The sequence below is a fragment of the Cetorhinus maximus genome, unplaced genomic scaffold (assembly GCF_964194155.1).
Source record: "Cetorhinus maximus unplaced genomic scaffold, sCetMax3.hap1.1 HAP1_SCAFFOLD_140, whole genome shotgun sequence".
Classification (NCBI taxonomy): Eukaryota; Metazoa; Chordata; class Chondrichthyes; order Lamniformes; family Cetorhinidae; genus Cetorhinus; species Cetorhinus maximus.
The window spans coordinates 756,648-900,826 of NW_027596136.1; the positions used below are offsets into that span (position 1 = coordinate 756,648).

The 144,179-nt window shown below is 45.7% G+C and overlaps 1 protein-coding gene, 1 long non-coding RNA gene and 1 pseudogene across 3 annotated transcripts; 2 read left to right on the forward strand and 1 right to left on the reverse strand.

Moving 5' to 3' along the window:
• Nucleotides 1–50,006: 50,006 nt before the first annotated feature.
• Nucleotides 50,007–115,132, reverse strand: LOC144672908 (serine protease inhibitor Kazal-type 4-like). Of its 2 annotated transcripts, XR_013574202.1 has the most exons (5): nt 115,001–115,132; nt 88,902–88,986; nt 65,221–65,282; nt 51,599–51,648; nt 50,876–50,969 (listed from the first exon to the last, which is right to left on the reverse strand). XR_013574202.1 is itself a non-coding variant. In XM_078534911.1 (4 exons), the coding sequence occupies exons 1-4, from the start codon at nt 115,084–115,086 to the stop codon at nt 50,063–50,065; spliced, it is 360 nt and encodes a 119-aa protein (XP_078391037.1). In that variant the 5' UTR covers nt 115,087–115,126; the 3' UTR covers nt 50,007–50,062. The 2 variants fall into 2 exon arrangements, 1 of the variants encoding a protein (XP_078391037.1); XM_078534911.1 differs by lacking the exons at nt 51,599–51,648; nt 65,221–65,282 and adding an exon at nt 50,007–50,138 and having other exon boundaries at nt 50,857–50,969; nt 115,001–115,126.
• LOC144672909 (uncharacterized) lies at nt 95,753–97,880 on the forward strand. The gene is made up of 3 exons (XR_013574203.1): nt 95,753–95,807; nt 97,523–97,557; nt 97,788–97,880. It is a non-coding gene; the product is annotated as an uncharacterized LOC144672909 (long non-coding RNA).
• A 703-nt stretch (nt 115,133–115,835) lies between the features above and the next one.
• On the forward strand, nt 115,836–118,885 carry LOC144672904 (large ribosomal subunit protein eL28 pseudogene; annotated as a pseudogene).
• The last annotated feature ends 25,294 nt before the right edge of the window (nt 118,886–144,179 follow it).

The window sequence follows — 144,179 nt, forward strand, 5'->3', positions numbered from 1 at the left end:
TGTCAGGTTGTCCCTGTCTATATTGGGTTTTTCTTTGTTGTTGCTGCTCTTAGTTTCATCCTGATTGGCTTCAAGGTGTCTCATTCCTGATTGGCTGACGTGTCGCTGTCCAATTACAATTGGGGTCTGGAAGGTGGGAGTTACTGCAATTGGTCAAGCGTGAGGTGCCAACAGCCAAAATGTTTAAACATTTGGGTTTAAAAAACCATCAGGAGATTTATTTACTTCATTAAAAAAATAAAAATGAATAACAATTTCAGGCAGAGCTTTGGTGAGACAATCCAGTGATTGGAGATTTTTGTTTAAGGGGATTAAATTTGTTAAATTCATGGACTTAATTGGTTAATCGAAGTATTTACAATGATTAAAGGATTCAATAGGGTCAATGGAGAGAAATTATTTCCTCTGTTTGGAGGGGAGGGGGGGTTGGGAGGATGGGGGGGGGGGTTGGGAGGATGGGGGGGGGGTTGGGGGGATGGGGGGGGGTTTGGGGGGATGGGGGGGGGGTTGGGGGGATGGGGGGGGTTGGGGGGATGGGGGGGGATGGGGGGGGTTTGGGGGGATGGGGGGGGGTTGGGGGGATGGGGGGGGGTTGGGGGGATGGGGGGGGGGTTGGGGGGATGGGGGGGGTTGGGGGGATGGGGGGGGTTGGGGGGATGGGGTGGGGGGTTGGGGGGATGGGGTGGGGGGATGGGGTGGGGGGTTGGGGAGGTTGGGGGGGATGGGGTGGGGGGATGGGGTGGGGGGATGGGGTGGGGGGTTGGGGAGATGGGGTGGGGGGATGGGGTGGGGGGTTGGGGGGATGGGTTGGGGAGGTTGGGGGGGATGGGGTGGGAGTCGAGAACATGGAGGCAGAACCTTAAAATTGGAGCCAGGCCATTCAGGGGTGATGTCAGGAAGTATGCCTTCACACAAAGGGGAGTGGAAATCTGGAACTCCCCCCACCTCCGCCCCAAAAAGCTGCTGAGTCTGGTGGTCAATTGGAAATGTTAAAACTGAGATTGATAGATTTTTGTTGGGTAAGGGGGATTAAGGGTTATGGAACCAAGGTGGGTAGATGGAGTTAAGATGCAGATCTGACATGATCACATTGGAATGGTGCTAACCTTTATTTTTTTTTGCTTGGTCCTAACCACAGTGAGAGCCACTGCGCAAGATGGAGGAAGTAGGTTGTTAAATCGCTGTGACTCTTCAGTAAGTGGGTGCAAACATTTGGTCCCTACATGCACGCTCTGCTCTTATATACTGTCGGCCCTCTATTTGTCCTTTTTTTCTACTGTAAACTCCTGTGAGCTAATTTTGTTAAAAGAAGTGTCCCAAGGAAGTTTTACAAAGCATCAGTGTCCCTGATTCCTGAGGCTAATTCAAGATCTACCTAAGGACTCAGGAGCAGAGTTTTGACAAAGGAACAGAAGCCTGAGGGAGTCCTACATCAGATCCTGGGGATGTCAGGCTCTCATCCTGTTTCATTGTCTCATTCACCTCCATTAATGACTATTCAAATGTGCTTCTGGTTGACTTCACGCATTCCACACTCCTAAACTTGACCTCATCCAAACCTCTGCTGCTGCATCCTAACTCACAGCAAGTTCTGTTCACCCACCACTCCCTGTGCTTGCTGGCCTACATTATGCCATGATAAAAACAAAAAACTACTGCGGATGCTGGAAATCCAAAACAAAAACAGAATTACCTGGAAAAACTCAGCAGGCCTGGCAGCATCGGCAGAGAAGAAAAGAGTTGACGTTTCGAGTCCACATGACTCTTTTCTTCTCCGCCGATGCTGCCAGGCCTGCTGAGTTTTTCCAGGTAATTCTGTTTACATTATGCCACGGTCTGGCAATGCCACAAACTTAAAATTCTCAACCTCACACTTCCCTACAAAGTGTAACAGAATGTCGGGTGAGGTTCACCCTATAAACCTAATTTATCTCTTAACCAACATCACTAAAACAGATTCACTGGTTTTTGTCCCATGACTCATTGTGAAAACTCATTTTGTGTATATTGCCTGTTGCCTGTACTACCCAGCATAAACCCGATAGGCTGAATGGCCATCCACTTTGCCATAATGACTCTGTGACTCCAGTAGTAGCTTCATTTCGAAACAAAGTCAATTGCTGTGAAGAGCTTTAGGATGTCTTTGGGTTGTAAAGGACATTTATCCACAGAGCTGTTTCACTGCTGAACAAACACAATTGGGAAGACGCCCAGCAGTGGTGAATGCACTGTTCACAATAACTCAGGTAATCATGTGAATCTCTGCCACAGATTGGACAATGTGGGTGACTTGGAGAAATATTCACAGGCAGACTGTGAGAGATGAGGTTACGGGATTAATAATTAAAATAAAAGAGCTTTCAACACTCAAAAGTGAACTCAACACTGAGTTCACCTCAATCCTGGTTAAAGATTCAGTCTCAAGCAGGTCTGAAAAAGAAAAACAGATAAAACGTTGTGGAGGGTGCAGACCCAAGAATAAAACTGATATGGTGGATCTATCATCCATCACGGAAACCGCCCGATCTTTATTTCAAAGAACATGACTTGTGGTAAATTCCAACAACCAAGCCTGTTTGTAATGTCCCTTCATGATCTGTATTAGATTTAAGATTATTTCTTCCACCTTAGTTTTCCTCACCTGACACCTACCCATTGATATGCAGCCTTTGATGTCTGTGCCCCACCTCATTCTCTATCCTTTAAAATATTCCTGAATTCCGTCCCCTCATTCTCCATAATAACATTACTAAATGGTAAAATAGTAACAACAAATGGTCAAAAGAAATTCAGCCAATCATCAGTAACAAAAAAAGATTTGAGAGCTGCTGGATGTGAATTGAATACTTTAATGCTACAGATTTGCATACATTTGTACATTCTATCTGGTGTGAGGGATATGCTTTTTGGAAAATTGGGAGTACATTGAATTTTGATAACTCTCCATCCTGAATTGTTTTTTTTACAGCTACAAGTTCATTTTTGGTCGGTGAGCAAACTGCTTTTTTTCCCAAGAAATCACATGTTTCATTTAGCTGAGCGGCTGGACACCCGGTGAGAGAAAAGCTACTTTGTTTATCTGAGTTAAATAAAAACTACTGTTGCCAGCCTGGGGCTCCTGCTGATTGGTTGGAAACGCCTGGCTTGGACAAGTTCCTCCTGGACATTTTATTTTGAACTCAGGCTGTGTGAGTTGCTTCTGGGAGGCAGACAGTGAAAAAAGCCTGTCTCCCTCTCTCCCTCTCTCTCCCCTGTATTGTCTGCAGTCCTGAGTGAGTTAACCCTTGGTTGGAAAATTCTCATCTCAGTATAACTCATCTCTCACTCACTTTTCCAGAACTGCTTTATCCAATTCAGCGTCGTGGGAAGTTGAAGCCTGTCCTGACAGGCAATGGGCGCTCAGTGAGGTACACCCAGCACGGGACGCCAGTCCATCACAGGGCACGCACTCCATCACAGGGCACGCACTCACATGCACACACACACGCTAAGGGGCAATTTACCGGTAGCCAATCCACCTAACCAGCATGTCTTTGGACAGTAGGAGGAAACCGGAGCACGCGGACATAAGGGAGAGCGTGCAAACTCCACACAGACAGACACCAAGATCAGAATCAAACCTGGGTCCTTGGAGCTGTGAGGCAGCCAAGCTAACCACTGGACCACCATGCCACCCCAGTATAACTCCTCTGTATTTTTTTAAAAACCTGCGAAGCTGCGACAAGCAAGAGTTATCAGAAGCAGTGTTTCACCAGTGGCCCATCTGAAAAGACTTCCAGTTCTACTGTGACCAGAACTCTGTCAGAACAACAACATCACAGCGTTTCGATCTTTATACTTTTTTAAAGTGTCCCCCACACCAATCTCTGCAGAGACCTTATTTGTCTTGCTTTTGTTTTGTATTTATGCGTGGGTTTATGTGTGTTTGGGTTCTTTTTTAGAAAGGGGGTAAATCGTTACACTTTCAGGTTATACATTGTACGTTAACCAGTTTTGCAATTTGTTTTAAAAGAAATTTGTTTTATAATAAATCAATTATTGTGTTTATTGAAAGAAGCCTGGTTAAAGTTTCTTTGATGCTGGATATATCAGTAGCAAAGGTAAACAATTTGCCATTTTGGTGAGTGAATTAAAAATTTAAGTATTGTTGCAACCTGTGGAGTGGTGGGGCTAGAATTAACAGGGCACTCATCCCATCCCGGCCATAACATTGGCATCAGTTGTAATTCCTGCACTGCCATCTCCTGCTGAATAATTGATTAATTGTTGCCCCCCCTTTCCCCATCCTGACCCCCCACCTCCATTTAAAATAGAACATTTCACAGAACGTCAGTTTTGAAACAGTTGCACATGTTGCTTGTTTGAAACCCCCAGCTATTAAGGTCCGACTGGGACTTGGATTTGCTGACAGGTCAGCTCTAAGGTACGGAAGCTGCCGCTTTCTGTTGCTTTTGAGGATCCCACATGAATTTGTTCGAGTCTGAATTAGAATGAAACCTACACAGACCGATGCCATTTGCAGGTGTCCTGTTAAGCAGATTGTAACAATGGCAGAATGAAAACGTTAGGTGTTAACATTCGGATAAGCTTCATAAACTTGGTTGAACGATTCAGCCCATAGATAGAGCCACCAAGATTGACAAAAGTCAGAGAAAAGTGACCCAAGTCACGAAGTATCAACCAGGTTGTACCATTGACTTAAAAACCTTTACACTACAGGAGAAAGTGAGCTGGCAAAATGCCAGTGGGGGGGACAACAAGGGAGCAGGAGCGAGAAGATTCCTCAATACTCTTTCTGATTTGTCCCAAATCCTCCCTGTGACAGTGTATCTCAATCCTCCACCCGACGTATCCCTGTGCAGCACTGGAATTTCACAAACTAGCACTCCTTTCTCCCCTGTGCTATCCTGTTGGGCAGCAGTGGTTACACCTGGCACAGTCTAATTGGCTCTTGGCCATCCAAAGGCCAACACTGGTACATCATGCTCTTGGCTCCATCTCTTTGGCCCATCACCAGGTAAAGATGGCCAACTGCCATCAGTCTTTCTTTGCTTGTCCTGGCTAATCTCCCATCGTCCATCCGCCCCCTCCCACCCCTGCCCGTCAACATCAGCTCACCCTCAGCTCCACTGCCTCGTGTCCTAACTTGCATCACTGGTTCGCTGGTCACTCTGTGCGCTCACTGATGTCCAGCAACATCTCAATTTTAAGATTCTTAAGCTGTGTTTAAATCTTTTCGTGGCCTTGCCCACCCCCGGCTCTTCCCATTCCAGACCTCCTCCAGGTTCTCCAGTTCTGGTCTCTTGTGCACCTTTAGCTTTCTTCACCCCACCATTGGCGGCTATGCCTTCATCTCCTGGACCCTAAACTCTGGGACTCCCTATCTGAAACCCTTTGTCTCTTTACCACTTCCTCCTAATTCAAGAAGCTTCTTAAAACCTACCCTCTTTGGCTTGGTTTTAACCTTCTCCCATTCTTACCCTGCAAAGCTCCTCAGGAGCCTTCACTTGGCTAAGACACTCTAGCAATCTAAGTTTTTATTTGTTATTAACAACATGTAGCCTGGTGACATACGACATGTGACCTGGGCTAGGGGCCATCAATATCAATCAATAATAATCACTAGAAATCAATACAGGTCACTAATAAATCCAACTGGGAATTCAGGAGAAAGTCAATGCTGTTTTTCCTGAGGAGAGAGAGGGCTGAACTCCCTCCTGCTGAATCTCTGATCTAATCTGCTTATAGTTTGATATCTTTCAATATCTAATCAGACATTTTTTTGTGGTTTATTGTAATGGGTTATAACCTGTTATTGTTTTTCAACACTAGAGAAATGTATCCCCATGGAGATCTGCTCATAGATAGTAATGCTACTTTGGTTAACATATGTCTGTCTTTAATCAATGCCACTGCTTTCTGCTCTGTGGGTGTCCCTGTAACTGAAGCTGATAGTGTGTGCATGTGTGAGAGAGAAGAGAGAGAGTGTCCCTGTGTGTGCGTGTCCCTGTGTGTGCGTGTTTCTGTGTGTGCGTGTTTCTGTGTGTGCGTGTTTCTGTGTGTGCGTGTCCCTGTGTGTGCGTGTTTCTGTGTGTGCGTGTTTCTGTGTGTGCGTGTTTCTGTGTGTGCGTGTTTCTGTGTGTGCGTGTTTCTGTGTGTGCGTGTTTCTGTGTGTGCGTGTCCCTGTGTGTGCGTGTTTCTGTGTGTGCGTGTTTCTGTGTGTGCGTGTTTCTGTGTGTGCGTGTCCCTGTGTGTGCGTGTTTCTGTGTGTGCGTGGCCCTGTGTGTGCGTGTCCCTGTATGTGCGTGCCCCTGTGTGTGCGTGGCCCTGTGTGTGCGTGTCCCTGTATGTGCGTGTCCCCGTGTGTGCGTGCCCCTGTGTGTGCGTGCCCCTGTGTGTACGTGCCCCTGTGTGTGCGTGTCCCTGTGTGTGCGTGTCCCTGTGTGTGCGTGTCCCTGTGTGTGCGTGTTTCTGTGTGTGCGTGTTTCTGTGTGTGCGTGTCCCTGTATGTGCGTGTCCCTGTGTGTGTGTGTCCCTGTGTGTGCATGTCCCGGTGTGTGCGTGTCCCTGTGTGTGCGTGTCCCTGTGTGTGCGTGTTTCTGTGTGTGCGTGTCCCTGTGTGTGTGTGTTTCTGTGTGTGCGTGTAGGAGCAGACACCATTAGCTGTTAATACTCACACACTGTGTTCTTTACACATTCTCATTTGCCTTTCAGTAGCAGTTGCTTTGCTAGCAGTTGTTTCTGGCACTGTGCTCTTTGCCCTGCATGATTCCCTCCTAACAGTCATCCTCCACCGCCCCCACCCCACACCCCCCAACAGCTCCAAAGACATTACATCCTGTCCTTTGCAAAGACCCATTGACCTAATGCCAACCGATTGTGGTACTGACAGGGATGGTTGGGCACTTTGCCATCAGGTTTGCTAAGCTACCCCTATCCCTATGACACGAATGTGCAAATAAAGGCTCGGCAGAGAACAAAGAAACGTACAGCACAGGAACAGGCCCTTTGGCCCTCCAAGCCTGCGCCGATCATATTGCCCGTCAACTAAAACATTTTGCACTTCCTGGGTCCGTATCCCTCTATTCCCATCCTATTCATGTATTTGTCAAGCTGCCTTTTAAACACCACTATCGTACCTGCTTCCACCACCTCCTCTGGCAGCGAATTCCAGACACTCACTACCCTCTGCGCAAAAAACTTGCCCCGCACATCTCCTCTATAGTTTTCTCCTCTCACCTTAAATCTATGTCCCCTAGTAATTGACTCTTCCACCCTGGGAAAAAGCTTCTATCTACTCTGTCCATGCCACTCATAATTTTGTAAACTTCTATCAAGTCGCCCCTCAATCTCCGTCGCTCTAGTGAGAACAATCCAAGTTTCTCCAACCTCTCCTCATAGCTAATAACCTCCAGACTAAGCAGCATCCTGGTAAACCTCCTCTGCACCCTCTCCAACACCTCCATATCCTTCTGGTAATGTGGCGACCAGAATTGCATGCAATATTCCAAGTCTGGCCTAACCAAGGTTCTATACAGCTGCAGCATGACTTCCCAGCTTTTATACTCAATACCCCTGCCAATGAAGGCAAGCATGCTATATGCCTTCCTGACTACCTTATCCACCTGCGTTGCCACTTTCAGTGACCTGTGGACCTGTACGCCCAGATCCCTCTGCCCGTCGATGCGCTTAAGGGTTCTGCCATTTACTGTATAATTCCTGCCTGTATCAGACCTTCCAAAATGCATTACCTCGCATTTGTCCGGATTAAACTCCATCTGCCATTTCTCCGCCCAAGTCTCCAACCGATCTATATCCCGTTGTATCCTTTGACAATCCTCTTCACTATCTGCAACTCCTCCAACCTTAGTGTCGTCTGCAAACTTACCAAAACGTACATAATGATGACGTCAGTGTCCTGAGATCAACCTATCTGCTCCCTGTCTAGTTCATGAACACTCACCCGCTCTTTGTTCTCTGAGATTTTCCCTTATATCCTCCAAGCTCCAGAAGCTGCAAGTGTCATTTAATCGCCACTTACCTCCTGCTCCCCTGTCTTGCTTTCCAACTTTGGTGCTGTTCTGGACCAGAGCCTTTGGAATCCTGAAAGCAAATGAAACCCCTCATCCTTCTTTTAAAAGGGGCAGAGAAATGGCGATTGACAGCAAGACAAGGACAGTGATCCATTTTGGCCCTCCAACCTGCTCTAGTCTTTAACCCTGACCCTCCTGACCTCTTCAGATTCCTCATTGCTACAATTGTTTTCCTGTTACACCTTACAGAATGAATGAACTGAAACAGTAAGTGGATTACTGATGATCTTAAAGGTTGGTAAACCATCAGCCTCTTGGTGTCTTAGTCAAATATTTCTAACAGGTGAGGAGTGCACTATTCCCTGAGAATTCCTCCCTCATGGGGTTGATGATGTTTGATTGGCAACAGAAAAAAGAAAGACTTGCATTTATGTAGCGCTTTTCTCAACCACCAGATATCTCAAAGTGCTCCACAGCCAATGAAGTACTTTGTGAAGGGTGCTCACTGTTGTAATGTAGGAAGTGCATCGGCCAATGTGCGCACAGCAAGCTCCCACAAACAGCAAGGTGATAATGGCGCAGATCATCTGTTTTTTAGTGATGTTGGGTGAGGGATAAATATTGGCCCCAGGACACCGGGGAGAACTCCCCCCTGCTCTTCTTCCAATAGTGGCTGTGGGATCTTTTATATCCACCCTATTAAGGGGCTGGGTTTAGCATATCATCTGAAAGACAGCACCCCCTTAGTACTGCACTGCAGTGTCACCTTAATGTTTGTACTCAAGCCCTGGAGTGGGCTTGAACCTGGAACCTCGTGATTCAGAGGTAAGATTGCTACCTACTGAGCTATGGCTGCATTGTAAATCTGAGCTACACTTTCCAGAGAAGGTTGATGGTGGATGATCCAGTATCTCACCCTGAAATTGCACCTTGCTAGTGCCTGTTAAACAGTCCACATCTCCAACACTGGTGGCACCCAGTCAATTCACAAGGAAAACACTAACACATCCAATTGAGAAGGAGTTTACTGGCACAAGAACCAAAAACACAAGTTCATAACCACAGCCTTTTTCCTTTGAGTTTGAAGTTAATCTCAACCCAAATTCATGTCTTTACAAGTGCAGTATCCTTCATGGGAGATAGCGATGGTCTCACCAGTTTTCCTGGAAGAGGAATGAACAATATCCATCAAACTGAAGTGAAAGGCCTGTTCTGTCAGTGATAAGTGACAATCTGTGGTCCTCACATCATCTTTTAAATGCAAATGGGCACCTTGTCACTCTATCGAGCTGCAAGATATTCAGCAAACAGGGGCAAACACCAGGAGATTGTTCTAGAAATGTGGAGGCAACTCTCACAGGACCATTTAGTTTCCATCTTCCATTGTTTCCATTTACAGGAGATGCTTCACTCTTTAACAAGGGGGAGGAATTGTAAAGTATACTCACTGGTTATGACGACATATACGGCAGGGGTTTAAATAATCCCTGCCATTTGTCCCACAGACGGGAACGTAACGGGAGGGACAGTCTGGGAGTTTGGGGTAATCATCACACTTTAACTGCAAGAAATGGAATTAACACCGTCATAACCAGTGTCAACGTTTGAAAAAAAAAACATTTGCCAACATTCAGAAACTTGTCTACTGAAGAGCTTACCTCGAGTGCGTCTGTCCATGGCATGTCTGAAACAGGAAAGTGCAGAGGGTTCTTAGAGGACACAGGTTTTCCAAGATCACTCACACGCTGTTTATTAATGAGCAGGAGGATTGGAGATGGGTTTCGCACTGATAATTTGACTAACCAGTCTTAAGCTAAAAGACCTGAGTAACTGATATCGTCAGAGTTAGCAACCTTCACAGAAACACCCCTGTAAAATTCCCCAATTCTCTCCCATTATCCCAGCCCGCACTCAGGATGGGAAATGGCTCCTTCAGTCCCAGTGCAAAAGGGAAGATTCTCACCCATAATTTCAGCAATAATCTCCATCTCTTAGCGGTAGCACAGATTCACTTTAAACTATCAGAAATTTATCATTTTGAAAAAAACTCCCACAAAAGAATCACCGATGCCTCAGGCTTTTGAACACCTCTATAAAATCTCCTCTCAACCTCCTTTTCTCCAAAGAAAACAGTCCCAACTTCTCCAATCTTTCTTCACAAGCGACGTTCCTCATCCCGGGCACCTTTCTCGGGAATCTTTTCTGCGCCCTCTCTAAAGCCTTCACATCCTTCCTAAAACACAATGCCCACAACTGGACGCAATACTCCAGCTGAGACCGAATCAGTGACTTCTACAAATTCAGCCTAACATCTCTTTATTAACTAACAAGCATTCCCTCATATTCATCTACAAATATTAGACAGTAGTATGTAAAGAACAGTCATGAATGTTACCCACCAGTGAATGTAAGAAGAGTGGAAATAGTAATGAGAAGCACTCTATTCATCCTCATTGTGAGATTCCTGGTAGTGAGTTAAATGGTTTGACACTGGGAGTACTTATATAGTTATACATCCTGTTCCTGTTTGACTGTCAGTAGTTATTACTTGGAAATTGCCTAGATTACACTGAATGAGTGACTATAAGCTATTGATTCAAAACTTTTAGAAAGTTTTGCTGTACATTAACAGGTAACTGTTATACAGCTGCTCACAACACTTGCTTTCTTCACTCCCGGGATCCGTGTTTAAATTGTCATCCTGAATAAGATGACAGGGTCCAATCTGAAATGAGTTTCGTGCAAGTCTCAATCTAGTGAATGGCAAATGTCTTCTGCAGTTCATCACCGTGAGATTAGCGAGACTAGGAAGTCGACGAGATGTAAATGTCAGAGTGGGATTGTAGGAAAATGGTTCTGAGTTTAGGGATGAGACGTATTATTAGTGGAGATCAGTGAGATGTCACTCTCAGTCTAACACAGGAGATATCCTTGACAGCCTAGCCAGGATGTAGTTTTGCTCTGTACTGGCCAGGCCTGGAAACTCTTTGAGTACCGGATCCTTCCATCTTCAGTTTTAAACTTTTCTACTCCCCAGCTTTTCCCAGAGGAATGCACTACTGTCTGGAAAGGAAAGCTTCCCAGCAAAGCCCCAGAGCCTTCATATCCTGGTGGAACAAGTTCTTAGCGGGAAGGAGGGCCCCTACCTTCAGGATGTGAGCACCTTTGCAACCATCCTCAAACTAACCATGGAGGGGTCAACTATCCCTGAAGAGGTCAACTATCCCTGAAGAGGTCAACTATCCCTGAAGATGCTAAACATCCATGAAGAGGTCAAACTATCCCTTGTTATGATCCCAGCTGATGTTACTACTGGACAAGTCAGTTCCCTGGGTGGAACCTGGCTTGATAGATCCTCACTTTTATTTTTTTGTTTAGAAACATGGAGGACGGCTACTGAACAGAGTCACAGGAGTCAGCTGATTAACTTTTAACAAAAGAATAAAACATTTATTAAACAAGAAAAGATTAACTATATTACAATACTCCTTCACCTACAACTATAACTTTACAGGTATATGCAGAATCATAAGGATAACACAAGGTACAAAAGCCATCTTATACTCTCATGTTCACAGTAAGTACACTGTCCATGTAAACCAATAGGCAACCTGTGGTCAGACACCCCACACTCTGAAACCAAGTGACAGCTGCCATCCCAAACGGATGCTCTGGATCTCTCATCAACTCCCCCAGATGCTAGTCACACTGTTACCCAACCAGTCTCACTGAACTCCATCTTTCACACGAGCGTTTCCAATCTCCACTCTCAAAGAACTCGCTTTGGAATCTTCTCCCAAACAACGCTTTCGCTCCGACGCCTTCCACAAGGGTCCACCTCCAGGGTTTCGAACACTTCTTCTGATGTTCTTCTCCCCTGAATCGCCACGTGTATTCAGGCTTTGCCTTCTATGCACTCTCTCTCAGATACTCAGCCATGCCAACAGAACACCACTCCTTCACATGCCCATTGTAAGAAGTTACCTTTGGCTGTCTCCTCAGATCTTCCGGCTTCTCACAAGCCCCCTTTACCTTGAGTCTGCTTCCTGCAGCTTTCTCTCTTTAAAACGGAGCCTTTCTCTCTGCTCCTAGCTTTCACATCCACTGAATAAGATCTTGTTCCAGATTCCTGTCCTTGTTCTTTGACTTAACTTAAAGGTCTTCTTGGGATTTTTCTCTTTTTCCTTCAGGACCTGCTCCCTGCAGTTCCCTCACCCAGTAGACTGTTGACAACTTGGTATGTCCTTTGAGATCCAGAACTCACTTGACATTCACTGTTACTTTAACTTTAGAGCAACCCATCTAAGATTCTTAGACTTTTTTCCCTCAGCAATCTACTAGCATGTCCAGCTAGAGAGAGACTTAAACTTCTTCCTCCACCTTAGAGCATAATCACTAGCTGAACTCAAACTGTTTTCTGTTTCTCTGTGTCTGTGGGTCCCCTGTTGTTGGGCAACAGCTATTATGCTTCCTAACTTCCGTGAAAAATACCCAATCAGTTTCTCAATTCCAGTATCATTTTGTTGTAACAATATGGCCCCAATGTCTATATCACTTTCGTCGACAGCCAACTTAAATTGTTTGACATAATTGGCTACTGCCAAAACTGGTGTTGTAGTCAATACAGTTTCCAAACTATCGAATGCCTCCTGACACTCCTGCATCCATTGAAACGTCTTCTTCTTTTGTAATAGTTCAGTCAATGGAGAAACCACTTGGCTAAAATTTGGTACAAATTTCCAGCAAAACCCACTCATGCCCAGAAATCTCAGAACTTCTCGTATTGTTGTAGGCACTGGGAAACCCACGATAGCCTTGACTTTCACATCTCTCGGCGCCACCTTACCATGTCCAATGGTATGGCCTAGATACGTAACTTGCACTTTTGCAAATTCACTTTTAGCCAAGTTCATCACCAAATTAGGTTCTTGTAATCGACAAAACAATTCTTCCAGATGCTGTAAACACTCCGCCCACGTCTGACTGAAAAATATCAAGTCGTCAATATAAACAGCACGATTGCTCAGTCCTGCAATTACTTTGTTTGTCAGTCTTTGAAATGTTGCAGATGCATTTTTCATACGAAATGGCAGGACTTTGAACTGATATAGTCCATCTGGCATCACATAAGTCTTTGCTCTCTCTGATAACGGTACTTGTCAATATCCTCTTAGCAAGTCAACCTTTGTGATAAATTTTGATTGTCCCATTTTCTCAATGCAATCATCCAACTGTGGTATAAGATATGAATCCACTCTTGTCACCGCATTCACCTTTCGATAGTCCACACACAGTCTTTGTGTTCCATCCAGTTTTGGTACCAGTATGATAGGCAAACTATAAGACTCAATTATGTCATTTTGAAGCATGAATGCAATTTATTTTTGTGCTTGTGGTAACTTTGCCAGATTTAATCTATAAAGATGTTGCCTTATCAAAGATGAAACTTCTACACACACATCATATATCGCTAAATTTGACCTCGTCAGCTTATTCCCACAAATAGCTTGGTGTGACTGCAATGACTTCTCCAAATTACTTTGATACTTGTCTGGAAGGTAACTCATTATAACATTTAAATTTTCAAGTACCCCCTCATTATCCAATTTGATTAGAGGAAAATCAATTTCATAATCCTGCATTTCTACCTCCTCTTTATCTACCGCCAATAATACTTCTTTTTGGTCCTCTTCCCTGTCAAAGTACTTTTTAAGCATATTTACGTGACACACCCTCTGCTCCTTTCTTCTACCTGGAGTATTTATTAAATAATTCACTTCACTCAGTTTCTTTTCAATCCTGTAAGGCCCACTATACCTTGCCTTTAACGAGTCACCCAGTACTGGTAACAGAGCTAGCACTTTCTCCCCAGCAGCAAAACCATGAGCTGTGTCTCTCCTGTCTGCCTTCACTTTCATCACTTGCTGTGATATTCTTTAAATGTTCCCCAGCCAACACACATGCTCTGTCCAAACTTTCCCTGAAGTTTGATACATAATCCAGGAGAGTAGTTTCCAAATATTGACCCACCAATTTCTCATGAATCAATTTCAGTGGTCCCCTTACCTCATGACCATAAACTAATTTGAAAGGACTAAAACCAGTCGATGCATTAGGAGCATCCCTAATAGCAAATAACAAGAATGGCATTCCCCTATCCCAATCCCGTGGATAATCCCGACTATATGCCCTCATCATAGTTTTTAAAGTTTGATGCCATCTTTCCAAAGCTCCTTGTGACTCAGGATGATAACCTGTTGACTTAAACTGTTTTATCCTCAAATTGTTCATTACTTCCTTAAACAGCTGTGACATGAAATTTGACCCCTGATCTGATTGTATGTCTTTTGGTAAAACCATGTCTTGTAAAAAAAAATTAGTCAACTCTTCCACAATTCTCTTAGTTATGTTTCTCAAAGGAAACCTCGTAGACACATCCAATATTGTCTGTAAGTACTGATTTCCTCTTTTAGTCTTAGGGAGGGGTCCTACACAATCCATCATGACCCTGGTGAAAGGTTCTTCAAATGCTGGGATTGGAATTGAAGGTGTTGCCTTAAACACTGCTTCCTCCTGAACAATATTATCAAAAACAACGTCAGTTAATTGGACTTCCACACCTTCTCCCTGCCTTTTAACTTCCTGCTCTTCCTGTTTCAACCTGTGAGCCTGTGATCTTGTTATCACACAATCTGGAAACAATCCAGGATGCTCTCTCTGAAACACTTCTGTTGAAAACATTTCTACAGGCTGCTCAGCTACCATAGGCATCACCCACATCTGTGACCCAGCTATATCATTACCTAAAACAAATTGAGCCCCTGCAATGGTATTTTTTCCATTACTTCAATAATCACCTCACCTGTTTTCCACTTACTCTTTAGATTTACCTTCCACAATGGAATAGGTTTAGCATCTCCATGAACCCTGCTTGTTATCACCTGTGTCTGCAATACTCCCTCTGAACAACAAATACCACTTTCCCACAACAATAAGGATTGACTAGCCCATGTGTCTCTTAAAATTTTAACATCTTTACCTACTCCACCCCATATACATGGAAAGACCCTCTCTTCACATACAAAATCTTTAAACATTTCTGCAACCTGCTCCTCAGAACTCCCTTGGGTAAATTGTGAACACATTCCCGCTTCTTTACCTATCACTGATTCTTCCTGCTTTACCTGTACACAAATCAGTGGTCTTTCCTGTGTCTGAACCTCAGAACCCACAGTACTTTTACTTCTAGGACTTTTCTGCACCCCAATAATCCCAACAGATTTTCCCTGTAATTTCCAACACACTGACTTCATGTGTCCAACTTTATTACAATGAAGACACCTCAATTTTCAAGTGTCGCTTCTACTCTCAGCACCTTCCTTTTTTATTCTGGGAAAAAACTTCCTTGGAATTTCCACCTACTCCTTCTCTTCCCTGACTACCCACTTTCCTTTCCCTTTCCCACTTTCTATCCTTCTCTGATTTAAAAGGGTGACGATAAAAAGGTTTAGCTCTATGCACTAACTCATAATCATCAGCTATCTCTGCCTTACCATTTCAGCCCTCTGTTCTTACACATGAGTTCTCACTACCAAAGGAATTGAATCTCTAAATTCTTCCAGAAGAATTAGTTCTCTAAGAGATGCATGTGTCATCTCTATCTTTAATGCCTGTATTCCCCACTGAAAATTACTTTGTTTTACTCTCTCGAACTCAACATAAGTTTGCCCAGGCTGTTTTCTCATATTCCTAAATTTCTGCCTATAAACGTCAGGAACCAACTCACATGCACTCAAAATAGTTTTTTTCCCCACATCGTAGTTCACCAACATTTCTTCTGACAGTGAAGCATAAACCTCACATGCTCTACCCACCAACCTAGATTGTAACAACAATGTCCAGTCTTCCTGTGGCCATTTCACCTATTTAGCTATCTTCTTAAATTGAAATAAAGAATGCTTCAACATCTCTTTCTTCAAACCTTGGAAGAGCTTGTACAAATTTAAACATCTCCCCACTGGGTTCTGATCTGGAAGTAAGTCCTGCCTCACCTCCTGGTGTTTCATTATTAACTGCCAGCATTTTACGATGGAATTCTCTCTACTTTTCTCTTTCCTCCCTTCCTAACCTTGCCGTTTATTAATTCCCCTTCCTATTTTCTTTCTCTCTCCTGCCTTTCTGCCTGTTCCCTTTGAAATGCCCTTTCTCTTTCCTTTGCTTTTGTTTCTGCCTCTAGTTCCAATTTTTTCATTTGCAACTAAATTTGAGCCCATTCCAATGACCCACCCCTTGGAGAACTCAGTCTCTTGGGTATTCCTTCCAATTTCAAATGCTGTGCTATACCTACAATTATGTCTGATTTCCTTACCCCTGCAGGTAATCCTAACTGTAACTTATCTGCCAATTCCATTAACTTAGCTTTATTTGCCTTTTGTAAACCAACCAAAGTTATAACTTCAACTCCCAGACAAGTCTTAGCAACTGCGAAAGCCATTTTGCAGTCCCACCACTTTTAAATAAAAAACCTCACACCGACTCCTGAATTCAAAATGCTTCCTGTACTTGCGACCTTAAGATTCCAAAATCCCAAACCAATCAAGGAATTTCAAATATATCCTGCAAGAGCCCCCAATTTTGTTATGGCACAGCAGATGGTAAATGCCGAGCTGCTCAAATCCCAGAGGGAAACTTGAAACAGCTGCCACAACTGTTTTGCAATTTGTATTTTTATTTCGAGATGCATGCCTTGAAGTCAGTAGTAATAAATCCACCGAGTCTTAGAGGGTTTTTTTTACAAAACTAAAGTAACCATATATTAATAGAAGAAAAGATTTTAAGCACACACATAGGTCTAGAAAACACTACTATAATAATTCCTAAATCTCCTAATTAATCTAGCTCCCAGATACACCTCATTAAGGCAACAATAAAACAAAATAGATTTCAACAGACCCAAGCAAAGCACACAGTACCCTGGATGGTGATATTCACAATGAGTTTTCCTAGCTTTGTTTCCTGTAGACAGTAGCTTGATGCATAGAGGCTGGAGGCTTTTCACACTTGTGTTAGATCTTAGAATTCCTTCTTCCTTACACATAACCTCATCTCCTTTATACATGTTTCTCCCTTTTTAATGAAAATTCCATTGTTCCAATATGTCTTTGCAACTTTACTTTTTCCATAATATAAATCTTTCATAGTATTCATACTATCAGTAACCTTTGGGGAAAATAAATACACTTTTTGGCTTAATTTCTAATGGCTAATTCTAACACCTTACCATCTCTTTGAAATTCAAACTAGTCTGGTTTATCTAAAAATACAGATGTTCCTCACACCTCACATTCTAAAACTTCAGCCATGTTTATTTATTTAGCATTTCAAACCCACTTCTCCTTTGATAACTCAAAAGCTCCAGACTAGCTGTCTGCAATTCAATTAACCCCGCCCCCATACATACATACATACACACAGAGAAACTAATCCAAACCCCACTATTAACCTACTTTTACAATAAATCACAATAATATTATGAAAATTAATATATTTTCATGACAACAGCCAATTTTTCTGCTTTGTTTTAACTTCTCTAAACTGCTTCAAGAGTCGTAAAACCTCATTAAAAATGCAGACATACAAACCCATATACTTGCAGGCAACATTCTTTAAAGTGAAACTGGACCCAGGTTTCACCCTTTTAACCCACAAATAAAACATATAACTTACTTAAACTTAAAGATATAGCTTATCCCTAACACCCACAAATATAAATGCAACTTACTTAAATTATATCTAGTTCCTAACACCCTGAAGAAGATAAACATCCCTGTCGACTCATGGGGGTTACTAGATTGTGACTGGGAAAAATAGAGAAGGTTTATTTGGGAAAGCGCCAACATACCTCCTCTTCCTAGCTCATATTTTCTGCACAACCCTTCAGAATACTACCTTCAGCTCAACACTAAACATCCTCCCTCCTCCCGACTCACCTAGTCTTGGCCCTCCATGTACTTATGGTGTCACCTCCATTCTGAAATAAAAACAGGGAATGCTGGAAAAACCCAGCCGGTCCGGCAGCATCTGTGGAGAGAGAAACAGAGTTAACGTTTCAGGTCCATAAACTTTCACCAGAATACCTCTACCCTTCGAAAACTCTTTCTGCCCTTGAGGCTGCTCCCCCTTCTAGACCAACCTTCTATCTCTCCCTGTGGCCGTGCGCGTTAGAATAAGCTAGCTCTGTATGGAACACCCTTGTCCAGGGCACTTTACAACCCAGTTCTTTAACTTTTAAACCACTACCCACACCACCACGGACCCCACCACCCCCACCCGCCACCACCCCAACCCACCCAACCCAGGAAAAATCAGTAACATCTGGAAATGACGGGTACTAGTCCGAACTGTTCTTGTATACCTTTAAATGGAATCCACTTCACACCAGAACCAGTCATTTCCAAGTTTTACTGGCTTCTCCTTCTACTGCTTTGGAAACGCTGAATAGCAGGAGTCTAGAGGGTTTCCTGCTGCCCTGGGCTGCTGACACTGAGATGGGAATCCTGTTGGATGCAGCAGCTCCCTAAACCCCATTTCCTGCTCCACAGCTGCCTGATCCCACCAGGCGAGCCGGGAAAAACCCATCCCAATGGATTACCGATTCCGCAGGTCCTCGCGGTTAATGGTGAATGAGATAGGATGACATTGACGAATACAGACCGAAGCAGGCCATTCAGCCCGGGGAGTTCACCGTTCTGGAAGAGGCAATATGTCTTTGCATCAGAACGTGGCCGGGCCTGATGAGTCCAGTGTTCCAGTTCCAGCCCCGTTCACCACCACCCGCTCATCCTCCCGAAAAGATCATTCAACTCCCTGCACGCATGGGGCTTCCCTGATATCAGGACCCAGCTTGAATTTTTTTTAACCAGTTTGTATTGTTTACTCTACACTCTCACTGCCATTTTAAAAAATTCATTCACGGGATGTGGGTGTTGCTGGCTGGGCCCAGCATTTATTACCCATCCCTATTTGCCCCTTGAGAAGGTGGTGGTGAGCTGCCTTCTTGAACTGCTGCAGTCCATGTGGTGTAGGTACACCCACCATGCTGTTAGGGTGGGAGTTCCAGGATTTTGACCCAGCAACAGTGAAGTAACGGTGATATATTGCCAAGTCAGGATGGTGAGTGACTTGGAGGAGAACTTCCAGGTGGTGGTGTTCCCATCTATCTGCTGCCCTTCTCCTTCTAGATGTTAGTGGTCGTGGGTTTGGAAGGTGCTGTCTAAGGAGCCTTGGTGAATTCCTGCAGTGCATCTTGTAGATGGTACACACACTGCTGCTACTGTGCGACGGTGGTGGAGGGAATGAATGTTTGTGGATGTGGTGCCAATCAAGCGGGGCTGCTTTGTCCTGGATGGTGTCAAGCTTCTTGAGTGTTGTGGGAGCTGCAGTCATCCAGGCAAGTGGAGAGTGTTCCATCACACTCCTGACTTGTGCCTTGTAGATGGTGGACAGGCTTTGAGGAATCAGGAGGTGAGTTACTCAGCACAAGATTCCCAGCCTCTAACCTGCTCTTGTAGCCACAGTATTTATATGGCTAATCCAGTTCAGTTTCTGGTCAATGGTAACCCCCAGGATGTTGATAGTGGAGGATTCAGTGATGGTAATGCCATTGAACGTCAAGGAGCGATGGTTAGATTCTCTCTTGTTGGAGATGGTCATTGCCTGACACTTGTGTGGCGCGAATGTTACTTGCCACTTGTCAGCCTAAGTCTGGATATTGTCCAGGTCTTGCTGCATTTGGACATGGACTGCTTCAGTATCTGAGGAGTCGTGAATGGTGCTGAACATTGTACAATCATCAGCGACCATCCTCACTTCTGACCTTATGATGGAAGGAAGGTCATTGATGAAGTAGCTGAAGGTGGTTGGGCCGAGGACACTACCCTGAGGAACTCCTGCAGTGATGTCCTGGAGCTGAGATGACTGACCTCCAACAACCACAACTATCTTCCTTTGTGCTCGGTATGACTCCAACCAGTGGAGAGTTTTCCCCCCGATTCCCATTGACTCCAGTTTTGCTGGGGCTCCTTGATGCCACACTCAGTCAAATGCTGCCTTGATGTCAAGGGCAGTCACTCTCACCTCACCTCGGGAATTCAGCTCTTTTGTCCATGTTTGAACCAAGGTTGTAATGAGGTCAGGAGCTGAGTGGCCCTGGCAGAACCCAAACTGGGCATCAGTGAGCAGGTCCAATTGTGTCAGTCCTATGTTTAAAATAACTGGGTGAAGAATTCGAGTGGAAATGAAAAGACATTTCTTCATACAGAGGGTTATTTTGATCTGGAGCACACTGCCAGAGAGGATGGTGCTATCAGATTCCAGGGAAACTTCCAGAAGGTGACTGGACAAGTATGTGAAGAGGTAACAGAATAAACATTGGGGTGTGGTACTGAACTGGACTGCTCCACCTCAAAGAGCCAGCCACAGGAAGGTTAGAATTATTGAATGGTTACAGCACAGGAGGAGGTCATTCAGCCCATCATGTCCATGCCATCTCTCTGCAAGAGCAGCTGAGCTAGTCCCTGCCTTTTCCCCGTAGACCTGCAAATTTCTCCTCTCCCGATAACGATCCAGTTCCCTTGTGAAAGCCAGGGTTGATCCTGCCTCCTCCACCCTCTCAGGCCGCGCGTTCCAGATCCCAACCACTCGCTGCGTGAAAAATAAGACTTTCTTTGTGTCACCATTGCTTCTTTTGCCCTTTACATTAACACAAAAAAAAATCAATGATCCAGTGAGAAGCGAAGGGCCTCCTCCTGCACTGAAAGATCCTATAAACTGAAAATAATGCTCCGGGTTAACCCTTTCTATTCCGGATTAACCCGTTCTGCTCCGGATTAACCCTTTCTGTTCCAGATTAACCCATTCTGCTCCAGATTAACCCATTCTGCTCCAGATTAACCCTTTCTGTTCCAGATTAACCCATTCTGCTCTGGATTAACCCTTTATGTTCCGGATTAACCTGTTCTGCTCCAGATTAACCCCCTATGTTCTGGATTAACCCGTTCTGCTCCAGATTAACCCATTCTGCTCTGGATTAACCCGTTGTGCTCTGGATTAACCCTTTCTGCTCCAGATTAACCCTTTCTGTTCTGGATTAACCCGTTCTGTTCCAGATTAACCCTTTCTGATCCGGATTAACCCTTTCTGTTCCACTTTACAAAGTCCCATTTGCCTCCCCTGGAATATTGAAGAGTCTAAAGTGCTCTCTGTAACTCAGCCCTGTGTCCAGGTAGGCTTTGGAACTTCTACACTGGAATTGATGATGAAATCGCTGGGTATTCAGCAACAGCGAGGAGCAGGGCAGGTCTAACTGATGTCCGAAAGGTGGAATTCGGTGGAAGGGGAGATGAGCTAAACACAGCGACAGCACCAGTACTATCACTACTTCTACTGGTCATGTCAGTGAAAGAAGGGACGAGCAGTGAGTGTGATACTGAGACAGACTCTGGGACTCTTCAGCTGCTGGACGGGAAAGAAACAATTTAACACTGGCTCCTAATATTCCTGGCTCGGGTTGGGGGGGTGAAGGACCTTAACCCAAAGTCTGTGCTTTTCTGGAGCGTATGAATGTGAGCCAGAACCTCAATCCACAGAGACTCCGCCCAGCCTGAACTGGGAGATAAAACACTTTGTGCCAATCGTGGGCTTGGGACATTTATTCCCACCCGACATTGCAGGTCTCCCGGCCTCTCCTCACCCTCTCCCCACAGATCATCCCTGTTCTAAGGATACGGTTTGTCAGCAGCTACTCCTCAGGGTGTCAGTGTTGGTTTAGGTTGAGCGGTGGGCTTTGTTCTGAAGAATTTTTGCCAGGCCTCGGGGGTTGACAATAGGCATTGGAGAGATGTTTATACTGAGGGAACCTCCCTGTACATTCTGCACTACCCTGCAGATTGCGCTGTAGTTAGGAAGCCGGGCAGTGGGTAGCCAAAGGCTGCGGAATAGGCTTTCCAGAGAAACTTCTCCCGTGTATGGTATCTATTCTGGAGGAAGAGGAGGCTGCAGTTGAAGCCAGATTAACCTTGCAACCTCTGGGGCAGGCCAGCACGGCTGCATCTGTCCAGGATTGACCTGAATTCTCTGAGGCAGAGGGTAGGGAGGCTGTACTGCAGCCTCTGAATCTTTGCAGGACTCCTTGTTCATAGAAGCTGCAGCTCCTCGGAGCACAGTTCTCAATGTGGAAGCGGCAGGCAGGTTCTGAAACAAAACAAAAACACCAGAGTCAAACTCGGGCCAGGTCAGTCAGTTCCTTAAAGGCTGGTCACTAATGTCAGGACAGGCCAGTTTCTATATCCTGACAGAGGTCCTGTTTCTATATCCTGACAGAGGTCCTGTTTCTATATCCTGACACAGGTCCTGTTTCTATATCCTGACAGAGGTCCTGTTTCTATATCCTGACAGAGGTCCTGTTTCTATATCCTGACAGAGGTCCTGTTTCTATATCCTGACAGAGGTCCTGTTTCTATATCCTGACAGAGGTCCTGTTTCTATATCCTGACACAGGTCCTGTTTCTATATCCTGACAGAGGTCCTGTTTCTATATCCTGACAGAGGTCCTGTTTCTATATCCTGACAGAGGTCCTGTTTCTATATCCTGACAGAGGTCCTGTTTCTATATCCTGACAGAGGGCCTGTTTCTATATCCTGACAGAGGGCCTGTTTCTATATCCTGACAGAGGTCCTGTTTCTATATCCTGACAGAGGGCCTGTTTCTATATCCTGACACAGGTCCTGTTTCTATATCCTGACACAGGTCCTGTTTCTATATCCTGACACAGGTCCTGTTTCTATATCCTGACACAGGTCCTGTTTCTATATCCTGACACAGGTCCTGTTTCTATATCCTGACACAGGTCCTGTTTCTATATCCTGACAGAGGTCCTGTTTCTATATCCTGACAGAGGTCCTGTTTCTATATCCTGACACAGGTCCTGTTTCTATATCCTGACAGAGGTCCTGTTTCTATATCCTGACAGAGGTCCTGTTTCTATATCCTGACAGAGGTCCTGTTTCTATATCCTGACAGAGGTCCTGTTTCTATATCCTGACACAGGTCCTGTTTCTATATCCTGACAGAGGTCCTGTTTCTATATCCTGACAGAGGTCCTGTTTCTATATCCTGACACAGGTCCTCATTCCCTTTTTGTTTTCTAGAATTCCCAGATTCCCAGGTTTGTGACAGCTCCTGTTTGCAGCCATGTGACACCGCATGGTCCAAGCAGGCAACTCTCACCTTCACATCGACCACCGAGGCTGCTGCTTCTTAAGTGGCTTGTGACACTCGGTGTGTTTATTCAGTAGCTGCTGCCAGCGGCCTTGGTGAGTTGGTTTTGCTGCCAGTCTGTGTAGTGCCAGCAGCTCTGTCACAGCAGCAGGGACAGTGCTGCTCAGGGGCAGGGGATAACCTGCCTTTTTCAAACATTTGCTCAGGGGGTGTGGGTTGGCTGGAGGTGATGGACACCCAGATCAGCGCCATAAGTTAAGGACCAGGCACAGTGCAGCCCCTGTGAGGCAGCTGAGGTCCAGGGCAGCCTCACAGGTCCAAAGAGAAACCTTTTGCCACGGGTTTCAGCCCAGTGAAGAGATGCTGGTTTCTCGGTTTGACACTGACCCTTCAGTGAAACACTTCACACCCGTTAATCCCCGCACCACAGCCCCCCCCTCCCCAGTGAAGGAAGAGCTTTATTTACAACATGTGGATCCCACATGATATGATTCGATTACCAAAGCAAGATGCAAAAATGTATCATTGCAAGAGATTGGACAAAAGTTCTTATGCGCTTCAGGTTAGATTTACAGAGTGAGGTCATCCGGATGCTTCATGTCCACGCGGTGATTGTTAGGAAATCTGGAAGGTGACAGGACGTCCCTCCTTGCTTGGACCTGTCATTGTTGTCTTGTTCTGGGAGGCACTCGGGCTGCAGAATGAACAATCTCACAGGGTAAAGTTAATGGGCTGACAAAGACCTTCTCTCCAGCCAAAGGAGCTTTATCTCTTTAATCCCCTCACACATTCAGAACCTGCTGACCAAGTTCACTTTGTGGGTAAAGTTCTGCTATCTTATCCTCTCCCCACAGTTAAACGCGGGGACTAATTGAAACTCCCAACAGTTAAATCAGGTGAGTTTGCCGATTAGCTGGACAGCAAAGACATTCTTTCAGGTTCCCACAGGTGGTTCCTTCCTATGCACACAGAGTTGGGTCTTGTTCCTCCTCCCTCTGTGGTAAACACTGTTGAAGTTGCATGGCAACAACCAGCGAGACACCTTGCAGGTTTGGTTACGGTGACCCACAGCAATGTGGGAAACTCTTAACTGCCCCCCCGAAATGGTCTAGCAAGGCACTCAGTTCAAGGGCAATTAGGGGTGGGTAACAAATGCTGGTCTTGCCAGTGACGCCCACATTCCATGAAATAATTTTTTAAAAATTAATCCACAATTCATTTTAATTCTAACATCTTCAAAGGTTAATCCTCTAAACTCTTCCTACAATTGGAATTACCTTCCCAATTACCTTTACTATACTGATAGACTATTAATTCCCATTTCATCCAGCACCATTGGGCTCCGGTATCAGGGGGCCCATTGGGTGCCACTTGTCACAGATGTTTTGGTTTGACAGAAGAAGCAGGACTCCACCTGAGATAGAGCGGTGGCATGTGCTGCTCTGAAGGGAATGAGTCCGGAAACTCTTAACAACATATCTCTCAATAAGCTGGTGCTGCACCAAATGACTAAAGAAAATGCCATCAAATGACTCACCATCCAATTCATTTATTCAGAACTGAACCAATTATATAAAGGTTCTGATTTTTAAAAATTGGTTTATTTTCAGCCAATTGCTATGCGCATGTGCAGAAACCTAGGTGTTGGATGTCAACCTCGTCATTGTGTAACATAGAGGAGAATGAAGACTATTCATCAAACTCTCACTCCATCGAGTCCCTCTCACCCACGTTAAACTATTCATCAAACTCTCACTGAATCGAGTCTCTCTCACCCACGTTAAACTAATCATCAAACTCTCACTGAATCGAGTCTCTCTCACCCACGTTAAATTAATCATCAAACTCTCACTGAATCGAGTCTCTCTCACCCACGTTCAACTCTTCATCAAACTCTCACTGAATCGAGTCTCTCTCACCCATGTTCAACTCTTCATCAAACTCTCACTCCATCGAGTCTCTTTCACCCATGTTCAACTATTCAACAAACTCTCACTGAATTGAGTCTCTTTCACCCACGTTAAACTAATCATCAAACTCTCACTGAATCGAGTCTCTCTAACCCACATTAAACTAATCATCAAACTCTCACTGAATCGAGTCTCTCTCACCCACGTTAAACTAATCATCAAACTCTCACTGAATCGAGTCTCTCTCACCCACGTTAAACTAATCATCAAACTCTCACTGAATCGAGTCTCTCTCACTTACGTTAAACTAATCATCAAACTCTCACTGAATCGAGTCTCTCTCACCCACGTTAAACTAATCATCAAACTCTCACTGAATCGAGTCTCTCTAACCCACGTTAAACTAATCATCAAACTCTCACTGAATCGAGTCTCTCTCACCCACATTAAACTAATCGTCAAACTCTCACTGAATCGAGTCTCTCTCACCCACATTAAACTAATCATCAAACTCTCACTGAATCGAGTCTCTTTAACCCACGTTAAACTAATCATCAAACTCTCACTGAATCGAGTCTCTCTCACTCACATTAAACTAATCATCAAACTCTCACTGAATCGAGTCTCTCTCACCCACATTAAACTATTCATCAAACTCTCACTGAATCGAGTCTCTCTTACCCACGTTAAACTAATCATCAAATTCTCACTGAATCGAGTCTCTCTCACTCACATTAAACTAATCATCAAACTCTCACTGACTCGAGTCTCTCTAACCCACGTTAAACTATTCATCAAACTCTCACTGAATCGAGTCTCTCTCACCCACATTAAACTAATCATCAAACTCTCACTGAATCGAGTCTCTCTCACCCATGTTAGTGAGTACATGAATAGTATAGATACATTTAAGGGAGGAAGCTGGATAAACATGAGGGAGAAAGCAATAGAAGGATATGGTGATAGGGGAAGATGGAGAGGGATTTTGGAACAAAGTATTTCGACTTGCAGGAAATTCGAATTCTGAATTAAAGGCTGGGAGAAAATAAGCAAAAAAGCACAAGAGTGTGAAAAGCGGATGATATTGGTTCATATTTCCATATGTAACATTGACACAGGGGACAAGGGTTAGTGTTCGTCCTGCTGAGCTCTTGTTGTTTTGGGGTAGATGCTGTATTTGTGTTGGCCCTGACTGGAATTAAATATGGTACCAGCTGTAATAGGACATGGTTAATTCCATCGACAACATCCAGCCAAAAGGTACAAATGGTCTTTGAAGCAACTTCCAAAATCCAATTCTAATGCTTCAGGTGGACATGATTAGCGAGAGTTTCAGCTGCTGTTCTGTGTTGAAAATCTCCTTAATCCCTTAACGTGGATCAGAGCGATTCAGTGGAGTGAGAGTTTGATGAATAGTTTAACGTGGGTGAGAGAGACTCGATTCAGTGAGAGTTTGATGAATAGTTTAACGTGGGTGAGATAGACTCAGTGGGGTGAGAGTTTGATGATTAGTTTAATGTGGGTGAGAGAGACTCGATTCAGTGAGAGTTTGATGAATAGTTTAATGTGGGGAGAGAGACTCGATTCAGTGAGAGTTTGATGAATAGTTTAATGTGGGTGAGAGAGACTCGATTCAGTGAGAGTTTGATGAATAGTTTACTGTGGGTGAGAGAGACTCGATTCAGTGAGAGTTTGATGATTAGTTTAATGTGGGTGAGAGAGACTCGATTCAGTGAGAGTTTGATGATTAGTTTAATGTGGGTGAGAGAGACTCGATTCAGTGAGAGTTTGATGAATAGTTTAATGTGGGTGAGAGAGACTCGATTCAGTGAGAGTTTGATGAATAGTTTAATGTGAGTGAGAGAGACTCGATTCAGTGAGAGTTTGATGAATAGTTTAATGTGAGTGAGAGAGACTCGATTCAGTGAGAGTTTGATGATTAGTTTAATGTGGGTGAGAGAGACTCGATTCAGTGAGAGTTTGATGATTAGTTTAATGTGGGTGAGAGAGACTCAATTCAGTGAGAGTTTGATGAATAGTTTAACGTGGGTGAGAGAGACTCGATTCAGTGAGAGTTTGATGATTAGTTTAATGTGAGTGAGAGAGACTCGATTCAGTGAGAGTTTGATGAATAGTTTAATGTGAATGAAAGAGACTCGATTCAGTGAGAGTTTGATGAATAGTTTAATGTGGGTGAGAGAGACTCGATTCAGTGAGAGTTTGATGATTAGTTTAATGTGAGTGAGAGAGACTCGATTCAGTGAGAGTTTGACGATTAGTTTAATGTGGGTGAGAGAGACTCGATTCAGTGAGAGTTTGATGATTAGTTTAATGTGGGTGAGAGAGACTCGATTCAGTGAGAGTTTGATGAATAGTTTAATGTGGGTGAGAGACTCGATTCAGTGAGAGTTTGATGATTAATTTAATGTGAGTGAGAGAGACTCGATTCAGTGAGAGTTTGATGATTAGTTTAATGTGAGTGAGAGAGACTCGATTCAGTGAGAGTTTGATGATTAGTTTAATGTGGGTGAGAGAGACTCGATTCAGTGAGAGTTTGATGAATAGTTTAATGTGAGTGAGAGAGACTCGATTCAGTGAGAGTTTGATGAATAGTTTAACGTGGGTGAGAGAGACTCGATTCAGTGAGAGTTTGATGAATAGTTTAACGTGGGTGAGAGAGAACTCGATTCAGTGAGAGTTTGATGATTAGTTTAACGTGGGTGAGAGAGACTCGATTCAGTGAGAGTTTGATGAATAGTTTAATGTGAGTGAGAGAGACTCGATTCAGTGAGAGTTTGATGAATAGTTTAATGTGGGTGAGAGAGACTCGATTCAGTGAGAGTTTGATGAATAGTTTAATGTGGGTGAGAGAGACTCGATTCAGTGAGAGTTTGATGAATAGTTTAATGTGAGTGAGAGAGACTCGATTCAGTGAGAGTTTGATGAATAGTTTAATGTGGGTGAGAGAGACTCGATTCAGTGAGAGTTTGATGAATAGTTTAACGTGGGTGAGAGAGACTCGATTCAGTGAGAGTTTGATGAATAGTTTAACGTGGGTGAGAGAGACTCAGTGGAGTGAGAGTTTGATGAATAGTTTAACGTGGGTGAGAGAGACTCGATGGAGTGAGAGTTTGATGAATAGTTTAATGTGGGTGAGAGAGACTCGATTCAGTGAGAGTTTGATGATTAGTTTAATGTGGGTGAGAGAGACTCGATTCAGTGAGAGTTTGATGAATAGTTTAATGTGAGTGAGAGAGACTCGATTCAGTGAGAGTTTGATGAATAGTTTAATGTGGGTGAGAGAGACTCGATTCAGTGAGAGTTTGATGATTAGTTTAATGTGGGTGAGAGAGACTCGATTCAGTGAGAGTTTGATGAATAGTTTAATGTGGGTGAGAGAGACTCGATTCAGTGAGAGTTTGATGATTAGTTTAATGTGGGTGAGAGAGACTCGATTCAGTGAGAGTTTGATGAATAGTTTAATGTGGGTGAGAGAGACTCGATGGAGTGAGAGTTTGATGATTAGTTTAATGTGGGTGAGAGAGACTCGATTCAGTGAGAATTTGATGAATAGTTTAATGTGGGTGAGAGAGACTCGATTCAGTGAGAGTTTGATGAATAGTTTAATGTGGTGAGAGAGACTCGATTCAGTGAGAGTTTGATGAATAGTTTAATGTGGGTGAGAGAGACTCGATTCAGTGAGAGTTTGATGAATAGTTTAATGTGGGTGAGAGAGACTCGATTCAGTGAGAGTTTGATGATTAGTTTAATGTGAGTGAGAGAGACTCGAGTCAGTGAGAGTTTGATGAATAGTTTAATGTGAGTGAGAGAGACTCGATTCAGTGAGAGTTTGATGAATAGTTTAATGTGGGTGAGAGAGACTCGATTCAGTGAGAGTTTGATGATTAGTTTAATGTGAGTGAGAGAGACTCGAGTCAGTGAGAGTTTGATGAATAGTTTAACGTGGGTGAGAGAGAACTCGATTCAGTGAGAGTTTGATGATTAGTTTAACGTGGGTGAGAGAGACTCGATTCAGTGAGAGTTTGATGAATAGTTTAATGTGAGTGAGAGAGACTCGATTCAGTGAGAGTTTGATGAATAGTTTAATGTGGGTGAGAGAGACTCGATTCAGTGAGAGTTTGATGAATAGTTTAATGTGGGTGAGAGAGACTCGATTCAGTGAGAGTTTGATGAATAGTTTAATGTGAGTGAGAGAGACTCGATTCAGTGAGAGTTTGATGAATAGTTTAATGTGGGTGAGAGAGACTCGATTCAGTGAGAGTTTGATGAATAGTTTAACGTGGGTGAGAGAGACTCGATTCAGTGAGAGTTTGATGAATAGTTTAACGTGGGTGAGAGAGACTCAGTGGAGTGAGAGTTTGATGAATAGTTTAACGTGGGTGAGAGAGACTCGATGGAGTGAGAGTTTGATGAATAGTTTAATGTGGGTGAGAGAGACTCGATTCAGTGAGAGTTTGATGATTAGTTTAATGTGGGTGAGAGAGACTCGATTCAGTGAGAGTTTGATGAATAGTTTAATGTGAGTGAGAGAGACTCGATTCAGTGAGAGTTTGATGAATAGTTTAATGTGGGTGAGAGAGACTCGATTCAGTGAGAGTTTGATGATTAGTTTAATGTGGGTGAGAGAGACTCGATTCAGTGAGAGTTTGATGAATAGTTTAATGTGGGTGAGAGAGACTCGATTCAGTGAGAGTTTGATGATTAGTTTAATGTGGGTGAGAGAGACTCGATTCAGTGAGAGTTTGATGAATAGTTTAATGTGGGTGAGAGAGACTCGATGGAGTGAGAGTTTGATGATTAGTTTAATGTGGGTGAGAGAGACTCGATTCAGTGAGAATTTGATGAATAGTTTAATGTGGGTGAGAGAGACTCGATTCAGTGAGAGTTTGATGAATAGTTTAATGTGGTGAGAGAGACTCGATTCAGTGAGAGTTTGATGAATAGTTTAATGTGGGTGAGAGAGACTCGATTCAGTGAGAGTTTGATGAATAGTTTAATGTGGGTGAGAGAGACTCGATTCAGTGAGAGTTTGATGATTAGTTTAATGTGAGTGAGAGAGACTCGAGTCAGTGAGAGTTTGATGAATAGTTTAATGTGAGTGAGAGAGACTCGATTCAGTGAGAGTTTGATGAATAGTTTAATGTGAGTGAGAGAGACTCGATTCAGTGAGAGTTTGATGATTAGTTTAATGTGGGTGAGAGAGACTCGATTCAGTGAGAGTTTGATGAATAGTTTAATGTGGGTGAGAGAGACTCGATTCAGTGAGAGTTTGATGATTAGTTTAACATGGGTGAGAGAGACTCGATTCAGTGAGAGTTTGATGATTAGTTTAACGTGGGTGAGAGAGAGTCGATTCAGTGAGAGTTTGATGAATAGTTTAATGTGGGTGAGAGAGACTCGATTCAGTGAGAGTTTGATGAATAGTTTAATGTGGGTGAGAGAGACCCGACCACTCCCTGTGGGAGCGAGTTCCACATTCTCCCCACTCTCTGGGTGAAGACGTTTCTCCTGAATTCCCGATCGGATTTATTAGTGACTGTCTTATATCGATGGTCCCTAGTTCTGGTCTCCCCTGCACAAGTGGATACATCTTCTCTACGTCGACCCTATTGAAACCTCTTCATCATTTTAAAGAGCTCGATCGGGTCACCCCCTCAGCCTTCTCTTTTCTAGAGAAATAAGCCCCAGAGAGTTCAATCTATCCTGATCGTTCTAACCTCTCCGTTCTGGGATCATCCTCGTCAACATTTACTGCACCTTCTCCAGTGCCTCTATATCCTTTTGTCTCCTTTATAGAATAAACCCAAAGTTTGCTCTAACCATGGTTCATAGAACTTTAGCTGAAACTCTCCAATTTTTTATTCTACTGCTCTGGAAGTGAGTTCCGGCACTTTCTTTGTGTTTATCACTTGTATTCACAAAGAATGCTTGCGTTTCCATGAGCTCTGCTGTCTGTGCCACAGTGAGGTTGGACTCCTCATTATGAGAACCTGGAGTATGGAAGTGGGAACAATCGAGCAACAGGAGCAGAGATTAATGGATGAATGTCAAATATCCACAACATCTGTAATTCTCTTTCCCAGTAAAGAAGAAATAAAAACCAGGGAACTGACAATATAGAAGCAGCTACCTCTAGTTCTGAAATACAGAAACGCACAGGTAGTTAGAAAGGACAGACTGAGGTGAAGTCTCTCTGAGAGAACGGATTACTGAGCAGGGTTTACAGGATAAGTTCAGTCTCCCTCACTGTCAGTGTTAGATGTGGCACATTGGGTAGAACACACTTCCTCATCTCCCAGCCTGGAGATTATGGACTCAACTCCTCACTCTAGAGGCTAGAGACCCCTACTCCAGGGAAAGATGCAGTACTGAGGGAGTGCCGCACTGTGGGAGGGTCAGTACTGAGGGAGCGCCGCACTGTCGGAGGGTCAGTGCCGAGGGAGCACTGCACTGTCGGAGGGTCAGTGCTGAGGGAGCGCTGCACCGTCGGACGGTCAGTACTGAGGGAACGCTGCACTGTTGGAGGGTCAGCGCGGTGTGGGTGCCGCACTGTCGGAGGGTCAGTACTGAGGGAGTGCCACTCTGTCAGATGGTCAGCGCTGAGGGAGTGCTGCATTATCGGAGGGTCAGGACTGAGGGAGCGCTGCACTGTCAGAGGGTCAGTACTGAGGGAGCGCCGCACTGTCGGAGGGTCAGTGCTGAGGGAGCGCCGCACTGTCAGAGGGTCAGTGCTGAGGTAGCGGCGCACTGTCGGGGGATCAGTGCTGAGGCAGTGCCGCACTGTCGGAGGGTCAGTGCTGAGGGAGAGCCGCACTGTCGGAGGGTCAGGACTGAGGGAGCGCCGCACTGTCGGAGGGTCAGTACTGAGGGAGCGCCGCACTGTCGGAGGGTCAGTGCTGAGGGAGCGCCGCACTGTCAGAGGGTCAGTGCTGAGGGAGCGGCGCACTGTCGGGGGATCAGTGCTGAGGCAGTGTCGCACTGTTGGAGGGTCAGTACTGAGGGAGTGCCGCACTGTCGGAGGGTCAGAACTGAGGGAGCGCCGCACTGTCGGAGGGTCAGTACTGAGGGAGCGCCGCACTGTCGGAGGGTCAGTGCTGAGGGAGCGCCGCACTGTCAGAGGATCAGTGCTGAGGGAGCGGCGCACTGTCGGGGGATCAGTGCTGAGGCAGTGCCGCACTGTCGGAGGGTCAGTGCTGAGGGAGAGCCGCACTGTCGGAGGGTCAGGACTGAGGGAGTGCCGCACTGTCGGAGGGTCAGTGCTGAGGGAGCGCCGCACTGTCAGAGGATCAGTGCTGAGGGAGCGGCGCACTGTCGGGGGATCAGTTCTGAGGCAGTGCCGCACTGTCGGAGGATCAGTGCTGAAGGAGTGCCGCACTGTCGGAGGGTCAGTGCTGAGGGAGTGCCGCACTGTCAGAGGGTCAGGACTGAGGGAGCGCCGCACTGTCGGAGGGTCAGCGCTGAGGGAGCGCCGCACTGTCGGAGGGTCAGCGCTGAGGGAGTGCCGCACTGTCTGGTGGATGTTGGGACTGGGGGCTGCCGATGTCACCTATCAAACAATCAGCACGAAATTGAAAGGAAAATCCTGTGGAATCTGAAAGAAAAGCAGCGGCACCACATTCAACCTGAAACATTAACCCTGTCTCTCTCTCTCTCTCTGTTTCTCTCTCTGTCTCTCACTCTTCTGTCTCTCTCTCTCTGTCTCTCTCTCTCTGTCTCACTCTGTCTATTTCTGTCTCTCTCTCTGTATCGCTCTCTCTGTCTCTCCCTCTCTCTGTCTCTCCCTCTGTCTGTCTCTGTCTTTCTCTGTCTCTCTGTATCCATGTCTCTCTCTCTCTCTTTGTCTCTCTCTGCCTCTCTCTTTGTCTCTCTCCCTCTCTCTGTCTCTCTCCCTCTCTCTGTCTCTCTCTCTGTATCCCTGTCTCTCTCTCCCTTTGTCTCTCTCTCTCTCTGCCTCTTTCTGTCTCTCTCTCTGTATCCCTGTCTCTCTCTCCCTTTGTCTCTCTCTCTCTCTGCCTCTTTCTGTCTCTCTCTCTGTATCCCTGTCTCTCTCTCCCTTTGTCTCTCTCTCTCTCCCTCTCTCTCTGTATCCCTGTCTCTCTCTCCCTTTGTCTCTCTCTCTCTCTCTCCCTCTCTCTGTCTCTCTCTCTGTATCCCTGTCTCTCTCTCCCTTTGTCTCTCTCTCTCTCTGCCTCTTTCTGTCTCTCTCTGTCTTGCTCTCTCTGTCTCTCCCTCTCTCTCTGTATCCCTGTCTCTCTCTCTGTCTCTCTCTCTCTCTTTGTCTCTCTCTCTCTGCCTCTCTCTCTGTATCCCTGTCTCTCTCTCTGTCTCTCTCTCTGTCTGTCTCTCTCTCTGTCTCTCTCTCTGTATCTCTCTCTGTATCTCTCTCCGTCTCTCTCTCTGTATCTCTCTGTCTCTCTCTCTGTGTCTCTCTCTCTGTGTCTCTCTATCTCTCTCTTTCTGTCTCTCTGTCTCTCTCTCTCTCTCTCTCTCTCTCTGTCTCTCTGTCTCTCTCTCTCTCTGTCTCTCTCTCTCTCTGTCTCTCTGTCTCTCTCTCTCTCTCACTCTCTCTCTGTATCTCTCTGTCTCTCTCTCTCTCTCTCTCTGTCTCCCACTCTCTGTCTGCGGCACTGCTCCACCTATTGAAGCTACCCAATACTTGCTGCTTTCACTCCGGCCAGTATAAAGGGCCGGAGCTCTCCCCCAGAGATTCCCTGCTGGGAAATGCCAGAAGATCTGAGCTGTCACTTTAACATCCATAAAAGATAAACTTGCATCTCCGATCAAAACAGCCCTTCAGGTGTTGTTGAAGGGAAGTCCCTGTGCTCATGATGGACGCACAGTCTGCAAAAGCAGAGGCATCAGCTCCAAGAGCACCGAGTGCAGGGACTGGGAACTGCTCTGTCCAGCTTCACTGGGACTGACTGCTGCTCTCTCTATAACCCCACACCCTCTCCCTGCTCTCTCTCTATAACCCCACACCCCCTCCCTGCTCTCTCTCTATAACCCCACACCCCACCCCCCTGCTCTCTCTCTATAACCCCACACCCTCTCCCTGCTCTGTCTGCTGCTCTCTCTATAACCCCTCACCCCCTCCCTGCTCTGTCTGCTGCTCTCTCTATAACCCCACACCCTCTCCTTGCTCTGTCTGCTGCTCTCTCTATAACCCCACACCCCCTCCCTGCGCTGTCTGCTCTCTCTGTTTAACCCCACACCCTCTCCCTGCTCTGTCTGCTGCTCTGTCTATAACCCCACACCCCCTCCCTGCGCTGTCTGCTCTCTCTGTTTAACCCCACACCCTCTCCCTGCTCTGTCTGCTCTCTCTGTTTAACCCCACACCCTCTCCCTGCTCTGTCTGCTGCTCTCTCTATAACCCCACACCCTCTCCCTGCTCTGTCTGCTGCTCTCTCTCTATAACCCCACACCCTCTCCCTGCTCTGTCTGCTCTCTCTGTTTAACCCCACACCCTCTCCCTGCTCTGTCTGCTGCTCTCTCTATAACCCCACACCCCCTCCCTGCGCTGTCTGCTCTCTCTGTTTAACCCCACACCCTCTCCCTGCTCTGTCTGCTGCTCTCTCTATAACCCCACACCCTCTCCCTGCTCTGTCTGCTCTCTCTATAACCCCACACCCTCTCCCTGCTCTGTCTGCTGCTCTCTCTATAACCCCACACCCCCTCCCTGCGCTGTCTGCTGCTCTCTCTATAACCCCACACCCTCTCCCTGCTCTGTCTGCTGCTCTCTCTATAACCCCACACTCTCTCCCTGCTCTGTCTGCTGCTCTGTCTATAACCCCACACCCCCTCCCTGCGCTGTCTGCTCTCTCTGTTTAACCCCACACCCTCTCCCTGCTCTGTCTGCTGCTCTCTCTATAACCCCACACCCTCTCCCTGCTCTGTCTGCTGCTCTCTCTCTATAACCCCACACCCTCTCCCTGCTCTGTCTGCTCTCTCTGTTTAACCCCACACCCTCTCCCTGCTCTGTCTGCTGCTCTCTCTATAACCCCACACCCCCTCCCTGCGCTGTCTGCTCTCTCTGTTTAACCCCACACCCTCTCCCTGCTCTGTCTGCTGCTCTCTCTATAACCCCACACCCTCTCCCTGCTCTGTCTGCTCTCTCTATATAATCTCACATCCTCTATGCTCTGTCTGCTGCTCTCTCTATAACCCCACACCCTCTCCCTGCTCTGTCTGCTGCTCTCTCTATAACCCCACACCCTCTCCCTGCTCTGTCTGCTGCTCTCTCTCTATAACCCCACAGCCTCTCCCTGCTCTGTCTGCTGCTCTCTCTATAACGCCACACCCTCTCCCTGCTCTGTCTGCTCTCTCTATAACCCCACACTCTCTCCCTGCTCTGTCTGCTGCTCTCTCTCTATAACCCCAAACCCTCTCCCTGCTCTGTCTGCTCTCTCTATAACCCCACACCCTCTCCCTGCTCGGTCTGCTGCTCTCTCTCTATAACCCCACACCCTCTCCCTGCTCTGTCTGCTCTCTCTATAACCCCACACTCTCTCCCTGCTCTGTCTGCTGCTCTCTCTCTATAACCCCACACCCTCTCCCTGCTCTGTCTGCTCTCTCTATAACCCCACACCCTCTCCCTGCTCGGTCTGCTGCTCTCTCTCTATAACCCCACACCCTCTCCCTGCTCGGTCTGCTGCTCTCTCTCTATAACCCCACACCCTCTCCCTGCTCTGTCTGCTGCTCTCTCTATAACCCCACACCCTCTCCCTGCTCTGTCTGCTCTCTCTATAACCCCACACCCTCTCCCTGCTCGGTCTGCTGCTCTCTCTCTATAACCCCACACCCTCTCCCTGCTCTGTCTGCTGCTCTCTCTATAACCCCACACCCTCTCCCTGCTCTGTCTGCTCTCTCTCTATAACCCCACACCCTCTCCCTGCTCTGTCTGCTCTCTCTCTATAACCCCACACCCTCTCCCTGCTCTGTCTGCTCTCTCTATAACCCCACACCCTCTCCCTGCTCGGTCTGCTGCTCTCTCTCTATAACCCCACACCCTCTCCCTGCTCGGTCTGCTGCTCTCTCTCTATAACCCCACACCCTCTCCCTGCTCTGTCTGCTGCTCTCTCTATAACCCCACACCCTCTCCCTGCTCTGTCTGCTCTCTCTATAACCCCACACCCTCTCCCTTCTCGGTCTGCTGCTCTCTCTCTATAACCCCACACCCTCTCCCTGCTCTGTCTGCTGCTCTCTCTATAACCCCACACCCTCTCCCTGCTCTGTCTGCTCTCTCTCTATAACCCCACACCCTCTCCCTGCTCTGTCTGCTCTCTCTCTATAACCCCACACCCTCTCCCTGCTCTGTCTGCTCTCTCTCTATAACCCCACACCCTCTCCCTGCTCTGTCTGCTCTCTCTCTATAACCCCACACCCTCTCCCTGCTCTGTCTGCTCTCTCTCTATAACCCCACACCCTCTCCCTGCTCTGTCTGCTCTCTCTCTATAACCCCACACCCTCTCCCTGCTCTGTCTGCTGCTCTCTCTATAACCCCCAGTCCCAACATCCACCAGGTAGTGCGGCGCTCCCTCAGCGCTGTCCCTCGGACAGTGCGACACTCCCTCAGTACTGACCCTCCGACAGTGCGGTGCTCCCTCAGTACTGACCCTCCGACAGTGCGGTGCTCCCTCAGTACTGACCCTCTGACAGTGTGGCGCTCCCTCAGCTGGACAGCTCCTTGACTGTTCCTTGGCAGCTGGACAGCTGTTTAACAGTTCCTTGACAGCTGGACAGCTCTTTAACAGTTCCTGACAGCTGGACAGCTCTTTGACAGTTCCTTGACAGCTGGACAGCTCTTTAACAGTTCCTGACAGCTGGACAGCTCTTTGACAGTTCCTTGACAGCTGGACAGCTCTTTGACAGTTCCTCACAGCTGGACAGCTCCTTAACAGTTCCTTGACAGCTGGACAGCTCCTTAACAGTTCCTTGACAGCTGGACAGCTCCTTAACAGTTCCTTGTCAGCTGGACAGCTCTTTGACAGTTCCTGACAGCTGGACAGCTCTTTGACTGTTCCTTGTCAGCTGGACAGCTCTTTGACAGTTCCTTGACAGATGTACAGCTCATTGACAGTACCTTGACAGCTGGACAGCTCCTTAAGAGTTCCTGACAGCTGGACAGCTCTTTGACAGTTCCTTGACAGATGTACAGCTCATTGACAGTACCTTGACAGCTGGACAGCTCCTTAAGAGTTCCTGACAGCTGGACAGCTCTTTGACAGTTCCTTGACAGATGTACAGCTCATTGACAGTACCTTGACAGCTGGACAGCTCCTTAAGAGTTCCTGACAGCTGGACAGCTCTTTGACAGTTCCTTGACAGATGTACAGCTCATTGACAGTACCTTGACAGCTGGACAGCTCCTTAAGAGTTCCTGACAGCTGGACAGCTCTTTGACAGTTCCTTGACAGATGTACAGCTCATTGACAGTACCTTGACAGCTGGACAGCTCCTTAAGAGTTCCTGACAGCTGGACAGCTCTTTGACAGTTCCTGACAGCTGGACAGCTCTTTAACAGTTCCTGACAGCTGGACAGCTCTTTGACAGTTCCTTGACAGCTGGATAGCTCTTTGACAGTTTCTGACAGCTGGACAGCTCTTTAGCAGTTCTTTGACAGCTGGACAGCTCCTTAACAGTTCTTGACAGCTGGACAGCTGTTTGACAGTTCCTTGACTGCTGGACAGCTCCTTAAGAGTGCCTGACAGCTGGACAGCTCTTTGACAGTTCCTTGACAGCTGGACAGCTCCTTAACAGTTCCTTGACTGCTGGACAGCTCCTTAAGAGTGCCTGACAGCTGGACAGCTCTTTGACAGTTCCTGACAGCTGGACAGCTCTTTGACAGCTGCACAGCTGCTTAAGAGTTCCTGACAGCTGGACAGCTCTTTGACAGTTCCTGACAGCTGGACAGCTCTTTGACAGTTCCTGACAGCTGGACAGCTCTTTGACAGTTCCTCACAGCTGGACAGCTCCTTAACAGTTCCTGACAGCTGGACAGCTCTTTGACAGTTCCTGACAGCTGGACAGCTCTTTGACAGTTCCTCACAGCTGGACAGCTCCTTAACAGTTCCTGACAGCTGGACAGCTCTTTGACAGTTCCTGACAGCTGGACAGCTCTTTGACAGTTCCTGACAGCTGGAGAGCTCCTTAACAGTTCCTTGACAGCTGGACAGCTCTTTGACAGTTCCTTGACAGCTGGACAGCTCTTTGACAGTTCCTTGACAGCTGGACAGCTCCTTAACAGTTCCTTGACAGCTGGACAGCTCCTTAAGAGTTCCTGACAGCTGGACAGCTCTTTGACAGTTCCTTGACAGCTGGACAGCTCCTTAACAGTTCCTGACAGCTGGACAGCTCTTTGACAGTTCCTGACAGCTGGACCACTCTTTGACAGTTCCTGACAGCTGGACAGCTCCTTAACAGTTCCTTGTCAGCTGGACAGCTCTTTGACAGTTCCTTGACAGCTGGACAGCTCTTTGACAGTTCCTTGACAGATGGACCACTCTTTGACAGTTCCTGACAGCTGGACAGCTCCTTAACAGTTCCTTGTCAGCTGGACAGCTCTTTGACAGTTCCTTGACAGCTGGACAGCTCTTTGACAGTTCCTTGACAGATGGACAGCTACTAATGGAAAAAATGCCTTCCTACCCACCCTATCTATGTCCCTCAGAATCTTATACACCTCTACCAGGTCCCCTCTCAACCTTCACTGCTCCAAGGAAAACAACCCCAGCCTATCCAATCTTTCCTCATAGCTCAGACCCTCCAGCCCAGGCAGCATCCTGGTAAATCTTCTCTGCATCCTCTCCAGTACAATCATATCCTTCCTATAATGTGGTGACCAGAACTGCACATACTACTCCTGTAGTGGCCTAACCAGCGTTTTATACAGTTCCAGCATAACCTCCCCGCTCGTGTATTCTATGCTTCGACTAATAAAGGCAAGTATCCCATATGTCTTCTTAATCACCTTATCTACCTGCCCTGCTCCCTTCAGGGATCTGTGGACATGCACACCAAGGTCTTTCTGATCTTCGGTACTTTCCAGGGTCCTACCATTCATAGTGTAATCCCTTGCCTACTTAGCCCTCCCCAAGTGCATTACCTCACACTTTTCCGGGTTGAATTCCACTTGTCACTGCTCTGCCCACCTGACCAGTCCATTGATATCCTCCTGCAGTTTACGGCTATCCTCCTCACTATTTACCACCCTGCCAATTTTCGTGTCATCTGCGAACTTCTTGATCATACCCCATACATTTAAATCCAAATCATTTATATACATCACAAACAGCAAGGGCCCCAGCACCGAGCCCTATAGAACCCCACTGGAAACAGATTTCCAGTCACAGAAACATCCCTCTACCATCACCCTCTGCTTCCTGCCTCTCAGCCAATTTTGGATCCAACGTGCCACTTTGCCTCTTTTTACCTGTTCTAACCTGCACACTCCGGATTCCACACCCCTGTTTTTCCAAAATCCCACTCCAGTGGGGCAGCCAATGATTTCAATGACCAGCTGCCTCCCCGAATCGCGGACGGGCGAACCCCTGGACAGACTCCAGCCCTGCACCCACCCCCCGCGAAGGTGGGAAATGCCCATCTTCTGGGCAGAACTTAGAGATTTCGGCCATTTCCAGGATCTTCACCATGAAAATCTGGGCCTAAAAATCTGATGATGGCAAAATTTGAAGGTGAAGCAATGTTGAAACAAACTATTAATAAAAATTTACAACATTATTTCCGTCATCACAAGAACCCGACTGTTTGAATGGCTGCTCTCTGAATAGTTGCAATTGTATTTCCCATCAGCTGATTTTGTTGTAGAGTTAGACACCAGCTTGCGAATAAAAAATGCATCATTCAGTGACACAAAGCAGGACAGCACTTAAAATAAAAGCATCTTTCACTTTAGACCGTCACAGGTTCTGACACTGCATCTGTGCAAATGCAGCAAATGCTCCTCCTATCGTTATGTCGTAAATAAATACAGCCTAAAAGGATAGGCAGGGACTAAGTAGGCTAGAAGGGAGCACAAGTACCAGCATTAACCAACTGGCCTGTTTCTGTGCAGAGAATCCTTTGTAAAGCCTGTATCATCCTGCCTGTCGCCACCTGCATGTTTTGCAATTTTAAACTGTCTGCACTGGGGGACAGAACCTTTTTTATTAAGAGAAATCGACAGCATCAGTTCACTGAGATTTGAAACATAAAAGAAAATCCCTCCCTGCAGAGCTTCCCTATTCCAGCAGTTAAATATGTCACACATATGAGGTATAAACACCACTTACCCGACAAAAGCAGGAGCCACGGTGGAGACACCGATGAGCCATCCACCCATCTTCACAGCAAAGTCACTGGACAGCATGTAAACAATTTTGTATTTATATAGTTACACATCCCGTGCCTAGTTATAATATCCCTGTCCCCAGGCTAAACGAGTGACTAAATACAGTTTTTTTTTTTGAAAATAATTTTGGTTCTAGAATGATTTGCACCAACATTGACATTGAGAAGAATGAAGGCAGTAATTGGGAGCTATCCGAATGCAGTGCCTCTGGTACTCTGCCCTAAGCAATGGGCGCTGGCTGTATATGAAATGAATTTCGAGCAGTTTCAGACCAGTTGGAAACCAAAACCACTAAAACAAATGTCCCCAATTCAGCACTAATTGTTTTCCAAAAGTGTACCTTAGTTACAAAGTCCACACAGGAAAATCAAGATTAATATTCTTAGGATAGAATTGCGTGTTCAGTCTACATTTTAATACTGTGCCTCATAACTCACCAAGGCTCCTTCAACAGCATCCTCCAAACCCATGACCACTACCATCTAGAAGGACAAGGGCAGCAGATAGATGGGAACACCACCACCTGGAAGGTCCCCTCCAAGTCACTCACTATCCTGACTTGGAAATATATCGGCCGTTCCTTCACTGTCGCTGGGTCAAAATCCTGGAACTCCCTCCCTAACAGCACTGTGGGTATACCTACACCACATGGTCTGCAGCGGTTCAAGAAGGCAGCTCACCACCACCTTCTCAAGGGGTAATTAGGGATGGGCAATAAATGCTGGGCCCAGCCAGCGAAGCCCACATCCTGTGAATGAATTTAAAAGCATTGGTACTGTTTGATAAATCAGTGTTTTCCTTCTCAGTAATTACCCTTTTCCCCCTCTGCTCCCAAGTGCTTGAATTATGCTTTGATACTCTGTCACATTGCGGACTTATTTAGAGAGCTGATGGTGTGTCCAGTTGTGTGAGGTTAAGAGAGGGCATTAGATGAAGCTTTGAGCTCCAAAATGGCACAGCCGGCACCGAATGTGTGTTTCGCCGATTGAACACGTGATCTTCCTGACCTGCATACTTTCAGTATCCGTTCACTGTGTCATTTTGGTACTATTAGGATACTCCTAGTGCCCAAAAAAACTCTTATCGTGGGAACAGGATAAATGTATTCCATCCAGCAAACGTGGCTTGTCATTTGCTCGATATTATTTAGAATTTACAGCAGAGAAAACAGGCCAATCAGCCCAGCTGGTTTACGCTGTTTATGCAGGTTTATCTGTGCACATCACAGTGACCGCAGAAGCCTTCAGCAGCCTCTTGGGATCATTCGTCAGCACAGAAGCTTAACGCTGTGATCATCTTCACAGTTCCAGGGGGAGCTGCTGTGCGTTAGAATTAATCTGCAATTCGGACAGTGTAGCTTAAGCTGAGTGAAATACAGGCTGTATGAAGAGCAGGCCGGGTCAATGGATTACTCTACCGACCATTTTATATGGACATGGGGAGCACCCGGGGATAGAATGCCCAAGTAACGCGAATTCCTTAATGTAACGATTGCTTTGCAAGAAACCCAGTGGAACATCCCTTTGTCCTAGTTTTGTTTCTAGCGAATGAAGTGGAGCACATGTTGACTCAGGCACTATTATTTTTGTTCAGCACACTCACAGAGTGAGTCATGAACTCCGGCTTGTAGCGCATGTGTCACGGCTAATGCGCCAATGAACCCCCCGCTCAACACACAGAGACCAGCAAACATGAGAGACCATCATGGGCTTGAAGGTGTGGAGATTGATGAAAACTGCCTGGGTAAAGAATGAATTAGACTATCAATTACGTCAACAATGTTTTATATGCCAATTATTTGACATTACGACTTGTTAATGCCCAATTAAATATATGCTTATTATAGGATACAGCAAGTGTGTCCAGTTTACCTGGGTAGTTTGATACAAGATGTTTTATTAAATGCAGCCAGTCTTCTGCCTGAGAGGAAACACTGAGAGGAGGTAATGAGGATATTTGTTTTATATTACAGCAGGTTAGCTTTGTAACTGATGGGGCAGGATTATCTGTTTGACGTGCAGGGGGGTGGGACCTGCAGGCCGACGTGTAAAATGACACGTGGTGATGTCGGGCGAGCGTCCTGACATGGCGATATTGTGGTGGGCGGGTGCGCGATGATCTCCGCTGCGCGCCCGCCATTAATTAACGGGCCACTTAAGGCCCTTGTGGCGCCAGTCGACGGGGATTTTGCGGCACCCGTGTGATCTTCAGCTCGTCGCACGGGCACAACGGGCAGGCGGGTACCAGAAAGTTGTATGAACCTCATCCACGGGCGGGAGAAGAGGGCTCAGTGGGGTCGCGATGCTACAGATTTAAAACTTATAGCACAACAGTTACTGAAACTTGCCTGTGTGAGCTGGGAAAGTTCAAACCGCATACCAGCTGCTTGGACTGGACTCAGAACCTTCAGGTCAGCTCTCTGCAGTGAGGATTTGCTTTCGGGCCTGTAGGTTTCAGGAAGCCTCCCTGAGCCTGGGAATGGGAGGTGGACTCTCCACTGGAGGCACCTCCTCTGAGGAGGGAGGGCTAGAATGGGGAGGGGGCCAGGAGTGCACATTCAGCCTCCAGGAGAGCCACCTTGGGGAGGACAGGCGCAGGCACAAGGGGCACAGGGCCAAGATGCAGACCAAGGCAGAAGGGGCCACAGAAGAAGCCACTATCCTGCTGCCAGGGTATACAGGGGGTGAAGCAGCTACCTCAATACGACTGAGGTCCAGTGCTGAAGGAGGCTCCGACTGTCATGGGAGACAGTCAACACTATCTGTCAGGTGATTGGGCCTAAGATCTCAGCTAACTGTGTGGGTGGACACCCCATGCCAGTGGCTCTAAAGGTCACAGCTGCCCTCAACTTCTATGCCTCTGGCTCCTTCCAGGGCTCAGTGGGTGATCTTTGCGGTGTCTCCCAATCAGCTGTCCACACTGTGTCAAGCAGGTCACAGACGCTCTGTTCAGACGGGCATTGACCTTCATCCACTACCGCTGGGACCAGGCCAGTCAGACAGAGCGAGCCAGAGGCTTCGCGGCCATTGCTGGCTTCCCCCGTGTCCAGGGTGCTATAGACTGTACACATGTGGCCATCAAGACGCCAGCAGGTGAGCCCGGTGCCTTAGTCAACAGGAAGGGCTTCCACTCCATGAACGTGCAGATAGTGTGTGACCACAGGATGCAGATTCTACAAGTCTGTGCAAGGTACCCAGGCAGCTCCCATGACGCCTACATCCTCAGACACTCTTCAGTGCTCCAGCCCAGCTGGATGGATGGCTGCTGGGTGACAAGGGCTATCCCCTGCGAAGGTGGCTCATGACACCTCTCCACCATCCAAGAACAGAAGCTGAGCAGTGGTACAATAGGAGCCACAGCTCCACAAGGGCTGTGGTGGAGAGAGCCATTGGTCTTCTCAAAACGCGCTTCTGATGCCTGGACCATTCTGGGGCGCACTCCAGTACCCCCCAGATCATGTGTCGCTGATAGTGGTTGCATGCTGCGCTCTGCACAATTTGCACTGCATAGGGGGGACGCTGTGGATGAGGAAGATGTAGACGGAGTGTCTGCGGCTGCACACGATGAGTCCAGCAGTGACTCCGAGGATGAGCACGCACAGGGAAATGCTGAGGGGGTAGACGCTGACCCGGGCATACTCCAGGGAGGCAGGGATACCCGGGACGCTCTAATCCAAGGAACTTTCAGCTAGCACAGCACATCTGGATCTCCAACACTAGCCTGGGCTGCAGCCTCCATACTGGAGACATTAGTGCCAAATCTGTCAGGATAGGAGCATTGACGATGGACCCAGTCAATAAATGTCAATGACACACAAATCACTCATAACATCTCAGGAATCCATCCACCTGCCCAAGAAAAGAGGCACCTCAGCCATGTTAGACGATCTTACTTTAATGATTTTACAAAGGTCTCTTAACATAACACAGATAAAATGGTGTCGCACTGCAGACACAATCAGGAGGAACTCATAGGGAGGGCAATAAAAAACCACCAGTGATGAACCCGGGATGTGCCTAAGATGCCTCCATTTTACGTTTGCGGGTGCTATGTCTTTGTGATGCCCCCTCGCTGGCACTGGCATCTGAGCCAGCCTGCTCTCTCTGATGTCTTGTTGGCCTCGATGACCTTGGTGGATGTCCTCTGGCCCGTGGAGCCTGTGCTGGCCCTGCCTGGGAGGGAGCTGCTAGTTCCACAGCTGCCATCTCCCCAGTCGTCGCCGCCTCATTGGGTGCCGCGGTTGCTGGCAGAGGGGCAGAGGAGCTGCCGCCCTCACCCGGAGCGCCCTGGGAGGCGCCATCAGAGATGACAGGCAGCTGCTCCGTCAACGTGAGGTCCATTCGGGCCCTCCCTGCTCACCGTAGATGGATGGGCACCGAGGTGAGATACCTGGTGCCCAAACCACCACCTGAGGTCAATGCCGCTGTGAGGGATTGCAGATCCGAGCGCAACCCCAGGAACCCCTGATCCTGTCCCTGGAGCTGCCTCTCCATGAGAGTCGCCACTCCCTCCATGGAGGAAGCTTGGTGGTCATGCATGAGGCTTAATGCATCGGCTACGGTCCATGTAGACTCCTCCACCACTGACACTAAGCCAAGCACAGCCTCAATATCTGCACCAGATGCTCCTGCACACCTGGCCGCATCTCATGAGTTGGCTGCATCACGGACGACTCCAGAGGCACAACATCAGCCACAGACTGAGCATGTGCCTGGGCCCCTGCAGTCCTCCGACTGCTGGCACCATGGGCACTCCCTGTCTCTGCCAGCTCCTCCAGCGACTGTGAAGTGCCCTCACCGCTGTGCCCCGGGACACTAGCCGAAGATCTGATGCCCACCGAGGTGCCAGTATCTGCACTGGTGCCTGCCTGGCAGAGATGGTGATGTTGGAACCTCATGGCCCTCAGGTGTCAGAGGGGCTCTGCTACTCTGGGTCCTGGCCCAGCGCTGCTGATGCTCAAAGGAAGAGTAAGGAAATTCGATCAGTTAGCGTGTGGAAAATGTCAATGTACATGCCTGTTCCCCGGATCATCATAAGCTCATCATTCCACACGCAATGGGCAAGCCATGTTGGAAATGTCACTCACTCAACATTCAGCACTGCCATGGCTGTTGGGAGCCTACTGGTGATGTGAGTGCTGGCCATACATACCTGCCCGTGGAACCCCAGCATCTCTGGCTCCGATGGACCTGGGCGCGTGATGCCTCTCCAGGTCGAGGGCCTCCTGTTCGAAGTGGCTAAGCAACACTACCTGGGCTGGCCCATCGCCAGTCCTCACCCGCCCGGCGGTGTGCTGAGAATTCTTCTCCTGGGAATGAGATAAGAGCATTGATAAGTGAGACTTGTACCATGAATCTCCTCTCGGCCGGCCCACCCCAAACTCAGTTGGCCATTGCAGGGGTCCAATGCATCCTTACCCCACTGCTGCTGAACACTCACACAAATATGCCAGATGTGTCCTTCCCCCACCCCCCACCTTGGCCCAGTGCTGCCTTCATCACAGTTGGGAGCACACACAGTTTAAGCTGCCGTTGCTAGGAGGCACAATGATGTGCAGTGCAGAGGGTAGCAGATCCATCTGTGCCACGCCACCTTGAAGACCCCCTCCCACCGTGTCATCACCCTGACTTCCACATGTCCTGGAGTTCGAGCACTGCGCCTGGGGGCAGACCTCCAGGTTGCCCCCATCACAGTCATGTGGATGTCAGTCCACCACACGCTGCGGGCGCAGAACCCATCTCATCACCACCCTGTCAGGCTGACCAACACGTGGGGAATATCTAGCCCGCCCAGTTAAGGACACATGTTGTCAATGACTCATTGCATTCAGGCCAGTTGAACATGGGTGGTCCACCAGTGGGGGAGGAGGTTACATGATGGGTGCAGTGAATGATGCCAACGTGCTCCTCACCTTTCCCGTGCGCAGTTGAAGCGCTTGCGGCACTGGGTCCATGGGCGCTGCACTACATCGTGGGTGCTCTCGACCTCCGCTACCCCCTCCCACGCACGTTTGGTCAAGTGGGATGGCCTCCTCCTCCGGTCCTGGGGAACGAGCACCTCCCGCTGTGCTACCACCTCCTCGAGGAGGGCAGCAAGGACCTCATCTGAAAGCCGGGTTGCACTTTGACCACTTGGCCTACCCTCCTGCATGGCCAGCCTGGATCTGCCTTGGCCCTGGCCCTGTGCAGCAGCCTTGGACCAGCTGCAGCTTGGCCTTTAAACAGGCCACTGGGTCGCCATTGGACCCGGCAGCGATTGTCGATCTGCCACCGCCCGCCCACTCCCACTGTCTGCGGGACGGGAGCGAGGAAACACACTGGGCCACCCACATAACATGGCGGCGCAAACCTGATCGGCGCCGGCAATCGGGTCCGTGCCCGCTTCACCCCCCCCCCGCCAGGTGGAAAACTCTGCCCATGGTGAACATTTATTAACTGGCCTTATGCATAGATGAGGACCAGGCAGAATTACACACTCTGCTTTCCCCCTTTAGCTAACATAGTATTTGATTTATTCCATTAAACTTGGCAATACATACAGTGCAAACAATTCAGAAAAGTGACTTTTAACAGTTGCTGCTGTGTTGTAGCTAACAAAACCCACCAGAGTTTCCTGGATTTCACTGTTTGGAACAGATGGGTCAGTGTGGAGAGGGGAGAATCCTGATCTTTTTAACAGGTAACAAAACTGCAGCTTTGTGCATTCACCTAGGCTTTACTGTGGCAACAATCCTCACTATCGTGGGGTCAGATTTCACTGAAACAGTCCACCGCTACTGTTCTAATCACAGTCATTGCAATAACAATACCCATTACAACGCCCTGGTGTTCAGTCTAATGTGAATTCTTTCTTGGGGGTGTGGGCATTGCTGGCAAGGCCTGCATTTATTGCCCATCCCTAGTTGCCCCCTAAGTAGGCGATGGGAACTGAGTGGGCATTTCAGACGGCAGTTAAGAGTCAACAACAAGAACTTATATTAATAAAGCGACTTTAATAATAATAAAACAACCCAAAGCACCTCACAGGAACATTATAAAACAAAATATAACACTGAGCCACGTGAGGCGATGATACTAGGTCAGATATTCAAACTGATTTAACAGAGTGCCTTAAAGGAGGAGAGAGAGAGGCAGAGAGGCTAAGACAGGGAGTTCCAGAGCTTAGGGTCCACAATGGTGGAGTGATGGAAATCAGGAATGCACAAGAGGCTGGGATTGGATGAGCGCAGAGGATGGGCTGAAGGAGATTGCAGAGAGATAGGGAGAGGTGAAGCCACAGTGGGATTTGAAACCAAGGGTGAGAATTTGAAAATCAAGATGTTGCTTGACTTGGGAGCCAACGTTGGTCAGTGAGCACAGGGGTGATAGAGGGACTTGGTGCGAGTTAGGACACAGGCAGCAGAGTTTTGGATGATCTCAAGTTTATGAAAGGTAGTATGTGGGAGAGCAGCCAGCAGTGCATTGGAATGGTCAGGCCTAGAGGTAATGAAGGCATGGATGAGAGTTTCAGCGCTAGATGGTTTGAGGCAGAGTTAGTCGTTGACGTTACAGAGGTGGGAAAAGGCAGTCTTAGTGATGGTGTGAAAATATGGTTGGAAGCTCATCTCAGGGTCAAATATAACACTAAGTTAGAAAACAGTTTGGTTTAATCTCAGACCGTTGCCAGGGAGAGGGATTGAGTCAACACCAAGGGAACAGAGTTTGGAGTGGGGACTGAAAACACTGGCTTTAGTCTTACCAATAATTGGGGAAAAATTCTGCTTATCCGGTACTGGATGTCACATAAGCAGTCTGATAACTACAACAGTGGAGCTGTCAAGAACGATGGTGGTGAGGTGGAGCTGGGTGTCGTTAGTGTACATATGAAAACTAATGCTTTCAGGTGATATTGCCAAGTAGCAGCATGTCGATGAGAAATAGGAGGGGGCCAAGGATAGATCCTTGGGGGACACCAGAGGTAACGGTGCAGGAGCAGGAAGAGAAGCCATTGCAAGTGATAATCTAGCTCTGATTTAAGAGTAAAGAATGGAACTAGGTGAGAGCAGTCCGATCCAGCTGGATGGTAGTGGAAAGGCACTGGGAGAGGATGGCATGGTCAACAGTGTCGAAGGCTGCACACAGGTTGAGAAGGACGAGGAAGGACAGTTTACCTTTGTCACAGTCGCCTAGGATGTAGTTTGTAACTTTGATAAGAGCCATTTTGGTACTGTGGCAGGGGCAGAAATCTGATTGGAGGGATTGGTGGATGGTTAAACCAGTTGCCAAACATGCCCTTTCAAGTCTGCATCTCTTCGATTTCAGGGAGTGGAGATGAGGGCCATATGGCCAGGGTGAGAGAGTGTAATTGGGGACTAAGGCATCGAAGGAGTCAACCACATTGCTCTGGATCTGGAGTCACATATAGGCCAGACTGTCTAAGGACAGCAGATTTCCTTCCCAAAAGGACATTAATCATTCAGTTGGATTTTATGTCTATTAACAGAGTCTGTAAGGTGAGGAGAAAGAAGCCAAGAAGATATCCCAGCATAATTCATCATCCGCACCTTCTTGAAGCAGGCACCAGCAGGTACACACATACTTTTAGAAGGTTTGACTGAGCTTGATGAGATAACAAATGAAGAAAGAGAATTTTATTCTGATCCCAAAGGGCCAAGTCAATGATACTTCAGGGTTCATTGGACAGTAGCAAATCCTGCAACTCAATACAACTTGCATTTATACAAGCCTTTGATGTAAAAAACCACACCAAGGTACTTCCCAGAAAGGTGATCAAACACACATGGATGGGGAATCAAAGAAACAGATATTAGACAGGTGACCAAGATGTTGGCCAAAGATTTGGGTTTTTAAGTTGGGTCTTAAAAGCAGAGAACTAGAGACACAAAGGGATTCAAGGAGGAAATTCCAAAACAGAGGGACCGGATGGCAGTTGGTACAACTGTCAATAATATGGGGGCAAAGTGGATAGGGATAGCCAGAGAGGATCCAGAGTGACTGTAGAGCTGGAGGAGATTACAGAGATAGAAAGGGACGGGATTTTGGCGGGATTTAAGCATGAGGATTAAAAATTTAAATTGGATACATTAGGATTGTGGAGCCAATGTACATCAGTGAGGACAGGGGCGATGAATGTTTGGGAATTCCTGTAAGCTAGGATTTGGGCTGAGGCAGGCTTTGAGCCTCGCAGGTGATCTCTTTGTTTCTTCTCCAACGTCTCCACCATTGCCGAGTACAAGGTGCCCTCTCACAGTCAGCTTTAAATGATTAAATCCTGAGTAAATTTGTACCTACTACATTAATGGCAGTTTGAGAAGTAGTAAACAAGCAAACAGTGTTATCCTACAAGATCAGCAAGCGCTAGCAGGCTGAAAAATAAAATGCCAACACACGCAATTCATATTTATTTATTTAAGTTTATTCCGAATTCAACCAATAAAATGAAGACCTTTCACCATTGGAACTTCTTGCTCCCTCAATCAGTATTCTTCCTCTTCTCCTTGTGTCTTTGTACAAAATCCATAGTGTCTGATCTTAACGTTTGCATTATTTAGCCTGGGTAAAAAAAACACGGTTACTATCCATCGACCACATATAGACACTTTGAGGTAGATGGTTAATTTGTCACCCAGCTGTAAAACTTCAGCTGTGGATCAACAGGAATGAAAATCAGGTGTTTTTTATAGCAGGCACCCTACTGCATAGAACATGTTATTAGACAATCACTTTTAGAGAGAGGGAGAAAGCTATGAGGATGGTTCTCTAATCCCGTTGATGGCAGTAGCCCTCGATGATGCTTCTCTCTGAGGTTACTAAGGTGCAAGCAAGGGAAGTGAAATTGGCTTTGGGTAGGAATGTATACCAGGCAGTATTACACGGGTCGCCTGTTTTGCTTCCCACCCCATATTCAGTTCAATCAAAGCCAATGGAATATGGAGAGGGTATATGATAAGCAGGGATTCAACATGGGATGTCTGTTCCCACATGCTCAATATCGCACAGACAATGTATCCATCCATGGTGCCATCACAGGAACTCGTATAGCTACAGCAAACACCAGTTTCAAACAGCAGTCACTCCATTTTGTAATGTTGTTTTCAGCTCTGGATTGCCACTCAAGGCATCATCGCAAACAGGAGGGTCGTTAATTAGTTATCGTTCCAGCCAATAGCAATATTCTTTCCTCTGAAGGTCTCATTTCCTTTTTATCAACAATATGAATTTTCACTTGAGGTAGTGCGCTATCCTGCACAGAAGTTATAATATTACTCACCAGTTATATAGGCATAAATTACAGCGGTTTATGTAAATCATGCCATCTGTGCCACAGATTCGCCTTGTGAACATAGGGCAGACTGGGAGATCAGGGAAATCGTCACAGTCAGGCTGCGAGAGATGAGATGAACAGGTTGATTATTAACAAGCAATTAAATTAACTAAGAGCATAGGATCTCACCTGGCTTATGGAATAAGGAACATTTTGTCTTAGAGTTGAACAGACAAACTGGTCAAAAACCACAAAGAACAAAGAAAAGTACAGCACAGGAACAAGCCCTTCGGCCCTCCAAGCCTGCACCGGTCATATTGCCCGTCAACTAAAACATTTTGCACTTCCGGGGTCTGTATCCCTCTATTCCCATCCTATTCACGTATTTGTCAAGCTGCCTCTTATACACCACTATCGTACCTGCTTCCACCACCTCCTCTGGCAGTAAATTCCAGACACTCACTACCCTCTGCGTAAAAAACTTGCCCCGCACATCTCCTCTATAGTTTTCTCCTCTCACCTTAAATCTATGTCCCCTAGTAATTGACCCTTCCACCCTGGGAAAATGCTTCTGACTATCTACTCTGTCCATGCCACTCATAATTTTGTAAACTTCTATCAAGTCGCCCCTCAATCTCCGTCGCTCTAGTGAGAACAATCCCAGTTTCTCCAACCTCTCCTCATAGCTAACAAGCATTATTAATCCCATTATTGAGAACTCCAGGTAAAATTAGGCCCAGGAGCTCACCTCCTCATCAGAAGAAACGGAAGATGTATAATATCGAGCTGTTCCCAGGTCTGAAACAGAAAAACACAGGCTAATATGAACCTTAGAGATGTACGCTAAGATAAAAGCAAAAAACTGCAGATGCTGGAAATCCAAAACAAAAACAAAAATACCTGGAAAAACTCAGCAGGTCTGGCAGCATCTGCGGAGAGGAACACAGTTAATGTTTCGAGTCCGAATGACCCTTCAACAGATGGAGGAGAGAGGCACTTTACAGCCTTCCGGACTCAATATTGAGTTTAACAATTTTAGATCATGAGCTCTCTCCTCCATCCCCACCCCCTTTCCGATTTTCTCCCTCCCTTTTGTTTTTTCCAATAATTTATATAGATTTTTCTTTTCCCACCTACTTCCATTATTTTTAAGTGTATTTCCATCCATTGTTTTATCTCTACCTTTTAGCCTATTTTGATCCCTTCCCCCCACCCCACCCCCACTAGGGCTATCTGTACCTTGCTCATCCTTTCTACGCTTAATTAGCACATTCCTTAGATAATATCACCACCTTCAACACCTCTTTGTCCTTTTGTCTGTGACATCTTTTGGTTATCTCCACCTATCACTGGCCCTCTATCCAGCTCCACCTGTCCCACCCGCCCCCTTAAACCAGCTTATATTTCACCTCTCTTCTATTTTTCCTTAGTTCTGTTGAAGGGTCATTTGGACTCGAAACGTTAACTGTGTTCCTCTCCGTGGATGCTGCCAGACCTGCTGAGATTTTCCAGGTATTTTAGTTTTTGTCTTAGAGATGTACAGATCACTTGTAGTCAGTTACTAACTGAGCTAGCAAGAGGACTTTTAAAAGTAGTGGGACATCTGACTGAAACCATACCAAACATTTTAATAATTCACATCATCAACAAATTAGCAAGGAGGTCCTTCAGTGTTTCTCAAATCTCTTGTCTCCAGTAGAATTCCCAATGATTACAGATCCCATTTTGAAAGGGTATGACAGATCCTGTAGTGCTGATGAAAAGGAAGATTTTCACTTGTTTTTTAATTAGCGCTCATATATTGCCACAGTATCATCAATAACTCAGTTTCCTATAAAAATAGCTTTATTTTAACTTAAAGCATCATACTGTTTATCTGTTGCATCTTTCTACACGTAGCAGAACACATTAACACAGGAAGTCTGTTAACATAGTTATAAATATTGCACAGTAATGTCAAGTTCTCAGAACCTCCTAGAGTACTTTACAGCTGAAGAAAGGCTTTTTTTCTAACTGCAGTCCAGGGTGACCAATTCTTGTGGAGAAAATTAAGGGACACAGTTAGCAGGGCTGTAGGAGGAGGGGGGTACTACCAGAGCTGAGAGGGTGAAAATGGGAGGAGAGTGGGCACTGAGCACGTGTGAGATTTAAAGGTCCAGATTACAGGAAAAATGTGTCCTGGATGCATGCGATCCTGGAAATGGAAAAGTGGACTCAAACATAGGACAATCCTAAATAAGGAATGGTTGATCACCCTCCTGCAGTCATTGTAATGTAAGATATACAGCAGCCAATTTACACAGTGCAAGATGCCAGACAGCAATGTGATACTGACTAGATAATCTGTATTAGTGATGTTGGTTGAGGGATAAATATTGGCCCCAGGAACGCAAGGATTAGGAGTAGGAGTGGGACATTCAGCCCCTCGAGCCTGCTCCACTATTCGATAAAATCATGCCTAACTTGATAGTGGCCTCACCTCCACTTTCCTTTCTGCCCCACATAACCCTCAACTCCCTTATCAATCAAAAATCTATCTAACTCAGCCTGGAATATATTCAATGACCCAGTCTCTCACAGAACCTGCTCTCTGGGGAAGAGAATTCCATAGACTAATGACCCTTTAAGAGAAAAAACATTTCTCCTCATTTCCATCGTAAATGGAAGATCCCTAATTTTAAAATTTTGTCCCCTAGTTCTAGACTCCCCCATACGGGGAAACATCCTCTCGGTATCCACCATGTCAGGTCCCCTCAGAATCTTAATACATTGCAATAAGATCGCCTCTCCTTCTTCTAAACTCCAAAGAGCATAGGCCCAACCTACTCACCTTTTCCTCACAAAACAACCCCTTCATCTCAGGGATCAGTCAAGTGAACTTTCTCTAAATTGCTTTACAAACATACAAATTAGGAGTAGGTCATTCAGCCCTTTGAGCCTGCTCCACAATTCAAAAGATTGTGGCTGATCTGATTGTGGCCTCAACTCCACACTCGCGCCTACTCCCTTGTCAGTCAAGAATCTATCTAACTCTGCCTTAAAAATATACAATATCCCTGCCTCCACTGCTCCCTGGGGAAGAGAGTTCCAAAGACTCACAACCCTCTGAGAGAAAAAAAATCTCCTCATCTCCATCTTAAATGGGAGACCCCTTATTTTTTAAACTATGCCTTCTATTCCAGTCTCTCCCATAAGGGGAAACATCCTTTCAGCATCCAGCCTGTCAAGTCCCCTCAGGATCTTATATGTTTCAATAAGATCCCCTCTCATTCTTCTAAACTCCAATGGATACAGGCCCAACCTGTCCAACCTTTCCTCATAAGATAAACCCCATCCCAGGTATCAGTTGAGTGAACCTTCTCTGAACTACACCTAACGCATTTATATCCTTTCTTAAATAAGAGACCAAAACTGTACACTGTGCTCTAGATGTGGTCTCACCAACGCCTTGTACAACTGTAAAACATCCCTACTTTTATATTCCATTCCCCTTGCAATAAACAACATTCCATTTGCCTTAATGCATTTATATCCTTTAAGTTAAATAGACCAAAACTATACAGAGTAATTCAGATGTGGTCTCACTAAGGCAGTGTACAGCTGTAACAGCACTGCCCTACCTTAGCAATAAACCCCAACACTCCATTTGCCTTCTTAATCACTTGCTGGACCTGAATACTAACTTTTTGTGATTCATGTACCAGGACCCCCAGATCCCTCTGTACCTCAGAGCTCTGCAATCTCTCTCCATTTAAGTAAGGTACTGCTTTTCTACTCTTCCTGCTAAAGTGAACGAGTTCACATTTTCCCACATTTTACTCCATCTGTCAAACTTTTGCCCACTCATTAACTTAGCTATATCTCTTTGGAGACTCTTTTCTATTTTTAGCAGATTTAGCTATCATACATTTGGTCCCTTCCTTCAAGTCATTGATATAGATTGTAAACAGTGGAGGCCCCAGCACTGATCCCTGTGGCACTCCATTAGTAACAGCTTGGACACTGGGGAGAACTTCCCTGCTCTTCTTCCAATAGTGGCTGTGGGATTTTTTTATCTCCACCTGAGAGGGCAGACTGGGGGGGCCTCTGTTTGATGTCTGATCTGAAAGACGGCATCTCTGACAGTGCAATGCTCCCTCAGGACTGACCCGTCAACACCGCAGCATTGTTGGTACTGAGCCTCTGACTATGCACTGCTCCCTCAGTATTGCCTCTTTGACAGTGCTGCACTCCCTCATCGCTGCCCCTCTGACAATGCAGAGTGGGGATGAGTAGCTAGGGACAGGTGCTTCTCCTCCGGCCTCCAGTCAGAGGGTACCTTACATTAAAACGACATTGTGAACAACAATGAGCTTGACACACATGCAGTGTGCAGACTCCTATAGCACCCACGCATCCTCAGCTCATGCTGTGCTGCATGCATTTGACTCAAGAAGGATTTCTATGCCTGATAATGGAGGGGCCTGTGCCAGACATTAACCTTTATCACCAACATCCCCTTCCTACTTTCCTGCTCACATTTCTCCCCCAATCAACAGCACCAGAAAACCCTGTATTGTTGGTGCAGAAACCCTACTTAACAATACATAACAAGAGAAGGGCTTGCATTTATATAGCATCTTTCACATCCTCACAACATTCCAAAGTGATTCACAGCCAATGAAGGAGCCCCAACATCATACAGCACACTACATAGAGAGAATTCTATTCTTCGCAATATCACGCGGAAAAGAAATGTCAACAACGGATACTTTTAAATTATTCTTAATATGTTTCCACCGAGAGCGCAATCCCTTTATTACACAAAGACGCAACATAAATTCAGTCAGGTTTTGGATCCCTTCATGGAATCTCCATTATTCCACTAGAATGAAACAGCAACATTTACAGTTATTAAAATCACTCACCAGTGAAAGCAAGGACCAATACAGCAGTGATTGCAAACGCATTGTTTATCATTCTGAAATTTCTGGATGTGAGTTAGATAGTTTGTTGATAACTGTATTTATATGCTCACACATCCTGTTCCACTGGTCACAGCTCAGAAGTCACGTGAATTTGGACTAACTCAATGAAAATGCTTCTTGTAAATTTTTTTATCGAAAGAATGGTTCGCAGTACATTAAAATTAAAGTGAATTGAACAGGTATTTGGCAGAATCCCCATTCACCGAGGAATGTTCAAGCACTTGACCTATCTCTGGCACCTGGATTTGAATTTTGCATGCTGATCAGTTTTTTAAAAAATTCATCCACGGGATGTGGGCATCGCTGGCTAGGCCAGCATTTATTGCCCATCCCTAGAGAAGGTGGTGGTGAGCTGCCTTCTTGAACCGCTGCAGTCCATATGGTGTAGGTACATCCACAGTGCTGTTAGGGAGGCAGTTCCAGGATTTTGACCCAGCGATAGTGAAGGAACGGCGATATATTTCTAAGTCAGGATGGTGAGTGACTTGGAGGGGAACTTCCAGGTGGTGGTGTTCCCATCTATCTGTTTCCCTTGTCCTCCTGGATGGTAGCGGTCATGGGTTTGGAAGGTGCTGTCTAAGGAGCCTTGGTGAATTCTTGCAGTGCATCTTGTAGATGGTACACACACTGCTGCTACTGTGTGTCGGTGGTGGAGGGAGTGAATGTTTGTGGATGGGGTGCCAATCAAGCGGGGCTGCTTTGTCCTGGATGGTGTCCAGCTTCTTCAGCCTTGTGGGAGCTGCACTCATCCAGGCAAGTGGGGAGTATTCCATCACACTCCTGACCTGTGTCTTGTAGATGGTGGACAGGCTTTGGGGAGTCAGGAGGTGAGTTACTCGTAGCACGATTCCTAGCCTCTGACCTGCTCTTGAAGCCACAGTATTTATATGGCTAGTCCAGTTCAGTTTCTGGTCAATGGTAACCCCCAGGATGTTGATAGTGGAGGATTCAGTGATGGTAATGCCATTGAACATCAAGAGGCGATGGTTGGATTCTCTCTTGTTGGAGATGGTCATTGCCTGACACTTGTGTAGCGCGAATGTCACTTGCCACTTGTCAGCCCAAGCCTGGATATTGTCCAGGTCCTGCTGCATTTGGATATGGACTGCTTCAGTATCTGAGGAGTTGCGAATGGTGCTGAACATTGTGCAATCATCAGCGAACATCCCCACTTCTGACCTTATGATGGAAGGAAGGTCATTGATGAAGCAGCCTTAAGATGGTTGGGCCGAGGACACTACCCTGAGGAACTTCTGCAGTGATGTCCTGGAGCTGAGATGACTGACCTCCAACAACCACAACCATCTTCCTTTGTGCTAGGTATGACTCCAACCAGTGGAGACTTTTCCCCCTGATTCCCATTGACCCCAGTTTTGCTCGGGCTCCTTGATGCTACACTCAGTCAAATGCTGCCTTGATGTCAAGGGCAGTCACTCTCACCTCACCTCGGGAGTTCAGCTCTTTTGTCCATGTTTGAGCCAAGGCTGTAATGAGGTCAGGAGCTGAGTGGCCCTGGCGGAACCCAAACTGGGCATCAGTGAGCAGGTTATTGCTAAACAAGTGCCGCTTGATAGCACTCCTGATACCATTTTCTGATATCACGTGGAGTGAATCGAATTGGCTGAAGACTGGCATCTGTGATGCTGGGGACCTCCGGAGGAGGCCGAGATAGATCATCCAGTCGGCACTTCTGGCTGTAGATTGTTGCAAATGCTTCAGTCTTATCTTTTGCACTGATGTGCTGGGCTCCTCCATCATTGAGGATGGGGATATTTGTAGAGCCACCTCCTCCAGTGAGTTGTTTAATTGTCCACCACCATTCACGACTGGATGTGGCAGGACTGCAGAGCTTAGATCTGATCCGTTGATTGTGGGATTGCTTAGCTCTGTCTATCACTTGCCGCTTATGCTGTTTGGCACACAAATAATCCTGTTTCATAGCTTCATCAGCTGGACACCCCATTTTTAGGTATGCCTGGTGCTGCTCCTGGCATGCCCTCCTGCACTCTTCATTGAACCAGGGTTGATCCCCTGGCTTGATGGTAATGGTAGAGTGGGGGATATGCCAGGCCATGAGGTTACAGATTGTGTTCCAGTACAATTCTGCTGCTGCTGGTGGCCCACAGCACCTCATGGATGCCCAGTCTTGAGTTGCTAGATCTGTTCAAAATCTATCCCATTTAGCATGGTGGTAGTGCCACACAACACGATGGAGGGTATCCTCAATGTGAAGGTGGGACTTCGTCTCCACAGTGACTGTGCGGTGGTCACTCCTACCGCTACTATCATGGACAGATGCATCTGCAGCAGGCAGGTTGGTGAGGATGAGGTCAAGTATGTTTTTTCACTCTTGTTGGTTCCCCCACCACCTGCCACAGACCCAGTCTAGCAGCTATGTCCTTTAGGACTCGGCCAGCTCAGTCAGTAGTGATGCTACCGAGCCACTCTTGGTGATAGACATTGAATTCCCCCCCACTCTGAGAACATTCGGCGCCCTTGCCACCCTCAGTGCTTCCTCCAAGTGTTGTTCAACATGGAGGAGCGCTGATTCATCAGCTGAGGGAGGGCGGTATGTGGTAATCAGCAGGAGGTTTCCTTGCCCATGTTTGACCTGATGCCATGAGACTCCATGGTGTCCAGAGTTGATATTGAGGATTCACGGGGTAACTCCCTCCCGACTGTATACCACTGTGCTGTCACCTCTGCTGGGTCTGTTCTGCCGATGGGACAGGACATACCCAGGATTGGTGGTGTCTGGGGCATTATCTGTAAGGTATGATTCTGTGAGGATGACTACATCAGGCTGTTGCTTGACTAGTCTGAGGCAATTTTGGCACCAAATGTTAGATGTTAGTAAGGAGGACTTTGCAGGGTCAACAGGGCTGAGATTGCCATTGTCATTTCCGGTGCCTAAGTTAATGCTGGGTGATCTGTCCAGTTTCATTCCTTTTTTGTGTCTTTGTAGTGGTTTGTTACAACTGAGTGGTTTGCTTGGCCATTTCAGAGGGCATTTTTAAGAGTCAACCACATTGGTTGACTCTTAAAACACAAGAATCACATGTAGGCCAGACCAGGTAAGGACGGCAGATTTCCTTCCCTGAAGGACATTAGTGAACCAGATGGGTTTTTACAACGATCAGTAATGGTTTCATGGTCATCATTAGACTTTTAATTCCAGATTTTTATTGAATTCAAATTCCATTTTCTACCATGGCGAGATTCGAACCTGGGTCCCTAGAGCATTACCCCGGGTCTCTGGAATATTAGTCCAGCAACAATACCACTACGCCATCGCCTTCCCCAACTAGCCATCCGGCAGTGTTATTCCCATGACCTGCCAAGCAACTTCTGGGAAAGCAAAGTCTTTGGGTTCTGGGGGCAGTATGGTTGCAAAGCTGAAGCTTAAAGCTATCAGCGCTGATGGTAAAATTTTGACAGTGGATCAGATGCAAACGTTGGGGGTTATTCGCACAAAAGGGGAAGGCAGAATATTGGGGAGAAACAGAAGAAGCTTTTCTCTGCATTAGGTGTTGCTGAAAGTGGTTAAAGAACCTGAAGATAGAACGGGCAGCAGCAACAGAGGCTGCAGATGAGTTATATCAGCCTTTGGAGCTGGGGAAAATATACAAGGAAAGAAAATCCTCGTCCGTTACAGACACCCACGTGCTATGCACCCTCGCCTGGTATGCACCCCCATTTTTACACATGTCCCCCTTAAGGTTCCTTTCCTTTTAGGTGAATAGAATTTTACCCTATAATCCCCAAAAGAAAACCATAGCAGACACTGGAAATCTGAATTAAAAGCAAAGTCAAAGGTGGAAACACTCACCAGGCCAGACAGCATGTGTGGAGAGAGGTCGGTCGGGTTAGCATTTCAGGTCTGCATTTTGAGGAAGGGTCACAGGTCTGAAATGTTTAGCTCCTCCTTCTCGTAATTCTCCTCATTGAGAGCCCAATGGAAGTGAAATTCCACATTGACAGAGCTGTGAAGTGTGTTGAAGTGGAGGGTATTGCCACCCATCCGATATTTTTCCTACTGAAGCCAGTGAAGGGTGGAATGTATAACAGCTCACTTGGCTACCACTCATTTTTGGCCTCTTGAATTTGAATTTTACCCCTATTTGTCTCATCAGGTTTGAGACATTTTCTCTTTTTTCACTCCCTATTTTTCTGTTTTCCAAGCAATGTTCCATATATCCATCGTAGCCAAAACCTGTCCTGCTCTCTGCAATGTTCTGTTGGCCCAGTATCAAATTTAGCTGGTACATTGTGCTCAGGGCACATTCTTATCTGTTGACCCAAAAACAGTAAAACTCTAGGCACCTGAAAAGCACAAAGGTAAGGTTTACTGAGGAAAGCTGTCTTGGAAATGGCACTCATAAGGACTGTGCCACCCGTTGCATCTAACTGAGCACCGTACATATACTTGGAGTTCATTTGAACACACTTGACTGTGGCTGGCAGGTGCTTTCTGACAATAGCACAAAAGCAGCCATGAAACTGGGTGGGATGCCAAAGGGGTGGAAATCTGTCATTGCAAATCACTGGCCTTTTTCCGATTCGGGCTTACATCAATTTTATGAGCTTAACCTATTGAAATATCTGCCGAGCAATGTTTGACTGCCAGGCTAGAGAGGTAAGGGAAAGTGGAAACTCTGAATCAGTGCCAACACTCTCCAAATGTTAGGATCAATGTATAGCTCCAAATGCAGCAAGGCCTGGACAATACCCAGGCTTGGGCTGACAAGTGGCAAATAACATTCGCACCACACAAGTGTCAGGCACTGACCATCTCCAACAAGAGAGAATCCAACCATCACCCCTTAACGTTCAATGGCATTATCATCATTGATTCCCCCACTATCAACATCCTGAGGGGTTACCATTGACCAGAAACTGAACTGGACTAGCCTTATAAATATTGTGGCTATAAGAGCAGGTCAGAGGCTGGGAATCCTGTGACAAGTAACTCACCTCCTGACTCCCCAACGTCTGTCCACCATCTACAAGGCACAAGTCAGCAGTGTGATGGAATACTCCCCACTTGCCTGGATGATTGCAGCTCCAACAACACTCATCCAGGACAAAGCAGCCCCACTTGATTGGCACCACATCCACAAACATTCACTCCCTCCACCACTGACGCACAGTAGCAGCAGTGTGTACCATCTACAAGATGCACTGCAGGAATTCACCAAGGCTCCTTCGGCAGCACCTTCCACATCTTTGACCACCACCATCTAGAAGGACAAGGGCAGCAGATAGATGGGAACACCACCACTTAGAAGTTCCCCTCCAAGTCACTCACCATCCTGACTTGGAAATATATCACCGTTCCTTCACTGTCACTGGGTCAAAATCCTGGAACTGCCTCCCTAACAGCACTGTGGGTGTACCTACACCACATGGACTGCAGCGGTTCAAGAAGGCAGCTCACCACCACCTTTTCAAGGGCAACTAGGGATGGACAATAAATGCTAACCCAGCCAGCAAAGCCCACATCACGTGAATGAATTTTAAAAAAGGCTTTAAGCTTAATTTATATTTTGTATTTGGGTGTTAAGAAAGGTGAAACCTAGTTTTAGTTTAATTTAGAGGTTTTTGTGAGCTGGGTGCCAGGAAGTCTGGGGCCCTGTTTGTATACAGGCATTTTTAATGAGGTTTTACAACTCGTGAAGATGGAAAACTCCTCTGAAGAGGAGTCATACGGACTGAAACGCTAACTCTGTGTCTCTCTCCACAGATGCTGTCAGACCTGCTGAGCTTTTCCACCATTTTCTATTTCTATTTCAGAATTCCAACATCTGCATTTTGCTTTCACCTTTAAGTGACGAAATGAGTTGCCAAGAGGTTAGTAATTTAGTGAAGTAAAAAAATCATGGGGGAGAATTTTCCCCCTGTTTGCAGGGGGGGGGGGTGCGGGAGCGGGCGCGAACCCAGTCAGCGTCCCCGATCAGGTCCATGCCGCCAATTAAGGCCCGCCCAGCGAGACGTGGGCCCAGGGGCGCTGGGCATTCCCTGTGCGGGCCAGGGGGATGCGGGGGAATGGTCCCTGAGTCGGGGCCTGCGCTGAAATCTCCCTGAGGCACCGATCGAAATAGGCTAAAAGGTAGAGATAAAACAATGGATGGAAATACATTTAAAAATAATGGAAATAGGTGGGAAAAGAAAAATCTATATAAATTATTGGGAACAAAAAGGGGGGATCGGAAAGGGGGTGGGGATGGAACCTTCCGGACTGAATATTGAGTTCAACAATTTTAGATCATGAACTCTCTCCTCCATCCCCACCCCCATTCCAATCCCCCCCTTTTTTTCCCCCTTCTGGACTGAATATTGAGTTCAACAATTTTAGATCATGAACTCGCTCCTCCATCCCCACCCCCTTTCCAATCCCCCTTTTTTTTTCCAATAATTTATGTAGATTTTTCTCTTCCCACCTATTTCCATTATTCTTAAATGTATTTCCATCCATTGTTTTATCTCTACCTTTTAGCCTATTTCGATCCCTTCCCCACACCCCACACCCCACCCCACTAGGGCTATCTGTACCTTGCTTGTCCTGCTTTCTACCCTTAATTAGCACATTCCTTAGATAATATCACCACCTTCAACACCTCTTTGTCCTTTTGTTTATGACATCTTTTGGTTATCTCCACCTATCACTGGCCCTCTATCCAGCTCTACCTGTCCCCCCCCCGCCTCTTAAACCAGCTTATATTTCACCTCTTTTCTATTTTTACTTGTTCTATTGAAGAGTCATATGGACTCGAAATGTTAACTGTGTTCCTCTCCGTAGATGCTGCCAGACCTGCTGAGTTTTTCCAGGTATTTTTATTTTTGTTCAAGAAACCTTGGTGTTGAGACAGTGGTAAATCTTCACCAGGGTTTTGTGTCTGTCAGGGTTGCTGGGACAAAAGGAATAGCGTGAATCATTTTCTGGTATATGTATTGAAATCTTTCCAACCTTTTTGTCTAGTGTAATATAGTTCATTCTTTCTTGTTTAGTAAACGTTTTATTCTTTGCATTAACTGTATACTGGCAGACTCTTGTGAATGTGCTTGGTAACTGACCTCCATGGTTTCTAAATGAAAGAACGAAGTTAGGATCTACCGAGCCAGGTTTCACTCTGGAATCTGAGTTGTCCAGTATTAACATCAGCTGGGATAATAACATTAAGTGAGATTTCACACCAAAAATGTCTTTTCTGCACAGCTTTAAAGCAAAGGCTGAAGTTACTGACAGACAGAAAAATAAAGTCTCCTCTTAAACGCTTACATTAAAAAAATCTATTATTGATTACAATTGGTTATCAAACTGTTCCCATACCCAAGTAAATTATTGTACACGACTGTATCCTTATCATGGAATCACACAGCACAGAAGGAGGCTATTTGCCCTATTGTGTCTGTGCTGTCTCTTTGAAAGGGCTCCACAATTCATCCCACTGCCCTACCCTTTCCCCATTACCCTGCAATTGTTTTCCTTCAGGTAGCTATCCAATTCCCTTTTGAAAGTTATGGCTGAATTTTCTTTCACTATCCTATCAGGTAGTGTATTCTACATCATAATTCTCTGTGTATAAAAAAAACTTTCCTCAGGTCGCCACTGACCTCAGGAATCTGTGTCCTCTGGTTACCGATCCTTCTGCCATTAGCAACAGTTTCTCATTATTTACTCTTATCAAAACTCTTCGTGGTCCTTCCTGATGTTTATGTAGGAGACGGTAGTGGTGGAATTTCAGGCTCAGGCAGTAAAACCATTGTCCTCCATGTTCCCCAACATCCTCACTGTTCTAAAGGGATTAGGCAGTAAAGGGTGTTAAATATTGTGAGGAAAGAATTGTTCTGGTCATTGTAATTATATTCACAATGAAAATGTATTTTCGCCACAAACAGTAGCTGGCTCAACTCTCTCGTGGGTTACCAACTGTTTGAACATATTCCTGGAGGGGTACATCGTAAGATCTCTCATTGTTAAACCTCAAACAACTTCACTCTCCAGTATTTTTATAATGAATAAACAAGTGGTCAAAGAAAAGGAAAAGGCTTCACCATTTTGTTTAATGCCCCATTATTGTTTTTCCCCGCTGACTGCAGTGTCCAGGAGAATAGCTTTAACTCCTGGAGGGTTCAGGAGAGTCCTGCAGTGCTGGTCAGCCTGATTCTCCCTCTCCCACACTCTCCAGCTCTTATCCTTTCACTAACCTGTTTCCTGGGTTCCAAGTCCCATTCTCTGGTTGGCCGAATCATTAGCAGCCCCCCTCCAAACTCATTGATTTGTTGAAACCTCTCCTTTTTGGCATTGTGACAGGATCAGATGGCCATCAAGTCTAAGCTCCTCCAAGAACAGTTAAATAGCTTGGTGACCACCCCATATTCCCCCCCATCACCCCGCTTCCTCCTGCTCTGTTACATCATCATTGCACTGCCCCTACATTCTATGATGTAAGACTCAAACACCCAGCATCGCTTAGTTTTTCTTGTTCTGTTACTCTAACAACAGAATGTTTTGAGGTTCTTTTACCCTTTTCATTGAGATGTGATCCCAGTGCAGCTGTGTCTGTTCATCATTATCATATCTGTCTTATTGAGGTAGCTACTTTTGCTTTATTTCCAGAATGTTAAGCATTGGCAACTTTTAACAGAATCCTTTCCAAAAGTGAATGTCTTAACAGTCTCAGGGGATCTGATTGAAACGTATAAAATTCTAACAGGGCTAGACAGACTGGATGCAGGGAGGATGTTTCCCCTGGTTGGGGAGTCTAGAACCAGGGGCCACAGTCCCAGGATACAGGGCAGGCCATATGGGACTGAGGTGAGGAAAGATTTCTTCACTCAGAGGGTGGTCAACCTGTGGAATTCTCTACCACAGAAGCTGTGGAGGCCGGGTCACTGAATATATTCAAGAAAGAAATCAATAAATTTTTGGATATTAGGGGCATCAAGGGATATGGAGAGAAAGCGGGAATATGGCGTTGAGATAGAGGTTCAGCCATGATCATATTGAATGGCGGAGCAGGCTCGAAGGGCCTCCTGCTCCTAGTTTCTACGTCTTACACCTGGAATCGTGGTATGGTGCCCTCTATTTCATTGTATCTATAAATAATAGAGGCAGACTGTTGGTGCCAATGCTGATCTTTTAAATTCATTCTTGGGACACGGCTATTTATTGACCATCCCTAGTTGCCCCTTAAGAGAGTGGTGGTGGGCCTTCTTGGATTGCTGAAGTCTGTGTGGTGAAGGTGAGAGGCAGGATTTTGATCCAGCAACGATGAGGGCATGGGTTCTACATTCCAAAGTGGAATATTGTGTGACTTGGTGGGGAACTTGGTGATGATGGTGATCTCATGTACCGAGCCCTTCAATGTGGTTGGGGGTCACAGGTTAGGTTACTACTCACCTAATTTCCTTCTGAGGTGTGGCTTTGAAACTGTTGAGACTCATGGGCTCTCACTCTGCTGGCTGGGAGAGAGTTCAATAGGTTTCTCAGTGAACATATTGCCCAATCATCAAATCATTCTTTCAAAAATAATTCTTTACATGCCTGCAAATCATTTTCAGAACATGACATATGACGTTACAAACAAGAACACTGGGCAGATGCAACTGTATAAACACGTTCAACCATCTGACTCAGGTCTCGCAGCTTCACAATGAAGGTGGGCAGAGTACTCCTTGTCACGGTGACTGTGGTTCTTGCTTCTGTCGGTAAGCAATGCTGTTTGTTACGTTTGCATTTTTTGTGCTTAGTTGGAGACATATACCCCCTTGAGCACTGTATTACATCCATTAGAAACACAGACTATTAACCAGGAACAGTACAGAATGGAGTTCAGGGACTGAGAGACCCTGGGCAGAATATTGCTGTCGGTGGGCCCGACACACTGACGCGTAAAATGACGGGAGCGTCCGTCGTGTATCCTGATGTCATCGCGCGTCATTTCGATATTGCGTTCGGCAGGCGAGCGCTGGAGGCGGCTGTGCACCCGCCGAACTGTCAAAGGCCTATTAAGGCCATTAGGAAAGTAATTTAGCTCATTAACACCGCAGCCCATCCAACCTTAAGGTTGGCGGGCAGGCCAAGAGTCCAAGCGGCCTTCATGTTTTTCAGGAAACCTCACCCACCAGCAGGATGAGGTTTCCTGAAGGTTCAATAAAATAATTAAATACGTTTTGCGAAATGCACAAACATGTCCCAGCTCACGTGACACTGCCACATGAGGGGACATGATTAAATCATTTTCTAGATCATTTATTCAAAATTTTCATCACCAACTGAGGCAGCTCCGTGCCTCAGGGAGATTTCTGTGCTCTCTTTCACGCTGGGCCTGACTCTCCCTCCTCCACCCGCCCGCACAGGCAGCGCTGAGCACTACCGGCCTCATGTTACGCTGGGCGGGCCTTAATTGGCCCACCTACGTAAAATGGCTCTGCACTCGCCCCCACCCCCTCCCAGCCCACCCGACATTAGGTAAGATGCAGCCCCATATGTCTCTCAATTACTAGGGGCAGAATTTTGGCGTCGGTGAGCAGGGGGCGGGGCCCACTCGCCGACGTGTAAAACAACGCGGGATGAGGTCGGGCGGAACCCCTGATGTCATCCCGCCCCATTTAAATTTTCAGGAAGGCGGGGGCGCAGCAAAATAGGCTGCGGGCCCACCGACCTGTCAATGGCCAATTGAGGCCATTGACAGGACTATTTAAACAATTAAAGGACCTGCCCGTCCAACCTTTAGGCTGGCGGGCAGGCCAGGAGCCCCAGCGGGGAATAGAAAAAACATGAAACCTCATCCAGCGGCGGGATGGGGCTTCATGCAATGTTCCAAAAAGTTTAATAAAGTTTTAGTGTAATTTATGAACATGTCCCATCTCACGTGACATTGTCACATGAGGGGGACATGTTAGGGAATTTTCTTTCTCTATTTTTAATATTTTAAAAAGTGTAAGTGATCTCCCTGAGGCAGCAGTTAGCCTCAGGGAGATGTGCGCTCTTTTGCGCGCATAGCGCTTCCCGCCGGGCGTCACGCTGGGTGGGCCTTAATTGGCCGGCCCACGTAAAATGGCGGTGGGGCCCGCTTCTCCGGCGGGGATCAGCTCCCCGCCCGCCCGGAGATTGGGTCGGGCCCACCTGCCCAACAGGCAGGAAATTCTGCCCAATGAGTGTGGGGCAAGATAACCACTGAGATTTCTTCTCTGTTGTTTCTTTTCACATAGCAGTCGTCCTGGTTGGTTAGAAGGAATTTTATGATTATTAAAATAAAGATTGTACCAGAGACACAACTCTTTCACACACACAGTACAATTCAGATGGAGGACCCAATTTCGGAAATAGTGCAGGAAAACACTATGGCCCAGGTTTTCGCCAGGATGGAGAAGCCTCTCCACACTCGGCGTTTCCCATCTTGTGGGGGTGGGACTGGAGCTGGGTCAGGGTTCCTGCATGTGCGATTGACGGAGGAATGGCCAATTAAATTACCAGTTGCCTCCGCTGAAGTGGAATCTTGGAAGAACATGAGTGTGGAATCCGAAGTGTGCAGCTTAGATTAGGTAAGAGAAGGTCTGAACTTGATGGATTTGTTTGGATAGCCAGTGTGCTCCTTTGGAGAGGTACGAAACCCATTGGTATAGGGTCCCAAGACACCTTTGGGGAGGTAAGACACCCTGCGGAAGAGTTAAGTCCCCTTTGGGATTATTAAAAGTGAACGTGATTAGGCACTTTTTACGCACAAAATCATTGGGACTATCCAGCTGTCAAAGCTATCCCAGGGAGTGTGGGGGTGAGTGTGGGGGCATGGATGGGGCATAGGGAGTGTATGGGGGCAGTGAGGGTGAGTGGGGGGCATGGATGGGGCATAAGGAGTGTGTGGGGGCAGTGAGGGTGAGTGGGGGGCATGGATGGGGCAGAGGGAGTGTGTGGGGGTGAGTGGGGGGGCATGGATGGGGCATAGGGAGTGTGTGAGGGGTGGGGGTGTGGGGGGGGGCATGGATGGGGCACAGGGAGTGTGTGGGGGTGAGTGGGAGGGCATGGATGGGGCAGAGGGAGTATGTGGGGGGGCATGGATGGGGTATAGGGAGTGTGTGGGGGGTGGGGGTGAGTGGGGGGGCATGGATGGGGCATAGGGAGTGTGTGGGGGGCATGGATGGGGCATAGGGAGTGTGTGAGGGTGAGTAGGGGGGCATGGATGGGGCATAGGGAGTGTGTGGGGGGCATGGATGGGGCATAGGGAGTGTGCGGGGGTGAGTGGGGGGGGCATGGATGGGGCATAGGGAGTGTGTGGGGGTGAGTGGGGGGGCATGGATGGGGCATAGGGAGTGTGTGGGGGAGTGGGGGGGCATGGATGGGGTATAGGGAGTGTGTGGGGGTGAGTGGGGGGGCATGGATGGGGTATAGGGAGTGTGTGGGGGTGAGTGGGGGGGCATGGATGGGGTATAGGGAGTGTGTGGGGGTGAGTGGGGGGGCATGGATGGGGCATAGGGAGTGTGTGGGGGGGCATGGATGGGGCAAAGGGAGTGTGTGGGGGTGAGTGGGGGGGCATGGATGGGGTATAGGGAGTGTGTGGGGGGGCATGGATGGGGCAGAGGGAGTGTGTGGGGGTGAGTGGGGGGGCATGGATGGGGTATAGGGAGTGTGTGGGGGTGAGTGGGGGGGCATGGATGGGGTATAGGGAGTGTGTGGGGGGGCATGGATGGGGCAGAGGGAGTGTGTGGGGGTGAGTGGGGGGGCATGGATGGGGCAGAGGGAGTGTGTGGGGGTGAGTGGGGGGCATGGATGGGGCATAGGGAGTGTGTGGGGGGGCATGGATGGGGCAGAGGGAGTGTGTGGGGGGGCATGGATGGGGCAGAGGGAGTGTGTGGGGGGCATGGATGGGGCACAGGGAGTGTGTGGGGGGCATGGATGGGGCAGAGGGAGTGTGTGGGGGGCATGGATGGGGCACAGGGAGTGTGTGGGGGGCATGGATGGGGCACAGGAAGTGTGTGGGGGGCATGGATGGGGCAGAGGGAGTGTGTGGGGGTGAGTGGGGGGGCATGGATGGGGCATAGGGAGTGTGTGGGGGTGAGTGGGGGGGCATGGATGGGGCATAGGGAGTGTGTGGGGGTGAGTGGGGGGGCATGGATGGGGCAGAGGGAGTGTGTGAGGGGTGGGGGTGTGGGGGGGGGCATGGATGGGGCACAGGGAGTATGTGGGGGTGAGTGGGGGGCATGGATGGGGCACAGGGAGTGTGTGGGGGGTGGAGGAATGTTTCTTGCTTTATTTATTTAAACACAGTGCTCGGGCACAGAGGTAGGCCTTGCGCTCAGTCTGCCTCCACACTGGGCAGCCTGTGTATTCGTTCCGGGGTGGCCTGCCCCACTCCCCCCGGCCAAAAATGTGACCTACGAGTGGAGGTTTTTAAAGGTCGGGTTTGCTGAGCGCTGGGAAATCTCCCACCTGGGGACTAAAATCTGGGCCGATATATCACTGAACAATGTCTTACTGGACAGGTTTAGTGGTTGCTGCTATTGACAACGTGTTGCGCTAAAGAAATCCTAGATCGAGCACCGGTAATTAGAAGTTTATTGCAGAGGACTGGTTCGGGGAATGTTGAGCTCTTAGCTAGTGGCCAAGATGCTCAAGGGTTGTTATTTGAGGCAGTCAATATCCTTTCTTTCCTTTTTTTATCCTTATTTACTTGGTGGTTTATTCAAGTTAGAATACCCACAACCATTGCACCCTCCTCCAGCTCAGTAATGGGCTGTCTAACAAGTGGTCAGTATGAATTTGTGTCCTTTTAATGCGATCTCTGTTTGCCTATTTCAGATCTGGCCAAGATTCGCCATCTCTTCAAAAACGAGGTGAAGGCCTAATTTTAACGTTGATTGTGGTTGTTGAATTCTGTTTGTTATTTTAATATTACAGTGAGTATGTGCAACACACAGTCTAGTGAATTAATATTTATAGGCCAGTAGGCCCCAGGTCCAGTTCCCAGGCTGTGGTATGATTTGGGTAAGTTCACTAACCCGGTCGGGGAAAATCCGCAAGGGGTTCCGTTTCTGGTCACTATTGTCATGGACAGAATGTATGTGCTTTCTTACTGCTCATGATCAGCGTTTTCTCTATCGAAAGAGGGCTGAGTTTTCTTACCCTTGTGCGGACCTCAATTAATTAATTTCAGCAGCAAGCTTTTGTGAGTTTAAAACAAACAAGGTTATTTAATCTCACACACTTACCCTGAATAAATGCAACATCAGACAGGCCTGTGGTCACACACACACACACACACACACACACAATTAAATGATATAGATAAAAGTCATGCACTTTTTCAGATTACAGGTATGCTGGTCTCTGGTTTACGATCTCCAATCCCCCACGTTGGCAGGCCTGTAGTTTCTTGGATGGTTTTGATGCTTTGAAGTTGAAGGGAGGGTATTGCAAAGCGAAGATTTCTGAGCAGGCTGTGAGGTTTCTTGTAGTCGAATTCCTAGGAGGTTGGTTCTCAGATCAACTTGAAGTTGGAACAGGTTGGGGGGAGTCCTTCTCTGTATTGGGATCTCCCACTTTCAAGGTATTGCTGTTAATTAGCTTGGCTGCTTGGTGTCTAGCAACTAGTTCCGCTTTCTGACCACTGAACTGTAGGTTCAATTGCTTTGATGGAAATTTGCTTTGCCTGCGAACAGCCCTTAGCTGATTTTTAAAAGCAGACAAAAACATGGCCTCCTCACCATGTGACTTTCCATAAATTCAAGTCCTTTTCCAAATAAGGGGTGGTGTTTATGTTGATTCCACAACCTGTGTGGTGGGTTAACACCTCTGAGGGTTTGAAACAGTCACTGCTTTTGTTCTTGAATGCCCATTCAATCTGATAATACTACTATTGATTGGCTTCAGGGAAGGGCATTGAATCATGTCAGTCTGGAAAGTTCTTTTGGCCCATCCTTAAACAAAGAGATGTGTGAATTCCCCGGTGGCTGTGAATGCCCATATTGAATTAGTTATTTGCTTGAGACGTGCTAATGTCTGTAGCTCAAAGGCCATAGGTCACATGATTTGCAACAGCCATTTCAATAGGCTGCTTGTATCTACTTTGTAGAAGTATTGACTGAAGGTTCATAATATACTGGGGCATGAAACTATTTAGTGATTCATACTAGGAAGATGGGTGTCATACAAGGACAGGACTGGGTTTTGCTGTAGTTCTTCCATACTCAACTTGCCTACAAACACTCAATGATTCACACTTAGTTGAGAAACCTGGCTGAAAGGCTGTAACACAGAACCACACCAAGCCTGAAGAGGGTCCAAGAGAAGATGAGGAAGTAATCATTAGGGAATGGCACATTTGGGTGTTAAAATTAAATAAGTTGGCAATTTATTCAACCCCAGAATGTAGAACCCTTTCCATGAAGATCCATATTTAGGTTGCAATGCTTTGAATTGTTTAGCTTTTGAGGCCTCCCACCCAATGAAAATGAAAAGTAACACCTCAGAGATGCTGGGGAATGACTTGCCACCTTCTTCCTGATGTTGTTGTGCTGTGGAAATCTTCCCCTGGGCTTCTTGCTGGGAGTCTGGAGTTCCCGCCTAAGTCAGGTGCTACAGCTCCTTTTAAATATAAAAAGGGTCCTGTGCCGTGCATGTGACTGTGACTGCCATTTTATTAGAGACCTGACTGGAGCGTGTGCCTGCACAGTAGCAGCTGGCAGTCCAGCTTAAGAGGATCACACTAAACCCGCCTGGGTGGTAAATGCTTGTAGAAGAAAAAAATAATAGTCAAGGAGAAGAATTTACACCTCCATATGGGGCTGAGTGGCGTGAGTGTGAAAACTAACACCTTGGGCTGGAGTGCCATTGCTGTTCAATGGGGACACATGGTTTGCACAGTGGATCAGGAAGACCCCAAGTGAAAGGAAGTGGGGGCACAGTAGGGAGCAAATCATGATCATGTCATTCAATTTGGTGGGCCCATAAAAAGGTGCATGGCTGAGAGGGGCATTCATCCATTGACACACTCAGGTGAGCAGAGTTAGTAGGGCCAATGGTTTATGCATGCTTGTCACTTGAGGAGGTCGTGACTCTCCAGGGATGGCAGGGCCAGTAGAGGGGAGTCCACTTGTAAGTGTGGCTGCCCACAGGCATGCCAACAGCTGGATGTGACATGAAGGTACTCAGAGGCAGGTTGAGTAGCGGTGAGGAGCGACATCCTGATTGTCAAGAAGCACGGAGGAGTCCTGCTTCAACGTGGCAGAGGCCATGGTGTGGAGCTTGTCTTCTGCTTCTGCTCCATCTCCTTGTCATGCTGCAGGCCCAGAGGTACTGCCAATGCTGCCTTCTTGCATGTTGTGGACAGGCCATCAACTGCTCTGCTCTCCCTGTCAGGTTGTGGCAAAATGACAAATACACCAAAAGATCTTCACAAACACTCCAAACTACTCTCACTTTCGAATAGAAAAGTTCCAAACATTTAACCTACCTGCAATCAGGGCGCCTTGCCCTTTAAATACCCACTGCAGGGCCAATTTTGCTGTAGCACATTTTCTTCAAGAGTGAACAGTGCAGGCATTGCCAGCACCTACATTATCCAAATCTGGAATCCCAAGGTCACCTCAAGGCCAGTTGGGCTGTTTGCCGTCAGGGTGCCATCAATCCAATGTGTCACAAGCAGCACTACACAACTGAATTTTACATCCACCGAGTTTTAATACAAAGGTGTTCATTTTACCATTTTCAGCCACACTGTGAAGATTATCCTGATGCCCCTTCCTGTACTAGGGAATATATTCCAGTTTGCGACATGAACGGAATAACGTTTCCAAACCGGTGTGTGCTTTGTGGTGAGATGAGGTAAGTGTCTGTGCTGTTAACCTTGAATGAAGCACCTGTGACCACCAAATGGGAGGATATACACTACAATCAGTTACTGATCCAAGCCATGCTGGCAGGCTGAAAATCTACAGGCACGGTTTGCCTCATAAAATTCAATAAGCTGTCAATTTACTCAGCAGAAGAAAGAACCCTTTCCGTAGAGATCCATATTTAGGATGCAATGCTTTGTACTGTTTAGCTTTCGAGGCCTCTCGCCCAATGAAAATGAGCGGTAGCGCCTCGGAAATGCTGGGGAATGACTTGCCACCTTGTTCCTGATGTTGTGGCTGTGGAGCTCTTCCCTTGGGCCTCTCGCTGAGAGGCTGGCATTCCCGCCTAAGTCAAGTGCTAAGGCCCATTTACAATACAAATCAGGCTCCTGCGACGTCTATATGACTGTGGCTGCCATTTTATCAGAGAACTGGGTGGAGCGTGTGCCTGCACGGTAGCTGTTGGCAGTCCAGCTGAAGAGTATCCCATTAAACTCGCCTGGGTTGCTACCCTCCAGGTTCCTGCCTCTTCACTCTTCCCTCAAAATGTGTCTCTTTCAGTCTCTTTTTCTCTTTTAACTGAAGAACTGGGACAAATAAGCAGTTAAGAAGGCAAATGGTATGTTGGCCATCATTGCGAGAGGACTTGAGTACAGGAACAAGGATACAGCTGTTCAGGGCCTTGGTGAGACCACCTGGAGTATTGTGTGCAGTTTTGGTCTCCTTACCTAAGGAAGGATATATCTGCCATAGAGGGAGTGAAGCAAAGGTTCACCAGACTGGTTCCTGGGATGGCAGGATTGTCACATGAGAAGAGATTGGGCCGACTAGGCCTGTATTCACTGGGGTTTAGAAGAATGAGAGGAGATTTGATTTAAACTAAACAAAATTCAGACAGGGATGGACAGACTGGATACAGGGATAAAAACAAAAAACTACTGCGGATGCTGGAAATCCAAAACAAAAACAGAAATACCTGGAAAAACTCAGCAGGTCTGGCAGCATCGGCGGAGAAGAAAAGAGTTGACGTTTCGAGTCCTCATGACCCTTCAACAGAACTGAGTATAGTTAGGAGAGGGGTGAAATATAAGCTGGTTTAAGGTGGGGGGTGGGGGGGAGAGAAGTTGGGGGGGGTGGGTGGTTGTAGGGACAAGCAAGCAGTGATAGGAGCAGATAATCAAAAGATGTCACGGACAAAGGAACAAAGAGGTGTTGAAGGTGGTGATATTATCTAAACGAATGTGCTAATTAAGAATGGATGGCAGGACACTCAAGGTACAGCTCTAGTGGGGGTGGGGTGGAAAGACTGACAGGGCATTAAAGATATAGATTTAGAAATAATGGAAATAGGTGGTGTTTCTCTCTCCCCTTGTCCAGTCCCTTCCCGCCTACATCCGTGATTCCTCTGACACCTTACATCACATCAACAATTTCCAGTTCCCTGGCCCCAACCGCTTCCTCTTCACCATAGACGTCCAATCCCTCTACACCTCCATCCCCCACCAGGATGGTCTGAGGGCCCTTAGCTTCTTCCTCGAACAGAGGCCCGAACAATCCCCATCCACCACTACTCTCCTCCGTCTGGCTGAACTTGTTCTCGCACTGAACAATTTCTCCTTTAACTCCTCTCACTTCCTCCAAATAAAAGGTGTGGCTATGAGTACCCGCATGGGCCCCAGTTATGCCTGTCTCTTTCTGGGGCATGTGGAACATTCCTTGTTCCAGTCCTACTCCGGCCCCCTCCCACAACTCTTTCTCCGGTACATCGATGATTACTTCGGTGCTGCTTCATGCTCTCGTCGGGACCTGGAAAAATTTATTAATTTTTCTTCCAATCTCCACCCCTCCATCATTTTCACATGGTCCATCTCTGACACTTCCCTTCCTTGACCCCTCTGTCTCAATTTCTGGTGATAGACTGTCCACCAATATCCATTACAAGCCTACCGACTCCCACAGCTACCTTGGCTACAGCTCCTCACACCCCGCTTCCTGTAAGGACTCCATCCCATTCTCTCAGTTCCTTCGCCTCCGTCGCATCTGTTCCGATGATGCTACCTTCAAAAACAGTTCCTCTGACACGTCCTTCTTCCTTAACCGAGGTTTTCCACCCACGGTCGTTGACAGGGCCCTCAACCGTGTCCGGCCCATCTCCCGCGCATCCGCCCTCATGCCTTCTCCTCCCTCCCAGAACCATGATAGGGTCCCCCTTGTCCTCACTTATCACCCCACCAGCCTCCGCATTCAAAGGATCATCCTCCGCCATTTCCGCCAACTCCAGCATGATGCCACCACCAAACACATCTTCCCTTCACCACCCCCCGGCGGCATTCCGTAGGGATCGTTCCCTCCGGGACACCCTGGTCCACTCCTCCATCACCCCCTACTCCTCAACCCCCACCTATGGCACCTCCCCATGCCCACACAGAAGATGCAACACCTGCCCCTTCACTTCCTCTCTCCTCACCGTCCAAGGGCCCAAACACTCTTTTCAAGTGAAGCAGCATTTCACTTGCATTTCCCCTAATTTAGTCTTCTGCATTCGTTCCTCCCAATGCGGTCTCCTCTACATTGGAGAGACCAAACGTAAACTAGGCGACTGCTTTGCAGAACACCTGCGGTCTGTCGGCAAGAAAGACCCAAACCTCCCTGTCGCTTGCCATTTTAACACTCCACCCTGCTCTCTTGCCCACATGTCTGTCCTTGGCCTGCTGCATTGTTCCAGTGAAGCCCAACGCAAACTGGAGGAACAGCACCTCATCTTCCGACTAGGCACTTTACAGCCTTCCGGACTGAATATTGAATTCAATAACTTTAGATCTTGAACTCCCTCCTCCATCCCCACCTCCTTTCCGTTTCTTCCCCCTCCCTTTTGTTTTTTCCAATAATTTATATAGATTTTTCTTTTCCCACCTATTTCCATTATTTCTAAATCTATACCTTTAATGCCCTGTCAGTCTTTCCACCCCACCCCCACTAGAGCAGTGTCCTGCCATCCATTCTTAATTAGCACATTCGTTTAGATAATATCACCACCTTCAACACCTCTTTGTTCCTTTGTCTTTGACATCTTTTGATTATCTGCTCCTATCACTGCTTGACTGCTTGCTTGTCCCTACAACCACCGCACCCCCAACTTCTCTCCCCCCACCCCCCCACCTTAAACCAGCTTATATTTCACCCCTCTCCTAATATTACTCAGTTCTGTTGAAGGGTCATGAGGACTCGAAACGTCAACTCTTTTCTTCTCCGCCGATGCTGCCAGACCTGCTGAGTTTTTCCAGGTAATTCTGTTCTGGATGCAGGGATGATGTTTCCTCTGGCTGGGGGTCTAGAACAAGGGATCACAGTCTCAGGATACGGGGTAGGCCATTTAGGACTGAGAAGAGGAGAAACTTCTTCACTCAGAGGGTGGTGAACCTGTGGAATTCTCTACCACAGGAGCTGTGGAGGCCAAGTCACTGAATATATCTAAGAAGGAAACAGACAGATTTCTAGACTCTAAAGGTGTCAAGGGGATGGGGAGAGAGTGGGAGTATGGCATTGAGATAGAGGATCAGCCATGATGATATTGAATAGGGGAGCAGACTTGAAGAGCTGAATGACCTACTCCTGCTTCTAGTTTCTATGGGTAGCAATGATCATTTTTGTTTTCTTTTCAGATTGAATGGCAGTAAGATCTTTATAAAGCACTTTGGAGAATGCTAATTCCACAAGCTGGATCATTTTGCAAACTGCCTTTCCAGAAATATAAGAATTTTTTGACTGAAGCAGCAAGTTTTAAGAAATATATATATATATATTAATGAATAGTAGAATTTTGAATAAAAGAATATCACATATGAATGCACTATTTTGACTTTTTCTTTATACATATAGCTCTACTTGCTCATGAACATACAAATTAGGAGCAGAGTAGGCCTGCAGCAAGGTAATACCTCTTAAACTCTCTCCAGAATTGAAACCTCATAAACTCGCTCCAGAGTTAATATCCCGTTAACTCACTGTAGAATTAATATGTTGTTAACTCACTGTAGAATTAGTAACTCATAAACTCACTGTAGAATTAATACCCTGTTAACTCACTGTAAAATTAACACCTCAAACTCACTGTAAAATTAATACCTCCTAAACTCTCTCCAGAATTAATATCCCGTTAACTCACTGTAGAATTAATACGTTGTTAACTCACTGTAGAATTAGTAACTCATAAACTCACTCCAGGATTAATACCTAATTAACTCACTGTAAAATTAATACCTCAAACTCACTGTAAAATTAATACCTCATAAGCTTACTGCAGAATGAAAACCTCATAAACTCTCTCCAGAATTAGTACCTGGTAAATTCTCTCCAGAATTAATATCTCATAAACTCATTGTAGAATTAATACCTCGCTCCAGAATTAATACCCCGTTAACTCACTGTAGAATTAATACCTCATAAACTCACTTTAGAATACCTCATAAACTCTCTCCAGAATACCTCGTAAACTCTCTACAGAATTAATATCCCGTTAACTCACTGTAGAATTAATATGTTGTTAACTCCCTGTAGAATTAGTAACTCATAAACTCACTCCAGAATTAATGCCTAACTCACCGTAAAATTAATATCTTGCAAACTCACTGTAGAATTAGTACCTCGTAAACTCTCCCCAGGCTTAATACCTCGTAATCTAGTTAATCAGAATGGCATCTTGTGCATTAATTCTCTGCATGAACAATGAACATTTTTTCAGTGCAGAGTTAGTGTTTGGTCCCTTTGGTGACTGTCTAAAATCTTTTCCAGCAAAAGAGGTGAGAGGCGATGCAACACAGAAGCTGGCGTAATGTGATGTTTGAATAATCGCAAGTTTGACCTGACTACTCAAGTGTACCAGAGTATCGAGTGTTTTATGTCCGGTTTGGTCCATATGAAACATTCCAGAGAATGGATTTGTGAATCTACACTGAGAAGCTGGGTGTCTTACCCGAGGCAGATTCCCATTAATGACTTTGGAAGCTGTGATTCAGCTATGCTCACAGTTTTACTCGAACTGTTGCATCATTTGAAAGATGGGTTAGAAAGCTGGTCACGAGCCTGAGGCTGGAGTTTTACTGTTCCCAGTGTTGTTGGTGCAGGCAGTCAATCTAAACAAAAATGAAGACATTGGAGATTCCAATAAATCATGAGTGAAAGACTTTAGTAAAACGTTAGCAGCCATGAAGCAATTTATTAGCGAAATCAAGACGGTGGACCATTTCTCAGCTGCTGCTCAGTTTACTGCCATGTAGCAGATGAAATTTCAGGCAAGCTGGGGGTCTGGCAATGGTGCCTGGTTCTCACTTTTCCAACAGAAGTTCCAAGCCGAAACAAAGCTTTTCTGGCAGTGGGTGCAGACCTCCCACTGAAACACTGTAAATTCTGACATTCAAACTCTGCTACCAAAGCCCAGACACCCCCCAGTACTAGCAAAAGGCCCACAACCATTCAACACGAGTTCTACCTGATGACACATACCTTCCTCCCATCCTGGTACACCTTGCCTACTGTCTTCATGTGCATCTCGGGCTTTAAAAAAAGGAACAGATAAAAATTGAATACGTTGCTCAAAGAATGTAGGATAATAACCAAGATTACTGATTTACAGCTTCCACAGAAAGATGCCCAGTCATGAATTCAATCTCAAAAACACTAAAAAATCATAGAATAAAAGAACATGCATTTATATAGCACCTTTCACCACTTTGGGATGTTCCAAAGCAATTCCCAGTCAATCATGTACCTTTTTTGAAGCGTATTCACTGATGTAACTCAGGGAAATACAGCAACTAATTCATGCACAGCAGGATCCCACAAACAGTCATGAGATAATATTACACTATTGAGGTGCGGGTCCTCTGATTTGATGGGAATAAGTTGGATTTTACGTGTTCCGTGGTGTAATACCCTGTCATACAATATAATATCCTCCTACCTGCTGTGCTGGGCCACTGGAGGTACGATAGTTTTTGTTTTAAGTTTACAAAACAGTACTTACTCACTCCTTCAGTACTTGATTTGTCTGACTCCCAGAGCATAGCCAGTGATATCACAGACACAACAGGATATGCAATTAATACTTCTGTCAATGAGCTGCTTAATGCACACCTAGCAACCTTTTAATAAAGATAGAGAGCATGTTTCTCATTGCAGCTATTACATGCACTGGTGTTTTTTTTTAACCCATTGTGTATATAAAAAGTCATTTACAAAACTTGAGTATTGCTGAAAAAAGAGACATGCTGTCGAAGTTTTTTGTCTTGCACTCATCCCAGGGTGTGTGTGAGGGCACAAGTTGATCTATGCAAGTGGCCTCAAGATGATGAGGGATGAGGAGGCAGTCTCCAGAGGAGATGAGGCTAGGTGCTGATGTGAGGGTGTGTGTGGGAATGGGTGGTGATGTCCCTTGAGTTGGCAGTGAGTGAGATGCCAGTGAATGTGTGATGGGCTTGTGAGTGAGTGAGTTTAGAGTGATGAGATGGTTGCTTTACCCTGGTGGCACGGATGAGATCATTCATCCGTTTTCTGCACTGGATGGCCAACCTCGTGTGTGCAGCATTGGCACTGACCACCTCTGCCACCGCTTCTTAAGCCGGAGTGGCGAGACTGATGGGCCTCCTCCAGCCAGGGCGGAGGTAGAGGATATCGTGTGGGCCTCCCCGGTGTTCAGAAGGCGTCCCAGGGATGTGTCACTGAATCGGGGGTTGCACTCTTCTTGGCTTTTGGGGCCATGTCTTCACTAGTGCCCTCCTGGGCTACAAGCATTGAGAAGTGTGGGCACATTTTAAATATGGTGCCCGATGTGAAGAAGAGGCAAGGGGGCAAATCAGAGGTCACCCACCAGCGAGACGGTGTGTTTCCTGTGGCTGTATAAATAGTGAGGCGGGAATGGGACAATATGGCACGCAGAGCCGCTATTGTGGCCGGCAGGTAAAATGTCGTTTTTCTTGCCCGCTACTGAACTTAGTGCAAATCTGGGATGATTTCGCCCGTAGTGTCCAACATTAGATGTGATTCTGCAATTGGACAGCATTTGCTAAACAATCCTGATTGTGCTAAGAATTACACTGACAATCAGCTTAAGGTTATCAGCTGGGCTCACAATGTGGCTCACTTACACGTGCAACAAGCTACATACATTCACACACAGGGATCTGTCCTTTGCAGACAGAAGGTGCATGTCCACGCATTGCACTTTTTCAGCTAAACAGAACCTCGGGGGACAGCCATTCCCTGGTGCACTATCCATGGCAACACTTCTACCAATCAGAGTCCACTTGCCAATCAATCAACACTCTTCTCATGCAGTATAAATTGTTGTTCCCTTTACAATTGGTATTCTTGTGAATCTGTCCTGATGAGTGCAAGACTAAAAGCCAGATAACATATCTCTTCTTTTTTCAGCAACATTGTGTTTATATTTATATTATTTTTATATCACAGTTTAATATTTATAAAGTAATGGAGACCAGGAGAGAAGATTCTTTCACATCTGAAATCTCACTGAATTGATGTAGAATTTTGACAGACCTGTAGTATCAGCAAGATCTACAGCGTGGCAAAGCACCCAGCCACAGCTGATACACCGCATTCAAATTTACTTCTTTCACTTTGAAATAAAAAATTACAATAATTTAACAACCAAGTCTGTTAGTAGTAGCAAATTAGAAAACAAAATCCCACCAAAGCAATAACTGTTAAAAACAATTCTGCTGAGCACCCTTAGCAAAATCACAGGTTATAAACTTCATGAGGCTGGTGGTGAGATCTTGTGCTGTGACATATCACTGGTGCTGAAGTGACATTAAATATTTGACGTGGTTCCAGTGAGAATTTTCTTCCTGTGCAATAAACAGTTGGCCAGTTCGTGTGTCTTCATTGTGAAAGTTTACAGCTGAAAAAGTAGTTGCAATTAAGAATGGAAGTGTAAAAAGTTCCTAATGTAATTGGCTGAATTGCAAATAAAATTGACTTGCTCCTGAATGCACGTGTGCTGATGCTTCCTTTTAGGCTCACTATCTCCTGTTGGCACAGTCCATGATAACACTGTCAAGGAGCGTGGAGGACTCCGACTCCAACATGGCAGGGGGCAAGTGCAAACCTTGTACTCCCTGCAGCCTCTGCTCCATCTCCCCGTCACGGTGCAGATTTAGCAGGACCCAACAGACCAATTTGTTGCTCAGTATTCAGGCTCAGTTCCTGGAATGCTTGTGGATAGATTCCACTGAAAATTCCACCTCCCAGTGCATTGGCACCACTCAAGTGCCTCTTCTCCTAGGCTCTTCTAAAGAAGAGTCATACGGACTCGAAATGTTAGCTTTTTTTCTCTCCACAGATGCTGTTAGACCTGCTGAGTTTTTCCAGCATTTTCTGTTTTTATTTCAGATTTCCAGCATCCGCAGTATTTTGCTTTTGCCTCTTCTCCTACTGTGACATGCATTATGAAATCTCATCCCAATGACAGTGAATTGGAACTTTTTAACACATCTTTACATAGTACAGTAGTAATGGCACACTAATAGGCCATTCAGCAAACAGATCCATACTAGTATTTATGCGATCCTGCCATCCCGGGGACCAGTCTGGTGAACTTCTGTTGCACTCCATCTATGGCGAGTATATCCTTCCTCAGATAAGCAGACCAACACTGTATGCAATACTCCAAGTGCTGTCTCACCTAAGCTCTATACTATTGCAGCAAGACATCTTTACTGAAATCCTCTTGCAATAAATGCCAATCTACCATCTGCCTTCCCAATTGTTTGCTGCACCTGCAGCTACCTTCAATGACTCGTGAACAAGGATGCCCAAGTTCTTTGGGACATCAACACTTCCCAATCTTTCACCATTTAAAAAACATTCTGCCTTTCTGCTTTTTCCTACCAAAATGGATAACTTCACATCTTTTTCACTTTAGATTCCATGTTCTTGCCCATTCACTTAGCCTGTCTAAATCCCCTTGAACCCTCTTTGTATCCTCCTCACAGCTCCCATTTTCACCTTGTTTTGTGATTATTGATACAGATTGTGAACAGCTGGGGCCGAAGCACTGATCCTTGTGGTACCCCACTGGTCACAGCCTGCCAACCTGAGAGTGACCTGTTTATTCCTACTCTCTGTTTTCTGTCTTTAACCAATTCTCAATCCGTGTCAGTATATTCCCCCCAATCCCATGCCCTCTCATTTTGTTCAATAACCTGTTGTGTGGGACCTTATCGAAAGCCTTCTGAAAATCCAAATACACCGGCCAGGATTTTCCGCCCCTGTTTGTGGTGAGCGTGATGGTGAGCGGGACCGGGAGCGGAAAATATGCCGAGAGAGCCAAAAATCGGTTTTACCTTGTTGTCATCAAACGGGTTTGCGATTGTCCACCTGTCAATGGCAGGTCTCGCTTCTCGCTGTGGTACGTTGGAACATCATCTTACTACACTTGCATCACGCCGGAATCATTCCCCCGCACTGGGTGGGGGAGGGGGGGGTGGCTTTTAATGGGCTTCAGGCTTAGGGCTGCACTGGGGAAAGGGCGGTACTGGCCTGATGCATGGGAAGGGGAAGCAAGTGGCCTCAGACAGGAAAAGGGGCCACAGGGCTAGGTCTTACTAGGGGTTACGAGTGGGGAAGGTTGCACTTGGACACATGACTGGGAGGAGTGTGAGTCGGGGTATATGTTGAACAGTGAAAGTTTTTATAACAATCAACAATGTTCCTCACACCCCGCTTCCTGTAAGGACTCCATCCCATTCTCTCAGTTCCTTCGCCTCCGTCGCATCTGTTCTGATGATGCTACTTTCCAAAACGGCGCTTCTGACATGTCTTCCTTCTTCCTTAACAGAGGTTTCCCACCCACTGTGGTTGACAGGGCCCTCAACCGTGGCCGACCAATCTCCTGTGCCTCTGCCCTCAGACTTTCTTCTCCCTCCCAGAACCGTGATAGGGTCCCCCTTGTTCTCACTTTTTACCCACCAGCCTCCGCATTCAAAGGATCATCCTCCGCCATTTCCGCCAACTCCAGCATGATGCCACCACCAAACACATCTTCCCTTCACCCCACTCCCCCGTTGGCATTCTGTAGGGATTGTTCCCTCCGGGTCCACTCCTCCATCACCCCCAACACCTTATCCCCCTCCCACAGCACCTTCCCATGCAACCGCAGAAGGTGCAACACCTGCCCCTTTACCTACTCCAAGGGCCCAAACACTCCTTTCAAGTGAAGCAGCATTTCACTTGCACTTCCCTCAATTTAGTCTACTGCATTCGTTGCTCCCAGTGTGGTTTCCTCTACATTGGAGAGACCAAACTCAGACTGGGTGACTGCTTTGCAGAACACCTTCGGTCTGTCTGCAAGCATGACCCAGACCTCCCTGTCGCTTGCCATTTCAACACTCCACCCTGCTCTCATGCCCACATGTCCGTCCTTGGCCTGCTGCAATGTTCCAGTGAAGCTCAACGCAAACTGGAGGAACAGCACCTCATCTTCCGACTAGGCACTTTACAGCCTTCCGGACTGAACATTGAGTTCAACAACTTCAGACCATGAACTCTCTCCTCCATCCTCACTCCTTTTTTATCCCCTTTTTTCAATATTCATTTTTATTTTTATCCACTTATTTTTATTTATTTTCATTTTTATTCATTGTTTTATCCCCACCTTTTATCCTATATTTGATCTTTTTTCCCCACCACCGTCCTCTCCCCCCACCCCACCCCCACTAGGGCCATCTGTCACTTGTTCATGTTGTTCTTTCCAGAGTGCTTACCCTTGTCCTGCTATTATCACATTCTGCTTTCTAACCTTAATGCCACCATCAGCACCTCCTTTAGCCAGTATCATTAACACCCTCTTTGTCCTTTTGTCCATGACATCTCTGACAATCTCTCCTTTGCCTCCACCTATCGCTGGCCTTCTATCCAGCTTCACCTGCTCCACCCTCCTTAAACAGTATACATTTCATCATGTTTTTACTTCTCTTTAGCTCTGAAGAAGAGTCATACGAACTTGAAACGTTAACTCTGTTTTTCTCTCCACAGATGCTGTCAGACCTGCTGAGTTTTTCCAGCATTTTCTGTTTTTGTTTCAGATTTTCAGCATCCGCAGTATTTTGCTTTGGTCTCGCTGAACTCTGTCTTTCTCCAGAGGGTTTCCAATCTCCACTCTTGAAGAACCCACTTTGGAATATTCTCCCAAATTACGCTTTCTCTTAGACGCCTTCCACAAGGGTCCACCTCCAGGGTTTTGAATCCACCTTCCAATGTTCCTCTCCTCTGGATCGCCACATGCATTCAAGCTTTGCTTTCCATGCACTCACTCTCAGATACTCAGCCATGCCAACGGAACACCACTTCTTCACATACCCATATAGTAAGGAGTCACCAACCTTTGGCTGTCTTCTTGGATCTTCTGGCTCCTTGCAAGCCTATTTTGCTTTAAGTCTGTGTCCTGCAGCTTTCACCCTTTAAGCTTGGAGCCTTCCTCTGCTTCTCACTCTTGACTTCACTTAACAGGACCTTTACCAGGTTCCTGTTCTTCCTTTGACTAGAAGGTCTTCTTGGGACCTCTCCTTTCTGTCTCACTCCCTGGCATTGGAACCTTTTCGGTTCTTTTGGGAAATCTGCTCTCTGCAGTTCCCTCTGCTGCATCCAGCTTCTCCTGGCTCCTGGTTTCAACTGAACTAAAAACTGCTGTTATGTTTCTCCCTGTGTCTGTGGGCCTCCTGTTGCTAGGCAACAGCAGTTTTTTCTACCTTGTGTTTGTTTTAACTTCCCTTCAAGAGTCATAAAACCTCATTAGAATACAGGCATCTTTTAAAGTGAAACCAAAACTCAAGATCCCCTGTTTCTTAACACACCAATACAGAAACACAAATTAAACTTAAAGATATATTTTAATTCTAACACACACAAATACACAGATAACTTACTGAAACTATCTCTAGTTCCTCACGCTAGCATGGGCCAGACAAGGCAGGGATGCACATGAGGCTCTGATAGCTACCACATTCCACCAGGAAGATGCCAAGTTGTAGTGAGTACCCTGCTGGACATGAGCCCTCCTTCATGGGCCAGCATGGGCACCAGCATTGCAAATCCTCTTATTTTTCCCAAGCACTTCAATATGAGAGTCAATAACTTGTGTTACACACAAGTGTCAGGCAATGACTGCCTCAACAAGAGAGCATCTAACCATCGTCCCTTGATGTTCAATGGCATTACCATCACTGAATCCCCCACTATCAGCATCCTGGGGGTTACCATTGACCAGAAACTGAACTGGATTAGCCATATAAATACTGTGGCTAGAAGAGCAGGTCAGAGGCTGGGAATCCTGCGATGAGTAACTCACCTCCTGACTCCCCAAAGCCTGTCCACAAGTCACAAGTCAGGAGTGTGATGGAACACTCTCCACTTGCCTGGATGAGTGCAGCTCCCACAACACTCAAGAAGCTTGATACCATTCAGGACAAAGCAGCCCCGCTTGATTGGCACCACATCCAGAAACAATCACTCCCTCCACCACCGACCCACAGTAGCAGCAGTGTGTACCAAGGCTCCTTAGACAGCACCTTCCACACCCACGACCACTACCATATAGAAGGACAAGGGCAGAAGATACATGGGAACACCACCACCTGGAAGTTCCCCTCCAAGTCACTCACCATCCTGGGTCAAAATCCTGGAATTCCCTTCCTAACAGCACTGTGGGTGTACCTACACCACATGGACTGCAGCGGTTCAAGAAGGCAGCTCACCACCACCTTCTCAAGGGCAATTAGGGATGGGCAATAAATACTGGCCCAGCCAGTAAAGCCCACATCCCCTAAATGAATAAATAAATAAAACATCTTAACAAGGAATGACTAGTGTGCATGTGGATATTGCTTTATTAACAACAACTTACATTTATATAGCCCCTTAAATATCCCAAGGAGTTTCATAGAAGCAGAATCAGACAAAAATTGATACCGAGCTAAAGAACGGATCATTGGAAAGAGGTGACCAAAAGATTGGTCAAAGTGGTAGGTTTTAAGGAGCATCTTAAAGGAAGAGAGAGACATGGAGAGATTTATTGAGATCCAAAGGTTAAGGCTTTACAGCTGATAATGATATCCTCCAATGGAAATAATATTCAAGATCATGCGATCATTCAGGATAAGGCCTGACTCTCTCTTTATTCAATCCATTGCTCAGTATTACACTGGGATATCTAAAAGACTCATGTTAGACTGAGTGAAGTATAGCATATATGTGGTACAGGGGAAACAACCTTTATCTGACTTGTGTTCAGCAAGGACAATCATGCCCCAATATTTAGGGAACACTGGAAAAATGTATCCTCAAGGAAATAAACAAAATGATAGGTGCAGACACCCTGAGAGGAATATTTCCAGTGAGAAAAATTTCCTCAACTTAGTCCTCTGTTTGCCATCTATTAGTTTGAACCTGTGGTCCCGTGTTCCACTCTTGGAATTTATTTTACACTGCCTGCCTGATATTATCCCAGTGGGCCTAATTATAAATGCACAGAATCTTTATCTGATCTTCAAGATGTGAGCAAGAGCCCTGAAACCCAGTGTAAACAAGTAGGAGCGGACCACACAGGATCGAGGCTGCCTTTGGAACACTCGCTCACAAGGGTTCAAACGCACGGCTGACCAAGAAACTGATACCAAAATCTGGCTGCAAAGCTTAGGTTGCCAGGTCAGATTGCAGTGTCTGAAGCTAACATGGCAAAATCATTGTATTAATGCACATGCTGTCCCCCAGCGATATCATCCAAAAGCACAGCATTCATTTTCACATGTAAGCTGACGCCACCCAGCTCCACTTCACCAACATCTCTTTCTCCTGACTCCTCCACTGTTGCTAAATTATCAGACTGCTTATCCGACATTCAGTACTGAACAAGCAGAGATTTCCTTTCATTAAATATTAGGAAGACTGAAGCCATTGTTTTCAGTCCCCACTCCAAACTCCTTTCCCTCGCTACTGACTACATTCATCTCCCCGGCAACCATCTGAGACTAAACCAGTCTGTCTGCACCCTTGGGTGTCATTTTCACTCATATCTGTGCCAGTACTAATACCAACTATTTCCACTTCTGTAAGGTCGCCCGACCTCACCCGTCTCAGCTGATCTGCTGCTGAAAAACCTCATTCATGCCTTTGTTACCTCTAGGCTTAACTATTCCAATGCATTCCTCCCACAATCTACTCTCGATAAAATTAAATGTCATCCTAAACTCTGCTGCCTGTGTGGTAACTTGCATCATGACCCTGCTTAGCCCGCTGACCTACACTGGCTCCCGGTTAACAGCATTTTGATTTAAAAATTCTTATCCTTGTTTACATGGCTGTGTCCCTTCCTATCTCTGTAAGATCTTCCAGCCCACTATCCCCTGGGATACCTGTCCCCCTCCAATTCTGGTCCCTTGAGCATCTCCGGTTTTAATTGTTCAGCCACAGGTGGCCATGCCTACAATCTCTGAAATTCCCTTCCTAAACCTCTCTGCCTCTGACATTCCTCCTTTAAAAATCTCCTTCTCCTTATGTGGCTCAGTGTCCTATTTTAGTTTATAATGTCCCTGTGAAGTGATGGTGGCATAGCGGTAATGTCACTGGACTAGTAATCCAGAGGCCCAGGCTAATGCTTTCGTGGGTTCAAATCCCACCATGGCAGCTGATGGAACTTAAATTCAATTAATAAATCTGGAATTGAAAGCTAGTCTCAGTAATGGTGACTAATAATGGCAACATTAAAAACCAATCTGGTTCACTAATGTCCTTGAGGGAAGGAAATCTGCTGTCCTTACCCAGTCTGGCCTACATGTGACTCCAGACCCACAGCAATGTGGTTGACTCTTAACTGCCCCTCTGAAATGGTCGAACAAGCCACTCAGTTCAAGGGTAATTAGGGACGGGCAACAAATGCTGGCCTCGCCCACATCCCATGAAAGGATAAAGAAGGTGCTTTGAAGCACCTCTGAATGCTTTACTACATTAAAGGCACTATATAAATGTAAATCATTGCAAGTTGTTGCTGTCATTTTACTGTACATGAGAGAGGCAGTATGCGGCAAACATATTATCAGGGCTATTCACCCTGTTAAGCAATTCATTGCTCTTCTCTTTTCAGGCAAATCAGGTATCCATCCATCTTGAGATCAGACAAAAAGGGTAGACCAGCCAGGGTTAAAAGCTTACCCTCCTCCAAGATGGCCATGGTAGAAAAGCTATGCCAAAATATGTTACGTGCTATGGGCATAATGAAGGAGGAGTTGTCCTAAGTCATTTTGTTGCAAATCAGTTAGACATTATTCAGGGCCCAGAGTACATGTAGTAATTCTTCAGCAACACAGAGTACAGCGTGTACTGCAAGAGCGGTGCTAATAATGACTGCTGAGTCATGTATTCAAATTTATCACTTATTTCCTTTTCACCAAAGCCCAAGAGCCTGACCCTGAGAGGTTTTGATGAGGATGGTTCCTGGGCCGGCAGTTCCTTTTCTCTACAACATGAGCCTTGGTCATCCATTGCCCGTTCTTTCCCAGTCTCCAATGTTCCACTGTTCTTGACTCCCTTGACTCTTATCAGTGGGTGCATTCTAGTCCAAATCATGAGCTGAAGTTGCAAGTTTAATGTTACCTCTGGAAAGTCCCATGCCCACCATCCCCATCCTGCTTGCTCTTTGTTTCACTGAGCACCTCTTTTCAACTTCTGGAACTTTGCTGAAATGTGACTCCCTGGATCATCAGGACTGCACTGCTCTGCAGAATCCGACTGTCATGGGTATTTGAAGGTAACATTTTCCAAACCTATGGCCTACCCACCTAGCTGTTGACTGTACTTCAACGAATGGCTGGTTTATCGGCTTTATTTAGCTGCTGTGTATATCCTGGCCAGAAATCCACTTGCCCTGGGCCAAGGTCCATTTCTCCACAGCTTACGAAACTTACAGTGACCTCCAACATCACCCTTTGCCACAGGGTCTGTATCCTCTTCTGGGTTGTCGCCACTCTATAGCCTCCTGCATCCTCTGGCATTTTCTGCTCCTAATCTGGGAGTTATTCACCCGACGCTGAGCTAGCTCTGAGCTGTTTCTGCTGGTTCCCATCCTGGTCCACTGCTCCTGGATGGCTCCTGGATCCACCTGCTTCCCATTGTCGCTGACACCATTCTTCCTTCCACTGGCCCTTATTAATCACCACGGGCACTACAGTTATTTCTTACCTGTTCAACAAAGGCAACTGCAGATGCTGGAACTCCGACATAAAAACATAACATGCTGCTAAAAATTAACCGGTTCAGGCAGCACCTGTGAAGAAAGAAAAACAGTCAATGTTTCAAGTCCTTCATCAGAAGCTGTTCAAACCTGTTAATGCCTGCATTTAAATAGGCTAGTTATGGGTTTATACCTCTAGTCAATGCTGAAGTATTTCACAGAGGAGTTTAAACCCAGAGAACAAAGGCATGGTCCTTCCTACATTACACTGAACTCCTTGGCCAACAGATGTGCAGCTTGGCAGATTTAAAGGGAGCTCTCCCATCTACATTTAGATAAACAGTCGCAGGATGGTCATAGGTTGATAGACATTCTCATTCTCTTTCAGGTTTATTCAGCAACACTGGCGTCACGGAAACCGCTGAATGCACCATAATGAAAACGAAATGCAACTTAAGTGAGGTCATTATGAAGAAAACAATTCTTTCAAATCTTTATGTTTGCTAAATTGGAAATAAATTGAAGCTGTGTCACGATTGTAAGGAAAGGGTTAATCAGACAGTCCTGAAGTATGCTAAGCTATACTATACTGCGATCGATTTGTTTCTATAATTGCAGCATTAGTAACCTTTAGCCTTTGCCTGTTAAGCAAGGTGGTTTGCTAATTTAAAGTATCACCGAGCTATTGAGTCAGGGCTGACTTTCAAAGCAATGGCCATCTTAGTCACTTCAGTAAACCTAATGAAATTACATGCCAGTGTGCATTGATACAGGTAATGCAGACAGCTTTAATGAGAAGCGCCAGAAAAATAGTACTTGAAAATGTCTGGTTTGACTGGTGTGAAATGGTACTGAGTCAAAGAAAGATTTATAATTAGAGGTTTTATTTGGTGGAATAGCAATTATATTAACCAAGTGAAGTCCATGCCTACTGAAGATGCCACAAAACAATGTGGGGTATCCACATTTCATAATTCCCTTGTATGTGATGCTGTTTAGCACAATGTAATTAATAAGTTTAGCCTATAATAATGATTAAGAAAAGTATTAGGTTAGACTTTAACAATTCACTCTCTTGGTGAGGTTGAGGGCTTCCTTTTGTTGTAAAAGCACTCAGTCAGAAACCACAGGATGACTCTGAAGTGAAAGAGTTGGAAGAAACATTTTTAGATATTCCAGAAAATGAGCTTCAACCTTGGTGCACCACAACATTGCTCAATAACCTGTCCTGTACAATGTTATCTTTGATGAAGTAACAGAGAGGGTTACGCCACTGATGTGAATATGGGCTTTCATGAGGTGGCATGGTGGGAGTTGTGAAGGGCATTGGATTGGGTGAGTGGAATGAGAGTGGAGGGATAGAGGGACTAATAATCTTTTATACAAATGGTCCGAAGTCTCAGAGAACGCTGGTGGGCCTTCTAACAAGCCCGTCTTGGCACTCGCCTCTTCTGCTCAGCCTTCAGAGGCAGTGAACCTGACTTGATCACTGATAATCTTAAACTGGTTTTAGCACAATCACGATTGTTTAGCAAGTGCTGTCCAATCGCAGAATCACATCTAATGTTGGAGACTTTGGCCAGGATTTCCCTGTGGTGGGAACTGGGAGTGTTTCCCGCCCCAGAGCCCAATGGGAATTTGCGCCTGATGCTGGGCTCATTAATTATGCAGTCGGGGGTTTCCCGGCGTATTGCATGGCGGGGTGGCCATATTTAAAAGGCACCCAGACATCAACTTCTTTGTCGTGAAGCCACTGTGGAAGGAAGAGATGGCCGGGCGATCCCAGAGAGCTCCGGCCTCAAGGTTCAGCAACGCTCCCTCGATGTGCTGCTCGATGCAGTGGAGGCCGAGAGGGGAGTCCTGTACCCCGAGGATGGAAGGAGGGGGCCGAGCCCCGTGGCTGACCCTGCATGGGAGGAAGTCGCCATGGTGGCTGGTGTCCACCGGAAGACCGCCCTGCAGTACCGGAAACGGATGAAGGACCTCATCCACGCTGCCAGGGTAAGCAAACCTTCAACTGCTCACACTCACCTCACTGAAGGGTAGAGGGGACATGGGCCTCAGTGGCAAGGACACCATCATTGCAGCCCATACAGAAAAGAGCTACTCAACGTGACAAGGTGATGCCTCATAGCCCCACTGCAGTCCACCCAGTCTGCAAGTGGAGTGGCCATTGTGGATCTCTGACCCCTCTACATGGACAGCTCAGGTGCTGTCTCAGTGTGGGGATTGTGTGGGGAGGGGGGGGCGCGCGGAGGCAGGGGAGGGAGGGTGAAGGGGGTTAGGCACTAAGGGCACCAGCAAGCACTGCTGATGACATGCCTCTGTGAGTCTTATTGTTCTAGCTGCATGCATTCACTATTCTGGAGGGTGCTGCCCCAGAACCCTTGTGAACAACCTACAATGCATCAATCACATGGCACACAATCCAGTGGGTTACTTGTAAGAGTGGAAGCATGAGAAAGATACCTGAAACCCAAAAGCTCACAACCCCATCTTCTCTCTTTGCGCAGGAAACGTTATGGCACAACAGGCAAGAGATAGAGGGAGAAGATAGGAGGGGGGGCCATCTGAACTAAGGAACCTTGCAGGGTTTGAAGAGCAGGCTGCTGAGCTGGCTGGCGAGGAACCAGTCCGAGCCTGTGGAGATGGAGGGGTTGGCGGGCAGCCTCCATTCAGCAAGGATCCACGCATAGTGTAGTCACACAGAAACCTATGGGTCATGCGTTCCTCCAGGTTGGAGGCAGCTCATACAGTCACTCGCTCTCTCTCCTCTCTCACTTACAGCAGGAAGAGGGGAAGGCCAGAAGAAGCAGCCCTGTCCAGTCCACATAGGACCGAGGACAGTGGGGAGGAGGAAGATAGTGCATCTGTAGAGCCATCACAACAGTCACCTACACCCTCCAGCAGCCCTGAGACACACACACACCATGGTGGGTACAAGATCTCATTCTGGCAGGGTCCCACATTCTGGTGGTCACCACAAGGGCATGTGTCCACAGCAGGAGGAGGCAGGGTCAGCCAAGCTCAGCGGCACTCGGAGGACGGCTGGGGAAGAGGCACCTGCGATGTCCAAGTCGGATGATGAGCCTCTGGGATCGGCCCTGCACGAGATGCTGGAAATGCTGCAAGAGGCGGGGGGATATGAGGCAGAGGTGGTGGAGGTACTCAACAGTGGCACATGAGGCAGAGGAGTCCATCCGCCTGCTCTCTGATGAAGTGGTTCTGACCTCCATGGGGAGGACGGCGAACAGCATGAAGAACCTCGTCCAGCAGAACGCCAAGTTTCTGTCAGAGATGCGCGCTGACCTGCACTCCATCGCTGTAGCTATAGATATCTTGCTGTGGCTACATGAGGGGGGGGAGAATGGGGCAACTCGACCTCCCTCCAGGTGCCTCTTCACCTCGAGGAGTCAGGCAGGGGCCCTCAGGCATCCAAAGGGAGGAGGAGCAGCTGTTGGACATCCCTGGAACCTCCACTCAGGACTGTGAGGGTGCCCAGCTCTACGGAAAACCCCCTTGTCTGTGACCCCTTCAGCTTTGTCCTCTGTGACTGCAGAGGGAGCAGGACAGCCAAGGTAAGCCAGGCCCCCAATCTCCGGAGGACACTTGCCAATGTCGTCCAAGGCAACAGGGCAAACTGGTCAGCAGGCTGTGTCCTCCCTGCTAGAAGGAGTGAGAAAAGCAAAATCCTGCGGATGCTGGGAATCTGAAACAAAAACAGAAAATGCTGGAAAAACACAGCAGGTCTGACAGCATCTGTAAAGAGAGAAACAGAGTTAACATTTCGAGTCCATTGGACCCTTCTTCAGCTCAGTACCACTTGCTGGGGTTCCCCTTCAGTTGTCCAGTTGAGTGGACCCACTAGTCCACTCATCCCCACTGGCCCAGCTCCCATGCAGCACCTTGAGGTCTCCACCTCAAGGCTCTAGATAGTTGCAAGCGGCCATGGTATGTGTGACTTTTCAGGTGGGGTCCAACACCTTCACCCTCCCCATAACCATTGACCCTCCTGGTGCGACCTTTGACCTCCCCACAGTCTCCCTACAACCCTCCCCCATAACCCTCCGCCATCCCATGCTAGTGAATGTCCACGTCCCCTAGCTTCCCAAGGAGCCCACCCCTGTAACAATAGGCATGTACACCCCCCTCAGCCTGCCGACCTCCAGAATCTGGTTTTACTTCCTTGTCCCCTACAACAACCCTCAACGTCTCTTCACCTGTCATAGCAGGACCCTCACTTTACCAGCTCCCACTGCCCCCTTTAACCCTCACCATCCCTTCCTCTCAACAATTCTCTCAATATGCCCCCAGGACTCATCAGCTGACACCAGAGACCCCTCCCTCTGAACCCCTTTCCCTTCTCCCCGCAACCCCCGATGCCCTTTCGCACCTGCACACACCCCCATGGCCTGTTCACACCTGCACACACCCCCATGGCCTGTTCACACCTGCACACACCCCCATGGTCTGTTCACACCTGCAGACCCCACCTCCTGCCTGCACTCCACCACGGACCTTCCCACCCGCCTGCTCCATAAACTATCTCACCCATTCCATGACCCCCGCAGCATCTTTCTCTTTCCCCTATCATTCCCAGCCTCCCCCGCAACCCCCCACCCTAGGCCTCCACAGCCGCCCCACCTCTTCATCTCTCTCCTCCCTGTCTAATTCCCCCTTCCCCTGCCAGCAGCATACAACATACCTCATGCAGCCAACCACTTGCAGCGTGAAGATCCATGTCCTGGAAGTTCCCAGAACTGTACACAATACTCCAGCTGAGGTCTAACCAGTGTCTTTTATAAGTTCATCATAACATCCCTGCTCTTGTACTCTAAACCCCTAATAATGAAGCCTAGAATAATGTTGCTTTAGAAACAGCTCTCTCCTGTCTTCCCACCTTTAATGACTTACGTACGTATACACCCAGGTCTCTCTGCTCCTGCACACCCTTTACAATAGTACCCTTTGTTCTGTTCTGTTTCTCCATGTTCTTTGTACCAAAGTGTATCACCTCACCTTATTACAAAGAGATAGGAGCATAAGAGTAGAAGACTTACTGCAATTGTACAGGATGTTGGTGAGGTCACAACTGGAGTGCTGGATACAATTTTGGTCTTCTTACCTAGAAAGGATATATTTGCCTTAGAGGGAGTGCAGTGAATATTAACTAGACTGACTCCTGTGATGATGGGAGCATCCGATAAGGACAGGTTGAATGTACCAGCCCTATATTCCTCAGAGAAGAATGAGAGGTGATCTCATTGAAATATATAACATTCTTAAGGATGAGGGTTAAATGGTGGATGTTGGGAGGATGTTTCCCCTGCTTGGTTGTCTCGAACTATGGGTCACAGTCTTAGGACTGAGATGAGGAGAAATTTCTTCACTCAAAGGGTTGTGAACCTTTGGAATTCTCCACTGCAGCAAACTGTGGATGTTCAGTTGACCTCATATTTGTGCCAATACTAAGACCACCTATTTCCACTTTTGTAACATCGCCCAACTTTGCCCATGTCTCAGCTCATCTGCTCCTAAAGCCCTTATCCATGCCTTTGTTACCTCTAGACTTGACTATTCCAATGCACTCCTAGCAGGCTGGTCTCCCGAATTCTAACCCCCCCACCCCCGATAAACTTGAGTTCATCCAAAACTCTGCTGCTCATGTCTTAATTCGACGCAAGTCTTGATTTTAAAATTCTTATCTTTGTTTTCAAATCACTCCATGGCCTCGGCCCTCCCCATCTCTGTGATCTCCTCCAGCCGGACAATCCTCCAAGATATCTGCGCTCCCCGAATTCTGGCCTCAATTTTAATTGTTCCAATAATTGGTGGCCAAGCCTTCAGTTGCCCAGGTCCTTAGTTCTGGAACACCATCCCTACATCTCTCTGCCTCTCTACTTCTTACACTTTCCTCCTTTAAAACACACCTTAAGGCCTACCTCCTTGACCAAGCTTTCGGTCATCTGACCTAGTATCTCCTTCTGTAGCTCAGTTGCATACTTTGTTCTATAATGCCGCTGTGAAGTACCTTGGGATATTTCATTACATTAAAGATGATATATAAATATCACTTCTTGTTGTTGAGTATATTCAAGTCAGAGATCAATGGATGTTTAGGTATTTGGGAAACGGAGAGTTACGGTGATAGTGAGAGCAGATGTAGTCGAGGTAGAAGAGCCATGATCCACTGAATGAGAGAGAGGGCTCAATGGGCCGAATGGCCTACACCTATTTCTTATATTCTTATGAAATAGGAAAACGCCAAGGATAGGTCTTTGAAGGACTCCAGAGGTACTGCTGCTGAAGCTGAAAAAATGAAACCATATCTGGTGATTCTCTGGCTACAACAGGACAGATAAAAATGGAACTAGACAAGTGCCGTCCCACCCAACTGAATGATGGAGCGAGCTGATGGGGAAGGATGGTGTGGTCAGCTGTGCCAAAGGTTGCAGACAGGACAAGAAGGGAAATTTACAATGATTGTTCTTTTCTCCCTGATTGAGATATACACTCGGTACAATTAGCATTCGGTGGTGAAATATTTTTTAAAACATTGTTTGGCTTGCAACGCTATTGATAATGCCTGAAACTCAATTAATAAAAGACAGCTGAAGCCAGGGTTCATCCCCTTTTTTTCTGGACAGCATGAGGCCCAGAATAAAGGCGATGTTTTATCATGGTTAGATTCTCACAATCATCTATTGAAACCAAAAACAAGTTTTGAAAATCATTATTTAGTCACTTATTTAGTCCGATCTAGGGACTTTCAGGATGTCAATGGTAATACTGTAAACAGGAAGAGGATGTGTATCTATATCATCACTGCGCAGTCTAATTCATATTCAGCAGCTTCACAATGAAGACACATGGATTCTCTCTCATCATCATCTTTGTGGCCCTTATTTTCACTGGTGGGTGATGCTCATGGTTGTATTTTTATATTACCATTTAATATTTGTAGAATGCTGAGGTGCTGGGGAGGGAATTCTTTTACATGTGAAATCTAATTGAACTGATGTTAGAATTTAAATAAAGGGTTTGATCTGAGTGAGATAAAAACAAAAAACTACTGCGGATGCTGGAAATCCAAAACAAAAACAGAATTACCTGGAAAAACTCAGCAGGTCTGGCAGCATCGGCGGAGAAGAGTCGACGTTTCGAGTATACATGACCCTTCAACAGAACTGAGTATAGTTGGGAGAGGGGTGAAATATAAGCTGGTTTAAGGTGGGGGGGCGGAGGGAGAGAAGTTGAGGGTGGGGTGGTTGTAGGGACATGCAAGCAGTGATAGGAGCAGATAATCAAAAGATGTCACAGACAAAAGGATCAAAGAGGTGTTGAAGGTGGTGATATTGTCTAAGAAAATGTGCTAATTAAGAATGGATGGCAGGACACTCAAGGTACAGCTCTAGTGGGGGTGGGGTGGAAAGACTGACAAGGTATTAGTTGTAGATTTAAAAATAATGGAAATAGGTGGGAAAAGAAAAATCTATATAAATTATTGAAAAAAAACAAAAGGGAGGGGGAAGAAACGGGGTGGGGATGGGGGGAGGGAGTTTAAGATCTAAAGTTGTTGAATTCAATATTCAGCCCGGAAGGCTGTAAAGTGCCTTCCGACTAGACTTCATCTTCCGACTAGGCACTTTACAGCCTTCCGGGCTGAATATTGAATTCAACAACTTTAGATCTTAAACTCCCTCCCCCCATCCCCACCCCGTTTCTTCCCCCTCCCTTTTGTTTTTTTTCAATAATTTATATAGATTTTTCTTTTCCCACCTATTTCCATTATTTTTAAATCTACAACTAATACCTTGTCAGTCTTTCCACCCCACCCCCACTAGAGCTGTACCTTGAGTGTCCTGCCATCCATTCTTAATTAGCACATTTTCTTAGACAATATCACCACCTTCAACACCTCTTTGATCCTTTTGTCTGTGACATCTTTTGATTATCTACTCCTATCACTGCTTGCTTTTCCCTACATCCACCCCTCAACTTCTCTCCCCCCACCTTAAACCAGCTTATATTTCACCCCTCTCCCAACTATACTCAGTTCTGTTGAAGGGTCATGTGGACTCGAAACGTCGACTCTTTTCTTCTCCGCCGATGCTGCCAGACCTGCTGAGTTTTTCCAGGTAATTCTGTTTTTGATCTGAGTGAGGGCAATTTAAAAATGACCTGCATGGTAATTGTTAGTTAAAGAATTTTTAGTTTAGCTGAAGCTGCTAATTACAACGAAAGGAGGAGATGGGTCAGCATTGATGGAATGAGAATTGTCCATTCTTAGAAAACAGAGTCAAGTCATTAATGCTGAAAAAAGCATTTCCATTTCAAAGATAAACAGTGATAATCAGGAATTTGTTGTTGAGAATGGAATGATGAACATTAAAGAGAGCTATTGATGGATAGCCTTTATTGATAGTTTATTGTACACTGAGAAGAATCCAATCATCAATCTTTCACTTGAGGATCTTTTTGATGATGTGATTTATTGAAAGATCTGACATGATTTCAGTCGGGATCTCCAGCACCTTGAGGAGATTGCCTTCTCAATAAACAAGTTATTTACAGGTTGTCATTGTATCATTTATACTTGCTGATAATCTTGTGTGTCTGCCTATTTCAGGTCTGATTTGGATTGATTCTGTGACTGACAGTGTGGTGAGGTTCTAGACTTAAATCTGCATGTTTGATTAAGGAGGTTGAAAATCACCCCCCCTCCCCCCACCCCACCCCCCACCCGCTACCCCCTGCCAACTATACTTACTAACCTTCCCATCCAGAAGCTGTTTGTTACTATCCCACCCTGAGTTTAATTTGTTATTCTCAAAAATGAGGAATGTTTCTTAGTTGCTTACATTAGTCTGTTAACATTAGTCTGTTAATCTCAGCTATTGGACCCTCGCTGTGATGACATCTGGTTATTTCCTGTATGTCCCTTGACCGTACCTCAGCTGTGTACTTCACAGGGTCCATCATATGGATACCGCTGTCTTCTGTGTCTTTTTGGCTGGTAAGTGTCATTACAATTCCTTTTGTGTTGGGCAAAGATTCAGCTGTGAATCCCTCCTCTCTCCCCACCTCACTGCCCAGTAATTTGTCACCACTCACTGTCTTAACATCATAAATCAAGAGTCAATACTTGAATATGGTAACAGATGGTTTCCCATCAAACTATAAGTTATTTCCTTTGGAATAGAAGGAAAATTAAAGAAAAGATTTCTGAAGATTGATTGAATGGGCTTTAGCAAATAGATACCCTCCACATCATAAGGATTGAAAAATGATTTGGAAAAGCTGAAAATAAAAATAATTTACCTCATCTCAATTTTTATAAAAGCATCTAACCTTCCACACTGATACTAATCCTAAATTTATATCCCATATTAAATTCCCTAATCTTACCCCAGTATTGCCTTATTAATTCTAACAGATTAGTGAACACTTTTATCGATGATATAAAGGAGTACAGAAAAGCTAATACCCCTGTACTTTTACACCACCACTACACTTGTGAGGTCTGTCATGGGGATAGTAGCGTAGTGGTATTGTTAGTAGACTAGTGATCCAAAGGCCCTGACAAATGCTCCAGAGATACAAATTCAAATCCCATTACAGCAACTAGAGGATTTTAAATTCAATATATTAATATACCCGGAATAAAATGCTAGTGTCAATAATGGTGACCATGAAACTTCAGATTGTTGTTTAAAAACCCATCTGGTTCACTAATGTCCTTCACAGGAGGAAATTTGTTTCTCTTTGGCCTAAGTGTGAGTCCAGAACCACAGCAATGTGATTGACTCAGATCTGCCCTCTGAAATGCCCCAGTAAGCCACTCAGTTCAAGGGCAATTAGGGATGGCCAACAAATACTGACCTTGCCAGTGATGCTCACATCCCAAGAGCAAATTAAAAAGAGGCTCCAGTCCTACTATTTATTTTGTGGTGATAATATGAACTTCCCCCATTCATTGATGGCATGTTGGACTTGGAGGAGTAGAAAATTAATTTCATGACGACTACACAGTAGCAGAATGCTACACGTTCATCAGTATGAAAGAAGAATTTGCGTAACATCCTGTCACATCCCACAAGACATTCCAAAATACTTTAAATTTGGGCAGAAACACTAACCAAGCACACACAAGCTAGCACAACTAAAAGGTGAGCAGTTTTTGGCAATAATTGGTTGAAAGAGGGCTGTTTGTCAGGAAAGCTGGTTGTTTTTCTTAACATTGTACTATAGGATCCTTTACAATCACTCAAACTGGCAGACTGTGCCTCTGACATCTTGTCTGGAGGATGTCATCTGACAATGTGGCACTCCCTTGGCAGTGCACTGTTGTCTCAACCAAGTAAGGCTAAAACCCATAGATTTTTAGGTTCACAGGCAAGTGTATGACCAAATGTGCCAAGTTAACTCTGACAATGATAATCAGCTTTTTATCCAGCTTCTTGCTAATACTAATCCATTTAAATGATAAGGAACTCCCAGAGTGGGGCTATAAAACACAGACACAAACACAAAAACCACTAGCAGTCTCTACCAACATTACAACTCCTGCTTTATCCACGGCTATATTTTAATGCAAAGGTGATTGAGCAGAGGAAACTATGGCCCTTAAAGGATAATTCAGTAAACTTGGTATCCTGGCTCCGGTAACTGACTGTCAGAGATTTGGAGGGAAACCAGTGTATATTACAAGATTTTCTTGCCAATGAACTTGTTGATATGCCTTCGCAGTAGAGAACTCAAGATTTATATGATAGCATGGGAGGGGGCTGATCACAAGGTTCCGCAGAGAAAAATGTGGGTAAAAAAAACTACATATCAAACAGATTTTTAAACATTTTTCATCCTTTTTCAGGCTAAATGGTACGGATACCACAATGCTGCTAGATCAAGGATGCTGAAGAAATGATACAAACTGAAGTTCTCTTCTAAAACCTCGTAACTGAAGTATCAATAAATGAAATTGCATCTGGATTATGTGTCTTATCATTTTCTATCAACTGCTGGTGAAATTAAAGGGAATCTACAGTGCAGAATGAGTCCATTCGGCCCAACTGGTCTGTGCAGTTATTTATAGAGCACACAAACCTCATCCTGCCCTAATGACATTTGTCTTCTCTGTTCTCCATATTCCACTATTCCCCTCGTATTTATGTATCAAGCCTTCCTTTGTTTGCCTCAATTCTGTCTGCTTAAACCACTCTATGTGGCAGCAAGTTCCACACTCTCACCTCTCTCCGAGAGCGATAAAGCTCTCCCGGACAGATTAGTGCTATTGTCATGCTACTCAATTCTGGAGCACCTGTGCACAGTTTCCCTGGAAAATTCCACTTCAGAATAACATAGCCAAGTCCAGTTAATTCAAAGTTGTCTAGTTCCAAGATCCTGAATGATGACATTCACCTGCATTCTCCACCTCCACAGTACTTACAGTTGCCCCATTCCCAGTTTGTTGTTAATCCTAGGATTTACACTGTCCATCAGGCATTCACCTTTTTAAAACAGGGGTGAAAGGCAGTAACATTCGTGCCACATAAGTGTCAGGCAATGACCATCTCCAACAGGAGAGGATCTAACCATCTCCCCTTGACATTCAATGGCATTACCAACACTGAATCCCCCACTATCAACATCCTGGGGGTTACCATTGACCAGAAATGGAACTGGACTAGCTATATAAATACTATGGCTACAAGAGCAGGTCAGAAGTTGGAAATTCTGTGGCGAGTAACTCAATTTCTGACTCCCCAAAGCCTGTCCACCATCTACAAGGCACAAGTCAGGAGTGTGATGGAATAGTCTCCGCTTGCCTGGATGAGTGCAGCTCAAACAACACTGAAGAAGCTCGATACCATCCAGGACAAAGCAGCCCCGCTTGATTGGCACCCTGTCCACCACCTTAAACATTCACTCCCTCCACCACCGATGTACAGTGGCAGCAGTGTGTACCATATATAAGTTGCACTGCACCAACCCACCATGGCTCCTTCACCAGCACTTTCCAAACCTGCAACCTCTATCACCTAGAAGGTCGAGGGCAGCGAATGCATGGGAACACTATCACCTGCAAGTTCCTCTCCAAGCCACATACCAACCTGACTTGGAACTATTTTTTTTCTCAGAGGGTTGTGCGACTTTGGAGCTCTCTGCCTCAGCAGGTGGTGGAGGCGGGGTCACTGAATATTTTTAAGACAGAGGCAGATAGATTCTTATGAGGCAAGGGAATCAAAGGTTATGAGGGGTAGATGGGAATGTGGAATTCGAAACATAAACAGATCAGCCGTGATCTTATTGAATGGTAGAGCAGGCTTGAGGGGCTGAATGGCCTACTCCTGCTCCTATTTCCTAGGTTCGTATATACTGCTGATCTTATGATGGCGGGAAGGTATTTTTTAATTAAAGACTCCATGGTCAGCTATCGCATGGCTTAGCTGCAGTTCAGAATCACTTGTAGGGTAGAATCTGCTCCTGTGTTGCAATTGTCATGGCCTCCACTTTGTCCCCTTCCATGATGACCAGCAGGCTCTCTTCAAGGGGGGAAATAGGGTATGTGGGTAGGCTCTTCCTCTGTATAGCAGCCTATTGTTTGATATTGTGTACAGCCTTTGGCTGCAGGAGGGGTGTGTGCACGTGAAAGCCTTGAGATGTTTGAGGAAAGCAGCTGTCCCTGTTTCATAGCTGACTGTTCCAGGTTTATTGAAAGGTCACTGACCCGGAAATGTTAACTCCATTTCTCTCTCCACATGCTGCTTGACTTGCTGAGTCTTTCCAGTGTTAATGGTACATTAATTATATTATTAAGATTAAGGATATCCAGGTGAAGGGCATGGATTGATTAAATACCTTGAGCACATATTAAGAGGGGCCTTGTTTTAGTGACAGTACCCCATCAGGGGCTGTTTAGGAGGTGTCAGCTGTGGCTCAGTTCATAGCGCCCTCGCCTTTGAATCAGAGGGTTGTGGGTTCACGTCCCACTCCCGGAAACCAAGAACTGTGATTGTACTCGAAAAAGAGTTGCAATCTGTGACTGTTGATAACTCGAAAGAGTATCAGGGGCTGTTTACGCCCCCCTCTCATTAGTTTGTTTTATTGATTTTTTTTGCTTTGCTTCTTTAACAGAGAATATAAAGGGAATCCTGCAAGATAAGTTCTATCAAGAGGGGCCTTCAGAAAGAGCATATAAAGGGGGCCTTGCCTTCCCGTTCCACATGGAGGGGTTTCCTGTACAGGCTGCTGCTGCAGCGCACTCTTCACTTTCTCGCCCAGACATGCTGCGGCGTTCCGGAGGTAGCGCGGCCCCCAGTGGGGGGCTCTCTACGCGGAACTCCTCCCCCTAGCCGTCAGGGATTAGGCGTGGAGGGTGCTCCACGCAGCAGTCCCATACAATCGTAGGTTAAGATGGCTCATGGACTCTCAGGCTGCCTGTAATTCCGTAGCCTTGAGGAGTCCGCGTTTATATAAATTGTGTGAGGTTGCAGGCCCTTTTTGATCATCTGTAGGGCTGCTTCTCAATTTCTGACTGCACTTCAGCCTCGCCCTCCTGATCTTTGGTCACTCGGAGTGGAGGGAGGTGGACAGATCGGAGGACCTCCTCGTGGGTCCGCTCCTGGCCACTAACAGCTCCAGGCAATGGGCTGTGCAGGGGGTTGTTGGACCCGACTTTCTGCCCCTATTCCACGGCTACGTTGGTGCCTGGGTGTCCTTATGAAGGGAGCAGGCAGTGTCTATTGGTACGCTTGAAGCCTTCTGCAAGTGGTGGGCACCACAGGGGCTGGAGTGCATCATCAGCCCTGGGAACAACATTTTAATTTCATTAGATAAGTTTCCTTTAAAGTTTTGTCCTTTGTTACAGTGCCCCTTTAACCTTTGTTAATTAGTTTATTCTACTGGTTTACTGATTTCAAAAAGAGTATAAAGGGAGGTTTGGGGCAGGTTAGCTCAGTGTTGGTTGAATTTCTGTTCTGGCTGATGTAGACTTGGGGCCTGCCCCATGCTTGATGTTGAGCAGTGCCCCTTAAGCTATATAAACAATTGCCTTTCTCTAACAGTGAGAGATGCCTATAAAGAGGGTCTTCTGGGACACTAGGGGCAAAATTTTTAGCTTGGTGGCTGGGTGTGCGCCCAACACGCTCGAGTATGAATTGACGTGTGTTGAGATTGGGTGAGCACCCTGGTCCTGGTCGGTGGGCACGTGCTAGAGTCAGCAGCGCGCCCGCCGACAATTAAGAGGCCTGTTAAGGCCATTAAAGAATCAATTAAGTTCAATTTTTCGCCACCCGTCCAACCTTACAGTTGAGTCACATGAGGGACGTTTTATTACATTTTTCAATTCTTTATTTTTAAAAAAAAACTCTTCATCTCCCTGAGGCAGCTCTGTGCCCCACTCACCCTTCTCCCCCCTGCCCACACAGGCAGCTCTGTGCCCCGCTCACCCTTCTCCCCCCTGCCCACACAGGCAGCTCTGTGCCCCGCTCACCCTTCTCCCCCCTGCTCACACAGGCAGTGCTGAGCGCTGCCACTCACGTTTCATCCTGGGCCTTACTTGGCCTGCCAGCATGAAATCACCTTCCGGCCCCAGCCACCCCTGCCAAGCCTGCCCAACAGGGGCAAGATTCTACCCTCAGTGCTGGTTAGGGAAGAGGCAGGCATTTGTCATTTTGCATTCTGTAAATAAGCCTAAAGTATTATGTAAAAGGTTGGTGTCTGGTTTCCGACTTCACCAACTGGTTTCAGAATGAATTACATGGCCGCAGGGAATGACTGTCTAAAGGTGACAATTGGAAACTCATTTTTTTGTCAAACAGAAGACTGTAATCTGAGTTAATTTTGTGAAGAATGGTTGAAAGCAGGTGTAAATGTCAGGGTATGATTACCCATTGACCTTCTCTCAACCTGAACCTTGTGACCAGCGGAAAAATAAAGTGGATATGTGGAGACAGGTTATGTCCATACTGAAGGGAAAACAAAGTATGGGCTTGGCATTGTTGTTCCTAACAAAAGTAAAACCAGAAGCTAAGGGCGGCGAGTGGAGGGCGGGACCCGCTTGCCAACATGTCAGTCATTTTTTCTCTCGTCTTTACTTAATGTTTCGAACCTGAGCCGATCTCCCTGAGGCTGCACGTTGCCTCAGAGGGATCTGTGCGCTCTTTCGCGCGCATGCTGGCTCAGGGAATCCCTCCCGCTTACCCACGCAGGGAGTGCACAACATAAAATGGCAGCGCGCCCCCGACCGGGGGCTGGGGCGATCGGGAACCCATCTGCCTGCACCCGCTCCCACACATCCCCCCCCGGACAGGGGAAAAATGTTGCTCTAAGTATTTTGTGAGCTGGGTGCCTGTTAGTTGAATACTGAGGGCTTGGACCTTCTATGAAGCTTCATGAATGAAGCTGATGAGAAAGATGATCTATTCAATGCCCTATTCAATGCCCATGAGGCATGGTCAGGCTTTGATGGGTTTTTGAAAGACAGATGGTCATTCAGTAGAGGAATATGTCATGGACTTTAACAGACTGTAAAAGATTGCAGACTTTGGATCAAATATCTGCTGTTTTTTAAAAAATCCTGAGAAGCAGCCATTTCAAGCAGCCTTGATGGTGCAAATGGGACATTCTGTGGTGTTGCAAAGGATGGAGGACTCGATGATTGTGGCCTTTCAAGATTGTTCAGATATGGGGCACAGGTGTCAGTACAACAGAAGAGTTACAAAGGGAGGGGATGAGGATGACGGCATTTTAGCGGATTTGGATATCACAGCAGATGATGGGGAGACCGTGGTGCAGTGGTAATGTCACTGGACTAGTCTCCCCGAGACCCAAGCTAATGCTCTGGGGACTCGAGTTCAAATTCCATCATGGCAGCTGGTGCAATTTAAATTCAATTCAATCAATTAATCGGGAATTGAAAAGTAGCCTCAGCAACGGTGACCATAAGGCTAACATCGACTGTCGTTAAAAACCCATCCGGTTCACTAATCTTCTTCAGGGAAGGAAATCTGCCATCCCTAACCGGTCTGGCCTAAGAGTGACTCCAGACCCACAGCAATGTGGTTGACTCTTAACTGCCCTCTGAAATGGCCTAGCAAGCTACTCATTGCAAGGGCCATCAGAGATAGACAACACTAAATGCTGGCTTTGGCGGTGATGCCCTCGTCCCATGAAGGATTCAAGACAAAAGATGCCACAACCCCTGTTCTTTCAAAATGCTGCAAACTTTTTTCAAATATTTGTCTAATTTCCTTAAGTTGCTGTTGAATCTGCTTCTCCTGCATTTTCAGGCAGTGCATTACAGATCATCAGTGTTTTCTTTAAAAAAAACATTATTTTGACTCTGTTTATTTTATCAATTACCTTAAAATTGTTTCCTCTGGTTACCAAACAGTTTCTCTTCATTTCATTAATTTAACTAACAAGAAATGATCTTGGATCGGAAGATGTAGAGTCCCTATGGGTGGAAGTGAGAAATAACAAGGGGAAGACGACACTGGTGGAAGTGGGCTATAGGCTCCCTAACAGTAGCTATACTGTCGGACAGAGAATAAATCAGGGGATAACGAGGGCAGGTAATAAAGGCAGTACATTAATCATGGGTGACTTTAATCTTCACGTAGATTGAGATAGTCAAATTGGCAGAGGTAGCCACGAGCGAGAATTCAGAGGGCAGAATGTTTTGTGCCCAACCCGAACAGGAGCAAAATAATGCGCGATGACGTCGGCCGAGCGTCCCTACATCATCGCGCACACTTGCGATCTTTCGGCTGGCCAGCGCACTGAGAGGCCGCAGTGCACCCACCAACAATTAAGAGGCCTATTAAGGCCCTTAAGTAATTAATTAAGTTTCATTTTTTTACTGCCCGCTCAACCATTCAGTTGGTGGGTGGGTGAATAGGCCAGGCGGCCTTTGCATTTTTAACGAAACCTCATCCACGGGCGGGATGAGGTTTCTAACAGTTATTTAAAAAAGCAATTAAACATTTTTAACATCCTTCTTCACATGTCCCTCTTCATGTGACTGAGTTTATTTTTCATTTTAAAATCCTTCAGCTCCCTGAGGCAGCTCTGTGCCTTCAGGGAGCTTTCAGTGTGCCTCCCCCCGTGTATGTGCGCACTTCAGCGCTCATGCTCCTCCCGCCCCCCCCCCCCCCACCCCAGTAGCGCTGAGGCTCTCAGTGCGTCTTTCACACTGGCTGCCCGTTAATTGGCTAGCCAGTGTGAAATCGTGGTCGGACCCCAATCACGGGCGGCAGTCGGTCTCACAGCTGCTCCTGGACCCACCTGCCACACCCACCTGATGAGGGGAAAATCCTCCCCAGAGTGTATTCGGGACAGTTTCCTAGGGCAATATGTTGTGGATCCAACCAGAGATCAGGCTATTTTGGATCTGGTAATGTGTAATGAGGCAGGTTTAATAAATGATTTCAGAGTAAAAGATCCCCGAGGAAACAGTGACCATAACATGGTAAAATTTAGCATTCAGTTTGAGAGTGAGAAACTGTGCTAAACTTAAATAAGTGTAATTACAAAGGAATAAGGGTAGGGTTGGCTCGAGTGGACTAAGAAAGGAGCTTAGCAGATAAGATGGCTGATGAACAATGGCAGAACATTAAGAAAATAGCTCATGACTCACAACAAAAATATATCCCAGTGAGGAAGAAGAATTCTAGGAAGGGGATAAACCAACCATGGTTAACCAAGGAAGTTAAAGGTTAGTTTCAAATTGAAAGAAAAAACATACAATGTGGCAAAGGTTAGTAGTAACCCAGAGGATTGGGAAAGTTATAAAAACCAACAAAAGATGACCAAAAAAATAATAAAGAGGGAGAAAATAAGCTTTGAGGGTAAACTAGCAAGAAATATAAACATGGACAGTAAGAGCTTCTTGAAATATATGAAAAAGAAGTGAGAAGCCAAAGTGAACATAGGCCCCTTAGAGAATGAGGCTGGGGAAATAATAATGGGGAATCAGGAAATGGGAGAGGAGTTGAATAAATACTTTGCTTCAGTCTTCACAGTAGAAGACACTAATAGCATTCCAAAAATACTAAATAATCATGGGGCAAAAGGTGGGAAGGAAATAAATACAATAACTATCACCAGAGAAAAAGTACTAGGGAAACTAATGGGGCTAAAGGCCGATAAGTCCCCGGGACCTGATGGGTTGCATCCTAGGATATTAAAGGAAGTAGCTACAGAGATAGTGGATGCACTGGTAGTAATCTTCCAATAATCCTTAGATTCTGGAAAAGTCCCAGAGGATTGGAAAACTGCCAATGTAACACCCTTATTCAAAAAGGGAGGGAGACAAAAAACTGGTAACTATAGTCCAGTTAGCTTAACATCTGTCATTGGGAAAATGGTACAGTCTATTATAAAGGATGTTATAGCAGAGCATTTAGAATTACATAATCTAATCAAACAGAGTCAGCATGGCTTCATGAAGGGGAAATCATGCCTGACAAATTTATTAGAATTCCTTGAGGAGGTAACAAGCAGGATAGATAAAGGGGAAACAGTAATATATTTGGATTTCCAAAAGATATTCAATAAGGTTCCGCTCATAAGGCTACTTAATAAGAGCCCATGGTGTTGGGGGTAGTATATTTGCACGGACAGAGGATTGACTGACTAATAGAAGACAGAGAGTTGGGATAAGGGGGGCATTTTCAGGATGGCAACCTGTAACTAGTGGAGTGCCACAGGGATCAGTGCTGGGGCCACAATTATTTACAATATATATTAATGACTTGGACGAAGGAAGTGAATGTATATCGCCAAGTTTGAGGGTGACACAAAAATAGGTGGGAAGGCAAGTGGTGAGGATAACACAAGGAGTCTACAGAAGGATATAGACAGGCTATGTGAGTGGGCTAAAATTTGGCAGATGGAATATAATGTGGGAAAATGTGAGGTTATGCACTTTGGCAGGAAGAATAGAGGAGCTGAATATTATTTAAATGGAGAAAGACTGCAGAAAGCTGCAGCACAGAGGGATTTGGGGGTCCTCGTGCATGAATCACAAAAAGCTAACATACAAGTTCAGCAGGTAATAGGGAAGGCAAATGGAATGTTGGGCTTTATTTCAAAGGGAATGGAGTATAAAAATAGGGAAGTCTTGCTAAAACTATACAAGGCACTAGTTAGACCACAACTAGAATACTGTGAACAGTTCTGGTCCCCTTATCTAGGGAAAGATACACTGGCATTGGAGGCAGTCCAGAGAAGGTTCACTAGGTTGATCCCGGGGATGGAGGGGTTTTCTTATGAGGAGAGGTTGAATAGGTTGGGCCTGTACTCATTGGAGTTTAGAAGAATGAGAGGTGATCTTATTGAAACATAAGATTCTTAGGGGGCTTGACAGGGTAGATGCTGAGAGGTTGTTTCCCCTTGTGGGAGAATCTAGGACCAGAGGGCATAATCTCAGAGTAAGGGGTCACCCATTTAAAATGGAGATGAGGAGGGATTTCTTCTCTCAGAAGGTAGTCAATCTGTGGAATTCTTTACCGCAGAGGGCTGTAGAGGCTGGGTGGTTAAGTATATACAAAGTTGGGATAGACAGATTTTTAATCAGTAAGGGAATCAAGGGTTATGGGGTAAAGGCAGGAAAGTGGAGTTGAGGATTATCAGATCAGCCATGATCTCATTGAATAGAAGAACAGACTCGATGGGCCAAATGGCCTACTTCTGCTCCCACGTCTTATGGTCTTATTTACTTTTCTGGTTTTGAAGATCTATTAAACCTTCTCTTTACATTCTCTGGTCTCGGGAGAACAACCCCAATTCTCAAGTCGTTCCTCACCTCTGCTGCCATCCTAGTAAATCTCTCTGCACCCCTTCCAAGGCCTTGGACATCTATGCTATAGTATGGCTGCCACTGGCCTCGGTACTCCAGCTGGAGCCTAACCAGTGCTTCATAACTTCCTTGTTTTGAGATCCTCTATAAAGCAAAGGATCCCATGTGCCTTTTTTTAACAGCCTTCTCAACTTGTCCTGCCATCTTCAAAGGTGTGAATGCACCTTCAGATCCATGTTCCTGCACCGCCTTTAAAATTGTACCATTTCGTTCATATTGCTCCTCCTTATTCTTTCTACCAAATGCATCACTTAACAACTTCTCTGGGTCAAATCTCATCCACCACGTTTTCACATTTCACCAATCTGTCCTCTTGACGTCTGCTGCTACCTCCTGACTTTATTACATTTCTCAGCTTTGTGTCTTCTGCATACTTTGAAATTATGCCCTGCATACCCAAGTCCAGATCTTGAATATATATTGAAAATAGCATTGTTCCTGATACCAAATACTACGTACTTGCCTCCAGTCTGAAAAGCAGCCATTTATCACTGCTTTCTGTCCCTTGTACAATTCTGTATCCATGCAGCCACTCTCCCTTTAATACCAAGAAGTTTAATTTTTGCAAGCAATGCTTATCTGATGCTTGTCAAGCCCATTTTGAGATTCCACGGGCAGGATTTTGCCGTCGGCAAATGGGGGGGGGGCCTGCTCGCCGACGTGTAAAATGGCGCGCGGTGATGTCAGGCGGAACTCCCGATGTCACCGTGCCCCATTTAAATTTTCAGGTAGGCGGGGGCTCAGCAAAATCAGCTGTGCACCCACCGACCTGTCAATGGCCAATTAATGTCCACCCTTAAGGCTGGCGGGCAGGCCAGGAGCCCTGATGGGAATTAGAAAAAGCATTAAACCTCATCCACGGGCAGGATCAGGTTTCATGTAGGTTTTTAAAATTTAAATTTAAATTATGGACACGCCCAACTCATGTGACAGTGTCTCATGAGGGGACATGTCAGGGAATTTTTTTTTTCTATTTTTAATATTTTTGACAGTAGCGGTGATCTCCCTGAGGCAGCACTTAGCCTCAGGGAGATGAGTGCGTTCCTTCGTGCGCATGCGCAAAAGAGCACACTCTCAGGTTTAGGGATTCCCCTCCCCGCCCGCACAGGGAGCGCATAGCACTTCCATGTGGATGTCACGCCTTAATTGGCTCGCCCAGTTAAAATGGCGGCACGTCCCCGATTGGGGGCGCTGATCAGAGGCGCGCCTCTGATTGCCCGCACTTCAACTTCACCCCCGACGGGAGGGAAAATCCTGCCCCATATACTCATCAACTATCTCCGTACTTCATCAAAGTAGCTGATCAAGTTAGGCAAACAAGATTTGCCTTTACCATAAGATAAAAGCAAAAAACTGCGGATGCTGGAAATCCAAAACAAAAACAAAAATACCTGGAAAAACTCAGCAGGTCTGACAACATCTGTGGAGAGGAATACTGTTCTGTTGAAGAGTCATTCGGACTGGAAATGTTAACTGTGTTCCTCTCCGCAGATGCTGTCAGACCTGCTGAGTTTTTCCAGGTATTTTTGTTTTGCCTTTACCATGCTGACTTTCATCTGTTAAACCCATAATTTCCTAAAGCCAATGGATTTTATTCCCGGATTATTGTTTCTAAAAGTTTGTCCATCACTGATGTCAGATTAACTGGTCTGTATTTGCTGGGTTTATCCCTCTTCTTCCACAGGAGCACATATGCAATCCCCTAGTTCTCTGCTACTGTCCCCATGTCCCAGGAGGATTGGGAGATTGTGGCCAGAGCCTCCATAATTTTCTCAAACCTAGAATACAACCCACCTGGATGGGGTGACTTTTCTAATTTGAGTGCTACCAAATTTTAAGACCTTTCATCTTTCTATTTTCATCCTATCTAATATCCCTACTTCTTTCTCCTTTGCTATGACATTGGATTGCATAAAGAGGAACATAGGAACAGGAGGGGGACATTTAGTTCCCTTGAATCTGTTCCACCATTCAATTAGATCATGCCTGATCTGTATCTCAACTTCCTTTATCCACCTTAGTTCAGTACCCCTTCAGACCCTTATCTAACAAAAAAACTATCCATCTCATTTTTGAACTTCTTTTTGAAAGGGTGTTCTAGATTTCCATTTACCCTTTTGTGTGAAGAAATGCTCCCTGACATCTCCTCTGATCCAGCTGTAATTTTAAGGTTATGCCCCTCTGTTCTGGACTCCGCCACCACTGACATGAAAGATTGATTGGATCCATTATTTCAGGAGGTGAAATGTAAAAGAAACTTATTCAAAAATGACCAGTGATCTCAACTTTACAAGCAAGGTTCTGGCTAATAGATGTCACCGTTTCTCTAGGTGAGAGGCAATGCCAAATTTCTTAAACTGTGCAAGGAATTACCCACTCACTCGGAGCTGCCTCACACAAGGCTGGTGAATGGAAATCTATTTGAAATGCTCAAATGCATCCTGTGTTCCACGGTTTCTATCACCAAGACTCATAATACCTCAAAAAAGTGTCAAACTTATGTGGGGGAGCCTTTGGAAACAAATCTAGAGTTACATGTCAGAGTTTAGTTGTACTATTATCACCAAGTCAGCTTTTTGTGGGCCCGTGGCCAATTCCAAGACTTCAGCGATACTGTGATACTGTCTATTGGATGAGATGTTAAACAAAGGCCCTGCTGGCTTGATGTAGAAGATCCTGCGGCACTACTTGAAAAGCAAGAGAGTTCTCCTGGTTTTTTGGCCAAAATTTATACTTTGATCAACACCATCAAAACAGATGAACTGATTATTTATTTTATTTCTGTAAGGGGTTCCACCATCTTCTCAAAGGCCATTAGGGATGGGCTATAAATGCTGGCCTAGCCAGTGATGCCCACATGCTGTGAATGAATAGAAAAAAAAGGCCTATATAACAAATGACTACCACCTAAAATGCAATTTATTTTTATAAGAGACACTTAGGATGCCGTACGAATGTGAAAGGCACCATACAAAAGCAAATTCTTTCTTTGAAGACCCCTTCAGAGATTTCTCAATCACTTATCGCTAAAAGAATGCAATGTTATTTATTTTTTCCTTGTAATATCAATGATGGAACATCGGGTATGCTTTCAGATTATGTTATCACAAGCTTATGCATCAATATTTTCAGTTGAGCTCCTACATCATAGACAGGGTGTCAGTTTTACATTTCACAGATTGAACTAAAGATTGTGATCCCGAAATGTGGATTTTAAAAAAATCTAGGAACTTCATTTAGTAAAAATGCAATTAAACACTGGAAAGCCATGGCCCTGGTCACAGGCCCATGTTCTAGGCTATTGCTGAGCTGTCAGATTTTTTTCTGAGTGCCAGATTTTGGGGGCTGCATAAGATTGCTTGGAGATATTTGTTAGCTTTTGCCCATTTTTGAGGTTGCTATAAATGCACATAAGCATAGGATGGATGTAGGGTGAAGCCCCATTTACAATACCTTCACCAAGTACCTAGGGCTAAATTCAAACCCAGGTCCCTGAGATGAAAGGCAATGTTCTTACATGGCTGTGACTGCAATTTCATTCAGCTATCTGTCTGAGTGTTAATGTATTACAAACCATTCCTTATAAGGTCTTAAAGAAATGTTTAGTCATTCATTCACCACATGATGCAAGTGACTGGCATATATATCGAGCGATGTCATGAACATGTCAAGGTGTGCGATTGTATAAATACCATCTGCATGGAGCTGTTTAAATCACTTCCAGGAACTTCACAATGAAGATGGATGGAGCTTTTCTCATCACTACTCTGTTTTTTGTTTTCACTAGTGAGTGATATTTATACCTGTATATGATGAATTATCACTTAATATTTGTAGAATAAGCAACTGCGAGGAAATGGGTTTTATTTATATCAGAATTACTGTTTAGAAGATGTTAAAATCTTGTGTTGATAGGGTTTGACATTTTTAAATTACAAACTTTTAATGATTTAATTTAAACTATTTTCATCTTGATCTTTCTGTCAATAAATGGAGAAGTCTGAGAAATGTTGATATTGCGGGAAGAGTTTTATTAAAATCTAAACGGTTTGCTCATTATTACTGAAGGAACCAACCCCATTCCAAATGCAAACTGGTATACTCAGGATTGTATTGTGGAGAAAGGATGGGAAAGTTTAAAGGTAGTTCCTGGCTAACGGAAGACAATCTAAGAAGTTATTATTTGAGGCAGTCAGAACCTTTTGATGGTGTGATATATTAAATGATGTGATATAGTTCAGTGAGAATCTCCACTACTTTCAAAAGGCCTTTCACTCAAAAACAGTGTTTTCAAGTTGTCTATGATTTCAATTAATGATCTGCATGTTTTTCTATTTCAGGCATGGCCACTACAGCTGAGGGTTCTGCTGGCATTGAGGTGCTCCAAGGTTTAATTATTTGTTTGTTCTGAATTACCCTCACCACCACATATTTATATATACATATATATAAATATATATATATATATCAGTTTCATAGTCCATTACTTTAGTGAACTTGCTTCTTATTTTAATATAAAAGATGACTGGTTTGCTGGTCTGAATTCTAATCTAGCGATCTTGTCTCTCTCAGCCTAAATGTCAAGATTTCCCGTTTCATCCGGTCTGTCCCTTGTTCTTACAGCCGTTGTGTGGCACAAACGGTGTGACTTACAGAAATCTCTGTAATCTGTGTTCCTATAACTGGTAAGTATCCTTTTCATTTTGTCATCTTGGACAGTTTTTAGCAAATATCCGTATTGTGAACAAAACAAAACCGAGTCAGTAAATCAAGTAACATTCCATGTCTCAGACAAACATAGGGAGTTTTATATTTTTATACTAGTGTTGCATTGAGCCATACACGAGGAAGATCTCTGGCTTGTGCTAAGGTAGCTGACTTTTGCAGACTTTGCATCAAAACGCGATTAGGTTTGGTCCTAATATATAGAGTAGCATGTTGACAATTACTATCACAGTTCATACAAGAACAACAATTGTTTGAGGAAACTACTGAAGAGCTACCATTTCCCACCAAATTACACCACACAGGGGCCTGCCTCCAGGAGCAAAAAATACCCAAGAATTTACACTAGGAAAAAATGAGCAGCTGAAGATCAAATGGGTTTTAGCAAAAGGACAAATATGCACTTCGAAATCTTAAATTCACTTAGAAAACTTTCAAAATAGAAATGATTATTAAATCTGATGTAGAGCTAGAGCAGTGAAGGAGGCCATTATACTGACTTTTTGAAAGAGCCATCCTGTAAGTTCTGACACCCCTGCTCTTTCCTCATAGCTTTCTTTCTAAAGAATTCTGAAATACATAATGTTACTGTACCAATATTTATAATGATGCTGACAGACTTACCGTATCATCGTGCTCTCTCACAAATGATGTGTAAAGGAAGATACAACATGCTCAATTACCACCCACACCCAAATACCAATGAATGGAGCATGACAATGATTAAACCGTCAAAACATGGGGCAGAATTTTCCATTCAGCGTACGGGCGCATGCCCGACATGCCGAAACATTAAATGATGCGCGATGACGTTGGGCGTGCATCCCGACATCATCGCGAAGTTGCGTGATATTTTGTTCGGCGGGCACACGCCAGAGTTGGCTGCGCGCCTGCCAATGATTGATAGGCCTATTAAGCCCATTAACCAGGTAATTAACCTGAATTTTACGCTGCCTGTCCAACCTTACGGCTGGCGGGCAGGTGAAAAGGCCAAGCGGCCTTTACATTTTTTAGGAAACCTCATCCACGAGTGGGATGAAGTTTTCTAAAGCTTTTACACATTAAATGAAAACGCTCCTCGAAAAATAAAAACATGTCCCATCTCATGTGGCACAGTCACATGTGAGGGGACATGTTTCATTGAAATTTTTATGTATTTATTTACTTTTTAAAAAAGCGCTTCAATCTCCCTGAGGCAGCTCCGTGCCTCAAGGAAATTGAGGCGCTCTTTCGCGCACATGCACGAAAGAGCGCTGGACCCGACTCTCCCTCCTCCTCCCCTCTCCCCCCGCACAGTTAGCTCAGTGTTACTGCTCATGATCCACGCAGGGTGGGCCTTAATTGGCCGGCCCGTGTGAAATCACGGTGCAGAGCGGATTGCAGGTGGCATTCAGCTCCGTGACCACCCCCGCCCACCGAATGGAAAATCCTGGCCATGATCTTTTCCCTCATCTATACGCAATGAAAATCTTATTTCTTTTAATGCTTCTCATATATAGCCTTTTAATGTCTCCTTACTTTTTAATGGATCCAGCCTTCATCCTTCCCATGTTAGAAGTAACTCTCTCATTTCCTCCTTTGCTTTTCCTGGCCAGTGGGACCATGGGGTTAAGTTGAGAGAAACAGTGCTTGGTTCCAGTGACAGGCTGGACAGTAAAATCTGGTTTCAAGCACAATGAAAATGATGTCAGGCAAGGCATCATCAGCCATTATCATTATAATCACAGTTAGCTCAGCAATCTCCCTCCATTAAAGGCAACACAGAACCAAAAAGATATTTTAAAATCCAGCATGATATTAACAGGAGATTTTTCAACTGGATTGAGAACTGGAAGATAGAAGTATGTAGTCAAGGAAGTTTGGAAGGTACAGCATGCACTCATTGGACACCATGTGGAGCATATGATAACCTGATGGAGGTCTTTAAGATTATGAAAGGGTTTGATAAACCAGACGCAATGTTGCCACTTATGGGGAAAACAGAAACAGGCAGCACAAATATGAGGTAGTCACTAACAAATCCAACAGGAAATTCAGGAAAGCCTCTTTACCCAGAGAGTGGTGAGAATGTGGAACTCACTATCACATGGAGTGGCTGAGGCAAATAGCATAAATGCATTTAAGGGGAAATTTAATGAACACATCAGAGAGAAAGGAATAAAAGGTTATGCCACCAGGGTGAGATGAAGGAGGAGGAGAGAAGGCTCCAGTGGGGCATAAACATCGGCATAGACTGGTTGACCTGAATGCTCTGTACATCCTGTAACAAAGGAATTATGCTGTATTCCTCTAAGTCGAGTGATCCTGAGGGTAGAAAAGGCAGAACCATTTACCTCCAGAGGTCCCCACAGTAATGTATTCTAATGCATACCTGAGGGCTATAACAAGAAGCTACATGTGTGGCTACCGCTCACATGAAGCCAAAGGGAAAGTAATGGGAGCATCTAGCAGAAAGTACAGTTTCAATCATGTGACTCACCTGCTGAGGCTGATGGAAGCTTGGCTATGAGAGGTCAACGTTAGACTTTGGCTGACTGTGTTGCTGAACAAGGAAATTGCTAGTCTGGCTGTGGGAAGTGGTGGGAAAATCAATTAATAAATAACTGCCTCTGCATGCGTCTCCATCTATTACTTTACCGCTTAGCTCACCTTGTAGCTGCAGTGCCAGTGTCACTGTGTTAAATATGTTTAACAGTAAGTACACACTGTGAAAGATACATACAGGATAAGAGGAGATAACTGTGTCTAAATGGAGCTGCAGGTGGACCATCAATTGATTAACATTTCCACTCTATTTCAGGGGAACTGGCTTTAAGGTTAAAATTTTTCATGAAGGACAGTGTGACACTGAAACTGGAGCAAATGAAATAAAATCAAAAAGATCTAAAATGTACTGAAATATATCTTCAAAAAATGTCAGCTGTTGAATGCTAAATAAAATTAAATTTCACCTAAAAATGTGTTGGTGTTTTATTTGTAAGAATATAAAACCTAGGCGCAGGAGTAGGTGTCATGGCTGCTTGAGCATGCCCCACCATGTTGTAAAATCATGGCTGATCTTCAACTCCACTTATGATTTCTATGATTCTATCTGGCGATCTCAAGCTTGAATATATTCAATAACTGAGCATCCACAGCTCTCTGTAGTAGAGAATTCCAGAGATTCACAACCCTGATTGAAGGAATTTCTCCTCATTTCAGTCCTGAATGGCCAACCCCTTATCCTGTGACTATGTACCTTAGTTCAATACTTTCCAGCCAGGGAAAACATCAGCGTCCACATTATCAAGCCTTTTCAGAATCTCCTCATAAAACAACCCACTCCTCCCAGGGATCAATCTCGTGAACCTTTGTTCTCATGCAAGTATATCCTTCCCTAGGTAAGGAGACCAAAACCGTGCACAATACTCCAGGTGTGGTCTCACCAAAGCCCTATCCAATTGCAGCAAGGCTTTCTTACTCCTATACTCCAACCCCCCTTGTCATAAAGGCCAACATATTATTTCCCTTCCTGGTTACTTGCTCTACCTGCAAGTTAAGCTTCTGTGTTTCGTGCAGGACACCCAAATCCTTCTGAAAACAAATATTAATAGTTTTTGCTGTCCTTCCTACCAAAGTGAATAATCTCACATTTCCTTCCATTATATGCCACCTTCTTGCTCAGCTACTTATCCATACCTCTTTGGAGATTCTTTGCATCCTCCTCACAGCTTACTTTTCTACCTAGCTTTGTATAGTTGGTCAATGCGGATAGGTTCCACCTTGTCCCTTCATTTAAGTCATTAATATAGATTATAAATAGCTGAGGCCCTAGCACTGATCCTTGTGGCACCCCCATTAGTAACAGCCTGCCGGCCTGAAAATGAACCGTTTCTTCATACTCTGCTTTCTGGTTTTTAATGAATCCTCAATCCAATCTAATACAGGATATATTACCCCCAATGCACAACAACCTTTCATGTAGAATCTTGTTGAATGTCTTTTGAAACTCCAAATATACTACTACATCCAATGGCTCCCCTTTATCCACTCTGCTAGTTATACCCTCAATAAACTTATCAATCTGTCCAACACTATTTGCATTTCATAAAACCATGTAATGATATTTTAAATGTAATGTTATCACTTCCTTAATAATGGATTTGAGCATTTTCGTCGTGACAACCGATGTCAGACAAATAGCCTGCAGTTCCATTTGCTCTCTCCCTCCTTTCTTGAATAATGGTATCACATTTGCTATGTTCCAATCCACTGGAACCGTTCCAGAAATGAGGGAATTTTGGCAGATCACAACCAGTGGATCCACTATCTCTACAAGAGGTCTTTTTAGAATACTAGGATGTGGGCCATTAGGTTCAGGGGATTTGTCATCTTTTATACCATTACTTTTTCACAATTTGAGAAGAGATGGTGAAGAAGCCAATATGAGGGGCAGCTGGTTAAATTAAAATGTGTTTCATAACGAGACACTGAAGCTTGGGAGCTTCCAGCAGTAGATGTGCATGTCCCATGAGAATGAATGATGCTGAAAGAAACTAAGAAACTTGCAGGGCATGTGCAAAAGGAAGATTGTACTGGATAGAATGTACTGAGGTGTGAACAAAAAAGTCACCTTCCCCTTAATGAAAAGCCTTACCATTCAGTGCCTTAACTTTCCCATTCTGAAGAGGGCAAGTGAAGTTCTTCAATCACTGCAGCCATACGTGTTGCATACTGCAGCCAGTGCTATCTGCTGACATGCTTTGTATCCAACGGTTTTGGAGACCTTTTTTGCTCAATGCAACATAGTGTTGCCATCCATCTGTCCACAGCTAAAAGCAGAGCTTCTATGTTTTCCCCATCAAACCAGAGAGTCTCTTTCCTTCTTTGTTTTCCCTCCAAAGGAGCAGAAAACCATTCTTATGGAATGGAATTTCATAACTAACAAAGAGGGTTTCCATCTGTGTGCTTCCGTGTGTACCCAAAGTCTACTCACTCTATTCGAATGAGGGCCATCAGTAAATCCAGGTGCCAGCAATCTGCCATAGCACAGTTCTGGTACCCAGCGGCGACGAGGGGGGCAGGCAGTTAAACAAGTCATCTCGTCTCCAATGGACGATCATCCCGAACTGCTCCGGTTTCCTAATTAAAAGGAACAAGCAGGTCTATAGCACTGAGCCCAACAACCTGAAGTCCAGAAACTCTTTCCATCACAATGGGCTTATTCACTGCAAAACTGTAGGTGTAGAGCCAGGAGTCAATGGAAAAGGAGTGGTGGTTGTCCTCAGAAAGCGGGCAGGTCAACGCAAACCAATAACATCCTATGGAGAGATCACCATCAACAAGAAGGGCCACGCTACCCTAAACAGTTTGCGACACATCATCCATAAGAACAACTACTGAAAGGATCTTCGCATGGCTGCACTTTGTCGTGACAGTGCTATTCTGAAGAGTCAGGAGCCAGTTGTGGTCAAGAAGAAGTACACTCGGGCTATCAAGAGTGCATGAACTTGTAAAAGATTTGACATGATTCGTAATAAGGGAAAATTTTAAGTAAAAATACAAGCATTAATCTGATCCTAGTTGGTGCCTTTTGGAAAAGTCAGTGGGCAGGATTTTTCAGTCAGTGTGTGGGGGCGGGCCCGACATGCTGACGTGTAAAACGACACACAATGACATCGGGCGCACGTTCTGACGTCATCGCGCTGTCTCGCCATGTTTCATTTGGCGGGCTTGAGTCGGAGTCGGCTATATGCCCGCCGATATTTAAACGGCCTATTAAGGCTGTTAAGGAAGTGATTAAGGTAATTGTTAACGCTGCCCGTCCAACCTTACGGTTGGCGGGCAGGCGAACAGGCCAAGCGGCCTTTGCGTTTTTTAGGAAACCTCATCCACGAGCGGGAAGAGGTTTCCTAAAGCTTTTATTAATTTAGTAAATAGTTTTTCCTACATTTAAAAACATGTCCCATCGCATGTGACACAGTCACATGAGGGGGCATGTTTAAATAAATTTTTAGTCCATGTATTTAAAATATTTTCAGCAGCGATTCAATCCCTCTGAGGCAGCTCTGTGCCTCAGGGAGATTGAAATGCTCCTTCACGCTGGCCCTGACTCTCTCTCCTCCCCCTGCCCGCACAGGTAGCGCTGAGTGCTACCGCTCGCGTCTTACGCTGGGCGGGCCTTAATTGGCGATGTGGAGCTGGTCGTGTGCGGCGATTGGCTCCACACCTGCTCCTGCCTGTCGCCCGAAAAATTCAGGCCAGTACTTCCAGAAAGCACCCCATGCTGAAAACTGGTGTTGTACATAAGTATTTACTAAGTGGTGGAGATTCCCACCACACAAAATGTTAGCCAGCAGCTTAAGTGTTCTACGTTCCTATTCTCACCCGTAGGATCCTAATTATGAACCATAGAACACTACAGCACAGAAAACAGGCCATTCGGCCCTTCTAGTCTGTGCCGAAATAATATTCCGCTAGTCCCATTGACCTGCACCTAGTCCATAACCCTCCAGACCTCTCCCATCCATGTATCTATCTAATTTATTCTTAAAACTTACCACGTCAGATGGTAGCTCGTTCCACACTCTCACCACTCTCTGAGTGAAGAAGTTCCCCCTAAACCTTTCCCCTTTCACCCTAAAGCCATGTCCCCTCGTGTTTATTTCTCCTAATCTAAGTGGAAAGAGCCTGCTCACATTTAGTCTGTCTATACCCCTCACAATTTTGTAAACTTCTATCAAATCTCCCCTCATTCTTCTACGCTCCAAGGAATAAAGTCCTAACCTGTTTAATCTTTCCCTGTAACTCAACTCCTTAAGACCCGGCAACATCCTAGTAAATCTTCTCTGCACTCTCTCAATCTTACTGATATCCTTCCTGTAGTTAGGCGACCAGAACTGCACACAATACTCCAAAGTTGGCCTCACCATTCTGATGACTATTCTGATTTGGAGTAGGAAATGTTTCTTCGATAGCACACAAGAGTGTTTTTTTTTGCCTTCTAATAAAATTAATTCTCACAATATTGACTCTATTAACCCAGGCCCCCTTTGCCATCAGCTGCTTCAGGTTAAAAAACTTACCTTGAGTTAAATTATTGCACATTTTATAATGTCTTGCTCGTTAATAAGTTGAATTCAATGAGATTTCAGATGGAAAAGAATCCCCTTCCCAGGCCCCATTCTAATACAAATATTAAATGGTAATGCGTAGTATAATTATAAATGGCTTACACAGTGTCGATGAGAAACATGACATCAATTTTCATTGCAAGATTGCTGAATATGAGTTAAACAGGTTTATGGTGGTAGTATTTATACAGCCACACATCCTCTTGTTTGTGGCATCACGAGCAAGACTCCTAAATCATACAATGAATGAGTAAATACATTTTTAAAAAAAACATTTTAAAGATGTCTTGCAGTTTTACTAAGACTAATCAAACAGGTAACGAGCGAGATCCCTGCCATTAGGCTGTGTTATAACACTCGATGATCTAGGTTTGAATACAGACCATCTAAAGACACGAAAGTTCCCTAACAATGTTGATTGTAAGGGTCAAATGTTAAATTTTGGTCAGTCTCCATCCAGTTGAAAGTCAGAAGGAACAAAAAACTGTTCAGGATTAAATTCTAATTGGTATGCAATTATGAACTTCAGATAGAGAAATTACAAGGAAAGCTGATTTAATGATATGGTATAACCATTTCTAAATGTCCCGTCATTTCACAGTCAACATTTCGGATCCACTTGAGAATGCCTCTTAGAGAAGTTTCCTTTACAATAAATCTGATAATGTATGTTAGTCAGCCAGTTATGCTGTTCCAGCCGAAAGTCCACAAGAGGCTTCATAAGCAACAGTTTGATTGCTTTATAAAGCTGCCTCAAGTCTTAATCAAGATTAATATTAATTCAATCTTAATTACATTCAATTCTAAAACAAGTAATACAAGGGATTTTCCTTGTGTCAGAAATTGCTGGGTGAAAAATAAGGGAGTAGTCAAAGTAAACAATCATATTACAAAAAAAACCATAATACAACAGAATAAAACAGGGAAGCGTATGATATAACGATACAGGTTTTGGTAAAACTGAAATGCTAGAAGTACAAGTCAGGATCATGTACAATGAGAAAAAGGGCATGATTTAGGCTGTACTCACAAACAGTTTATGGTATGATGAAGTGGAAAACCTGAATTACAATCCATCGAAGCCAAAGAAAGATACAAAAAAGAGAAAATTTTGTCTGTGTGCAGCATACATCCAAAAGTATTCAAAGGGCAGGATTTTTAGCTCAGCAGGTGAGCGCACGCCCGGCCTGACCGAGCGTGAAATGACGTGCGATGTCCTCGGCCAAGCGTGCCGATGCCAACACGCAGTCGTGTGCTAGTTCGGTCGGCGGGCGTGCGCCACAGTTGCCTGTGCACCCACCGACAATTAAAAGGCCTATTAAGGCCATTAAGTTATCAACTGTGCTTAATTTTTCACTGCCCATTCAACCTAACAGTTGACCTTTGCATTTTTTTGGAAACCTCATCCACGGGCAGGATGAGGTTTCCAAAATCAAATGGAAATGAAATAAAAACTTTAGTCTTTAATTATAAACGTGTCCCTGCTCATGTGACAGAGTCAAATGAGGGGGATATGTTGCATTAAATTTTCCTGCTGTTTAGTAATCTTTTCAATGTATCCTTCATCTCCCAGCTCCGTGCCTCAGGGAGATTATTTAGTGCTCTCTCGCACGCATGCGCGATGTTCATGCTCAGCCTGCTCACCCTCCACCCCCCGCCCACACAGGCAGCGCTCAGCGCTGCCGCTCAAGTATCACGGCCTGCCAGCATGAAATCGCGGCGCACTGTCGATCGCGGGCGGTGGTCAGCTTCCCGGCCAATCCTGCACGCCAAGGGCAAAATTCTGTCCATAGGATGTGCCAAAGGTGGCTTCTGCGCAAGATTTTACAAGTGAAGAGCAAGCTATAACTTTCTATAAGCCTTCTGACAGTAGTAATGTAGAAGCAGAACACTTAAATACAGAGATCAGAGAAGTATTTGCCAAGCAAAGCAGTTGCAATGGGATTTTCACACAAACTATGAAATACAAATCAGCTCAAGTTGTAAAGGCAATAAATTTCTAATGTATCCAGGGCAATTTTCTGAAACAATGGGCTGAATCGTCCATGGCTGCTGGCGTCGGGCGCGTTTGGTGGCATGAGCGGATAATATGGCGAGAAGGCTAAAAGTCAGAGGGGGGGCAAGGGCTGCCCTGCGGTCGAGGGACGTTGAGGGGGTCTTTTTCAGGTTGGAAAGACGTAACTAGTGGAGTGCCACAAGGATCAGTCCTAGGGCCTCAATTATTTATTATCTATATTAATGATTTGGAAGAGGGGGCAGAGTGTAATGTATCCAAATTTGCTGACGATACAAAAATAGGTGGGAGGGCATGTTGTGATGAGGATATGTTGTGATGAGGACATAAGGAATCTGCAAGGGGATATAGACAGGCTGAGTGGGTGGACAAAAACTTGGCGGATGGAGTTTAATGTAGGAAAGTGAGGTCATGCACTTTGGTAGGAAGAATCAAAAGGCAGACTATTATTTAAATGGAGAGAGACTCCAAAAAAGTGCAGCACAGAGGGATCTGGGTGTTCTTGTGCATGAAACACAAAAAGTTAGCATGTAGGTGCAGCAAGTAATTAACAAGGCAAATAGAATTTTGGCCTGTATTGCTAGGGGGTTGGAGTTTAAAAATAGGGAAGCCTTGTTACAACTGTACAGGGTGTTGGTGAGGCCGCATCTGGAGTACTGTGTACAGCTTTGGTCCTCGTATTTAAGAAAGGATTTACTGGCATTGGAGGCAGTTGAAAAGAGATTCACTAAGCTGATTCCTGGGATGAGGGGGTTGACTTAACAAGAACAGCTAAACAGGTTAGGCCTTTATTCATTAGAGATTAGAAGAATGAGGGGTGATCTTACTGAAACCTACAAGATTCTGAGGAGGCTTGACAGGGTGGATGTTGAGAAGATGCTTCCACTAGTGGGGGAATCTCGAACTAGGGAACATAGATACAGAATAAGGGGACACTTATTTAAAACTGAGATGCGAAGGAATTTCTTCTCTCAGAGGGTAGTGAATGTCTGGAAATCTCTACCCAGAGAGTTGCGGAAGTGAGATCACTGAAAGTATTTAAAGAGGAGGTAGATAGATTTTTGAAATATCAGGGAGTTGAGGGCTATGAGGAGCTGGCACAAAAGAGGAGTTGAGGTCTTGAGGAGTTGAGATCAGCCATGATCTTATTGAATAGCAGGGCAGGCTTGAGGGGCCAAATAGCCTACTCCTATTTCTTACGTGCTCACCAGACTGTGATCCCGAGGCTACTGTAAACCTAGGTCCCACCAAGATGTGTCTCTGCATTCGTAGAGGGTGAGGGTCAGCGCTGTGATGAGGCTCCAAGGAAGGTGCCTCGAGGTTCTTCTTCAGAGGCTTCTTCAGGGCTTGATTGGAGGCCCTGGGTCGTGGACTTCATCGGTTGTTTCCCAGATGTGCCTGCGGAAGTGAGGGAGATAATTAGTGTATGGCAGTGGCCTGTGAAACAGGACACATCAGTCAAAGCATGGTTGTCTAATGGATCTGCACTTGGTAGAGCAACGACGACCTCACCGTCAGCACAGGAACAATCCAGATCCTCCCCGGCCAGCTGGATGGCTCTGTTTTTGAAGTCCGTGAGGACCTTGATTTCAGGCATTCCTCCTCTGTTCTGCAGCCTCTCCCTCTTGCTGTGTGCCAGCTTGTCCTGCATGAACAAGGATGGAGAGAGTGTAAGCAGGGCACCTGCCAGTCAGATTATAAGTATGCCTGGCATGTGTGGGTGATGAGTGGTCTCATGGATGGGGACAATGAAGGTGTGTGTGAAAGAGTGAAAGGTGATGTCCCTTGAACCAGCAGTGAGTGAGGGCCCTGTGAATGTGTGATGGGTTTGTGAGTATGAGAGTTGAGAGTGATGAGAAGAGTAACTTACCCCTGGCGGAATGGAGGAGGTCATTCATCCTCTTGCGGTAGTGGGTGGCTGTCCTCTTTTGGAGGGCATTGGGGCTGACCACTGTCTCCCAAGCCAGAATAGTGAGGTTGCTGCTCATCCTGCGGCCTGAGCGGGAATAGAGGACATCACGGCAAGCCTCCACTGTGTTCTAAAGGCGCCTGAGGGATGCGTCATTGAGTCTGGGGGCTGCAGTCTTTTTGCCTTTCAGGACAATGTCTTCTTTGCAGCAGTCGTGGGCTAGAAGCACTGAGATGTGTGCACGCAGCTGGGCTTTACATATGGTGCCTGGTGTGAAGCGGCGAGGTGATGGCGCGGTGGGCAAATGAGAGCCCACCCACTATGGAAGTGGCTCGTTTCCCAGGAATATATAATTAATGTGGCAGGTTTGGGACGATACAGTGTGGAAAGTCACCATTGCAGCCGGCGGGTGAAACGTCAGCACTTAATGCAAATCTGGGACGATCCCACCCAATGGCTCTAATATTGACGGGGAGGCATGGGGGAAACCAGGACTTCTTTGTAATTATTGTCTTCCATTTCCTGGCGCTCAACCAATCAAATTGATACACTGGCCAGCTGGGAAAACCAGCGGCAAGAGGACACAGCCCAGAAACCATGGGGACACTTACCGGCAATCCGGAGGGAAGTTACCAGAGATCGGGGCTTGGTTAAGTCTTACAGCCTTTGCTGTATCTTAATTCTTTGCTGTGTTTCCACAGGCTGCTCACCCTTTACTGATAGAAAAACTTCAATCGTATACAGCAAAGAGCAGAATGTAACAGGTTTGACTGTAACTACGACTATTGACTGTGCCAAGATCACAGTGTACCAGGGTTAGTAGGTCTGGCAGGTAATGGAGCGACAGGATATTTTCAAGATCACAATGTACCATTCATGACTAATGATGAGCCGAAAGTGCCATGGGCAAAGACCAATGCTCTAGCTTTAAGTAGTGATGTGCCAAGAGGAGGGTACATAGCACATGAAGTGCCTGGCAGAAACACCACTTCAAAAACACAGTAAATAACAAAAGGAAAAAAATAAAGATTTTGCTTGTTGATTTCACCAATGGCTGGGACAACACACTGAGTCTCATTTTATGACCCACGTCCAAGTGATATTCCCATGCTGAGAAAACAATTCCTCCTTGTAGTGTGTGTAGTGAAATCTAACCAAATCACACCTACAAGCACACTTATGATTTTTATCATGGTAGCAAGGGTATTTGAATGACCCCCAGTGGTGTGGCAGGCCCTGCCCTTTCGCGATGCCTAGGTCCAGCATGTAGACCTGGAAGGGTCCCATGCTAAGGATTATGAGTGATGGCCAGTAGTGAGTTTGGTGGATTATACAGTGGCAAAGGCGGGGGGGAAACTAACACCTCGGAGGGCAATTGCTGGCTAGTGCCAGGTGGAGGATCCTGTGGGGGAAAGAGGGCTTGCGTTCCCTTCACCAGCCAGGAAAGCAACTGGAAACCTTCCCTTTTCCCTCGTCAAATATAGTCAGTACAAGTAATTCTTGGCAAGACAACATTGTGAGTGGGGTTGGCGCCACTCATGTCAGCCAGACAGCACTAGAGACTGACTTAATCAGAAATCCAACAACGAGCTCATCCACTGTTGCTATGATTGGAAAGTTTGTAAGACTGTGGTCACCAACACCACTCGACATAGCACTGAGATGACGTTAATCTTACTACACATAGAGGGCAGAGGAAATTTTTCCCTTCCTCCTGCAACCTAGAAGTTTGTGAACAGCGCTATAGGAAGAAAAATTTATTTATAAACTTCTTACACATCTTCAAGGAGACCTCAAGGGTTTCAAGCAATTTAAGGTACCATGTAAAGAAGCTTTCAGGCCGTCGAATCCTTCCATGTTACCCCAAAAGGTATCTGTCACATCAGGCTGTCTGCTGTGTGCACATGTATCAAAGAAGTGACAACCACTATGGTTGCAGGGTACAACACTGTCATCAATCATTCTGTGGAAACAACTGGCCAGGATGTACAACTTTCACCAGATTGTAAGGTTCCTTCAAGTGCAAGGAACATCATGTGGAACCTGTCTCTGTATTAGGGCCCTTCACATTAGGTATGTGGCCTTGAGGGGAAATTGTTGTACTCAATTAATGCCCTGGTGATAACTGCCCACAGAACCATCATGATTCACCCAGTGTCCATTATTCAGGAAGCAGCCATGGTATCTTCATTGTTTTTCTTTTATTTGTTGCTGGGATGTGGGTGTCACTGGCAAGGCCAGAATTTTATTGCCTGTCCTTAATTATCCTTGTGAAGCCAGTGGTGAGCCACTTCCCTGAACTGCTGCAGTCCATAAGGTGTCGGTACACCCACATTGCTGTTAGGGTGGGAAAACCAGTATGGCAATTCTTGGTACCCATATTATTTGAAGGAGGAGAAACGTGGCTGAATGGTGCTTGGGAGAATAGGGATCTCCTCTGGATCATTGAGTCAAATAACCTCTAAAAACTTTGAGGATCATCTCATCCTGAGTATCTCAGCATTTGTTTGCTGTTCCTCAGCCACCTCCGGCTTCAAGAAAAGTGTGTAAAGGATGATGGTTGTGCATTCTAAAGATCTGATGGGCCTTCTTTGAAAAATGTGCAAAGTGAGGCACACTCTTGACTTTCATCTCCTTGTGATAGTAGTGTACTTCTTTATTTGCAGCCAGGTACAGTGAGCTGGGTGATGACACTGACTCCTGTCCAAGCAGTTGGAAACTATGCTTTAACTGGAAGATGGTCTTTAGCCCCAAATAGAGATAACTTCCTTCATTAGGGTCTCTTGATTATACAGCATCAAATGGAACAGTGTAGCCCATAGTGAACGATTTGTCCACATTTCTTTGACCACTACAATTTCTACTTTAAGAGCTGCTCCTGTGCAAGATTGTTATTTGATAGCAAAAACATGCTGTGGGCCATAATCTCTAGGCACACATTCCCTTTGCCTGTGACTCAGTCAAATGAAGGGGTTTATATAGCAGAACTCACAGCCTACGAAGAAGTGCAGGCCCCCCTGCACCTTGAACTGACATGTCCCCTTTTTGGTCAGATCACAAAATTGAAGCAACTTTCTTTTGGCTTGTATTCAAACCTAGGTTCCAGAAGCAAAAGACAGTGTTTCGATGTGTTGGGATTTCATCCAATTATCTGTGTAATGATCTGCAAATTATCCTTTTAACAAGTTCCAAAAAGCAATAGTTAGCCATTTATTTAACAGATAATTCAGGCCACTCTCAAGAAACAAATAGGTTTCAAAAACAGGGATAGGATGCGTGGCTGTATAAATACCAAGCTGTTCAACTCATCCAACAATCTGAGAATGGAGGCCAGCAGAGTGTTCCTTATCACTTTTGCTACAGTTCTTGCTTTTATTGGTAAGCGATGTTCAGAAATTTACTGAACAATGGAGCTTGGGAAGGTGACTCTCATGTCTTATTAAGGCAATGTTGGAACTTTGTGGTAATAAATGGTTGTTTGTAGTTGAGATATTTTTAAATTACCTGAAGCCTCTGATAGCTACTATTAAGGAAATGTGTTTTATTCAAAACCAGAGAGAAATCTTCTTTTCGTTAATACCGAAGGAACCACGCTCATCCCAAAAGTGAAAACTGTTTTTCAGGATTTTAACAAAAAAGATGGGATTGAGGAATTTTAAAGGAAATTTTGGCTAACGATCAATTTTCTAAAAGATAGCTATTTGAGACAGACTGAATGTTAACAATGATCCCATTTTAAATAATATGATTTATTAAAGCGTTTTATGATGTAATTAGCAGTAGCCAGCTTACATTTACACCTCTGATAACAAACTGTATTTTTCTGTTTCAGGCATTGCAGGGGCTTTCGACAATGATGTTAGTAGCTAGATTTAAATTAATTTTACTTACTGAACATTTCTATAATTTTTAATATTAATGTTAATATTCATTTGTTAATCTATTCACTTGAAGCCTCATTGTGAAAAGTTCCCTCGTCTCCCAAGCTGTCCGAAGCCATATCACTTTGTCTGTGGCACAAATGACATCACCTACTCACATCCTTGTGTACTCTGTCTTGAAGCCATGTAAGTGTTGCAACAATTCCTACCCTCATCCGATAGTGAAACACCCCAGTAAAGATCCAAATTACGAATTAAAAAGAAATTTATAAGTAAGAATGCTGGCATTAGAGTTGTGGAATCCCTCTTCATTTTTTATCTGTTTAAGTCAACTAACAAACCCAGTTGCAACATTACAAATGGTAGAGTCCTGTTTCCTGTTGAATTAGACCATAAGACCATAGGACATAGGAGCAGAAATTAGGCCATTCGGCCCATCGAGTCTGCTCCGCCATTCAATCATGGCTGATAAGTTTCTCAACCCCAGTCTCCCACCTTCTCCCCATAACCATTGATCCCCTTACCAATCAAGAACCTATCTATCTCGGTCTTAAATACACTCAATGACCTGGCCTCCACAGCCTTCAGTGGCAATGAATTCCATAGATTCACCACTCTCTGGCTAAAGAAGTTTCTCCTCATCTCTGTTCTAAAAGGTCTTCCCTTTACTCTGAGGCTGTGCCCTCGGGTCCTAGTCTCTCCTACTAATGGAAACATCTTCCCCACGTCCACTCTATCCAGGCCTTTCAGTATCCTGTAAGTTTCAATCAGATCTCCCCTCATCCTTCTAAACTCCATTGAGTATAGACCCAGAGTCCTCAAACGTTTTATCATTAGGTAAATGCATCCATTGGTATGATCAGATTTATGAGCTCCTCCAGCCCACTCTAGGCTTTGAACAGATAACTTAGGGCCTTACAAGACTGCTACATTGTCAAGCTGTTGGATGAAATGTTAAACTGAGCTACAAGAAAAATGACACCACTGATTACTGAGTTCATTATCAGGCCCCTAAAGCAAAAGCTTCAATTTCCTTCATAGGTCTTCGGTCTTCCTTTGGGAGAAACAACATGAAGAGACAGTGTAATCTAAATGGTACTCTTCTGAAGGGATGCACAGGAAAAGGAGGAAGACATTTAAACCCTTCAGCCTGTTCTGCCATTCAATGGGTCATAGCTGGTCTGTGCCTGTACACAAAATTATGACAGGTTTAGTTAAGATAGACAAAGACAAGCTGTTCCCATTAGCTGATGGCACAAAGACTAAGGGACACAGGGTTAAGGTTTTGAGCAAGAGATGCAGGGGGATGCGAGGAAGAACTTATTTACACAGTGAGTGGTAATGACCAGGAACCCGATGTCTACAGGGTTGATGAAAGTGGAGATGATGAATTATTGCAAAAATCGGATGGATGCTTGAGCGAAATAAATCTATAGGGCTAGAGTGGGGGAATGGGACTGATTGGATTGCTCTAGAGACAGCCAACATAGACACAATGGGCTGAATGGCCTCCTTCTCCACCGTAACAACTCTATAACTAACTCAATATACCCTACTTTTCTCCATATTCCTTAATATCGTTGGATAAGTAAAACCTTCTAATTTCAGTTTTAAAATTAACAATTGATCCAATGTCAGTCGTTGTTTGTGGAAGAGGTCCAAATTTTTACACGTTGCATGGCTGGACTCCAGAGATCCACACCTCTGTCCTGATCAGCAGAGTTAGATGATGACAGGATTTCCCAACAGGTTACCACCTAGGCTGTCCTTGCAAACAGTGCCTGTTCTACACCATATACGTTGTGTGTCTCACCAGGTGCAGGCCCCTCCAACTTGCTACCTATTCCACCTGAGCTGTAAATCTGTATTAGCACTTGGAAGAAATGGAGAAGATGATGGTGCTTCCTAAGGAGGAAGCTCCTCCAACGTGTACTCTTCAGGAGCTTGTAAATGCTGAGAAGAACCCAGAGGAAAGAGACAAGATGGAAAAGTGAGGCTGAACAATCATAAAAATAGGCTTAAGCATGCAAAATATGATTTAGGTTCTTAAGTTGCCTTAAGGTGCAATCAATTGTGGTACATGGAGGGGTATGAGTAATAGGCAGTCACTCTGCTCAGCCTGCAGTCAGGAGTTAGGAGGACCAATTATACATAGGCATACGCAGTCTGCATTTCACAGAATTACAGTGCAGAAGAGGCCCTTCGGCCCATCGAGTGTGCACTGACACGTGAGAAAAACCTGACCTACCTACCAAATCCCATTGACCAGCACTTGGCCCATAGCCTTGAATGTCATGACATGCCAAGTGCTCATCCAGGTACTTTTTTAAAGGATGTGAGGCAACCTGCCTCCACCACCCTCCCAGGCAGCGCATTCCAGACCGTCACCACCCTCTGGGTAAAAAAGTTTTTTCTCACATCCCCCTAAACCTCCTGCCCCTCACCTTGAACTTATGCCCCCTTGTGACTGACCCTTCAACTAAGGGGAACAGCTGGTCCCTATCCACCCTGTCCATGCCCCTCATAATCTTGTTCACCTCGATCAGGTCACCCCTCAGACTTCTCTGCTCCAACGAAAACAACCCAAGTCTATCCAACCTCTCTTCATAACTTAAATGTTTCATCCCAAGCAACATCCTGGTGAATCTCCTCTGCACCCCCTCCAGTGCAAGGATTCCCAAGGATTCCACCCCAATTTGGATGGCATCCAATTCTAGGCACCACCCTAATTCCACAGGTTGGAGGGTGCTCATTGTCTTAATTTGAAGACTAAGTGCTTACATTTTTTATTCTCTTTCAGGGCAAGAGGCATAAAAATCAAAATCAAATATCCAGGAAAATGCAAAAAAGGCAAAAAGGGAATCAAACTTGTTTAAATACTCTTTAATCATTTAGCTAACAAAATAAATAAAAGCTGAATAATCACGTGTGATGATGTTTTCTTCACAAGCAAGTGCAAACTGTCCTTGCAAACAGTGCCTGTTCTACACCATATACGCTGTGTGTCTCACCAGGTGCAGGCCCCTCCAACTTGCTACCTATTCCACCTGAGCTGTAAATCTGTATTAGCACTTGGAAGAAATGGAGAAGATGATGGTGCTTCCTAAGGAGGAAGCTCCTCCAACGTGTACTCTTCAGGAGCTTGTTAATGCTGAGAAGAAGGCCAAAGGGACTTCAGACAAAAATTGCCATATATTTGACATTCATGGTTTGAAAATAAGCCATTCGGGCCATCAATTTGTTCCTTTCATAGACTGCGAAGAGCAAAGGACTCTACTCCAGGTATTTAATCTCCTAAAAGACCTGCAGAATTGTCCACTGATACTCATACGTAATAAAGTAAACTTCTGAATATTTAACCATTCCCATATTTACACCAGTTGGACAATGCACCGGAACCAGACGAGATGCATCCAAGGATATTGAAGGAAATGAGAATAGAAATTGCAGGGACACTGGCCATAATCTTTCAGTCTTCCCTAGAGTCAGGGGAGGTGCCAGAGGACTGGAGAATTGCAAACATTACGCCCTTGTTCAAAAAAGGTTGGAAAGATAAGCCCTGCAATTACAGGCCAGTCAGTTTAACTTCAGTGGCGGGCAAGATTCTAGAAACAATGATTTGGGATAAAATTAGTAGTCACGTGAAAAAATATAGGTTGATAAGAGCCAGCATGGATTTCTGAAGGGGAAATAGTGTTTAACTAACTAACCTGCTGGAGTTTTTTGAAGAGGTAACAGAAAAGGTCGATGAGGGTAATGCTGTCGATGTGCACATGGACTTCCAAAAGGCATTTGATACAGTGCCACACAACAGACTTGTGAGAAAAGTTATTGCTCATGGAATAAAAGGGACAGTAGCAACTGGATACAAAATTGGTTGAAAAATAGGAAGCAGAGAGTAATGGTCAATGAATATTCTTCAGGCTGGAGGAAGGTTTGTAGTGGAGTTCCCCAGGGGTCGATATTGGGGCCTTGCTTTTCCTGATATATATTAATGATCTAGATCTTGGTGTGCAGGGGACAATTTCAAAGTTTTCAGATGATACGAAGCTTGGGAGTGTTGTAAACTGCAAGAAACTTCAAAAGGACATAGACAAGTTGGTGGAATGGGCAGATAGGTGGCAGATGAAGTTCAATGTGGAGAAGTATGAGGTGATGCATTTTGGTAGGAAGAAAATGGATAGACAATATAAAATAAGGGGTGAAATTTTGAAGGGGGTTCAGGAGCAGTAAGACCTGGGTGTACATGTGCATAGATCATTGAAGGTGGCAGGACAGGTGGAGAGAGCAGTTAATAAAATATATAGTATCCTGAGCTTTATTAATAGAGGCATAGAATACAAGAGCAAGGAGGTTATGCTGAATTTATATAAGACACTTGTTAGATCTCAGCTGCACTATTGTGTACAGTTCTGGGCGCCACATTATTGTAAGGATGTGAATACATTGGAGAAAGTGCAGAAGAGGTTTACAAGAATGGCTCCAGGGATGAGAAACTTCAGTTACAACGACGGATTGGAGAGGTTGGGACTGTTCTCCTTGGAGAGAAGGTGGCTAAGAGGAGATTTGATAGAGATGCTCAAAACCACGAGAGGGCTGGACAGAGGAGATCGGGAGAAGCTGTTCCCTCTCATAAAAGGATCAAGAATGAGAGGGATCAGATTTAAAGTATCTGCAAAAGAAGCAAACGTGACGTGAGAAAAAACTTTTTCACATGAGTGATTTAGGTCTGGAATGCACTGCCTGGAAGTGTGGTGGAGGCTGGTTCAATCGAGGCATTCAAGAGGGCAATAGATGATTATTTGAATAGAGACAATGTGCAGGGGTATGGGGAAAAGGCAGGGCAATGGTACTAGGTCATAATGCTCATTTGGAGAGCCGGTGCAGACACGATGGGCCGAATTACCTCCTTCTGTGCCGTTAAAATTCTGCGATTCAACTATCGACCATTCCACTAGTATAGGAACCATTATATCTCACAAAGCATTTGTTTAACTTGGTCTGAACATATTCCTATAGCAATATTTTCTGCTATATTCTTACCTAGATTGTTTTAGCAGTGAAGTTTTGTACCGAAGTAATGAGCCTCTGCTCCACACAACCACTGTGAAAAATGAAAACTTACTCCGATTCTTAAGGCTTTATTAGAGGTGTTCATTTTAAAAATTGCATCCCCTAATCCACTGTGTAAACCTATTGGCTGCTTTCTTTTCCGACACATAGTATTCTGTCATTTAACTTGATTAAAATTTATCCAGATTCTCCACTGCCTAAATTGTCAGACTGCTTGTCCCACAGCCGGTACTAGATGAGCAGAAATTTCTTCCAACTAAATATTAGGAAGATCAAAGTCATTATCTTCAGTCCCTGCCACAATCTCCGTTCCCTCTCCATACTTTTGTTTCTTCTAGATATGTCTATTCCAGCATGCCCCAGGCATCATCAAAAACTCTGCTGTCCATGCTTAACTTGCACAAAGACCTATTCACCCATTACCCCTGTGCTCGCTGACCTACATTGGATTCTGGTTAAGCAACAACTCGATTTTAAAATTCTCGTCCTGTTTTCAAATCCTCCATGACCTTGCCCCTCCCTGTTACTGTCACCTCCTCCAGCCCGACAACCCTCTGAGATCTCTGTGCCCCTCTACCTCTGGTCTCTTGAGCACCCATGATTTTAATTTTTCCACCATTGGTGGCTCTGCCTTCAACTGCCAAGGTCCTAAGCTCTGGAATTACCTCCCTGATCCCCTATGCCTCTCAATCTCTCTGTTCTCCTTTGTGATGCTCATTAAAACCTTCCTCTGACCAAACTTTGATCATCTGCCCTATATGTGGGCACAGTTTCCAATTTGTTTTATAATGTCCCTGTGAAGCTGCTTGGGACATTCTACTACCTTAAAAGTGCTGTATAAATTCAAGTTGCTAATATAAGAAGGGTTAGCAATCTCTAATAAGGATTTATATTGGATTATGAAATAATAACTTCAAGTCTGCACTAGATATTACGTCCTTGCATGTGTTTCATCATCAATATAAACAGTTCCAGAGAGTGTGCTGCCGAGATAAGTAAACTTATCCGCTGCTGACAGGTTCTGGTCATTGACAGAAACCTTTCCTGGAGCAGGCTGGTACATTCAGTTTTCTTTCAGACACTGAGGTACTCACCCGAGCCACCCTGCCAAGCATACACACCATATAGAGACAGTCACAACTGAGTTGAGCTGGGCATGTAGCCAGAACACCTGACCCTTGATTACCAAAGGGAATTTTCTATGGAGAGCTTGAGTATGGGATGGACTCTTATGGCGGTCAAAGGAAGTGCTACAAGGACACACTGAACACTTTACTTATGAGTTTTGTTATCAACTTCCAAGTCCCGGGAGAAGCTTGTCCAGGATCACTGCACCTGGCACAACTAAATAAAAAACAGCCTCCTTTGAAAACAAATGCATATCAGAGGCAGAGAGAAAACGCAAAGAAAGGAAATCTCAAGGTGGCAACTCGTCCAAAACTCAATCCACTCGGTGTCCTGTCCTATATGCAGAACCATCTGGGTGAGAATTGGCCTTATCAGACACCTATGTACTCACTGAAACACTACCAGACACCCCAAATGATGAATATAGTCATTTTTGCCTCGAAGGATGAACAAGAACAATAATATATTGTTAGGTTCAGCTGCAAGCAGATCCACATCCCTCACAGTCAAGAGTTTATCTTGCTGCCAAATTTCTAGCTCCACAATAGCGTAACAATGAAAACCCCTTATTATCTAAGCTCAATATTATAATCTTGCACGCCATATCATGCACATTATGCCAATGGATAGGGTCAAGTAGAAATCAAAGGTGGATTTATTTTATGAAACGGTAAGTGAAAGAACAGTGTAATCATTTACATGTCCTTAAGGAAAGCACTCATACGCCACATGTCTGTGTCGATTACCAGGTCTCAAGCCTTTAATATTCATCTAAATGCTACGCCTTTTATTTAGCTAGATAGGGATCCAAGGAATGGACTTCTGAGCCTTCTATTACAAGCACCCCACCAAGGTTCGCATAGGACCTGTGATTCCTGGATATCCTTTTGGTGGTTAATATTGGATGAGATTTGTTCTCCTTAAATGCAGCCTCATTTGCTGTGCCTCCAACAATTCCTGTTCCTGTTCATCCTCCATGATAACGGCTCACAAAATCAGACTGATAGGAAATGCCATTCCTGCTTTTGAGAAGTTCTCACTCAAAGAACAAAGAAAAGTACAGCACAGGAACAGGCCCTTCGGCCCTCCAAACCTGCGCCGATCATATTGCCCGTCAACTAAAATGTTTTGCACTTCCGGTGTCTGTATCCCTCTATTCCCATCCTATTCATGTATTTGTCAAGCTGCCTCTTAAACACCACTATCATACCTGCTTCCACAACCTCCTCTGGCAGCGAATTCCAGACACTCACTACCCTCTGCGTAAAAAACTTGCCCCGCACATCTCCTCTATAGTTTTCCCCTCTCACCTTAAATCTATGTCCCCTAGTAATTGACTCTTCCACCCTGGGAAAAAGCTTCTGACTATCTACTCTGTCCATGCCACTCATAATTTTGTAAACTTCTATCAAGTCGCCCCTCAATCTCCGTCGCTCTAGTGAGAACAATCCAAGTTTCGCCAACCTCTAGGGGGAAGCCAGAGCACAGGGGTCAGGGCAGTGACAAAATCTCCTGGTGATTACACACTCTCACAGCCATTGGGAAGCAAGTCCAAAGATGTAGTTAAGGCTGAATAAATTACTCCAAAAATTCATTACCAGATGCAGTAATCAAGCTTTCACCAATCTTCTAGCTAAAAAAAATTACTCACTTCCACAAATTTCAGCCAATCCTGGTAAGGGCCATGGAATACATTTCACATGTCAATGTGTTGCCAGTGCATTGAGGCTATAAAAGCAGGAAATACAGGGATGTGGTGTAACTGGCACTTATTATGATATCTGCCATTTAGGTGGTTGGGGGTTCAGCAGATGGTGGAAAGCACAAAAATGTATGTGAAAATGCAATTTTAGGGTGGAAAACCTATGGAAACAGCTTCTGTCCCAATTTTCCAGCCTGATAGTATTTGCCCTGATTCTGAAGTAAAGGCAGTGATACAGAATTTCAGAAAGATTGTTTCTTTCTGCTGATAAAGTGTTACCGACACTGCATGAAGACTGGGTGTACGGCTTGAAGTGGCAATGGGCCATGAAGACTGAATTGAGAGAATGATGCACCAGTTTAATTTTGTGATGGAACATGGTGTACCTGTTCAGACAGTTGATGATTGTGCCAGTAGCACAATGTGCTAGTTTGGACAGATCAACCTACGCATGGCCTAATATAGAGCATGGCTTGCAAGCTTTGGCTGATGGTCAACAGAACACTGCTTGAAAAACAGCAAATGCAGGAAAATGAGAAATGGCACATGGACATTAATGCAGGCAACGGTGAAATACTGGAGATAGAAAGGAAAAATAGGCAACATGCATACTTCATGAATGCTAAAATAGTTAAGGATGAATTTAATGGAGATCTTGAGGTGATAGCTGAATTAATGCTCAAGCACCTAACCCATACATATCAGGTATCAGTAGAATGCTGAACTTACAGCTAAACAGCAGGATACATGATCAAATTGTGCAGACCTTAGGTCAGACTAAACCTGAACTCTGCGTCCAAATCTAGTGTCCTAGAAAAAAGAGGAATCTAATTGCTGATGGCGATGCTCAGAAGAGCCAAGAGACTGACTCCATGTGTTATAAGAACAAAGAAAAGTACAGCACAGGAACAAGCCCTTCGGCCCTCCAAGCCTGCGCCGATCATATTGCCCATCAACTAAAACATTTTGCACTTCCGGGGTCTGTATCCCTCTATTCCCATCCTATTCATGTATTTGTCAAGCTGCCTCTTAAACACCACTATCGTACCTGCTTCCACCACCTCCTCTGGCAGCGAATTCCAGACACTCACTACCCTCTGCGTAAAAAACTTGCCCCGCACATCTCCTCTATAGTTTTCTCCTCTCACCTTAAATCTATGTACCCTAGTAATTGACTCTTCCACCCTGGGAAAAATCTTCTGACTGTCTACTCTGTCCATGCCACTCATAATTTTGTAAACTTCTATCAAGTCGCCCCCCAATCTCCGTCGCTCTAGTGAGAACAATCCGAGTTTCTCCAACCTCTCCTCATAGCTAATAACCTCCAGACCAGGCAGCATCCTGTTAAACCTCCTCTGCACCCTCTCCAACGCCTCCATATCCTTCTGGTAATGTGGCGACCAGAATTGCACGCAATATGGGTGTTATGACACAGACAGACTGGTGAAATGGGCAGACACCAGGCAGGTGAAATTTAATGCTGAGAGGTGTGAAGTGAAATGAGGAAAGCCAACTTGAACTAAATGGCAAAATGTTAAAGGGGTTGCAGGAACAGAAAAACCTAGGGAATCACATAAGTCATATCTTTGAAGGTGGCAGCATAAGTCAATAAGGCTGATTTAAAAAGCAAAGTATTCTGGCATTTATAGATAGAGGCATAGAGGACAAAGCAAGAAGTTATGCGAAACCAGGCTTGGCCAACCTTTCGCATGGAGGGGGCCACATTTCAATTTTTCTTGCACTCGGTTGGGGGGGGCGGGGGGGTGGAGCTGATGAGCAAATTTCAAAAAGGTAAGGTTTAGCACAACATTAAATATGAATTTCAAAAAAAGTATGAAATGATGTATGAAAAGAAACAACTTGCTAAGCAAAAAAAACAAAATAAATTGAAAAAATTACGGTGTCCATTCGAGTATGAAATGATAAGTGTGTCCAGCTCACTCCGTCTCAGGATGCTCACTCGCTCACCCTCACCCCTGTGAGAGTGCCTGTTGATGTGTGGGGGTGAGGATGAATGAGAACCCTGAGACTGGGAGAGAGCCAGGCACACTCTTCCCTCCCTCTTACCACCAGCCCCCTCCTCTCTGTCTGTCAGACACACACACACTCACCATTTCTCTCAGAGACACGCATGCTCACCGTCTCTCTCTCTGACACACACATGCTCACCGCCTCTCTCTCTATATCTCTCTGATACACACACACTCACCGTCTTTCTCTTCTCTCTCAGACAAGCACATGCTCACCATCCTTCTCAGACACACACACACGCTCACCATCCCTCTCAGACACACATGCTCACAGTATCTCTCTCTCTCCCAGACACACACATGCTCACTGTCTCTCTATATCTCTCAGACACACACACGCTCAATGTCTCTCTCTCTCTGACACACACTCACCCTCTCTCTCAGAACACACATACACGCTCACCGTCTCTCTCTCTCTGACACACACACTCTCACCGTCTCTCTCAGACACACACACTCACCCCCTCTCTCTCTCTCAGGCACACACACACGCTCACCCCCTTCCCCCCCACCCCTGACACACACAAGCTCACCTTCGCTCTCTCTCTCAGACACACACATTCACCCCCTCTCTCTCAGATACACAGCCACACACTAACCCACTCTCTCAGACACACACACACGGTCACCCACCCACCCACCTATCGATCCACCCACCCACCATCATTTACTTACCCCACTCGGAGGAGCCGGGGGAACGCGGGGAGGAACCGGGGGAGCGCGGTTCTCACGGAAGGTAATGGGGGAACGTGGTCAGAGCTAGGGGAATGCGTGGAGAATCCAGGGGAACGCAGACAGAGCCAGGCCAAAGCACAAAGCCAAGGGGGAAAGTGTGGTGAGCGGAGGTCCCGCTCAGTGTTCACTGTTCCTCCAATCACTGCCTGGTTCTCTTCCATGTTCGCTGCTGATAGCCTCACTATTGAACTGCAGGAGAAAACAGGCCGTGATTGGAGGAGCAGCCCCTGTAGAAATCTTCAAACTCACTGTCCTGTCCTACCGGCATTTTCAACAATCGCTCCAGGGGCCACATGGCGCGGCTGCACAGGTTGCTTGTGTGTTGGGCAAGTCCTTTATAAAACACCGGTCAGGCCTCAATTGAAGTACTGTGTCCAAATCCGGGCACAACATTTTAGGGAGAATGTTAGGCATTAGAGAGGGTGCAGAGATTTACTAGAAAAACAGGATTAAGGACTTCAGTTCTCAAGAGAAACTAGAAAAACTAGCATTGTTCTCCCAAGAAGTTAGGGGGAAATTTTAAGAGATGTCCAAATTATAAAAGATAGTTCGCAAAAAACTATTTCCATTGGGAGGAAGGTCAATAACCAGAGGCCAGATTTAATATAATTTGCAAAAGATTTGGTGGGGGGGGTGCGGGGAATGAAAATATTTATTAAATGAAGCGAGTTGTTGTGACTGGACCAGTCCAGTTATTCCCGGCTGGCTGATTGGTTCAGTTACCCCGAACCACCTGATTGGTCCAGTTACCCAGAACCACCTGATTGGTCCAGTTACCCAGAACCACCTGATTGGTCCAGTTATCCTACGCTGTCTGATTGGTTGTTATGCTGTGCTGCCTGATTAGTCTAACACCTTCCACACAGTCTGTTTGGTCTAGTTATCCTGTGCTGCTTGATTTGTCCAGCTCCTCCTACACTACCTCATTGATCCTGTGGTCCCATAGAAAAGTTACAGCACAGAAGGAGGCCATTCAGCCCATCTTGTCCATGCCAGCCCGAGGACACCCAGATGCCCTTTCTAATCCCACCTTCCTGCACCCAGCCCATAGCCCTGCAGCTTACAGCACTTTAGGTGCAGATCCAGGTACTTTTACAAATTGCCTGATTGGTCCAGCCCCTCACATGCAGCCTTATTGGTTCAGCTCCTCTTCCACGAATGCCATTCTGCCCTTTCTGATTACCTGGTTTGGCTCCTCCACTGAATTTGTGCAATCAGACTGCTTGACCAGCCTCACGCGCTGGACAAACCATCATTTCCCCAAGCTAAACATTGATTTCTAGAGGCCGAGACAGGTGACAGGCAAAATATCTGGCACGTACGATAGCGTGGTGGTTTTATCGCTGGACTAGTAATCCAGAGCTTTGGGTGAATCATCTCGAGACACGAGTTCAAATACCACTGCGGCAGCTGCAGGGAATTTAAATTCAATTAATTGAATAAAATCTGCAATTTAAAAAGCTATAATCAATAATGGAAACTGTGAAACTACCTCCTGTCATAAAAACCCATCTGGTTCACTAATGTCTTTTTGGTTAAGGAAAACTGCCAACCTTACCCAGTGTGGCCTACATGTGGCTCCAGACCCACAGCAATGTGCTTGACTGTTAACCGTTCTCTGAAATGACTAAGCATGACACTCAGGTGTACTTAAAAAGGCGGCTCACCACCTTCTCAAGGGGTATTAGGCAAGGGCAATAAATGCTGACATTACCAGCGACATCCACACCCAGTGAATGAATTTTTTTTTAAAAAGTGGCGGCAGTACTTTGGGGTGTGAATTCCAACTATATGTAGCTCAGTGCCTGCCTACCTCAACAGAGTGTGAGAATATCGGTGAGTTGAGGGAATCTTAAGTCTCTTTCTAAAAATCTAATATAGTATAGTTTTAACATTTAACTGTAAGTGCTGTTAAATTCCAAGTCTCATCCAAGGACCTAAACAGGGAGATAGAAGCTATCCATTAGCAGCAGCTAAAATAGTTAATTAAGGAAACTAACTCGAACTGGTTTGTTCTGTACTGGGGCTCAGTCCCTTTGTTTCAGAACATATAAATTCAGACATTCTCAGTTCGGCCAATACTGAGTACTACTTTAACGGAGTGAGTTTGGTGAGCTGAGGGAGTTCGGTGAGGAGGGGAGGGAGGTACTCACCCCCGCCTTGTTTTTTTCTAATTATTTCACCCTGCGGGAATTGGTTCTTGCTCTACTATAGTGGAAGAAGCTAGCTGTTTGGTAAGTATCTGGTAAGTGGATAAGTCTGTTCTAATCCTAAGGTTCAAAACAGTACAAGAATTTGTGGTGAGATTTATAACATACATAAAAGAAAATAAATAATTGAATAAAATAATTAAGTAATTATTTAAAGCACATAGAGATGGCAAGATGGGTAATGTGTCATGCATGGCTACAGCATGTGGGAGCTCCTGGATGCTAGAGTGATCTAGGGCAAACACATCTGCAATAAGTGTCTGCACCATAAGGAGCTTTGTCTCAGACTCATTGAGCTGGAGGCTGAGCTGTGGACACTGTGTCACATCAAGAAGGGGGAGAGTTATCTGGATGTTTTGTATCAGGAGGCAATCATGCCCCTTAGGATGGAGTCTTCTGATTTGGAAGGTGGCCAGGGAAAGGAGGCTTTGACTGTGAGTGAGACAGATAGGAGACCCAGAGGCCAGGAGTGTCAGCCTCTGCAACTGTCCAACAGGTTAGAGGTTCTCTCAGCTTGTTTGGGTGGGAGTGGGTGTTGCAGGGTGGATGAGCTAACTGACCATGGTACTGTGGTACAGGAAGCCATTCAAGTGGGGGAAGCAAAAAGGAATGTAGTGATAATAGGGGACAGTTTAGTAAGGAGGATTTGACACTGCTCTCTGCAGCAGAGTGAAAGTCCAGACGGCTGTATTGTCTGCCCAGTGCCAGGGTTCGGGATATTTGCTCAGGACTGAAAAGGAACTTAAAGCCTGGGGGGTGGGGGCGATCCAGCTGTCGTGGTACATGTAAGTACCAATGACATAGGCAGGACAAGGAAGGAGGTTCTGCATAGGCAGTGTGAGGAGCCAGGCACCACATTGAGCAGAACCTCAAAGGTAATAGTCTCTGGATATAGTGCCACATCAAAGGTTATTGCAGAAAATTAAAACTCATTGTGTAGGGGCTAACATATTGGCATGGAAGATTGGTTAGCTAACAAGAAACAGTAGCCATAAACATGTCATTTTCTGGTAGATGGGATGCATTGAGTGGTGTGCCACAGGGATCAATGCTGGGGCCTCAATTTTTTTACAATTTATATGACTTGGATGAAGGGACAGATGGTATGGTTGCTAACTACTGATGACACAGTATTGGTCTCCTTTACTTAAGGAAGGATGTAAAAGCATTAGAAGCAATTCAGAGAAGGTTTACCAGACTAATACCAGGAATGGGTGGGTTGTATTATGAGGAAAGGTTGGACAGGTTAGGCTTGTATCCACTGGAGTTTAGAAGAGTAAGAGGCGAGTTGATTGAAACCTTTAAGATCCTGAGGGGTCTTGACAGGGTGGATGTGGAGAGGATGTTTCCTCTTGTGGGAGAATCTAGAACTAGGAATCGCGGTTTAAAAATAAGGGATTGTTCATTTAAGACAGGTGAAGAGAAATTATTTTCTCTCAGAGGGTCGTGAGTCTTTGGAACTCTCTTCCTCAAAGGTGGTGGAAGCAGAGTCTTTGAATATTTTTAAGGCAGAGCAAGATAGATTCTTGATTAACAAGGGGGTGAAAGGTTATCGGGAGTGGGCAGGAATGTGGGGTTGAGGTTACATTCAGATCAGCCAGGATCTTATTGAATGGCGGAGCAGACTCGAGGGGCCTGATTCATATCCTGGTTTGTCATATAGGAATGGAGCATTGGTTTATGAATTTAATCCAACATTCCTTCTTTTCATAACCCGCCCACCATCGGCTAACCGGTTAACCAGCTCAATCGGGTCTATTTTTGGTCACTACTTGAGTGTTACCTGTTTCCAGGTTTTTAACCTGATTATTTAGTCTCTGTATGAAATTTCCAATGTAAGTCACACTGAAATTCCAGCTTTTGGGCTGCGAACCTGTTTCTTCCCTAAAACCTGCCCGACAATTCGTGAACGTGGGACTGAGCCACAGACTGTGCCACATCTCCTGCAATCTCTATGGCTAGAGGAACTCTTTCGAGTTATCAACAGTCACAGATTGCAACTCTTTCGAGTACAATCACAGTTCTTGGTTTCCGGGAGTGGGACATGAACCCAAAGCCCTCTGATTCAAAGGCGAGGGTGCTATGGACTGAGCCACAGCTAGAGGAACCCTGACCTGCTGCAGACCTGGCCGAATTCAACAACAAGGCGCAAAAGACGTGTCCAGTTCTGGCTGGGCCATGGATAGACTGTCCCTGGACACCATAAGAAGAATAAAATGTCATTCTTGCGGCTTTTTAAATGCTTTTCCGCGGTGACTGGGGACGGGTTAGTGGCTGGTGCTTGCGGATGGGACACTCAGGGAATCCGAAAACTACTATTTCAACTGTCGGCTGGTCAATGTTGTCCGATTGACATCACTTCACAGTCTGGGGGGGGGGGGCGGGGCGGGGCTTTACATTGCCTTCAGGCGCTGTGTAAATGCAAACTACCTGTTGTTGTTGTAAAGTTCAAAACTGTCAATCGCAGGTAAGGACAGCAAAAGAAATAAAGGCAGGATTCAAGGAGCGATTGAAAGACGAAAGAAAAGGAGGGGTTTGGAAAGGGGGATGTTTATTCACTGAATGGGGGAACCTACCGTCCCAGCAAATGGCGCCCTGGCCGTCCGCTCGGCGCCCCGGCCGACAACCGGCCGCTCTCGCGCGCGCCAGACGCTCCGCCCTCTCTGATTGATTGGTTCAGCTCCCCGACAGCTCTGCGTTTCCTGATTGGCTCAGCTTTCCCGCACCTCGGGGGCGCTCCCCCAGACTGGTCCAAGCGTTGCCTGATTGGTTCAGTCAGGCCGCGCCGCCCGCTCCATTGGTCTAGCTCCAACGGCGCGTCCTCCCCGATTGGTTGGTTCAGCTCCACCCCCCCCCCCCCCCCCCCCCCGCGCCGCCGCCGCTGCGCGTGTCGGATCAGTTGG

Excerpts from the sequence above, each read along its gene's own strand:
- LOC144672908 (XM_078534911.1), bottom strand. The coding sequence starts at position 115,086 with ATGGTCCCACTGGCCAGGAAAAGCAAAGGAGGAAATGAGAGAGTTACT. Across the intron at positions 50,970-88,901 it reads CAGTTGCCTTTGTTGAACAG|CCTGACTGTGACGATTTCCC; the intron begins GTAAGAAATAAC and ends CATCTCTCGCAG. Across the intron at positions 50,139-50,856 it reads AATTTATGCCTATATAACTG|GCTAAATAATGCAAACGTTA; the intron begins GTGAGTAATATT and ends TTTTTTACCCAG.